This window comes from Numenius arquata, chromosome 2 (genome assembly GCF_964106895.1).
Source record: "Numenius arquata chromosome 2, bNumArq3.hap1.1, whole genome shotgun sequence".
Taxonomy (NCBI): Eukaryota; Metazoa; Chordata; class Aves; order Charadriiformes; family Scolopacidae; genus Numenius; species Numenius arquata.
In genome coordinates this window covers 60,225,190-60,347,085 of record NC_133577.1, presented here as the reverse complement: position 1 = coordinate 60,347,085, position 121,896 = coordinate 60,225,190, and the positions used below count along the sequence as shown (strand labels likewise).

Below are 121,896 nucleotides of genomic sequence, written 5' to 3'. Positions count from 1 at the left end.
TTGACCTGATTTACCACATCCTCTGATAACCTGCACTATCCCAAGAAAAAAACCTGTCCGTATCTTATTAGAATTGTATTGTTATATGTACATAAATAAGCACATACTATCTCAACTGTATTATAAAGTATGTATTAGTTTCACCATAAATGTTTACAAGTCACACTTTTACTTGTAAGACTATTTTAAATCAGAAAAATTCACAAATAGTAAAGGGAGAATCTAATAAGTGAAATGTGAGCCACAATATTGATCAATGACTGCAAAAGACTCAAAATTACATTTTTGTTTTTATTTTTTAGGGAAATCCAAGAAGAATCCAAAAATAGTGCTTTGACTCTAGATGGTTATATAAATCTTGTGAAAGAATTCATATACTCCTTCAATAACAACATCTGGACCATTTTCAAAGTAATCCAGTTAAAAAAAGAAAGTATGTTGAGGAAAGTCTGTATAATTTTAAGTTATTTATTTACTCTTTTATCTGTGTTAGCTACAGTACTTCTTGTTTTATTTAGAATTTATTTCTAGAATAAAATAGAAAAAAGAAAATAGATTTTACAATGGCAAAAACTGAAATCCGCACGTTTCATTTATACAAGTGGAATTCTAGCAATTCTCAGAAAGTACCTGTTTATTTTTCTCACTTTGCTCCATGATATAGCCCAAAATTCATTTTCTGTGAAGAAACAGAAAAGCTTATTCTAATAAAGCTAGAGAACAGATAATTTTGGCCCCACGTCCGTAAAAAAAAATTTGAAAGCAGGAAACCACATGCAAATTAAATGCAAAAAATTTATAGACTTAAAAAAAAAAAATAAAAATCAATCCAACAAGCCATTCTAGAAAACCTGGACAAGATGTCACCAAAAAATTCATCACTCGCAAAACGATTCGTATCTCTAAGATACAGAGCTGCTCTGTCAAAGCACAGGAAGTCAGAGGATGACAAAATCACCTATATCTTGTCCAAAAGCAGAAACGTGACATCTAGTGGCTGCCCCACCTATTTGTTCACAGGCTTCAGCCTTCGTCAAAAGAGCTGAACCGGGCTGCCTCCTGCTCACCCTTAGTGTTAAAAGAAATGCAATAGTGCTTATGGTGGTGCCTGCGTTTCAGTGTCTGTATTAACGATACGCACACGTATCAAATATCTTCAAATGCTTTCTTCTCATTACCCAAATTCATAAAAAAAAAAAAAACCAAACCAAAACAAACCAGAAAAATTATACTTCTATGATATCTATCGGTGCAAAAATTAATACCAGAGATAAAAAGATCTACTTTATATATTAATGCTATGTGGTTCTAATACAACCTATTAAGTGCCATGTTCTTGAGTAATTTGCTGTAACTGCGATATAATTCTTGCAAAAGCTGTCTCCCGAAAGAAGACTATCTGAAACAGCATTTACTTACAGACAGCACTATACTACACAAATATTATAAAAAGTCACGGACTCAAGCAATAGAAAATCAAGCTAATCCCTCCAAAAATATAAAGACTAAAAAAGATACTGTAGAATTTGAACATTTTTTTTTTCCGCTAATAGACAGTGCTAGCCTCGTTCTGGAACCAAGACAATCTATCCAAACCGCTCGAATTCATAAATGATCTTTGATGAGACCGAAGTGCTTTATTATAGTTATAGCATTACTTTTCTTAGGTGCTATGCACTGCCCCTCTAATAATACTTTACAAATAATACAAACTAGTAATTAAGATTTTGTTGCTCTTCTCTTATACCGTTACCATGTTTGCATACTGGGGAAATGACTATTTTTCTCAAAACCTTCTCTTCTGATCTAATTCAAATCCTTCCTGCTAGAACTGTATGCTTTATTTTCACAAAAACTGCTTGCCTGAAAAGGGCAAGGGATCACAAACCTCATCATTTGAGAATTACAATACCTTATTTTACAACCGTATTGTGTGCAAATCATCATTTCAATGAAATTTAATAGTTACAAATATCCTTAAACTGTAAGTACAGTAGGTTCTATAGAAAATAACACAGCCGATCAACATTCTACCACTTAAACCAAAGACAATAAATAAAAGTTTAAGTATTAAAACTAAGAAAAAATATTCCTGTACATTGTACAGTATCTTTTGGTTAAAGCTTCTTAACAAAAATATAGCAACGTGTTTTAAGCATTCCAGTTACAGATGGTTGAATATTAAAATTTTAAAGTTTCCCCATCATGAAAAAAATACTACATTTTTCCATAGGTGCAGCAGAAACTGTCTCTCTCTGAATAAGGCTTCAGTCTTTAAAAATATATAGACAGATAGGTATGAATTCAAATGAAACATTAAAAAATTATATTACAGTACTGAGGATGTATGGTTGTTGTGCATTATGTATTTTACATTCTTTCTTATTTTGAAAGAGCAAAACTAGAGAGCCCATTGTATATCACTGAGTTCAGCTGGATCCCCAAGTCCTCCATCAGCCTCCAAGTAATTCATAAGAGCTGTCATAGCAGTGTCATCATTTTCACATATTGCATCAAAGTCCAGCTGAGAATTACCACCTATAAAATTATTAAAACATTAACGTATGCAGTAAAGAGCATGAAGAATAAAGTAACTTTCAAAACGTATTTGTTTTTAAACAGCACCTTCCTTTGAAATCGAGGCAAATGTTTCCATGTAAACATTAAAAAAAAAATAATCAAGTAACAGAAATAATGGCTGTCTGCAGATAGCTACAAGGACATGCAGAACTTGATTTAAATCAAGAAGGCTTAAGTCTTGCCAATCCATGGGACTACCTCCAACTGCTAGCTAACAAAACTTGTATCCACGCAGTGACATTCATCTCACTGGGGTAGAAAAACTGCTTTCTACTTCGCGTCGCCTTAGTGGGAAACAGAGTCAAGTACCTGAATTCTCATCTGACGTACTATGCTGGATGAATGCCTGAAACCTTACAAGTTACTATGCGTTAGCTCTCGAAATCAATAGCTTGCTATACCCTTGCCTTTAACAACAGTAAAGTAAAATGCTTTAGCTCAAGTATCAGTGAAAAATGTCTCCTTCCCTATCTTGGATAAATGCTGTTGCTTTTTTATATTTTTTTTTTTTCCAAACTCTTATTGGAGGATTAGTTGGTTTTTTTTCATTTCTTTTTTTTTTTCTTTTTTATATAAAGGTCTCATAACTAAACTGGAAGAGAGATATAGGTTTAAAATAAATAAATCTCCAGTAACTGAAATAAAAGAGGGAGACAGAAAAGTTTCTAAGAGCTGAAATACAGGGTAAGCATAAACATTGCTTTTATTTTGCCTTTTATGTTAAAAATAATACATTGGCATTCTCCTCTGACAAGGCCAGTGCCCTGGTTGGAGTTATCCTGTACCCAAACTGTTGCCTTGGTGCATGCTTGAAGGGGGGGGGGGGGGGGGGAGGCAGAATTTTCTTTCTGAAACATTTTGACTAACCTTTGTACTGACTATCTATAGCTTGCAGTTAAGAAAGAGATAAAGTGCTAAAAGGACAATGGTTCACAAATTACAACCAGTTCCCTTACATTGTGCTGAAGTTCCTTTTCTTACTCATCTCTCTCTTCTGGAGAGAGAACCAGTAAGTACCTAATTAAAACTGGCATGCAAGAACGCAATGGCAAACTTGTGTTACAAGACATTATTTTTGTCATGAGATTCACTCACTGATCAAATTTTGCTGTTTGCCTTCCAGTGATAACGCATCTTTTTTTAGAGTCCTCTCATCTTAAGACAGACAGACCAATCTCTTTACGATTTATACATAGTTGTAAAGTGGGGCACTCAAAAATTACACCATTTATCAGAAATGTTTTCCCCTGCAGCCCGCAAAATATCCACAAGAGAAATACATCTTACTGAGGAGAGGCTCATTACTAGGAAATGAAATAGCACCCCGGTTTTGTTCTGAAGCCTCTAGAACTTCTGTTTCCGAAGGACATAACTGAATCAACTCTTTACTCGGAACCTGAAAGAACAAAAGCAGTAAAAGGGACAGAATTAAATTCGACATTTAGTCACAATTTATTACATTACAGAAACGTTATAAATTGCTGTCAGATTATTAAGAACTAAATAAACTAAACGGAAAATATGCATCAACGGGCAGATCTACTGCATTTAAAAATAATTTTTTTTAGAGATTCACAATAGCACTGGACTTGGCTTAAATAAAAGGTGTTGCTTACACATCTGTCAAAGGTACTTCACAGTGCTGGCGTCTGCTTTATTGAGGGTCTAATTCAATATTCAGCAAATAAATCCAGCACAACAAATTGTACTGGTGTATATGCTTTCCACGTCTAGTACCATAAACTACAAATTCCCAGTGACACCGTGTTTGTCAATGTTTACACGTTCTAGCTAAAAGATAAAAAAAAAGACCCTCATACCTCCCATGTTCTATATGCATTAAACTATACGAATTATAAACTTGTATCTTATCTATTATTTTGCATCTTGTTACCATCGTGATAAAAATCTAAGCAGTTTTAAATTCATTTTTTCAAAATGTAGAACGTCAGCTAGAAACAATAGAGGTGGTAGCCATCCTAACTCAAACATCCCAGGATTATTTTTTTTCCCATTTGTTTCACGTAACACACACATGCAATTTAGCAGGATAGATTTCTCGGGTTGACTGACTTGTGTATACTCTACTAGGAAATTAATAAAGTTGAAATGCTTTACAAAAATATTTTCAAAAACATTTTAGGAACAAATGGGATACCAAAACACAGAATAAAGAAAAACCTTCAACGAATACAACGAAGTTATCCTTATGATGAGATGCTGCATGATTTAGGGTTCAGTATATGTAAAGTCAACCAATTCTTAGGGAGAAAGACCTGCAGTAAGGCAGGGGAGAACCGATCATAAAAAAAAAAGGAGGAAGTCAAAACAATCTGTAGGTCAGAAGAATACTGTTAGGAAACGAAAATTGCAATCGTAAGATAAACTGTCTTGAAATGGAAAGAAATTTACATTCAAATAAATGGTGACGAAAAAGTAAATGTTTGTTCAGACAGTGCCCGATACACAACATGTGATATACTTAGGTAAAAGATATGTTAGCTATTCCCTAGCTAAGGTCAATAACTATGATAGTTATATTTTGCAGTGTTACCAGCACTACTAGATTAGCAAAACAACATATTTTATCAATTTTTAGAAGATTACGGAAATACCTTCAAAGTAAAAAATTTAAACATTTCAAAACCGAACATACAGCATGGATTTTTTAAAAAGGGTCTTCGAGAACATTAATCTTAAAAGCACAAGTGAGAGAAAACAAGAACTGGTATTTTGTTTTGGCTGTCAAACTGAACAGGTGGAAACACTTTTTACTCTCCGACAGCTATTTAGCAAAAGTTTTATGCAATTCCAAATCCAGAAGTCCTCACCACATGAATCACACTCACATTTAGCATAACTGTAGACCTTCAGCAGAGATCCTAATAACTGAGTGGAGACTGCAGTCCCCTCAGCCTCAGGAATAGCCCCTTTAAGGCTTGATCTGAGGGCTCCATAAATGAGGTTGGAACTGCTGCTGCTGTCACATCTCTCAAAAGACTTTCATAGCTACCAAGTAGTTCACAATATCTTACACATTCTCTTACAAAAACACAAGACAGGGTAATTTGGTTCAAATGTAGGCTTTGAGGTATCTGACATTAGCCTTTTACTTTTAGATTTTTACAGGCAGGTGACATACTCACATTGGTGCAGTTTACAGTTAAAGCTGGAGAAGGTGACTTTCTCAAGAGATGTGATGCACTTAACTCCCCAGACGGTGAAGAACGCAACCTAAAATTGCATGTGTTTAGTTGATTTACCAAGTCACATTGATCATAAACTGAAAAATAGCCTATGTGTTGCAGAACCCACCAGACTTCCCCAGTGATGAAGCATGAGCTAGCTAATCCGAGACAGTGTTGTCTTCAATTCTCCTAAATTCTAAATTCTCCTGCTGCAAGTTTTGATAACACAAAAAGCAGAAGAGATCAATAAAGGCAACGGGTCATCATTACTTGAGCACACTTTTATTTTTCTGCTGAACAACCAGCACTGACAGACCAAAGAGTAACAGGTTTCAGAATTATGCACACTGAGACAAATAGGTACATTTGTCCAAATAGGTACATTTGTCTCCCCAGTTCAAGAGAGACAGGGAACTACTGGAGAGAGTCCAACATAGGGCAACTAAGAGGATTAAGGGATTGGAGCATCTCCCTTATGAGGAAAGGCTGAGAGAGCTGGGGCTCTTTAGCCTGGAGAAGAGAAGGGTGAGGGGAGACCTTATCTATGTCTACAAGTACCTAAAGGGTGGGTTGCAGGAGGAGGGAGCCGGACTCTTTTCAGTGGTTCCCAGCGATAGGACGAGGGGCAATGGGCACAAGCTGGAACATGGGAAGTTCCATTTAAATATGAGGAGAAACTTCTTTCGGGTGAGGGTGCCAGAGCCCTGGAACAGGCTGCCCAGGGAGGTCGTGGAGTCCCCTTCTCTGGAGATCTTCAAGACCCGCCTGGATGCAGTCCTGAGTGATGTGCTCTGGGAACCCTGCTTTGGCAGGGGAGTTGGACTAGATGATCTCTAGAGGTCCCTTCCAACTCTAAAAATTCAGTGATTCCATGATTCCAAATACATATAGAATACAGGCAACATAGGGAAGTTCTCCTAAATGGTGGAGGGAAAACAACACATCCTTCTAATGCTCCCTCTACTATTATTTTTATATGTGTCTCTCCGTATTTTCATAAAATTCCAACTCAAAGTAAAGACTGCTTGTTCGTTACCAGAATTCCTTGAGATACTGCATGTCCTCCCTCACCAAACACGAAACTAACAGTGAAAATGTCATACCAGGGCCCTTTGGACAGCTTGCTCCCATCTCCCCCTCTTTTTCCTGACTGCCAAAGCACAAGGCTATAGAAGAACTGGGGCACTCTGGATACTTCTGTTTCCATCGCTTACTCAGACCCAAAACGTGATAAGGGATTGGAGGTAAGAGAGAAAATGGGTGAATGAACGGCCTGTCTTAAACAAGTCAAGTTGTTTATGTGGAATATTTATTAGTTCCCTACGTTCCAATATCCACTGCACCATTTGATAAGCAGTACTGCCACTTCTAAAAGCTGGGACAGATCCAGACTGAATAGATTTATAGCATTGCTATAACTAAAATTATCATTACTCAGATGCTAATTCAATTCAGATATGCTTGTGAATAGAGCTGTAGCCATAGTCCTGAAATTATTAAAAAATACTTGGTGATGCCTGATGCACAGTTTGAGAACCAGCTGTGTCTTACGAATATTAAAAAAATGCAGAGAGCAGATTCAGGTAGTAAATGTACTCATCCTATTGGATTAAGTCTGTAGTCACAAAGGTATTTGGTGAAAACCAGCTGGTGTTAGCCTTTGTTGATCACTCTTGTCTTGTTTCGATTGCCTCAGCGCGTTCAAGATAGTAACTTGATTTCATACAAAAGAAAAATGAACAAATAGCATGAAGTTCTACTCTTTGGCTGGAAAGAAATGCAGCGTTGTTCTCAGCAACAATTCTGGAAAAGTGAATACATCTGGGTACAAGCAATGACCTCCAAACATCTCCAGAAACATTCAGCCATTACTGATGAGGCCTTCAATGGCCAATTGCATTTGTGAACACCTCTTCCTCTTATAGAGACAAAACCTAGTTTATTTTCCCCCAAGCTGCAGGATGAACATGATGCCAGAGATCCCAGTTACACAGTGCAACTGCTCCCTTCCAAAGCTGGCTTCTTTTCAGAACTGCCCTTCCTTTAGGTACAGAGTTTACCTTATTCTGCTTGACTTTTCACCTTTTCTGTCATCTGCATAGCAACTTCTTGGGCTATTAGTTTCAGCACAAGTTTATTTCTCAATTTCCAGTGTCCACGGACAACTAAGATCATTGAAACAAATACACTTGCACAAGGCTAAAATGGATCTGATCACTGTGGCTGATGAAGCCGGCAAGCAAAATATTTTCCCTTTCAAAACATTGTGACGTTCAGTCTAGTAGCTGACAAATATGATGACTGTTCCCAAAGAAAGCACCGTAACGTTGTTTCATTTAATAAACAGTGTTTAAGCTGTGGACATAACTGGTAGAAACACTAAGTTCAATCAATGACTTGAAGACTAAGACTACCTGATGCAGTTTCTTGCACTCATCACTGCCAGCACTTCCACAAATACTTGTCCTGGAAAGTAGTTCTTTGAATCCAGAATTTGAATCCAGTTTCATTATTTATTTCTCCTAGCAGTCTCACTTTTTAAATTAGAAGCATTTCGGAACTATCGCTGTGATCCTCCAGAAAAGATGTTTTGGTAAATCAAACAAACTGGGGCAAACATGCTGCTGCCTTAAACTGCTGCTCCATAAAGGAATAAAGCCATGCTTTAATTACGTGATGAAATCCAAGACATCTACAAAATTAATCTCTGACAGATAGGGAGGTATGCGTCATGAGCTTCAAGCTTATGATAGGCAGACAAACAGAAAGAAAATTATGCCAGCGTTAATATTATGGAAGCTGAACTTCTTGATAAATAAGCTCAATTTCTCAAAGGTCTGTAGTGGACTATAAAAATCCATTCTTCTTTTGGCATCAGGAAGGATATGAAATAATAAATATTCCTGTGAAATATTCCTAAAGATGCCTCAGTCATACCTGCCTCAACTGTACAGCTGAATTCCATTTAAACAGACTAAAAAAAAAAATAAACCCACTCTTACAAAAAAGACTCCCCCAAACTGGGGAGATTAATTCAATACCATAATCTCTTCTCCAAATTCCACAATTCTGTCTGTTGTAATGGATTCTTCCGTTTCCTAAGATTAAAACAGATAGACTTTGCTCTCTTGTGACCTGCTGAAGTGTCACACAAGAGGAGAAATGGCTTGGTTTGATCTTCATACAACACTCATCTGTTGCTTAGGAAGATACTGCTCCTGAAACTCTTGCCTCTGTAGCAATATGAAGAGAAAGAGCATTGCTTGTGGTTCTTAAAACACAAATACCAGAACTTTCAAGGGATAGCTTTGAAGAAAACTTTCCCAGGAATGCATTCGTTCTTTCATTTTGTTATTCATCTATTTAATAATCTGGTTTCCTTAAGCTGATGACACATATGCTCACGTGGATGAGCATTTTTGGCAAAGGTCAGGTAATGTCAATCAAGAACATCACACTGAGCTGACTGAAGAGTCTAGAACAGAGTCAAATTAAGCTCTGCGTCATGGGTGGATATTATCTTGGGCCATGCCTGGATATTAACTGTTCAGAGATGAGAACTTTTGCCAACTTAATTCAGTCTTCAGAAGGACATCATAAAAAGTGACTCTCCTTCCCTCTATAGATGGTGCTGATGATAGGACTTAAACAACAGTATTATCAAAATGTAACATCCCATCTTCGCCGTGGAAGGTATCAATCCTTTTTTGTGGCCAGTGCTTTTCCTCCTCCTTGCTGGATAATCCCAGCAACCTGCCAACATGCTCAGGGATGGATTTAAATTATTTTTTTTTAAAGTAGCAATCTTTTCATCCCATCACAACCGAAGTGTTTATTCTTGTCTTCCTTTCATTGAAAATGAGCGGTTTCCTGTGCAGTTTTCCTATTTTACTAAAGGAGTGTGAATTCATTGTTGGAAGGTGATTCCAAAATACTGGAAAGAGAGTAAGAACCATCTACCGCTGTCACACATCACACTCTTAGGCTCTGACCATGGTCTTTACTGTTTCATAAAATTAAATACTGTCTTCTGATGAACAGAAAGTGGAGAAGACAACCACACTGCGAAGAGGTAATATGTGATCCTGGATTTCAGCATGGATTTACGAAGGGAAAAATCACACTTAACCAATCTGACAGCCTTCTACAAGGAGGTGACTAGCTCAGTGGATGAGGAGATATCGTTGGATGATAGTTACTTTGAATTTAAGAAAGCTTTTCACACTGTTTCCCATAACATCCTCACAGACCAGCTGGTATCAGTCAGACTACTACTGAAACAGCAGAATCCGACTATGCTATGGCGTATTGATGTATGTACATATAGATTGGAGGACAAGATGCTGTAGCGCAGCCGTGCAGAAAGAGATCTGGGCCATTTGTTTGATAGTAAGAGTTATGACTGAAAACAGACTACTTCTGTGCACATGCATCCCAAAGTCCTGGAATCTGCTGGCTCTGAGACTTTTAAAAAAATGTTCTTAAACAACAAATGTTGATACAGTGCAAAGTGACACAGAGTAATAACCTTTCTTTCTGTAAGTAAATCAGGCACCACTGTGGGTGCACAACACAAAAAATAGATAAGGATTTCTTCATGTTAAAATTATCTTTCTTCCTTTCAAATTCCTTGGCTATGCTGTGTACCTGCTAAAACTGGTAAGTTCTAAAACAGTCAATCTTCAATTAACAATTTGAATCTTGTATGGATTCCCATTTGGAATTATGCGAGAGGTTTTTTTAATCTATGGCTGGGTACTGGGAAGGAATTGTGCTATGACTTTAGACTAAGCGCAGGATAATCAGGAAAGGGATAACACGGGCTATGAAATCACTCCACTGAACCGTTTCAAGGGAAGGTTTCCTAGCAGAGCAATGCTATCAGAAAAATATAAACACTACTCACAAACAACTGATTTCCATTCCCAAAGGGTTTATCTATCTATTTCAACATCATGTGAAGAAGCTGCATTACTGTAATGCTTTTGAAGTCACAGTTAAATAATACTTTCATTAAAAGAGGAAAGAGCATGCCCAGAACAAAACTATTTATCAACACCAGCGATGTGTGATATAGGGGAGAACTTTGTAGTGTAGGGTAGATGGTTGGACTCGATGATCCCAAGGGTCTCTTCTAACCTGGACAATTCTATGATTCTATGATTCTATGATGTGTTCTGCCATGCATGAGATTAACCTTACGTTACAACTGGCATCTCATAACGCTGCTACTCAAACTAAAAAATACTTTATGCACATAATACAATAAAAATGTAACTTGAACAACCCCCACATAATCATGTGTAACTCTTCTCTATCTTTACTTAAAAGCCTAATGTATGATGTTAAACATTTATTACCTTTGCAATTCTAATATTTCATTTGCAATTTCAGTTCCTATACTTCCAGCACCAAGAACTGTTCCAGAGGACATTCCAGGTACACTTACTAAAGACTGTTTTGCAGCATCTACAATTAAAAAAAAAAAAAAACCCACAACAAAAGAAGACCTTAAGTTTGTAGCAGTTTCATTACTCAGCAACAAGGATTAATTTTAAAGCAGTTTTTGTGCTATATCTCTAATTTTCAGAAATTAAATTCCTTAAAACACTAACTCATGAGGGATATTGTTTTCTCATTTGAAATATAAAAGATAAGTGAATAATACATTTGTGAAAATTGCTGAACTCCAGTAATGAAATTAGCTTTACTCATTACCACTTCCAGTCTCTCTCACAGACAACGCAAGACGTATGAGAAAAAAACTCTTGATTTTTCACAAACAGAAATCAGTTATTAAAAACAACAATTTCAAACGCAAAAACAAAAAACCTTATAGCAAGATGACAAAACAGCACCCTATATTCTCTAGGTAAACTTAGACAGCACAGTTGCATTTCTTCAGAAAACCAGGCAAAATGTGAAGAGGGTCTGTGACAGAAGCATAATATCCTATCCACCAAAATCCTAGCTATTGTAGAAGCCGCTAGAAGGAAAACACATGCTATAAATCCTTCTGATCACAGTTACGTGAATAATGTGAATTAGGATGCTGTAACTAGAAATTGTCACAAGAATTAGCTTTAAAAAATTTTAATCCTTCCTTGCACAATAACCTAGAATAAAAAAAATTCCTGGATTTAATAAATCTAAATATGCAATGATTGATCAGGAGATGCATCTATGGTAACTGTAAGAAGCAACACTTGCCTTCTGCAGGCTGGGAACCATGGGTGACCTGTTCTTCAGCTGACTCGTTATGACCTCTGAGATTTAAATTTAAAAAAAAAAAAAAATCAGCAAGTTTTTCAAAGGCAAACCTCAGCACATTTAGGTTTGATTTCAACAATACTTTACACAGAGTAGAAACTAACATCCTCAAACTAGTAAAAAAAATGAGATATTCCTCACATGTTTCCATGTTCAATCCTTTGTAGTGTTGTTTCCGATGCACCGGGTGAAATATTAATTTCCACTTATTCTCCAAATAAAGAAGAAAGGCCAAAATAGTTGCTTGTGTTCCATAAGAGAAGGCGGCTACATTTTTGCTCCTAAGAGGGAGACCAGTTAACCAGAAACAACTGCTACAAGGAGAGGTCAAGGGCTACCTTCTGCTAGCAGCTGCTGCCTACCTTGCCTCCTCTAGACAGCTGCAGATGCCCACATCTCCAGGGCAAGCAAAACTGGCCTCTGGCTGTTGGGCAGCATAGATGGTCTTAACTGCTCTTCTCTGCCTTCTTGAGGAAAAAGGACATGGGCAAAATAGGTGGGTGATGTTGACTGAAGATATGAACCAGATACAGAACAGGTAAAAGGCCCCCTTGACAACTTGGTTTAATGGAAAAAAAATCCCCTCTGTCCCCCTCTCAAAAAACCAGTCATTGGGAAAGATCCTCGGTATCACTGGAACAATCCAAATTACAGCCCCATTGCAAGGCACAGAGAATGAAAAAGAAGAATTAAAAACAAAGAACGAAGAATTTAGGCCCCTCCCTTGCAATCGATTTGGAGAGTACTTTTCCATCCTGCCTTGCATTTCTAGGATCTATCAATTCTGCTTCTCCACGTTCTGACACATGGTGGGTAGGGTATCACTTAAAATTGGGTCAACTGATACATGCAGTCTTGTAAAGCTCGGAAGGAAAAATAAAGCTAATTTCGCATTTCCATTTATTCAGATCTACTTTTCTTAAAAGATCCTTCCTTTCTTCCTTTAATAAGCAACTATTTCACCTCATTTTTTCTACTGGAAACAGCAGTTTTCAGAGTTAAATCCAGAACTTAAGCCTGAAATAAAAATAACTGGTAAATGCAAAAAAAAAAGTGTTCTTCCAGGTTTTACTCAAATAATTTTTGTGCAGTGTTGATATTTTCTAGTCTTTTTCTCCTTAAATAAGTTGCTTTCTGTTAATGGTAACTGTAATTAAGACAAAAATAATATGGGAATTCATATAATGAATTACTTACAATACCACAGTGTTGTTTGATACGATGTACTCCAGTTCTTTGGTCCATGGATTCATGAAACTAAACCACTGACTCTTTAAAGTAACAAAAGTCCCATCTTTTGCTCTGAATTTGTAGGAATTTGTAAATACTTTTTCTTTATTCTGCAACACTAAATAAGAAAGGAAAGTTGTAATCACCATATTTATACTTAGAAAGATGAAGTTAAAAAAAAAATATCTGTTTTATAGCATCATAAAACCAAAATGGTTTTGACGGCCTGAAATAAAAATTAAATCCCAAAACAACTGACAGGACAGGACGCCTGGTAAAATCAAACTACAGTTTCATCGATGTTATTAATTTTAAATTAAAGCCCAAGTACTAAGTTTCTGCAAACCACTAGCAGGGAGACTACTGACTTGGTGAACTTTCACAATTGGTGTCTTTAATTATACTCCTTCCTCATTCCTATAAACTATTCCTATAAACAATTGAAGCAGGGGGTTGAAAGAAGCACTAACATTATTCCCTTGCGATCGAAGCACTGCACCAAGATCCAAGACAACAGAAGTTTCTCCCTGCTTTTATGACAAGCTTTGTGCGGGCACCTCTTAATGCAGACGCAGAAAAGGACAACGCTAAGATTGTTTAAGTTTATTAACTCTCAGCTGCTGATTTTTTTTTGATTTGTGCCGTTTTCACGAAACAGTTATGTGTAGTTATATGTAGTCTGGGAGGACCAATTATTTTGTACCTTCTTTATGTTTTTCAGCTAGATGATTGTGATCGTCTTGATGGCAGTACTCGTAACAAGAAGTTCCTAGAAGCTCTTGTGGCAGATACCCTAAAATTGCTGTTGCACTGTTAGAAATAAAAACATAAACTACAGCAGATTCGAACAATTGCAAAGCTTGCTTTCTTCAGTATCAGATAAAGCAGAAAATTAATATTTAAAGAAATAGATGCTTGTGTTCATGTTTGAGAAAAAGATGCAGCATTAGTATAGTTCTAAAACAACAGGAAATATTATTCACTGCAAATTATCCATTTGCAATGAATGGCAATTCAAAGACGAAATAACAGTGTTTACACGTGCAAACCACATGTACACACAAAATATTTATGATCATTAGGTCTTCCCATTACCTAATCAAAGTACTGGTCATACATAACGAGTCATTAAAAAAAATTTTATAGTCGAATTTTGCTCTGCCTCTTTAAGGAATAGGTTTAAAATGACACTTTTAGCTGAAAGACAAGAGGACGGATAGCAATAAAAAGCTTCCAGTGACAATAATGGACTTAAAGCTTAAACAACTCAGTCTACGCAACAAATAAAAGTCTGCTTTAGGAAGTTCAGAAAATAGGAACTTAGCTTCCATTTCTAATGAAATAATTTGGTGCCTCATTTAGATATAACGTGTGTGTTCCAAGTAGTGAGATTTTAAGAAGTAATAATTTTTGGTTCAGTGTTTATTACTTAAGTCATATGCATAGCTATGAAACCCTAACTTGAGATTTTTCTTTATGAATAAATAAGTACATCAGTGCATTTTACGACATATCTTGCTAGCTCATCTTTTCCTATAGAACAATACACTTACATTTATACATTCTTTTGTTTGACAAAAAAACAAAGCCCAAGTTCTCATAGATTCAGAATGACCTGCTTCCTGTGCACAGCACCTAGAAACTGTATCCTGCTTGCAAAATTACGGCTCTGACAGAAAATATTAGCAAATTTAACTACTGATGTTATTTTCATTTTCTCTTCATTAAAGAACAAAACGCTTACCGCTGATCTACATAAACAAATTTTCCATCCATGGCAAATCGTGTAACAAATTCTGTTGCTTTGACTTTTATCTCTCCACTCTTTTGTGGAACAATATAAGGATGTAACCTCCCAATTGCAACAAGACAGTTAAAGTTACTACTGTCCTTTTCTACGTCATTTTCTTCTTCCACTCCCACATCATTAGGAGGCCAATTCTTCATATACCCAGTACAGTGAATGGTACAGTATTTTCTGTGATCTAATAAAAATAAATGAAATAAGAAGCAGTTATAGTTCAAAAAGTAAACCGAACTACTTTTTTAAATTCTGTTTACCAACAGCAAAACTATTTTTTATGGTTACCTACAACAAAGGTACAAGACTATAGATAATTTTACAGAGTATTTTTTTAGTTAATTTTGTACTACTTCATTTTGGCTTACCTGAAAAGAGCGCTTCTAACCCTATGTAAGATTTTGGAAGATAAGTTATAGTTGTTGGCAATTCAAACACAGTCTAACAGAAAAAAAAAGTAAACCAACAGTCTGGTAACACACAGATCACTTTCTCTTCACAGAGTTTCACATGTATTGTAAATTTAAATAAACTAGAGAGGCACTCTGTAGCTTCAAAATCAATTTACCTTTTGTGAACATGATGATCTTAACATACACTTACTGCAATTGCTAAAAGAATCAGTCAAGAGAACAATCCAAAGAAACTTAGCTTATTTTCTATTTATCTTAGGTTTCTGGATTCCCCAATTTTCTGGGAACAAAAATATTTTAAAAGCCTTAAATGACAGCATACACTGTCATTTATTCCTATGGCTGGTTGCCTCTTTGCTGCCTATATAACATGCAAACACCCACATAAGCATCAAGGCAGAGAGATGACATCGTGTGCCCTACAGTAACTATCTTTCAAAAAATTGACAAAGTATTCTTGATATCTGTATTCTGAACAAACTATGCTTTACATAGATTTGACTGCATTAACCCTATCAACTACAGAATACATATAACAACTCTGTAAAATGAAAAACTGAGTTATCCTACTGTGACTTTGTCACAGTTTCTCCGATTGTCAAGGTGCCTTCTCTCAATACTGCTTTCCTGAGAAACATTGACACAAGTTAAATTCTTATCTCACCAAGTTAGTCGGCACATCAAGGGAGACTGAATTTTATTTACTTACAATGACAGACCTATTTCACAATTTACTATTGTATTGTATATCTCAACAATAACAGGTTACATTGAAATACAAAAGCAAGAGGATTTTTTCATGGTTAAACAATCTCAGCACACGTTTGCAAAAATCAAGGTATTAAATAAAAGCTGGAAATTACATTTTTAGAAAGATCCATTCACGTAAAACTTGACAAGAGTATACTGCTGTACAGGCATACCAAAATATGAACTAAAATAAAATTATCAGAAAAATGAATGGAATTACCACTGAAAAGTTAACTTTGTTATTAAAAGAAAAAAAAAAAAAAGGTAAATTCATACTTTTTAAGTACACACAAAAAGTAAATCAGAAAAAAAAGTTGGTTTACTTGCTTTTTTTCCTTCAAAACAGTAGATTTCGCAGGCCTTACTCACAGTTATCTTCAAGACATAAGTTACTTGGTTTCATTCTTTTGATCTGCTCCAGTGCTTTCAAAAATGAGAGACTTCTGAAATTTGACTACAACAGACAATGTGCTCTTAAACAGCCACTGTAACTCAGACTCCTCCCTCCCTCTTTTCCAGGAGTGAACAGGGAGGAGAAAGAGTACAATTGTACTGTTTTTTCAAAACGTGTCTCTAGTACACATTTGCACTTCTCTATAGCTACTTTGTGAAGTCAGTGAGAACTACAAAGCTCACGCTACTGATTCGGAACTTAAATACATCAAGTTTCAAGACAGAAAGCCCCCACTTCATCTACACTGTTTGAATACCTTTCTTCTTTGGGTTGGGCAAGCACTCCTTTTCTTCTTTGACTGTGGTCCTACTACATTTTATCCGACAGAAGAAGGAACGTCGAGCACCAGAATTCAGTCGAGCTGGTCCAGCTTGAAAATCTCTGTGTACTTGCAAGCCAGCTTACAAAAAATTAGTAAAGTAGTTAAAAAAAAAACAAAATCCAACAATAAAACTTCATAGTACAAGGCCTTTTCTTCATTTTAGCTTCCAGTACGTTCTCCTCACTCTTTAGTTTCCTAAATTTTGTCCTAGCAATTAAAAATGAAAAAAGTCTAATAACTTAAATAGGGCAAAGAAAATGTGACTGTCACAGAGATTCTAAAATTAAAAAGAATTACCAAATTATTTCTAAACCCTTCTCAATATTTTGAATGGTATTTCAATAAATATGCTTTAAAATTTCAACTTCTATTGGGTACAAGGAAGAACTGCAAAGATTCTTATAAAAGCCAGCTATCAAAGTGATCAGCTGCACAGTACACAATGTTTTCCATATTAGAAATAACTATAAACAGAATAAGATTTCGTTGAATTAGGATTGACACTTAGCATTTTCAGAGAAGACAGTGATTCTTGATATTGTAGTATTTTATCCCATGTTCGACTACATCAGGTCTTTTGTATTGACAAGACCTATCAAATACAAGAAAAAAGAGTAGTATGCCTGGTATGAAGAACGTCAGACCACATCTTGGTAAGTGTTTAACAATGCAAATCTCAGTCATCATTATTATCTAAGATAAATTATTTTCTGGGCTAGCTTTTAAACTGTAAGTGCATTCTAAGCAGCAGATAAGCACTCAAATATGTTTGGTTCATAGAAACTGTATCTCAAGTTTGTACATCCACGCATATACGAACACATGAATATGTCCTTTATAATAACTAAATTTATTAACAACTCTTTAAAAAAAGTCTGAACGCATTCAAATATGACTTACTTTTCCCATCTATGAGCTTCTCCCTAGGAGAGATATCTGAAGAAGAAAGTTGCTCCTTAACCTTTGCAACATCTTTTGGATGCAAGTAATCAAACAAACTTTGTCCAATTAAACTGGCCTATTTAAAAAGAAAAAACAACACCAAAACCCAAAAGATGTTAGAACCACATCGTTTTAGACCCGGACCCCATACATATTACTTGTATCTCAGAAAAACAACTTTCTACACCATTAAAAAAAAAAAAAAAAGTCAAATACCACAGTTACTCTAAACATCAGTATTTTGATCCACATTTAATTTGCCATTGTTTGATATTATTTTTATAAAAACAGGGTAGTAAAAACTACTACCTCTTTGCAAAATAGCAGATTTAGTTGGATATTAAAAAACAGTTCTGTAAAACTAAATTTTGTATTTATGTACATAATATGATGCCTGATCCTAGCCAAAGAAGTTCATGCACAAAATAAGATTACTCTGCGGGCAGGGGTATGGGGGAGAGGAGGTAGGGAAATAGGAAGAAATATTCATGCTACCTAATGACTGAGATCTAATTTGGCTCGACAAATCGGCACCACTGAGCCAAGAGCTGTCTGGAAGCAGAGGTTAGCTTACTTCAGCACTCCTTAGTAGGGGATATTTACAGGAATCTCTCTACTTACAGGAATCCATTCAACCTGCTGACTCTGCTGATCCCAACTGGTCGGCTGCACTACTGTAGGCAGCACTACTTTCTTTCGAAACGGGAAGGAATTCTCAGAAGCGGGCTAGTTTTGGTTTTTTCATTGCTTACCTTCACCACAGCAGGTGAAATCAATGAGCAGAAAGGAGCTGTGTTCACAAGCAGCATTCTAGATGCAAAGTGCAACTCAGTTTGGACCCGTGCCACTTGCTATGTTATCACCGCATACATAAAAGGGAACACTTTTCCAATAAGCCAGAGTCAGAAGTGGGCTTAATGGAAAGCTTCTAAGAAAGCAGGATAAACATACAGCCACTTTCATTTGCCTAGCCCACATCTAACCCTAATGCAAAGGGAAAGTGCCACTGAGAAGGCTAATAAAATACATAGGTGTAACAGATTAGGCTGCAGAACGGGATTCATAAGCTAGAATAATTCCCAAATAAGCTAATAAATGCATGGGTTGTCAGTCATGTTCTCTGAACCTCTTTGGCTGGACTAGCAAAGATCTTACGTGTCTGCAAGTAGGTGTATCTGATGTGAGACACTCCAAAAGGTACTTCTTAGTCCTTGAGTAAATTCAGTGTAGAAGGTGTTTTTTTAAAAAAAATAAATCTGCTTTATGCTTGTTCCCGTAAGATTGTTCACTTCACTTCAATTTAAAAAGACACAGTTTTGGGTTTTTTTTTTTAAAAAAATAATAAAAAATTTTATAAAACAGAGTCCAGATTGGTTACCCTTCCATTTTGAAGAAAATTAACATAGCATAAATGGTTTCAAAGTTATAAAAGTAGACAGATGGAAGCACTAACTGTTTTAGCCTCTGCTTTTGGAACAGAAGTCATAGATACCTAGAATCATAGAATGGTTTGGGTTGGAAGGCACCTTGAAGACCATGGAGTTCCAACCCCCCTGCCATGGGCAGGGACACCTCCACTAGAGCAGGTTGCTCAAAGCCCCATCCAGCCTGGCCTTAAAACCTTCCAGGGATGGGGCATCCACAACTTCCCTGGGCAACCTGTTCCAACACGAACAAGTTACTGTGCTTTGATTATATGTGGTAATTGTCCATGATGTTCAATATCAACTAATGGAAAGTACTTACATTTTTCATATTTCTCTTATCCTATAAGCTAACTCACACTATATCATCTTCCTTCAAGTTAAGAGTATACACACAGAGAGTTATTGTGAATGCGGTGTTATTTAGTGCATCTAAGCACAAAGGCATCACAAGGAAAGCTTTAATTAAATTCCGCTACTGAACTACCAATTTTCCTTGGCCTAAAAAAAAACCCCAAATCACTTCACTATTTAAAAGAAAATCCCTTGGAAACAGAAATTAGGACATTTTCAAATTATCCCTTCCTCTCTGACTAGCAGTTTATTTAAGGATGATCAAGTGAAATCTGGTGCTATTACTCAGGTCAGGAACACTGACTGTACTTGCAAATATTTCGCTCCAGGATACTCCAAGCCTTACTCTGAAGGAGGTTAAATCAAAGACATTCCAAGAAATGATACACAAGGTGTGTTTTTCAGTAATATACAATAAAATGGGAAAGTTAAAAAATTTCTAAGAAAACGCAAGTTAAAAGCAAACCAAGAAACTCAGTTATAACCACCTGATCATAATTAAGTATTTTGCAAACTGATTCTGAGACAAACAGAATTTTTCCTCTGTTGCATCCAACCACAAATAGGAATCCATCTGCAGCCTGAAAATATAAAGATACTGTCTTTAAAAACATACAATTAAAATATAAAATGAATATTGATGACTACAAGGAAGCACACTTTTAAACCTGATTTTTAAAATTAAATAAGTTATAAATCACACCAAAAAGCAATTAAGATTAAAAGGACCAAATCAGACCTTCAACTACAGACAGCTAAAGTTTCTTAAACACAGCTTTGGGAAAACAGGTGGCCAGCTGCAAAACAGCTTAACTTGGGAGTCATCTTGCAGATCTTGGTGAAGTCTGTTATTGCAGCGAAGGAAAAAGAAAATAGTTGCAAAAGAGAAAGGGTAAACAGGTGTGGGTATATGACGAAGTGGAAAAACAAGAAGAAAGACTTTTTTTTTTTTTCCCGTATTATTTCCGCATCTTTTTCAAAGTAGATCTCTAAAATTTTAAATGAAGGACAGCAAACAATTGCAAGTATATTTATGCGTAATTAAAAGCATTCTCTATATTTGCATGCAGACTTTAATATCAACATAAAAAAATAGGTCTTAAATACACAGACTGTATACAGATTTATTATCTCTTTAAGAGCTTCTGCCTGCCATGCTAACAAATCATCTTCTATACCCTTTTATGAAAAAGCCTATATAGTGTAAAGCGTTTATGAACCAGTACTTATCAAGTACATCAAAGCACTTGCTTGGAGAAAAAGGTGGGGAAAAAAGCACCCTCCAACTAAAAACTCAAGTTAATGACAGGTTTTAATGAGAACATCATTTACCTGAGATTTTCCTTCCACTTACCCGGAGGATTAACTGTCGGAGCTCGTCATCCTTTAAAAATGAAGGTTTATACCGCACTTCTGTATAGGAGCTAGTGGAACCTGGAAAATAGATTATTTGTAGACATTATGTCAAAAGTTACATTTTAAATTTACTTTCAATAGAGTTATACTTGTTTGTTATTTTACAAATTTTCTTTGCAACCACAAGAGCTGAATAAAAAAAAGTCTAAATTCTAAAAACATTAAAAATAAAAAACCTAATGAACATATGCTGGTAATAAATATGGGCACGCAACCAGTTTTTTCTTGCCCTTTATTTAGCATAAAACCAGGAAACTTATGTTCACATATCTTTAATGTACTACTAGAAAAATGATATTAGGAGAACTGAATTTTCTAGAAACATTTCGTTGGCAGACTTCAGAATCCTTAGCATTTGCTGAAATCAGAATAATTCCAAAATCATCAGCTGTCACGAATAATGCTTCTTTAGTACTATATATACAACAATTCAAAAACCACTCTATTGTAGTTAAATTGAATGTCTCACTTAATGCAATGAGACTGACTGATTACATATACTTGTCTAGCACCGATGGCAAGTACTCTAAAATAATTTTTAGCCATTACAAGCATTTCCACAACTTTTCCTAGATTTATTTTTTTTATTTAAATAGCAGTTGAACTTTCCAGTAACCTTCAGCATTCACTGAATGCTGAATATTTCCACAGAGCATCTTGTATTTTCTTAAAGCATTTGTTTTGAAGATACATATAACAACTGGACTTAGAGTTGACCAAATTATTCTTCTGAAACAGTGCTGCCAAATATCCTGAAATCTTGTGTGCTGCTGACAGACCATGCGATACGCAACTTAACCTGCCACTGAAGTGAGTTCTCTGTGCTCCCTATCAGTGCAACCACTTACATCAGTTTCTTTAGGAAAGTATTTTTTAACCGTCTTTTTCCACGATGTTGCAAATTTCAAAGTCAACAGATAAACACGAAATTCCAATATACAGACAAAGAGTTGATGCGATCACAAACACAGGAATAACACCCAGGAGTATGAGGACCATTTGCTTCTCGATTATCAGTATAGCTAGAAAGTGTGATGAGAAGTGGAGAGATCACAGAACACACGTTTAATGTGGGGGCTGGAAAATAAAGAAATGAAAGAGAGACTTGCTTGATTGCTATAATTTTAGAAAAGAACCAAGGAGTGAATCAATTGCAAGGCATACCCTTAGCAGAGAGAAAATACCAGACACTGAATGGGGGCGCTTTTTTTCTGCTATACCAAGCAAAAAGAAGAAATGAAGTTCCAGAAGTTACAAACACGTAAATTTAAATGGAACAAACCAGGTACTGAATTCAGCTAGGAAACGTAAAATAAATGAGCTTTGATTTATTTAACATCAAAGAAGGTACACAGTATAACTGCCGGTAGAACAAGGACTTCCAGGATTAGTTTCCTAAAACCCACCTTTTAAAGATTTTAAGTGTTGCACAGCCATCCGTAACACTGTAAGCTTGTCCAGCTTTCGTGCCATGGGATTGCACTGAGGTATCATAGCAGACAATTCCTCTATCAAATTATTCATTTTGTCTCTTCTTCGTTTCTCTGTTTGACTGTGAGCCTCTCTACGAAGAAAAATTATTTTAAGAAAGATGTAGAACACCTGATTTTCCCCATAATATTCAGCAATTTAATTTTGGTTGCCAAAATTGAACATATCACGTGAACTGCTACTGCACTGAAACAGGTTTCTAAACACTACTTGTATTTGACAACTGAACTGGATTCACTTGAATACTTCTGGGTCATTCATCCCAGCAATTAGCTTTTTTCTCTCTAAAGGCTTTTTAAAAACAGAATTCTCTGGGTTATTCAGGCTCACCCAAGTTTCCCTTCACGTCAGGTAGGAACGGTCAGGTAAGGTATTGAGTGTGCTCCTTGAACTGTAAACCTCAGGAAGACAGACACACACATTTGGGGATGGAGAACATCTCTAAGAGTCAATTACGAGCAATAGAAACTTGAACAGGTGGACGCAGAAAGTGAGGTGATGACCGGATGATTCCAAAAGCCTGCTGTTACATCCCCCAGTTACAAAGGGGAAGGGAGAAAAAGCTCTCCAATACGCTTGAAAAAAGCACCATTGGAGGGAGATAGCTTTTAAGCAAAACCTTCACAATCTCCTCTAAGTATTTTTTCCTCCAACTAATGAACTAAAACTTTAAGGAAAAAAGAATTAACAATACAACATGAAAGTTATTAAAGCCATGCACAAAACAGAATCTTGTATAGCAATCTGGGATACTCGATAAAGAAAAATGAATTTGGGCGTTAAACAAGAAAAAACCCGTAAATATTTTTTGGAACACTTGCATTTCTTCCATTTAATTTAACTTACAGGAACACTTCATAATTATTACTAAGCATACGGTATAAATGATGTTTTTGACACAGAGTGGATTATGTATTTCTGCTTTGACATCTCTGCTCACGTGACAAACGAAAGACACTTCTATTTTGAAAACAACTTTGTAAACCAGCTCTAGTTTCACTAAGTGGCTTGTCATTTGGAGGACACGACTGCCTTCAGTCACACAGCATTTCAGATCTTCCAAGTGATTTATGTGAATTTCCATTTGGATTCAGGGAAGACGTGCATTCAAAGTGCAGTGGCAAACCTTGAATAATTCCCTATACAAAAAACTTGTTCCAGAACGAGAATTTTTGTCATGCTTTAGCTGGATCCATTTTCCCGTTGGATAAATTTTAAATACCTCCAAGTGTAGGCAAATCTAGAAAAAAAACAGTTCTCAAATTCATACAGACTGAGGATTAGCTCCTCCCTTTACGCGCAACTTGAATGCACTGCGTCTAATTCTCACCTTGAAAATTTTAACCCCAGGCTTTTGCTAAACCATCTGAGATATCCCGCAACGCAACTTGCATTACAATGAGTAGAAAATAAAATCCTCAAGGAGGCTCTAAAAATTACTGTACATTTAGGGGAGAAAAAGGAAAAGTTTACTCTTCAATAGCTGATAGTTTTAATAAACGTTCCGCCCAAACTCATATTTTACTACTGTGAATCCTGGTATTTACTAGCAAAGGGTACTTTTATTGTAAATTAGTACCTGAAGTCCTTTATTTTAACTTGCTCTTCATCTTCACTCCTAGAGAAAACAAGATACAGTTTTACATCGCATGTTTAATCCTAGGCACTTCTTTCCTCCCACAAATTCAAGAAGAAAACGCTACACATTTACTGTGGATTTAAAAAGCAAAGGCACAAAAATTCCTAATACAAAAATGGTCCAGCAAGTGATGCAGAATGGAAAGACACAAAAGCAGTATCTTCCAATATTCATAGTTATGGGAAGATATCATGGGGATATGTCATAGTTACAGGGCTATTTCTACCCTGGAGAAAACAAAATTAATGAAACATTCAAATGACTTAAGTCCAGGCTTAATTTTATTTCTTTTTTTAATCATTTAAAAGAGACGCCATCAATTCATGTTTTTATTTCCAAAATCTTATTGTCAAAAGATGAAAAAAACAATCCTAGTCTAGACTGGGCCTCAAATACACTGTAATTGTTCATGGTCAGAAAAAGGAAAAATGAAGTATTTTCCTATGCCATTATGACCACCTTAGAAGCTGTGTTTGCTGCACCAGGGTTATAAGGAGAGAGGCCAATCAGCCAGCAGCTGTTTCCTATGAGGAAAGGGAAGCAGAAGGACAGCTGGGGATTAGAGCTTTAGGAAAGACCCCAAAAGCTGCTTCCACCTGCAACAAACCACTGAGCCCAGCGAGGATCCAGCAGCCAGAGCCAAACTAACACACAATTCAGAGATCTAGCTCTTCACCCTGGAATGGAATTTCTCTGGAATTCAGGAACCTTCTAGACAGTCTGATAAACCCAACCTCAGGAGTAGGCTGGGCTCACAAGACCCGAGGACTTTTCTTCAGTGAAACTGTTTGAGGTTTAGACAAGATAACAAGAACTAGTATTTTTCTTTCATTTTAAAATAAACTTTTAACAGAAATGTGCGTACACTAGGAACTCCGGCAGAAGTTCCATTGACCATAGGAGGAGAAGAGGTCAGGGGGAGCCAGACCAACTGCAACGCAGCTTGCAGCCTGTTAACGAACTCGCCTTCTCCCTCAGGAGCTCCACTTGGGGAACAAATTAGAACAAATTTGCTGCTCAAGCAACCAGTCAGAGCCTTCAGTGGATTTATACAGCCTCTGTCCTAACAGCTGTGCTGTTACTGATATCAACAGCTAGATCAAAACTACCTTGACCACTTTCCCATTTTGAAAAAGGGAAAAAAGGAAGACCTGGGGAACTATAGGACAGTCAGTCTCACCTCTGTGCCCAGCAAGATCGTGGAGCAGATCCTCCTGGAGCCTCTGCTAAGGCACATGGAAAACAAGGAGGTGATTGGTGACAGCCAGCATGGCTTCACCAAGGGCAAATCGTGCCTGACAAATTTGGTGGCCTTCTATGATGGCATTACAGCACTGGTGGTTAAGGGAAGAGCAACCGACATCACCTGCCTGGACTTGTGCAAAGCATTTGACACTGTCCCGCACGACATCCTGGTCTATAAATTGGAGAGATAATGATTCGATGAATGGACCACTCGGTCGATAAGGAACTGGCTGGATGGTCGCGCTCAAAGGGTTGTGGTCAATGGCTCTATGTCCACGTGGCGACCAGTGACGAGTGGGCAACATGGACAGTGGGACTGAGTGCACCCTCAGCAAGTTTGCCAATGACAACAAGCTGTGTGGTGTGATTCACACGCTGGAGGGAAGGAATGCCATCCAGAGGGACCTGGGCAGGCTTGAGAGGTGGGCCCATGTGAACCTCATGAAGTTCAACAAGGCCAAGTGGAAGGTGCTGCATGTGGGCTGGGGCAATCCCAAGCACAAATACAGGCTGGGCAGAAAATGGACCAAGAACAGCCCTGAGGAGAAGGACTTGGGAATGCTGGTTGATGAGAAGCTCAACATGATCCAGCAATGTGTGTTTGCAGCCCAGAAAGCCAACCGTATCCAGGGCTGCATCGAAAGAAGCGTGGCCAGCAAGTCGAGGGAGGTGATTCTGCCCCTCTACTCACTCTTGTGAGACCCCACCTGGAGAACTGTGTCCAACTCTGGAGCCCCCGACATAAGAAGGACAGGGACTTGTTGGAGCCACTTCAGAGGAGGGCCACAAAGATGATCAAAGGGCTGGAGCACTCCTCCTATGACGACAGGCTGAGAGAGTTGGGGTTTTTCAGCCTGGAGAAGAGAAAGCTCCTGGGAGACCCTACAGCAGCCTTCCAGTACCCAAAGGGGACCTACAGGAAAGATGGTGAGCGACTCTTTATCAGGGACTGTAGCGATAGGACGAGGGGTAAGGGTTTTAAACTGGAAGAGGGTAGGTTTAGATTAGATATCATGAAGAAAATTTTCACTGGGACGATGGCAAGACAGCGGAACGGGTTGGCCGGAGAAGTTGTGGGGCTTTGAGCAACCTGCTCTAGTGGGAGGTGTCCCTGCCCATGGCAGAGGGGTTCGAACTAGGTGATCTTTAAGGTCCCTTCCAACTCTAACCATTCTATGATTCTATATAGGGGATGACTAGATCATCTCTTCCTCCAAAGTGCTTTTATAGGGGTTTTAATTTAGTTACTGATGTGCAAGGAAATTCATGGGAACTTGCATTTGTAATTCAGTGAAACGCCCAGCGTAATCTCGTGCGTGCTGATGGATGATTAAGCCATTCTTTGCCCTCAACCAACTTGGGATACTTCTTCAACCCTTGAAGTAGTTGTCACGGAGAATGAGCTTTTAGCTTTTTGCAAGTTTGTTTCTTTTGAAAGTTGAGTTTCACTAAGAACGCAGACCAGAATTTGGAGGACTTTTTGTACGTCCCAAGTGGACTTTAACATTGTAATAGATTTATACTAGTGAAAATTGAGCGTAAACTTGACTCCACAACAATGGGTAAGACTCTTTGCCTCTGGCTTCAGCGGGCCCAAGATCAATATTAAGAATAATTGCAATGTGACTGTTAAAGCTGAAGTTCAACTAGAAAAAGGGGCTGCATATAAATCCTCTTTCAGCCAGGCTGTACTTTTTCTCCTGTTCTTTCCCTGCAGCTAACATTGGAGAACGAGTTATATTCAAAGCCAGCATTTTGGCAAGATCTTTGTGTCAAAACAATGAAAAAAGTTCACATTCCACATAATTTATTTCATAGATAAAAGTAACGGCAAAAAGGTTTTTCAGTATTTCTGTTGAGGTTGCAGTGTGTTTCTGCTATCTCTGGGAATTAGGGCTGAGTAGTTTTTAAACTGCATTTCAGCATCTTGGTGGAAATACACGTCATATTCCAGCTAAGATATGCGCATGTCCACTTCACATTTTAAAATTAATATAAAAGGAATAGATTCATAGCTTCATAGATTGGTCCAGGCCGGAAGGGACCTCCAAAGGTCATCTAGTCCAACCTCCCCGCAGTCAGCAGGGACACCCCCAACTAGACCAGGTTGCCCAGGGCCTCGTCGAGCTTCACCTTGAATATATCAAGGGAAGGGGCCTCAACCACCTCCCTGGGCAACCTCTTCCAGTGTTCCACCACCCTCATGGTAAAGAACTTTTTCCTATGAGGTCTCTATGAGGTCGCTATGAGGTCTCCCCAGAGCCTCCTCTTCTCCAGGCTGAACAACCCCAGCTCCCTCAGCCTGTCCTCATAGCAGAGGTGCTCCAGCCCCCTGATCATTTTGGTGGCCCTCGTCTGGACCCGCTCCATCAGGTCCATGTCCTTTCTATATTGAGGGCTCCAGACCTGCACACAGTACTCCAGGTGAGGTCTCACCAGAGCAGTGTAAAGTGGCAGAATCACCTCTCTGGATCTGCTGGCAACACTTCTTTTGATGCAGCCCAGGATGTGACTGGCCTTCTGGGCTGCGAGAGCACATTGCCTGCTCATGTCCAGCTTCTCGTCCATCAGCACCCCCAAGTCCCTTTCCTCAGGGCTGCTTTCTAATATCTCATCCCCCAGGCTGTATTGATAGCGAGGATTGTTCCGGCCCAGGTGCATAACTCTGCACTTGCTCTTGTTGAACCTCATGAGGTTTACTTGAGCCCACCTCTCCAGCTCCCTGGAGAGGTACCTCTGGATGACATCCCATCCCTCTGGTGTATCGACAAGACCACACAGCTTGGTGTTGTCTGCAAACTTGCTGATGGTGGACTCCATCCCTCTGTCTATATCGTTGATAAAAATGTTGAACAGTACCGGTCCCAGCATAGACCCTTGTGGGACACCACTTGTCACTGCTCTCCATCTGGACTTAAAGCCATTTAAGATAAGGTCCTACAATTTAAGGAGGATTTTAAGGTACCTGAATGCATCCAGAGGAGGAAAAAAAGCTGGTGAAAGGGCTGGAAGGAATGTCCTATGAGGAGCGGCTAAGGACTCTAGGTTTGTCTAGTTTGGAGAAAAGTAGGCTGAGAGGCGACCTCATTACTCTCTAGAGCTTCCTGGGGAGGGGAAGTGGAGAGGGAGGTGCTGATCTCTTTTCCCTGGTATCCAGTGATAGGACACGCGGGAGTGGTTCAAAGCTGCACCAAGGAAGGTTTAGACTGGACATTCGGAAGCATTTCTTTACTGAGAGGGTGGTCAAACACTGGAATAGGCTTCCTGGAGAGGTGGTCGATGTCCCAAGCCTGCCAGTGTTTAAGAGGCATTTGGATAATGCCCTTAACAACATGCTTTAACTTTTGGTCAGCCCTGAAGTGGTCAGGCACTTGGACTAGATGATCATTGTAGGTCCCTTCCAATTGACATATTCTATTTTATAAAAGAGAATACTGCACAGCTACATATAAACAAATATATTTTCTAAGATAGGTAGCCAGGTGCAGAAAAAGAAATCACAACAAAGTAATCATGTAATTAATAACTGTCCCATAACATCTATACGTATATAAGGGTTTACTTATGCTGCACAGCCAATCTTAACTCTGGTTTGTCACCTTGTCATAGCATTATTTTAAGATAGTTGCGGTAGTTCTACTTCAAACAGTACCTAACAAGGTTAAAACAAACAAACAAAGAATGTTTACATGCACCAGTCCTAGAAGAGTATGAGACCTTTCCTTCAGCTTCCTAGTCTTTTTATTTCATTTTTACTTTTCATTCATTCCCATTCTTAACTTCAATACTAACAATTCTAGTAAAGTTATAAGCAAGTCAGAGTGTCGTCTTAGAACGAAATATCAGATCTATCCATCCTGTTAATTAGCTATACGTTTATCACCTTGTGCTGTACAAAAACCTGCCCTTAGATAAAGCACTCCTTAAGGCAAACCATGCAGCTCATCTAGCCAAACAGGAAAACGTGACATGTTTATAGCACTGAAAACAGAAATGGATTAATTTATAAAAAAGTACCTTTTCTGAGGATCACCATCAACTTCAACTGTGTCCCTGCAGAAACAGGTAATAAAGTAAGCAAAATGTATTTTGAAGCCAAAAAGATGACTTAATATACCGAATGAAAAAAAGTCACAGAAAAAATTTAGTGGAAACACCACTTGATTAGATATTTTCAGCAAGAACATTAGTTTTTAGAAATTAATTACTATTTCTTATAGAGCAATACTTTTTCAGTTAGTATTTCAACTTGAACAGTAATATTTTTTTATGACAGAAGTTTCATGAAATCAGAGATCCAAACTTCAGGGACAACCAGCACTTTTACTGAACAGGTAAAAATCAACAAGTCCTACTGAAAAAGAATGGAGACTTTTTTTTTCAGAAAAAAATGTGTTTCTGGAGTTTTCAGTGATCTAGAAGATACACTTGGATCTCCAAGTTGACAATTGTATCAACATCCACAGTATGGCTACATTCTGTATATCAACAGACTATAAATGAAAGAAGTGATTAAAGAGAATTGCCTTAATAATTACAAATACATGTAAATTTCCTACATTCCCCCACCTTTTTAAACATGGATTTTCCACACTAGTTTAGAGACACTTGTAATGCACTAGATTTGCAGGCTGACTTGTGTCCCTTACTTCTAGCTGAATAACACAGCTTTGAATAGATCACTTTTAAAAAAAATATTTTTTTACGTAAATGATTATTTGGTTAACTGGCATCTGTTTGGCAGCTATAAAACAGGAGAAAACAGTCAACAGTATCATCTCAATAAAGTATGACCCACTCTAAAAGACAGTCATACTGTAGGACAGTCCTCATTTTTAGGTCACAGGTCTGTCTGGACATTTAAGTAAGTGGCTGCCCCGGTCACTGAAGAAGCAGTTCTGATTCTGCAGTTCTAGATCAAAGAGCTTAATTAGTAATCTTGTTTCACGCTTTGAGGTGATATTTTAGTGTGCACTTGTGAGACTTCAAGCAACTTAATAACAGTTTGCTGCAAAGAGAACTTGCCTTTACTAGCAGGCAAAGAAGAAAGAAGATTAAAATCCCAAAACAAAACAAAGAGATTTAGGATCGAAATTTCAGCATTAGAGACACATTGCCAGACACCTCAGGCCAGGAAATGGCATTATAGAATCCTACATATATCCCTTGCATTTAAGGATTATTTTTTCTTTTTTTTTTTTTTAATAACTCTGGAGTGTCAAAGAATGCATTAGGAAAAAAAACTGCAATAAATAAAGGAAAGAGGATTAGTTACCATCTCGCATAAATAACAGATGAATGTCTCAAATTTATGGCTGTTTATGGTTTTACTTACTGGTTATCAGAATCGCTTCCTTTGCGCTTCCTTGGAATCTCAGCTACAGAAGCATTGAAAGAAGTGGTGGTAGGAGGCTTAGTTATTGGATTCATGAGGCTGGTGACTCCAGAAGCAGCGCACGGGTTTCCATCTATTGAGCAATTATCTGTGAATAAGTAAAAAATGTTCAGTGTCCAGTATGATCTATATCTTTGTGTATCCATTCTGATTTTCGCTTGGAAAAAAGAAAATTGTCCGTGGGTGCCTTCTGTGCTTCTGACACAAAACCATAAAGGTTGCACTGCTACAACTTAAGTACAGAAAAGAGTATATTGTCTTCCCACAGTCCTGTAACAATCTCATCAACACAGTCAACACACCAATGCAATATAAAACACACCTATTCTCTTCCTCTTGAAACCTTACCAGATTATACATCTCAAATATCCTGCTGTATAATCACAAAACGTAGCATTAGCTAGCAGATCAAAATACTGTGACTTAAAACGTGTTTTTTAAGTGAAAAAAAAAAAACATTTTTTTTAAACAAGCTGGATATCCAAAACCTGAAAGTTTTCCATAACTATGTTTCTGATATAAAATCTACAATCACATATAACGTCACTCATGTAAACCGGAAGAGTCTCGAAAGCTTGACAAGTTCTACCTTGAAGTTCCCTTCACAATCCTCCTCCCAAGAAAAACTCCTTTGTTTCTGGGAGGGATAGAAGAAAAGTCACTAGCCAAAATAATCCTAGCAAACTACTGGGAAAGGAAAACTGCCTCCAGAAATCTCACTGATATTACACCTTTTTTCTACGCAAAGCTACCACAAAGAATCACCTGGATGGTGTTTAGGTAAATAGTCAGAATTAACTCCATTTCAGCAAATGTAGGCACAGCTTTAGGCTTCCTGTCCTAGTGAGGAAAGTGTCCTATGTGATATGTCTAGGAACAATGTAAGAGTTAACTCCATGAAAGGACAGATGAGGGATTGAGAGGTCATTTAAGCAAGTGAGCATCTCCTACTTTTAGCAGGAGGCAAAAACCAAGCTGGGTTCTTTCAAAATCCAGCAGGAAGAAAAACTGGAAACTTTATTGTGAGCTACTTCCTTTTTTTGCTAGCATCTGCGTTGTCTGTAAATGAGAAGTAAAAGTGTGTAAAAAGAATGATATGCAGTGTATGTTTCTTTTCTTCTTCAGTGTAAGCACACCTCACACCAGAAAAATTACCTTCTAGGTTCTCATTTTCTGTTGGAATATTACTCTGGAGAGTTAAATGAAAATAGGCTAATACTTGAAGCTTGCCTAGTCTTCCACTAATCCTCTCACTACCAAGTCAGACTACACAGTCAGCCCCTGTTTTATTTTAGAAAGCTCTTTAACTCATTATGTCACATAGGAAGTTCCAAAAAAAGAGGTGGAAACTCAAAGAATCAATAAATACTTGACAAACAGGTAACAGTCTTGGCTACTTCAAATATACAACATATTCAATTTAGCCATATTAAAAATATATTAAAAGAAATGACATCATAAATACAGGGGCACAAATGGTAGACGTTTGTAGTATTTTTGTGACTAATCATGCCGTCATAATAGTCTCATTTTATATTTCTACTATAAATTCTTGCAATTATAAAGCAAAAAAAAAAAATCCAACCCAACAATTCTAATGGAACTTTTTATTTAAAAAGAGTAGTTCACTTAGATAATAGCAGCCTATAATTACTAGATTAAGTTATTGAAGTATAATCATACTTTATGAATATTCATGAATGACTACTTACTAAACAGAAACCCACAGGTATCAAAGGACAAGAATGCCTTCAGCACAACAGATCCTGGAATAAAGCAGGACAGAACAGACCCACTGACCTAAATACTCCTTTGCACGCAGATGGCCAGCCTGCTTTCTAAGCCACTTCCCTTTAAAGAAACAAATGAAATGAATCATTTACAGCTTTTCCAATTTATCCTTCATGTTATCAAAATAACTATTTTTTCCCCACACTCAAGCAACAAATTCTGCATACTGCATTTATTTCCTCTATGTTTCTTAACAACAACCTTTTATCTTTTTCTTAGCTAAGAAAACCGAAAATGTTTAGATTACCGGCAACAATGACCTATTAAAAACTTCTACGCTGCAATTTTTAGGTGATAAATACTTTCACTGTGACAAACTACATGCCATGTTAAATGCCATCTAACTAAATGACAGTAAGATAGCTGGTTGACCTTAGACAAAAATACAAGGTTAAGAATCTGTATTGATCCCTTACACGTACAGCATGCAGCGTATATCCTTTATATATATTCTTTAAGATTCCCAAAAAACATCCAAAACAAACCCAAAAAAACCAAAAATAATGCAAAAGAAAACAAATAGAGAAATAAATTTAAAGCTTCAGAACTACCAATTATTTGGAATTGAACAGACACGACCAAGTCTTTTTAATACCTACTACTTACTGAACAAGCAGACAGAAACAGTTCATAAAGCTAAATCAGCTTTCAGAAGTCAGTAAGAGCACTTGAAAATAATCTCTTAGGGCTTTATAATAGCTATCATTACGATATACTATGTGGTTCCAAGGTGCTTACTCTCTCCCTGAAGAGTGTCTTAACCTCGTGTAGTCTGTGATGAAAGATTTCTTTACTTCTCTGGCTATACCACTTTGGGAGAACCAGATAAAGGATTTAAAAATCTTTGGGTTCACAAACAGAATGAGCTAGGATGCACCCCAATAACCAGAGTGTGCTTCTATGATAGTACGAAGTTGGATTCTTATCTTTCATTTGTGCACGTGGCTAAATGTCTTTTATTTTCAATTTCTGTGAATATTTTCATACCATTAACATCAAAAGCAAACAGTCCCAAGAACATATGAAGCAAAACTAAATGATTCCCAACTTCACAGCACTCTTGCTTCATGAAAAAGAACATCGAGAAAGATCATTCTTTATTACAAATTTATTTTCCTGGAAAACCGAAATCATTAGTCAATTTTTAAACTAATAGAAATAGTTTCATTCAACTAGAGATATTTTGGTTTACCACCCCAAAGGCTCTTAGTTACACTGGTTTGGTTTGCAAGTCAAATAAAACTCCAACTGAGAATAAAAAAATTTCAAAGTTTTGCTAATGCCCTGCCATACTGATAACCAAATTTTAGTGGAAGTGAATAGTTCCTCAGATACATATGTCTAATTATGATCTATGTTTAGCCCTCATTACTAAGCATATATGCTTATTTACATTAAAAATTAAAAAATATTTTAAAGCATATTATGCACATCAGGACGGATAAAAGTAATACTGAAAAACTCCACTGCAATCACTCTCTCTGCAAAAAAGCAAAGACAATCCAAACATTACAAACACATCATATGAAAAAGAGCTCATTCCTAGTAAGTGTATCAGAAATAAAAAACTATTATTTTAACACTAATTTTAGTATGCTTCATAATCAGACAAACAAAATTCTTAAGGAACGGTTATCAATATATATACGGTTCTCATCACATCCACATACAAGACCATACCCTACTGAACTACAACTTCTCTCATGTTTTTCTACAAGAAAAAAAATAAATTAAAATTTACAGCCCATAAGGAGGTTGGCAAGGAAGTCAACAACTGCAAATGAGCTACATGAAACTACCTTTTAGGGGTGGGATATGAAGTAAAGACATATGAAATCAATGTTTAGCAAAGGTTCTGCGTTAATTGCATGCAACGCATTAAGAAACAACGCTTGGGAGACTCTATATTTTTCCAATTACTGACAATAATATTTTTTAAACACATGCCATGTTCCTAAGCTGTTTCCCCCCCCCAACAGTTTTAAGGTTTTCAGTTCCTAAACAAACACAATCTATTAGAAAAGGCTTATGGCCAAGCTCCACCAGCTATAAAAGGTGAGATTCATCTGAAAAAATAAAGTCCGCATCTGAACTAGCCATTCTAGCCCCTCTTGGAAGGAAGAAGACATTTCTAGGGTGATTCATCTCAACCTAAAATAGCTTCCTACAGTTGGCTAGATGAAATACAACATTTCTAGGGTGATTCATCGCAATCTAAAATAGATTCCTACAGTTGGTTAGATGAAATACAGCCCAAGAGCGCCCACGTCTATTCAATAATTATACAAAGACCAAAGTAACTAGCTCAGACATGAATATCTACTCTGTTGACATCTAAAGACAAGTGAGATGCATTCCACCCAAGGTGGCTGTAGAACTATCATGGAATTCTACAGAGGGACCTGGAGAGGTTACAGAGGGATCTGGACAGGTTGGATCAATGGGCCAAGGCCAATGGGATGAGGTTTAATAAGGCCAAGTGCCGGGCCCTGCATTTCGGTTACAACAACCCCAGGCAACGCTACAGGCTTGGGGCAGAGTGGCTGGAAAGCTGCCCAGCAGAAAAGGACCTGGGGGTGTTGGTGGACAGCTGGCTTAACATGAGCCAGCAGTGCGCCCAGGTGGCCAAGAAGGCCAATGGCATCCTGGCCTGGATCAGGAACAGCGTGGCCAGCAGGAGTAGGGAAGTGATGGTGCCCCTGTACTGGGCCCTGGTGAGGCCTCACCTCGAGTGCTGTGTTCAGTTCTGGGCCCCTCACTACAGGAAGGACATTGAGCTGCTGGAGCGTGTCCAGAGGAGAGCCACCAAGCTGGCGAGGGGTCTGGAGAACAAGTCACACAACGAGAGGCTGAGGGAACTGGGCATGTCTAGTTTGGAGAAGAGGAGGCTGAGGGGAGACCTCATTGCCCTCTACAACTCCCTGAAAGGAGGGTGTAGAGAGGTGGGTGTTGGCCTCTTCTCCCAAGGGAATAATGACAGGACCAGAGGAAATGGTCTGAAGTTGGGGCAACGGAGGCTTAGATTAGATATTAGGAAGAATGACTTTACTGAGAGGGTGGTCAGGCACTGGAACAGCCTGCCCAGGGAGGTGGTGGAGTCGCCATCCCTGGGGATATCTAAGAAACGTGTAGACGTGGCATCTCAGGGCATGCTCTAGCGCCTGAGATTGCTGGGTTGTGTCTGTTTGTGGGGTTTTTTTGGTGTGTGTTTTTTGTTTTGGGTTGGGTTTTTTTTTGTGGTTGGACTCGATGATCTCAAAGGTCCCTTCCAACCATGAAGATTCTATGATTTTGTGATTCTGTGTCACATGAAAAAAGTTTAAGTCCAAGACAGCCTTTCAAAACTACTGCCTTAATTGTGCACTACCATCTCATGACCCACTCGCCCCCCTGTGAAAAAGGTTAGCTTTTCTGGCTAGTTTTACTCCTCGTAGGCTTTCCTAAAATATTACTTAGTACTAAAACATTATTTTGACTTTTTAGAATCATCAAAATGAAAATCATACAAGATAGACATAAGCACTCCAAAAATCAGCAGAAAATGCAAGTCATGTAGGTATTAATAAATTAATAAAAAAAGCTGTCAGGCAGCCCTCATTTAGCCAGTTTAAAAAAGAACACCTAAATCCATCTACCGGAATATGAAAGTAAAATACGCTTGAAATAAAATGTCAGTGAATAAGTACATTTATAAAACTTACAGGTGGCACTCTTCATACTCTGCGAATAAATGTACACATCAGACTTGGAGAAATGTTGCAGTTCTGCAGCTGCTTAAGTTAACAAATGTGGTAACACTGGCACAACCTTTCTAAGAATAAGAAGGCACTTTCAATCCAGGTTCCTATTTTGAAACACTTTCTGGCAGAGGGAAAGGAGAAGAAGAAAGAAGCTGCTTTGAATTGAAATTTCTGAGACCACAAATGCCACAGACTATTCAAATGTGTATTTTCCAAATGGATGTTCCTGGCATGCACAAAAACCTTTAGCTATAAATTCAAGCTTTGACAAGTTTAAAGAAGTAAAAATTACGTTAGAAGTGACTGTAGTTAAAGTGGCAAATAAGGGTTCTTCAGTCTAACCAGATGAGTTTATTAAAATTGAAATCTACTCACAGAAGCTATTAAGCTACGTCTACAGCAGGAAAAACAACGGCATAACAGCAACAGGTCAGCAGGGAGAAGCCCCTGTTTCTAATTTGTAAGTACTTCAGGGAGCTTACACTAAATCACATTTAGTCTGGTTCACTGGGCCAAAAATCCTTACAATGCACGCGTTTTAAAACTTTCTGAGAACAAACCACCGGTTCAGTCCCTTATGTTTAGAGTTGGAGTACGTTTGGTCCGTGCCTAGAGTAGAACTAACCTTTGCTATATGATAAAATCCTAGTTTAGTTTCTTCTGAAAGGAAGCCAGTTCACTCATACCAAAACTGCTCTGCAAACCAAACCAACGAGCAGTGAGTGGGGATGATGGGATTCGATTCAAACCGACGCTATCGCTCTGAACCAAAACACAGATGTGCCCACAGCCTCCGAGTACTTACTTGATTTCAGGGTCTCAGTCTGAAGTCCTTAGGAGCGCAGACATACAAAGAAGCAGAGATACATACACACTCACAAATCTAGGCACACAAGCAACCTAAATTTCTAAACTGAGGTACTACTCAAGATGTCAAGTTGGATTCTTAAGGTTTGTTACAACTGACAAGCTAGTTTTTGGTTTTGTTTTTTTTTTTAAGATACAAGATGTCTCATTATCTAAGCGATTACAGATATATGTATCTATACATGCAGCACACACAGGATAGCTATTCAGTCAAATAATTTCAAATAACTGTGTCACGTAAATTGCTTTATTTTACTATGGAGTTATTTTTCTAAAATTATTTTAATGAATTCTTACTGCAGATTTTCATTAGAGAATGAGAAAACTATACCTATATTCTACATACATACAGTACTGTCTGAGGAAAAAAGTTACAGGTGCTGTGATATGCATCACTTTAAAAGTCTTGCAGATCTGAACACCTATAAAACAAAGAACCATATTTTCTAAACAGGAGTGGGAGTTGCTTTCAATATTCTTTTCATTTATTTATTTTAGAGCTTTAAATTAGGCCATGAAAAGCATCTTCAGACTAGTTACAGCAAGTCTAGCATCCAGATCCTAGCCCACAGAATACTCTCATTGAAAGCTGGGGCAACAATTTTCTTTGGGGGTAAGTTGTTAAAACAGTAGAAATGTATTGTCTAAACTGTTTTTCTCCCCCAAATTTTATAAGCCTGTGTAAAGCAGGAGCAAGAAACAGAGAATTCAGTAATGAAACCATCTTACGAACAATACCATACAGAGAATATATTATAGGTTAACTTACGACCAATCCAATCCAATACTTTTGGATTTGTTTCTAATATCACAAAATGACAAAAGAAAAAATTATAAAATCCCGAATTGCAGAAATTTAGATCAAACATTAACATTGGCAACTGATTACTCTCCATATCTATTTTTACTTATTTTCACCACTCAGAAGAAAGTAGTCAAGAATCACAACTTGCCAATTAAATAACACATTTACTTAATAGATTTAAAACACCAAATATTTGGCCAAACCTCTTAGTCTATTAAAAAGTATGACTGTAACTAGCTAATGAAAAGACACTACACAAGCCCTTGAAAGGCTACCCTGATTTCCCTGTCACTTCCAGGCTCAAACCAGGTCGCTGATAGAAATCAAAAGTGTCTCGTATAAAGTAGTTCATTACTGAAAAAAACAAACCTCTCCAAGCATACGCCGCTAAAGGAATGGAGGGTAGCCGTTTTCTTGTAAGTTTTTGGTTCATAATACTGTAAAACGCTGATTCCTGTCAAATCAGCTGGGGAACTTCCATGGTTTTAGCTGCCTTGGGAGTCCAAACAGGGAATTTTCAACAGAGTATTCACAACGATTCACTTCCTACAATCACCCACCAAATTATTTCTTCTTACAATGTCTTTGATTCTTAGTTGGTATGAACTGTCCGGTTTAGAGTTTGTTTTTCAGAATGTGCAAGTATACCAACAATAATGTGTACACTCGAGTGAAAAAAAACTTGCGTAATAACTAACCTTAGTGTGGACCTATTCCACAAAAATTAAGATACATTTATGCTTTAAAAAAATGATTACTAGAAAGACTGTTGCTTCAAAATCTGTTAGAAGAATAGGTATAAACAAAGGTAACAAAGGAAACCAGAGAGCAGGGGTTCTTCCACATTAAAACAGGAATGGTTCATGCCTATGGTTCATTGCCTTACCAAATCTATTTGTAAATGCAAAATGTCTGCATATTTGGGGTTTTCTAAAATTTGATTATTTCCCTTCCTTACAGTATGTATATTATATAGAAGCAATAAATCCTTGTTTTAAACAATTCAACAAGCTGCAAAAAAATCTATAAAACCCCCACCAAAAATCCACTTTCTTTTCAAGCGCTAGATTACTTGCTACAAAATTATACCAGTATTTAAACGACCAAGCAGCAGAGACAGAAAAAGGCCAATTATTCGAGACAACCAAGATTGCCACAAACATTAACTCACAGTTATGTGTGAGTTTAGAAAGCAACAACTACTAAAACCCAAAAGTATTGATGTGTTAACCAAACAGAACTTGCAATAATGACTTAGGAGAGATTTGCTCCCTTCTGGTTTCCAAAGCCCCCTGCAAAACACTCCCTCCCCTGAGAGGGGAAGGAACGCACTGGTTCCAAAGCTGGAGAAGCATGCACAGCTGCTGGCGGTCTACAACCACCCTTGGTTTAGTACCAGAAAGTTACGATTAAGAACAAGGAAGGTGCACCAAACGTCGGTCACCGTACAAGCGTGGGCACGCGCGTACACACGCAGAAGCCAAAATCATAGAATCATAGAATGGTCAGAGTTGGAAGGGACCTTAAAGATCATGGAGTTCCAACCCCCCTGCCATGGGCAGGGACACCTCCACTAGAGCAGGTTGCTCAAAGCCCCATCCAGCCTGGCCTTAAACGCTTCCAGGGATGGGGCATCCACAACTTCCCTGGGCAACCTGTTCCAGTGCCTCACCACCCTCACAGGAAAGAATTTCCTCCTAATATCTAATCTAAATCTCCCCTCTTCCAATTTAAAACCATTACCCCTTGTCCTGTCACTACACTTCCTGACAAAGAGTCCCTCTCCGGCTCTCCTGTAGGCTCCCTTCAGATATTGGAAGGCTGCTATGAGGTCTCCCCGGAGCCTTCTCTTCTCCAGGCTCAACAACCCCAGCTCTCTCCGCCTGTCTTCATAGGGGAGGTGCTCCATCGCTATACCTAAAATTATGTTTACCCATTAAAAAAAAAAAAAAAAAAAAAATCATACTAGCCTGCTAGGAACACGTAAAATGACTTAAGCGTACACCAGGAACAGTATACTATATACTAAGTTAAACAAGCATTTTTAGTCCGCATCACACCCGCGCGCTGACACACCTGCAGTAGTAACAAACAGATGCCCGGGCGCGCGTTACTCTTGGGGTTCCCTCTGTATAAACGCACAACGTTAAGGTCGGTTGCGCCCACGCCTAGTGTACCTTAACTAAACTCCCCTGGGAGAAATTATGAGTTAGCTGCCTCCGGGACACGCTTCGGGCCAGCCTGAGGGAAGGCAAGTGTGAACTCATAAAAATAAACACACCCGGCACCACAGAGGGATACCGGGAACGCGCCCGGAGCGCAGTGCCCTCACGGAAAGGCTATCCCCCCCCCCCTCCGCCTCCGCTTCTCCCCCCCCCCCCCCCCCGCCACAGGCGGCCCGGAGACACTCAGCCCTGCCCCGTGTCCCGGGGGGCACCAGCCTGACGACGGGCACGCAGGGCTCGCTCCTGTCACGGCACGGAGGGAGGGAGGCAGACACACACACACACAGAGACACACTCACACACACAGAGACACACTCACACACACACCCCTACCCACGATCGCCCCATCCACACAGCACAACCCCCCCACCAGCCGCTACGGCGGGGAGGGGGGCACCCACCCAGCCGTTCAAACAGCCGCCCCCCAACAAAACACACACACACACACCCGCCCCCCACCTTCAGCGGCCCGCCACTGCTCCTCCTCGGCTCCCTCGGCGCCTCCCGCTCCTGCCTCGGCCATGGCGGGCGGCTGCTGCCCCCGCTCCACAGCGCCCCCGGCACCGGCGGCATGCAGGAGGTGAACTAAGGTGAGGACAAACCCGTCCTGCCGGCCGGGGGTGGGGTGGGGGGGAAGGGGAAGGGATTACAGGCGCCCCGACAGCCTTCTCCCGCCCTCCTCCTCCTCCCCCCCACCTCCTCTCACTGGTACCGCCTCAGCAGCGCCGCCATCCCTGCCGCCCCGGCCGGCGGGAGGCTTCTCGCGAGATCTGGGGCTGTTGGGGAGCGGGGAGGCGGTGGGTGCCCGGCGGCTGCGGGCGGAGAGGGCGGCGGGGCGGTCGCCACCACTTCAGGCCGGCGGCCCTTCCCTCGTCCCCAAAGAGGCGGAGGGCTGGAAACGAATGGTGGGTGAGAGCTGGTGCCGTCCGCCCGGCCCCCGTCTATAGCTCTTCAGACTCTCGAGGGCAGTCGGGCAGGCCGCCGTGCACCGGCCGCCTCGAACACCCATGGTGGCAGCGTCCCCTGCTCCCCTCTGGCATATATTGACCTGGACAGGCTGGAGAGGTGGGCCCAGTTGAACCTCATGAGGTTCAACAAGAGCAAGTGCAGGATTCTGCACCTGGGAGGAAACAATCCTCAGTATAAATACAGCCTGGGGGATGGGGTATTAGAAAGCACCCCTGAGGAAAGGGACTTGGGGGTGCTGATGGACGAGAAGCTGGACATGAGCAGGCAGTGTGCACTTGCAGCCCAGAAGGCCAATGACATCCTGGGCTGCATCAAGAGATGTGTTGCCAGCAGATCCAGAGAGGTGATTCTGCCACTTTGCTCTGCTCTGGTGAGACCTCACCTGGAGTGCTGTGTGCAGGTCTGGAGCCCTCAATATAGAAAGGACATGGACCTGATGGAGCGGGTCCAGAGGAGGGCCACCAAAATGATCAGGGGGCTGGAGCACCTCTCCTATGAGGACAGGCTGAGGGAGCTGGGGTTGTTCAGCTTGGAGAAAAGGAGGCTCTGGGGAGACCTCATAGCGGCCTTCCAGTACCTGAGGGGGGCCTACAGGAAGGCTGGGGAGGGTCTGTTTACAAAGGCCTGCAGTGACAGGACGAGGGGCAATGGCTTTAAGTTGGAGAAGGGGAGATTTAGATTGGATATTAGGAAAAAGTTCTTTACCATGAGGGTGGTGGAACACTGGAAGAGGTTGCCCAGGGAGGTGGTTGAGGCCCCTTCCCTTGATATATTCAAGGTGAAGCTCGACGAGGCCCTGGGCAACCTGGTCTAGTTGGGGGTGTCCCTGCTGACTGCGGGGAGGTCGGACTAGATGACCTTTGGAGGTCCCTTCCGGCCTGGACCAATCTATGAATCTATATTGGAGAGCCGGGGTAGGCGTGGGCCACTTCTGATCCTTACAGTATTGGGGGGGGAGGGGGAATCCCCAAATCGCTTTGCTTTGGCCTGTGTACCTGTTACCTTTTCAGGGTGCTGTATAGAGGACACCCTGTCTGAGGAAAAATCAGGATCTTGGGATAATAGGCACCAATCTTAGGCACCAATACAGGTTAGGTGTGGACCTGCTGGAGTCAAGTTCTGAAGAGAAAGATCTGGGGGTCCTGGTAGACAGCAAAATGACAATGAGCAAGCAATGTGCTCTTGTGGCCAGGAAGGCCAACGGAATCCTGGGCTGCATAGGGAAGAGTGTGGTCAGTAGGTGGAGGGAAGTCATTCTCCCCCTCTACTCTGCACTGGTGAGGCCACAACCGGAATACTGCATCCAGTTCTGGGCTCCCCAGTTCAAGAGGGATAGGGAACTACTGGAAAGAGTCCAGCGAAGGGCAACGAGGATGATTCAAGGATTGGAGCATCTCCCTTATGAAGAAAGGCTGAGAGAGCTGGGGCTCTTTAGCCTGGAGAAGAGAAGGCTGAGGGGAGACCTTATCAATGCTTATAAGTATCTGAAGGGTGGGTTGAAGGAGGATGGAGCCAGACTCTTTTCAGTGGTTGCCAGTGAGAGGACGAGGGGCAATGGGCACAAGCTGGAACATAGGAGGTTCCACTCAAATATGAGGAGAAACTTCTTTCCGGTGAGGGTGACAAGAGCCCTGGAACAGGCTGCCCAGGGAGGGTGTGGAGTCCCCTTCTTTGGAGATCTTCAAGACCCGCCTGGATGCAGTCCTGAGTAACATGCTCTGACATGCTCTGGGCAATCCTGCTTCGGCAGGGGAGTTGGACTAGATGATCTTTACGGTCCCTTCCAACTCTAAAAATTCAGTGAAATTCAGTGAAAATTCAGTGAAATAATTTTGGGTGGGAGAGACCTCTGTGAGTCATCTGGACCAGTGTGTGGTCAGAGCAGGGTGGAGAATAGTAACACATATCGGTAAAAAGTAGCATAAAAATAGAGTTAACTTTTACGAGTATATTAAATTGTGTTAGTAGACCTGGATTATGCTAGATGCTGAGGTTGTAGCTTAAGTGGTTGAGTCACCATCCCTGGAGAAGACATGTAGATGTGGCACTTGGGGACATGGTTTAGTGGTAGACTTGGCAGTGTTAGGTTTATGGTTGTGTTTGATGATCTTAAACGTCTTTTCCAACCTAAATGATTCTATGTTTTTCTACTAATACCAGGAGTACGCTTGTGAAGTGAATCTACCCGTCGGCCTCACCATGCTTTGGTTCACATCCTGGAGCAGTCTTGGTGCGTGCAAAGTGTGTTGCTTTTGCGTGAAGACCTCAAGATGCACTCGTAAGAGCTTAATGTGCTCCAGCTGTTAACAGGCATTCACCCTACTAGAGCTAGTCTGAAATGAAACCTCTAAAATGTGTACAGTATGGGCATCGGGACCTCAGCAACACCTCTTCCGCTTGACAGAACTCTGCTCTTGCTGTCCTGCTCCGCGTGTTAATGTTGGTGTAGCCTGTGCTTGCTCAGTCCCAGTTATAGGTGTGGCTTACCGGTGCCATCTTCATGGCTGTGCTTGTGCCGATGAGCTCAGGTATGAGGGAACCTGCATGTACAGCGCAGCTGGTGGTGCTGCTTACCAGTAAGGCTGGGTCCAGGTGATCACCTGTGTGAAGGAACCTACTTCTGCAGCTGAACTGTTCAGTGGGCTTTCAGAGCTTCTGCCTCTTACTAGTAATGGGTGGTCCTTTGGAACTAACAAAAGTAGGTGTAATACTTTGCAAAGTATTTTACATTCTTTTGTCACCTGTTCTAGTGGTTAATATCTAATTTGTTAAAATGTGTATCTATGAGCTGCAGACAAGTGATTGCTTTTTTGAATCTGGAGGCATAACAGCACCACTCATAAGATAAAAAGAAAAACATCCTTTGCTAAAAGTGAAAAAGGAAGTGTGACTAAATACACAAAGAAGATCCACTTGGTTTTAGTAATAGCAAAAATATTATTTACGCAAGTATTTTCATCATTGACTACATTATGCTGAGGGGAAGTAAATACGTGTGAATGCCCGTTATCTGTCTGGGTCAAAGGAAGTTGCGAGCATGCAAAGGGTTAAGACAAACCTATGGATTATAAGATTGCTCTTGCAGAAATAAATTGCTTGAAAGACAGTTTTCTGAAAGGCTGTTTTCTTCAAGAGGATAGTTAAATGCAACCAAACCATGAGGCTGGAGCTGTAGAAACAGTGGAGAGAGACCCTCGTGGCAATGTTTGTAAGCACCACACCACTGGTGGTAAGACTACAGGTGATTATGGCTACTTAGAAAATTACAAGAGACTCTTTGCTGTTGACTCTCTTAAAAGAAATCCTTTTTTTCGCCTTCAAAATTAAGGAAATTCTGAAGTCCTACTAAAGATTCTTACTATAGCTTGATATACCTGAACAAAAACATCATATGTGTAAAAAAGCTGTTTCTATGTCTGTTTTCTCTGTGTAGGAAAGTTAATATTTTATCTTTGGAAAGTTAATAGCTTGAAACAGAAGTCTCATTAAATCTTTCCTTCTCCACTTCAATCATCCCAGTGGACACCCAAACGTTAAGGAGATTTCAGGAGAGCGAGTCAGCCACATTGACTGAAAATCTTTCAGAGACTCGGTAGCCAAAGAAAATTGAAGACAGCTGTTGTTATAAAGCTCAATGAGCTAAAGATTTAAATAGTTCCAGAAAACTGTTTTAACAAACTTAATAGCTTAACAGCTATTAAACACAAACTCTCTTCATATGGGAACATTGAATGAGGACATTCAAAATGCAATAGTTGCTTTTTTTTTTTTAAAACTGAGTCACTCAAAACAGAGCTAATGTGCCTTATTCACATTTATTTAATATTTTTTAGTGCGATGGTAGAAGTACTTGTAATTGAATGGAGAAATTTTTGGCACTTTATGATATGCCTAGGTCAGAAAATCAGATCAATCTCTTAGCAATATTTCTGTCTGTCACGTTTTCTTCTGTGTATTTCTCAATGTCACATCTGGCAATTAGGGAGTTCTTATAAACATAATGCCCTGCCAATTCATTCACACGGATTTTAAACATCATTTATTATACTTGTTTCTTATTCAAAGGTGATGATGTGTCTCTTCACTGAACGTTTAATACATTTCATGTGTGACAGAACTGGTGTTTACAGCATATAGTTAGCCTTGAGTTTTGGCAGAGTAGGATCCCAGTTTATGTAAGGCACTGATTTTGAATAGGCCACACTTGATATTTTTGCCCCGTTTTTAGGTGAGCGCTTTCTCTTGAGTAGCTTTTAGCTATAAAATAGAGAACAGAATGCTTTATGTAAGCAACGGGTAGCCTCTTTTTTTCCAAACAACTTATACAACAACTTGCTAAAGGGGTAAAAATAACAATCAAACCTCAGAGCAGTTAAATATTAGTGTGAGACTGAGCGGTTAAAGAAAGTCGTCTGTATTATTACTCGTTTTTCTTTTCTGTAAATGTTTAATGACATCCAAAGCATAGAGTGTCTTAGCTGTTACGCAGGACATGAAGAGCAGCCAGTCAGCATTTCTCTGAGATACAATCTGAACAGGATGCAAATTTTTTTGTGTATTTGCAGGGACCAACCTAGCTCTGTGCACACCACGCTTAAGAGACCTAATTCGGAAGCTGAGAGTGACTGGACAAAAGCCCTTTCCTCTTCTGAGGGAACACCGAGCCGTCAACTATGTTATTAGAGTGACTTGTATTGCTTCACGTAAAAACAGACTTAGGTGACTTCTTAGGGCAAGCAGCTAACTTTTTTTTTCTACTGAAACTTAATAGCAGTAAACTGAAGTTACTCAGCGTACCTGTAAATACAAACGCAGATTTTTCACAAGACTTCTCTTCCAGAACACAAGTGTTTATGGTTTGTCCTCAGACCATGGTATTGCATAGCTCAAGATAACGTAAAGAACAATATCTGTGTTCTGAATCAAGTGCATTTTTATAGAGTACATACTAACAGCTAGTTAGAAGAATTAATACCATTTAAAAAAAACATGTGTTTTACCCTGTGATTTGGGCTTAAGGGATTACTTTTAAGGGCATCACAAGCAATTTGTTGACTTTGCTATAAATTCTGTCTATGCATTAGTAAAATCTGCTATCATTTTAAACCAAAAATTCTTCCCCAAATCTGAATTTCACTGAATTTTTAGAGTTGGAAGGGACCATAAAGATCATCTAGTCCAACTCCCCTGCTGAAGGAGAGCCTTTTTCTTCATTAATTATATAAATGGTGTAATTATACTGTAATCAGCCTATAACAAAAAAAAAGCCCTTTAAATGTATTTTCACTCAGTAATTCGTACAGAAGCCCTTCAAATACGGGGGGAAAAAAGAAAAAAAAAAACAGCCCAAAAGAATTCAGGCTTGGATAGCAACGGGCTGTGCTATGCTGGCACAGTACGCCACGTAAAGTTGGATGTTAGACTGGATTGTGATAGTGATATAGCCCAGCCTTAAAGATCTATGAATCACTGACAAATTCCTTGCGTGATGAAACAAATTTAACTTGAGAAGAGCTTTCAACTCCTACTTGCTCTCTCTCTAATGTAAGCATTGGAACAAATAGGATGATCAATTTACTTTGTGGTTTTCTAAAAAAATTCAAACAAGTCTAAAGATTTAGCATTTTCTAAAGCGTCTTCACTTGCTTATAAATCTCTTACCTAAAAGTCACTCAATTTGATGGTGCCACTTTTGATTTAAAAACAAAATAAGCTTCAGTTTTTAGTAGTTTCATTCATGGCATTTTCATTCATTTTCTGAATGCCTAACAAGAGCCTAATGTCTAATGTCTCTGAAAACCAGTATTGCTGTTACAAATCTCTCCACGAGGATAAATAAAGCTGCTCAAGGGGCTTGTTGAAATGAATTGAAATGTGCCCGTGGTGCTCAAGTGGCAGCCCTCAAGCTGAGTCCTATCTCTCTAGGATCAGTGAGATCCCACCCAGTGCCTTTTCTGCTTTGGCCAGAAGAGAATAAAACCAGCTGTAAGGGCAGCGTATCTCCAAGAAGACAACATCTTTTCATATCTCCAAGAAGACACAGCCAGTCTTTGAACTGCCAAAGCTGCGGTTGTCTGTCTGCGTCCGTGCAAAGGTCCCAACAATACATTACATCACCGTCTGGAAGTCTTCTCCTCGACTGAAGCAGCCTTGTCACCCACAGTACAGATTCTTGGGCTTTCCAAGTGTCAACAGTCTCAACAGGTGGTATAGGAACAATGCAAAGATGGGGAAATGTAAAACCACCTTAAACCCGTGCCACCAAGTTGAGGCAGAATTAACTGAAAAGAGAAACCCTTGCACAGAGCGGGGCCCTAAGTACGTCTAATGTTACTCAGCAGAACTGTGCTGACTGAAAGCATCACGTTAATTGTTTGCTGCCTATGAACTTCACAAATCAAGAAGTCATAACAATGTCTGCTTCCCAGAATATGCAAAATCCATACTGGGGCCCAATTATGTACTATGCTATTTCAGAAAAAGGCATTTAAATGTACCGTTTGCAAGGTTTCCTCGAGTCACTAGTATAATTTTGTTTATAAAAAAATAGGTAATATTTTCTTCTTGCAAGTTTGTCACCACTGTATTTGAAGCCAAAGGGCATCGTCTTCACGTACTGCTTTTTAACAAATTGAGTTGTACGGACAGTAAAATGTTTTTGTCTCGTTTGTAAAGAACATAAAAGCGTGACATCAGTGACCAGCTTGCTTTTGAGAACATACTTGTTCACTGCTTGCTTTGGGCTTTAGATAAGGATCTTTTGCTGATGTCAGTGGGAGCTGGATGAGACCTCAAAGGCAGCCTGCTGGACTGAGAATCTTGAGATACGTGTCTGGTTCACCAGGGATTCATGCTGTCACGATCAAAAAGTCACTGAAGTTCTTATCTGATCATTCGTTATTAAATAGATATATTGAAGTCAGAAGTAGACTTTGCAGGGAAATTAAGTGTCCAGGACTAGCAGAGCTATTGCAATTTTTGAGTAAATCCTAACACTGAAGAGATGTATGTTCAAAATCAGTGCTTCCGTTTCGAGTCCCAAAGTTTTTTGGATGGCCTCATGTGCGTGGACATGGCCCAAGCTCCACCTGCTTCCCACTGGAGCTCCATTACCTTCCTATTCCAGCCCGTAGGTCCACACAGAGGGATAGATTCTGCCTACGTCACTGGAAGGAGACAAGGTGTTACATAGACCCGGTGTGTACGTAAGGCTTCCTATCTGTAGCTGTCATCTCTCTTTCAAAATGCGGAGCAGGGGCTGTGGTTACGCTTTTACGCAACAGCTTCGAGGTCACAGCACGCACTTTGCTGGTGAGCTTGCCCTTTCGACATCATTTAGTTTAGTGGGCAAGAAATGTAGAGGGGCAAAGGCAAAGATTTGGGCTTTGGAGGGGGGAAGGACTGGCAGCGATACCCAAAAGGGAAGGGCTGTTTTACCAATGGGAGGTGGACTACCCAGGGACAGCACATATAGAGAGCATGTATTCCTAGAGAAGGGAGAAGCAGCAGCAGATGGTGGCTCACTAGAAACAGATGCCAGCAGCTCGTACGGAAACAAGATGTGGCATCAAGGGTCAGTTCAAATCAGAAACAAACTGTTCCTAGTAGATCTGTGACTTCATCGGGAAACGAGAAACCTGGGTTCATTTCCCTCCTCAGCATGAGGAAGTTCAAGCCTACGTGCCCCATTTCCCAAGAGAACAGTAACCTCTATGATACCAAATAACCTGGAAGGAGACGGTGGGAGCGATGGGAGGTGGCAAGATGAACTCTCTCTGTGTGTGTAAAGATTCATTTCGCTTCACACCAACCGTAGAAGTGTTCCTGTGTGATGAAGTGTACAAATCCCGGTGCCATTACTATTGACAGAGAGTAAGTTCGTTGTATTTTATATAAATTAACTTGCCCTTCAGCTGTCCCAATAGTTAATCTACCCAGTATCTTTCAGACAGCAACTCCTTTTAGGCAGAATGGCATTCTGTGCAGCAGAGCCTAGCGCTGCTGAAGCCAGCACGGCCGACAGGCTACGGTTTGTTGGCACCCATATTTAAAAACTAGAATGGTCAGAGTTGGAAGGGACCTCAAAGATCATCAAGCTCCAGCCCGTGACACCTCCCACCAGACCAGGTTGCTCAAAGCCCCATCCAGCCTGGCCTTGAACACTTCCCTGGGCCACCTGTTCCAGTGCCTCACCACCCTCACCGCAAAGAATTTCCTCCTAATATCTAATCTAAATCTCCCCTCTTCCAATTTAAAACCATTACCCCTTGTCCTGTCACTACACTTCCTGATAAAGAGTCCCTCCCCATCTCTCCTACAGTCCCTCTTTAGGTACTAGAAGGTCCTGTTTAGGTACTGGAAGGCTCCCTGGAGCCTTCTCTTCTCCAGGCTGAACAACCCCAGCTCTCTCAGCCTGTCTTCATAGGGGAGGTGCTCCATCCCTCTGATCATCTTCGTGGCCCTCCGCTGGACCCCTTCCAACAGGTCAAACCTGCTTTCGTCTTTTAAATTCAGCTACGGGATAGGCATTTTAGAACCTCTGTGATATTTAAAATTGACATGCACAAATAAAATTACCTTAAAGCAGTACATTAAGCGCTTCCTGAACGGCAAATATATCCTTCTCTAGTCCAGACCTGGGAACCACTATTGTCATCACTCCCAACAGCAGGACAGATGGACTGTTTTGAATCCTCCTCCCTTCTCTTTCCATAGGAAGATTGTCAGAAAAGGCCTCTTACTGTCCAAAACATCATTGCTTTGCTTATACAAGGCACACTTTGTACAAGAATAAAGAAATGAAAAATGCACAACAAATACAGAGCTGGGCAAGGAAGAACCTCATGAGGTTCAACAGGGAAAAGTGTAGGGTCCTGCAGCTGGGGAAGAAGAATGTCAGGCACCAATACAGGTTAGGTGTGGACCTGCTGGAGTCAAGTTCCGAAGAGAAAGATCTGGGGGTCCTGGTAGACAGCAAAATGACAATGAGCAAGCAGTGTGCTCTTGTGGCCAGGAAGGCCAATGGAATCCTGGGCTGCGTAGGGAAGAGTGTGGCCAGTAGGTCGAGGGAAGTCATTCTCCCCCTCTGCTCTGCACTGGTGAGGCCACAACTGGAATACTGCATCCAGTTCTGGGGTCCCCAATTCAAGAGGGATAGGGAACTACTGGAGAGAGTCCAGCGAAGGGCAACAAGGATGATTCAAGGATTGGAGCATCTCCCTGATGAGGAAAGGCTCAAAGAGCTGGGGCTCTTTAGCCTGGAGAAGAGAAGGCTGAGGGGAGACCTTATCTATGTTTACAAGTACCTAAAGGGTGGGTTGAAGGATGATGGAGCCGGACTCTTTTCAGTGGTTCCCAGCGATAGGATGAGGGGCAACGGGCACAAGCTGGAACATGGGAAGTTCCATTCAAATATGAGGAGAAACTTCTTTCCGGTGAGGGTGCCAGAGCCCTGGAACAGGCTGCCCAGGGAGGTGGTGGAGTCCCCTTCTCTGGAGATCTTCAAGACCCACCTGGATGCAGTCCTGAGTGATGTGCTCTGGGCAATCCTGCTTTAGCAGGGGAGTTGGACTAGATGATCTCTATGGTCCCTTCCAACTCTAAAAATTCAGTGAAATTCAGTGAAATATTTGCAGTACGTTTCATAAACACTAAACAATATAATATTTAAAACTGGTTGATTCAAAACCAAAAGCATTTCTGCACACGCTGAAGGCATAGCCTTTATATTTGCCATTAGCGTGCTGTATTTTTGAGGAATACTGAATTTGGTAACACAAGGAGATAAAGAACTAAGCCTGCATTTCCTTATATGTAGCTCTAAGATATAATATACGGGTACCGGAAGAAAAGTGTAATTCATAAAACTGTGTTAAAATTGTATCGTTTAGTGAAAGCAGCTATTCTGAAGTGGAGGGAGGGCCGTTACTCACAGCAGGGCTCCAGAGAAGGCCAGTCACTACCAGCTAGCTCCAGTCACTACCAGCTAGCTCCAGTCACTACCAGCTAGCTCCTCTTTGCTTTCAGCTGCTCAGCTCTGTAATAATTTTTTTTTATGTGACTATTTCACAAACTTCATCTGCTGCCACTGCTCTAAACTCAGCAAGGAACAGTAGGACAAAATTGGATCTATAGTGAATCAAAGGACATAACTGCCTGTGGAAGCCTTTCTCGAATAAATTATGGCTATGGGGAAGAAGATAAGTCTATTTGGGAAGAGCAATAACCGTTTTGGAAGTAGCTTCACGTGACCGCAGTTGGTGCAGGTCGAGCAATTTTTGCTCTCTCTGCTCTCCGGTAGAACGTAGTGACACTGGAGTTTTCACCGTCGGTGGAATTGGAGATGAGTAGCCACAAAACAGCGTTTCAATTCCTTAGGTATCTCCCATTCTGGAAGATAAACAAATAATAAATTTAAGCTCTACAGAGAGACCTAGATAGATTGGATCATTGGGCCAACATCAATGGTATGAGTTTCAACAAGGGCAAGTGCCAGGTTCTGCACTTGGGCCACAACAACCCCGTGCACCGCTACAGGCTTGGGGAAGTGTGGCTGGAGCTGCCTGGAAGAAAGAGACCTGGGGGTTCTAATTGACAAGCGGCTGAACATGAGCCTGCAGTGTGCCCAGGTGGCCAAGAAAGCCAACGGCATCCTGGCTTGTATTAGAAATAGCGTGACCAGCAGGAGTAGGGAGGTGATTGTGCCCCTGTACTCAGCACTGGTGAGGCCACACCTGGAGTATTGTGTCCAGTTTTGGGCACCTCAATCCAAGAGAGATATCGAGGTGCTGGAGGGAGTGCAGAGGAGGGCAACGAAGCTGGTGAAGGGCCTGGAGAATAAATTGTACGAAGAACGATTGAGGGAGCTGGGACTGTTTAGTATGAGGAAGAGGAGGCTGAGGGGAGACCTCATCACTCTCTACAGCTACTTGAAAGGACACTGTAGAGAGGTTGGTGCTGGTCTCTTCGCACAGGTAATTAATGACAGAACGAGAGGGAATGGCTTCAAGCTCCAACAGGGTAGGTTTAGACTGAACATTAGGAAAGAATTTTTCACAGAAAGAGTGGTCGGGCATTGGAACAGGCTGCCCAGGGAGGGGGTTGAGTCACCATCCCTGGATGTGTTTAAGAGCCGTTTAGATGTGGTGTTGGGGGATATGGTGTAGGGGAGAACTTTGTAGTGTAGGGTAGATGGTTGGACTCGATGATCCCAAGGGTCTCTTCCAACCTGGATGATTCTATGATTCTAAATCTAGTACACTGGCGTGGAGAAAAAAATAAAACCAGCAACTTTACAAAAAGAACGCTACTTTTATTTTCAAATGCTGTAAAAAGCCTCATATAAATTTTTATAATGCTTCTATGTAACTTTCCCAACCACAACTAATGAAACAGTCTAGGAAAAATATAGCAGTTGCCATTTGGACTCCAAGAACGAGCTGCTGTAATATATCAACATTAAAAGGACACGGTACAGTATGTTTCAATGCTTGTAATCGCTCGTGTTATCGAAAAAGTGAGAGCACTTCCTAAGCATTAGAGTATAAACGGGCTAAACTGCAGTATTCCCTACCCGCTGTTGCAGAGGAACAGAGCTGACACGACACCCTTTGTACTGCTTCCGCCCATTCATCTTCGTAGCGCCGAGAGCTTTCAGCAAGCCCCTTTGCGCTTAGGTGACTTCGCCCACGTCGGATGCTTTCATTCCGTACCGTATCCAACGGCTCAGGTGTTTAACAACTGACCTATAAAAATAACACTTCTATAACTCTCCAGCAAGGCAAATTTAACAGTGCAAATGCAGTATCGACAATATTTGATTTCCGAATGCTGGCAATTTTTTTTTTTTAACCTCCTTTTGCAACATGAAACAACCTCTGCTATGTCCCGTGCCTAAGGCCACTCACTCAACGGTGACTGGAAATGGAACAAAGTGCAAAAGCTCAGCTGCGTTTCCCGATCCAAGCTTCGTTCCCCAGTTTCAGGGTATTCGGATCCAGAATTCGGATTCAGGCTCACCGCTTCCGTCGATGCGCTCAAGTTTTCCTGCTGGAATAGGTTAACTTCCCAGCAAACCTCTGATACCAATTTGCATACGCAATTCCACATTTGAACAAAAGTTAACAAAACATACTTCCAGAAAATAAATTTTCACACGGTTGCAATCATCAAGCCATTTCAGGATCTTTGGTACTCCAAGAATAAGAAAAATAAATGGCACAGTGACAAACATCGCCAAAGGGAAAAAAAAAAACCAACCATCCAAAGCAGTAAGACAGAGAGAACAAAACCAAAGGTATGTTACGCTTCCATTTTTTGAAAGCCAGTGTAGACCAACCTTCTGTTCTCTAATCCGTTAGCGTCAAAAATATCTTATCATCCTAAAAGCAACAGTTAATATTTTGTTTAACTCGTCTTACTGATTAAAATAGTGCTATTTTTTTTTTAAAAAATAATAAATCAACTACCGCAATACAGGAGTTTACGCTAAACAGGCTGCGCGCTGTTTCCCTATGGTTGTAACTCCTATGTGAGCACTGATACGATTAATCAGCTGCAATTTTAAATGAGTATATTATTCTTTAGTGTTACAAATACAAGGATTGAGCTTTTTCCTAAGTTTGTAAACCAGTGAGTATGTACAGACGTAGCTGTTTAATAGATAGCTTTAAATTAAGTGTGTATTTATCTCCTCTCCTCCAAGCCCCGCAGGGAAAAGAAATCACCAGTATTAGGGAGCATTTCCAGCTCCCCTGAAACTTATCTTGTCTTTGCAAGTTCAAGCAGAGGCTTCCTTTTGTATTAGGCAAATAGGGGAACTGTGGTCTTTTGAAATGTGCTGGTCGCAGGAATTCCATTTCTGGTGCACATAGCGCCCCATGAATAAGGTTGGAAATTAAAATGAATAAAAAATTCTCTTTTGAATAGCAGTGTCCTTTGAGGCCAGGTTTGCATCTCAGATACTTTCTGCCCAAGCTTTTCTGTCTTGGTAGAATGGATCGAACGCCTTAGAAAAGGTATTTCCTTTCCTGAGAAGCCTCAGAAGCTGCTAGGGCACTGGCAGAACAAAGTCTGAAAGGGTAAAGGTGGATTTAAATCAGTTATTGTTTTATGGACAGTCTTTGCATGGATCGAGGCTGAGCTTCATTCACCGCACAGACAAGGCTAAGAACACCACTGGAGAATTTCTGAGGGATCTTGCCCCAACAGCAGTAATTAGTGTAAGGTCTGGGAAGAAAAACCGGGAGATGAATGAGCTGTTTCCACAGCATTTAGGCAACGCTCCAGCATTTAGGCAGAAGTTTAGCTTAGCCATGTTCTGATTAACACTGTGTAAACTGAACAGGCCCTGAAGCACCGGCTACTCTTCTGTGATAAACTGAAAACTAAAATTTCTTGTAGAAATGTAGTATAAATAACAGATGCTTGAAGGGAGACAAAATATTGGAAGAAAAACAATCGCTGAACCCCTTGAGGAACCTGGTAGCTGTTGGATTGAGGAAGACTACGACATGTCAGTAAGCCACCCATGTACAGAGATCTCGCTGGTAACTGGTCTTTTATGCAGCAGATGAACACCCCAGTGCATTTTTAAAGCGTACAAATAATTTAGAACAGCTGATACCATGGTTCCTAGCAGCGATAAATATTTCTATAATGGCTTTATAAAGAGTCACTTACATTTTGCTGCAAAAGCCAGTCCAAACCATCCTGTGCTTCGCTCCGCTGGGCACTGCGGAGGCTTTAGATTGCCTTTCACTCGTGTTCAGAGGAGGATGACAGCAACAGTGACTCTCCTTCAATTCCTGGGGGATTTTTCATTGCTGTAAACCTCTTGGGTAACCAAAAAATGACAAAGACCTCTATTGTATTGTGATAGATTCAAAGTACCACAGTTAATGTGCTAGTACGGGCAGATATATAGATAATAGATATAGATAGGCTTTGAGCAACCTACTCTGGTGGAGGTGTCCCTGCCCATGGCAGGGGGGTTGGAACTCCATGATCTTTAAGGTCCCTTCCAACTCTAAATCGTGATTCAGAGGGATGGAGCACCTCCCCTATGAAGACAGGCTGAGGGAGCTGGGGTTGTTCAGCCTGGAGAAGAGAAGGCTCCGGGGAGACCTCATAGCAGCCTTCCAATATCTGAAGGGAGCTACAGGAGAGCCGGAGAGGGACTCTTTGTCAGGAAGTGTAGTGACAGGACAAGGGGTAATGGTTCTAAATTGGAAGAGGGAAGCTTTAGATTAGATCTTAGGAGGAAATTCTTTCCTGTGAGGGTGGTGAGGCACTGGAACAGGTTGCCCAGGGAAGTTGTGGATGCCCCATCCCTGGAAGTGTTCAAGGCCAGGCTGGATGGGGCTTCGAGCAACCTGCTCTAGTGGAGGTGTCCCTGCCCATGGCAGGGGGGGTTGGAACTCGATGATCTTTAAGGTCCCTTCCAACTCTAACCATTCTATGATTCTATAAATTTGCCAGAAACCAGATAATTGCAAACTCTTTGAGGAGTGCACTTCAGTCCTGAACCGCTGCTGGGCCGAGAAGCAAAACCATGCCCTGCATACGGAGGGATTTCTGCTTCAGCTTCCACAACCTAGGAGGAGACCCATCTCTGCTGTTGGTTTGTCACCGTCCTGCAGGTTGGGGGAGAATAGTGTTTAGATGCCGTGCCCAATTCAATCACCGTTATTCGTGCTTCCTGGAAACTGGGCCGCAGGCTCAGCCGAACCTTTGTAATCCCACGGTCCACGTTAGATAGCGATACTAGAAGAAGATGGAGCCCACAGGAGAGCCTGAGTCAGGCACTCCACTTCCTCTGGCTCGGCAGAGGCCGCTACAAGGGTATTCTGGAAAGAAAAGGCTAGAGCAGGAACAGCAATTGGATGATTTTTCTAGAATACGTTTTGCACAGACAGAAAAGGCTATTTGAACGATGAGTAGCAAAAAAGATGATCTGCCTTACAGCAGAGGCGGAAATGCAGTCCTGGAAACTGCTGTCTCTTCAGAACTTGCTATCAGAAAGCTTTCCTTCTGTTAACAATCTTTTTAATTTTTATTCAGATTCCTTTTTTCCTTCTGAAGCTGCCAACGGGCGTCATCATCTTAAACAGTAATGCCCATCAACTCTGATTTAAAGCAAATATCACTATACATATCACGGAGACTGTTTCAATACCGCACACAGCGGGGGAAAAAGGAAGAAAGAGAAGAAGGGATGCTCAACCGATAAAGCCCTCCAGCGGGGAAGAGTGAGAGTAGGCAGGGTACAGTGAGGCCCCCAGGACACTGCTATTTACAATAATCCAGCGTTGCCACACTCATGGGGTATCTGCAGACCGCAACTGGAACACCCTCGAGCAACTCCTCAGAGAATTTTGGAAATGTGGGCAGTGGTTTTTTCATCCTGCATATCTAAAACCCACCAGGTGAGCAGTGTAACAACAACGCTGCGTAAAAACGATATGTTTCACTCCTGGGTGGATGAGACTGTTTACAGTAAAAACACAGCCACAGAACAGAGAGGCATAATTAACCGTTACACACACATAGGCAATGCGGTTACAAAGGGATGTATGTTCCTTTTATTCCAGTACCTTCATATAATAAAGTTAACAAAAATATTCAAATATTAAAAAAAAAAAAAAAAAGCCAGCTGGCACTGCCAACTAATTCCTGTAGTAGTCTTAGAAATCCTAATCCTGTAGAATTTCCTTGTGAAATCGATGCGCACCAGAGTCAATGTATTAATAACTAACGCCAAGCGGGTCTGGTGATGCAGCTACCTGAGGTTTGTGGTTTTTATTTTGTGGGTTTGTGTTTTGTTTCACAACTTCCCGGCTTTCATGTAGGAAGGGATTGAGCCACGCTGCGTGAGCCCTTCAAACCTCTTGTAGGTATAATTGAGGAAAACCCAGTCTTTGGATTTGTAGTCAGGTTCTGTTGTGTTTGGCACTAGAATTCAGAAACAAAAGCAAAAACAAAACAAAAAAACACAATTAAAACCAGCGCTGCTTCTGAGAGGACTTTGCACAGAGCACTGACTCAAACAGCCCTGAAATCTTATTTCCCTAGTCAGCAGAAATTCCTCGAAGAAATCCTGGTTTTAATCAGGTCAGTTGCCTTTTGTCAATGGTCTAAGAAGAGTTCTAATTTCAGCATATATCTCTGAAGCAGAAAAAGGGTTTCGTTATTTTTTCGTTTGGGTTTTTTTTTTTAAGTCTATCTACACACCATAACAGGCTCCCATACCTTGACAGGAACCTCTAACACACCCACAGGACATACAATCACCAAAACCCCTAACATTTAAGACGCTTCGTGTGCAACAAATGCATGTATGCATATCGTGTTATCCTCACCACAAACGGAAGAAAAATATCCAAGTTCTTCCAAGAGAACCACACATCTCGTGCGCATATTACTCTCCCAGGGCTTCCTGCTTACAGCTCCAGCAAGGCTTGTACAGCCTCCTTTTATTTTTACGAAGAGCTCGGGTGGCTGGCATGCTGCACGCAGATATTTGCTGCAGCGAGCTTCTACATTTAGCTTTCTGGTTGCTGCTTTCAGAGTTCTGTAACACTATTTTCAACTCAAGATACCAAATGCATCGAAATCAAAAGTTTGTATTTAGGCATCTAGATGTACAGTAACGTTTTCACTGGGTCCGAGATGCCAAAACCAATACAAACGTACTGGTATTATCCAAATACGGACTTAAACAGCTTAACGTAGGCCGTGGAGATTGATTGCTTTTGCATTAAAAGGCCAAATTTCCTTGCCATTAAATAAAAGCCATTTCAGGAAAAAAAACCACCTCAGCTTTTTGATAATTCTTATGGTTGTTAGCACATCTACACTTATCCGTCATCAATTAATCACTGTTATGTATCTGTCTATCTTTAAGCCATTAGTAATTAATTGAAAACAGTGGGAGAATTTGGCATGTCAGACCAAGCCTTTTATGCGTAAAGATTTCCTACTACTTGTCAATAGAAATGCACAATTAAAAAAAAGCCCTTATTCGCAGAGCTACTCAGGTTCATATAGCACTACGTTAAATATTCATCCGTCTGAAAATTTTGCCCACAAATACGTGAACGTTTATGTTTGGCCTGAAACTCTGAAGTCATTAAAAAAATCAAAGCAAATAAGTGCATAATGTTTTACCAGAATTTGGTCAGACAGACCGTATGGTAGAAAACCATACTGTTTTGCTGCACTCAGTATATATGCAAACCATTTTTTACTAATAGATTTAACTGTAAAAATCTGTGGGGTTTTGGTTTTTTTTCCCCACAAAGGTATACAGAAGCCACAGGAAACCACAGGCTTACATTTCTATTTAAAAAAAAGTCTCTAGATCAAGTCTGTATGTTACCTTGATTAGAGTATCAGAAAAATGAATATAAACAACAACAGGAGGAGCTGTGGAGATACACATCATAGAGAAAAATTTGGAGTTTACAATGGCAGTCTCACCTGGCTGTAAAATATCAGATTCAGGAAATTCATCGAAGTTGGAAGTATCATCAATACTTTTGATTTCTATAGGGATTGCTGCTGGTCTTTCCCTGCAAATAGAAGTGCCAGAATAGCAAATACTAGGAAAAGATACAAAGTTTTGTTTAATTTAGCTTTTAACAATTACAACATCACTTTAATTTAAAGCACAGAGGTTCCACCGAATCCATCCCAGACCTATCTGACTTGCCTGTTTGCTGACATCACGGGGAGATTCATTGGTTTCCTATCTAGCATTAGTATCTTCTTGGCAAACTTGGGGAAAAATATAATTTTCCCATTAACTGAAACACCATTTCACACTTATATCTGCCATATGGCTATCCATACGATCTTCGTTGTCACTATGATCCACTGTGGTTACCTCCGTTTCATAAACCCAGCCGGGCGTGATTTTACTTGCATCTGGAGCCATCAGATTTGTTGCTTTGCAATTCCAGCACTCATCAGCCTGGGCCTCATCCAAATACCGGACACTCGGTCACCGGTATCTCTCATCCAAAATGAGTTGGCTCCAACATGTTACTGCTTTATTAGCTCAGTAATTAGGCAGCCCTTTAAGAAGTTTTAAGGTGGTTTCGAAGTTGCTGGAGTGATCTGTCCCACAGAAGCATACAAACACAGCACTATGGGAAAGTCATTAATTTACACCTGTAAATCTAATACGGTTGTACATACTACAATTACAATTAAATCCACATCTGGGTGGAATGGGGAGACCATTTTGCCAGGCTGCCAAACGTGTCATGAACAGATGCATCGCTGCTCTTGCTGCTTATTGAAGTCTCCCACACCACAAAGATAAGTTAAATGAGGCTTTCTGCACCAGAGGAAATGAGAAGTACAAGAGCTGGACAATCACATGTCCACAGTATGGATTTTCACCTAGAAAACTGCAGTATTACTGAAAGAGCAGACTACCTCAAACAGTAGCCATCATTTCAATGGAAAGTATCTGCTGTCCCACCAAAGTCTACTCTAAAGGTATTACCACATTGGGCACGTGCAGATGTAGCTCAGCATCCGCAGGCATAAGCTCAGGCTGGAAATGGTACGGCCGCCTCAGCCGAGCCCTCCAACCAGCAGAATTTTGCCAGAGGTGGTGACTCTGAGGTGAATCGGTGCCTCTGCCCAGTGCTCTGCAGCCATACCAGTTCACTCAGGTGTAGTATCTGCATCATGCGGTAAACACACGCCCTGCTTCTCCTCTTTATTCCAAAAATGCAGGGGAGACGAATGCAGTTTGCTTTTCTTGTGCTCCTATCACAAAGAGTCAATTATAGCAATAGCTGCAGAGCCTGTTACTATTGGAAGAGGAGCTCTCCGCTGATATCGGAGCGTACATCAGGAATAACACAGCCACCCTACCACAATTTTTTTCCATCTTGGGCACTCCAGGACAATCTGTGGCATCTTAAGACAATTAAACTCTGATCAGATCTATGAACGTCAGCAAGGCCTGAAAACCTTTGCTGTCACCCACCTACTGCCAGTACCTGCTTTTCAAAATAAAAGATACATTGGAAATAGTTATCCTTGACATCACAGTGCATGAAATTCTTGCTTTCATGCCTTTTATTCTCTCTACAAAATGTGTATATATATATATACCTGATATGTCCCCAGTCCACTCCTTCAAAAAACAGATGACTTTTTATTTCCTCGACTCCATTACTACCAATTCTATTTTCTGAATCGATACAAAACCTGAAAAAGTGGAAAAAAAATAAAGGGAATGTTACAATAAGTGCAGACAGAAGCAATAGGAAATAAAACTGCCGTGGTATCCTGTATCAGGAATTTGAGGACGTTCTTTCAAATATTTTCATCACTTGGGGTAACATAAAAGCAGCTCACTGCATCTAGGAGAGAAAGGAAATAGTGGAAGCAGAATATTGTTAGAGTCTCACGATGATAGTAACTTACACCTTTTGTAGGCGATTGAATCCCCATCTTCAAGGTTTGTGAAAAGTTGCTGCAAGTTCTAGCCCTGTAAGATTAGTTTGGAGCGAAGGCTTAAGTTCCCACCACTGAAAACTCCTCTGCGTGTTCTCAGCTATTCAAAATCCATGTTTCAAAGTCAAACTAAGAGAAACAGATGCAGTTGGTGAATCAGGACTACTCTCTGATGTCACATTTTGGAACTACAATGAGCCAACAGAAACGTTTCAAAACATGACATGTCCCTGTTCTCCCTGTCACCCCCTCTTCCCTCTCCTTAGAGGTCCGGGTGCTGGTGGTACAAAGACTGAAGGCCTATTTCTGATATGGTCCAGCTGCATAACGACCTCAGACTCCAGAATAAATTGTCAATTTATGAGAAGCAGGTGTGGGAAAGTCCATAGAGTCATAGAATCATCTAGGTTGGAAAAGACCCTTGGCATCATCGAGTCCAACCATCTACCCTACTCTACAAAGTTCTCCCCTACACCATATCCACCAACACCACATCTAAACGACTCTTAAACACATCCAGGGATGGTGACTCAACCACCTCCCTGGGCAGCCTGTTCCAGTGTCTGATCACTCTTTCTGTGAAGAATTTCTTCCTAATGTCCAGTCTAAACCCACCCTGTTGCAGCTTGAAGCCATTCCCTCTTGTTCTATCGCTATTTGCTTGTGAGAAGAGACCAGCACCAACCTCTCTACAGTGTCCTTTCAAGTAGCTGTAGAGAGTGATGAGGTCTCCCCTCAGCCTCCTCTTCCTCATACTAAACAGTCCCAGCTCCTTCAACCGCTCTTCATAGGATTTGTTTTCCAGGCCCTTCACCAGCTTCATTGCCCTCCTCTGCACCCGTTCAAGCACCTCGATATCTCTCTTGGATTGAGGTGCCCAAAACTGGACACAATACTCCAGGTGTGGCCTCACCAGTGCTGAGTACAGGGGGACAATCACCTCCCTACTCCTGCTGGTCACGCTATTTCTAATACAAGCCAGGATGCCGTTGGCTTTCTTGGCCACCTGGGCACACTGCCGGCTCATGTTCAGCCGCTTGTCAATTAGAACCCCCAGGTCCTTTTCCACCAGGCAGCTCCAGCCACACTTCCCCAAGGCTGTAGCGATGCATGGGGTTGTTGTGGCCCAAGTGCAGAACCTGGCACTTGGTCTTGTTGAAGCTCATACCATTAACGTTGGCCCATCCATCCAACCTATCTAGGTCTCTGTGTAGAGCCTCCCTGTCCTCATGCAGATCAACACTCCCGCTTAACTTGGTGTCATCTGCGAACTTACAGATGATACACTCTATGTCATTATCAAGATCATCAATGAAGATGTTAAACAGAAATGGTCCCAACACTGTCAAGTAAGAAAAAAAAAAAAAAAAAAACCAAAAAAGGTGAAAATAGATACAGAGTATTGTTGCGACGGCAACTGTTACCTGCTCAATTAGGCAGGAGGAAAAACACCAACAAGGGAAGTACAACATCCTAAAGAAAATAATAGGGAGGTGAAAACTCTCCCAACAGTAACTCAGCAACATCAAGGATCCATTCCAAGGAGCAGCAAAGGCTGACTTCTCTGGACTGACACCTGCGTGGCTGGAAGAGACTCTTCAGTATCTCGTCAAGGAGATGGTGAGCATAGCAATGCTTAGCCTCCCCATTTATGAAATCTTAGCTATATCTTTGGCAGCAGATACAAAAAGATAGAATCATAGAATCATCTGGGCCGGAAGGGACCTTCAAAGGTCATCTAGTCCGACCCCCTCCACAGTCAGCAGGGACACCCCCAACTAGACCAGGTTGCCCAGGGCCTCGTCGAGCCTCACCTTGAATGTCTCCAGGGAAGGGGCTTCAATCACCTCCCTGGGCAACCTATTCCAGTGTTCCACCACCCTCATGGTAAAGAAGTTATTCCTAATGTGTAATCTAAATCTGCTTTTTTCCAGTTTAAAGCCGTTACCCCTTGTTCTGTCACTGCAGGCCTTTGTAAACAGACCCTCCCCAGCCTTCCTGTAGGCCCCCCTCAGGTACTGGAAGGCCGCTATGAGGTCTCCCCGGAGCCTCCTCTTCTCCAGGCTGAACAACCCCAGCTCCCTCAGCCTGTCCTCGTAGCAGAGGTGCTCCAACCCCCTCATCATTTTGGTGGCCCTCCTCTGGATCCTCTCCATCAGGTCTATGTCCTTTCTATATTGAGGGCTCCAGACCTGCACACAGCACTCCAGGTGAGGTCTCACCAGAGCAGAGCAAAGTGGCAGAATCACCTCTCTGGATCTGCTGGCAACACTTCTCTTGATGCAGCCCAGGATGTCATTGGCCTTCTGGGCTGCAAGTGCACACTGCCTGCTCATGTCCAGCTTCTCGTCCATCAGCACCCCCAAGTCCCTTTCCTCAGGGCTGCTTTCTAATACCTCATCCCCCAGTCTGTATTTATACTAAGGATTGTTCCAGCCCTGCACTTGCTCTTGTTGAACCTCATGAGGTTCATCTGGGCCCACCTCTCCAGCCTGTCCAGGTCCCTCTGAATGACATCCCATCCCTCTGGTGTATCGACAACACCACACAGCTTGGTGTCATCTGCAAACTTGCTGATGGTGGACTCTATCCCTCTGTCTATATTGTTGATAAAAATGTTGAACAGTACCGGTCCCAGCACAGACCCTTGAGGGACACCACTTGTCACTGCTCTCCATCTGGACTTCAAGCCATTAAGTACTACCCTCTGGATGCGACCATCCAGCCAATTCCTTATCCACTGAACCGTCCACCCATCAAATCCGTATCTCTCCAGTTTGGCGAGCAGGATGTCATGGGGGACCGTGTCAAAGGCCTTACAGAAGTCCAGATAAATCACATCCATAGGTCGTCCCTTATCTAGTGACATAGTCACTCCATCACAGAAGGCCACTACGTTAGTCAGGCAGGACCTGCCCCTAGTAAAGTCATGTTGGCTGTCCTGAATCATCCCCCTGTCCTCCATATGCCCAAGCATGGCGTCCAGAAGAATCTGCTCCATGATCTTCCCAGGCACAGAGGTGAGGCTGACAACCGCTTTGTATTTATACCACATCCTTGCAGTCTCTTTGAGCACGGCTAAAGGTGTCAAAAGTGACAGAAGGAGGGATGTTTACAGTAACAGGGAAAAACTCCCATGTCAAACAAAAAGCTTAGTCTTGCCAAGTGTGGAGTCAGCCGATGATCTCTGGAAGTGGGGAGCACTTGGTAGCATGGCCACGTGAGCCTCCTGGTGCTCTAAGCAAGTCAGCTGGCCTTTGTTAAATGAAATCCCGTTTGCCTATAGGAGCAAAGCCTCTGGTTGGTGATTTGGTTATCCTGAACTCATCATCTTTCCACACCATCACATCAGCCGGATTCGCAAGGCACTTTTCACATCAGTACATTGCGATACAAAAAAGGTCACCTTCTCGCAAGTTAGTGAAATTTTCAGCAGATAATTTAGTAATGTAGCAAGTTACATTATAGACTCTCTCCAATTATGGACTGTAGTGTTCTTTTACTTGTAGTTGAGTGTCACCTGGGGGAAAAAAAAAGCGCTTATATTTCTACTGCAACCCAGCCAGTTCATTGATGCCAAGTACTAATAATAGACCTCAAACCTTGCAACAACGGTTACCCACGCCAGGTCTCAGGGTCTGAATTTGAGCTTATTTTAGTTTGGTTCTGTCTGTATCCATAAAAATAAAGAAACTTCAGCTTTTCTGCAACTTCCTTTAGACTGAAATAACCATTGTCTAACTTGTCCAAGCTATAACAAAGTACCCGACGGCCAGGTGTTTGTAGCCTAATCTGCTGTTTTGACCTTGTTTTAGTAAATTGTCTGTAACTCTAGAGAAGTTTTACCCTAATTTAAATCATTCCATATATGGTGAAAAACTAATAAATTCAAGTAGTCATTGTATAACTATATTCATGAGCCAATCAGCAAGACATGGTAACAAATAAACTGCCCAAACTATCTGAAAATGCCCCAAACGCAGCCAAAACTGAGGAGGAAGAAATCCTTAGCAGCACCACCGTACGCTTCCCAGCAAAGAACTCAGGATGCCGACAACATGCAGGAGAGGTTAAGCAAAACACTAGAGAAATAGATACTGAAAATGTAATAAAACCGTTATACTCAGTCTTATTAATGAATATTAGCAATAATGAAATACTTTGAACTTTGTTAGTATCGCTGTAACTGGATTAAGAGTAACTGCTGTATTTGTTGTATTTGTCGTACGCTACTGGAGCACTGCTTGGACTAATAATAAATTCTAATTCTTGGCTCTGCCTATTCAGTACATTCCCCTTTTTCCCTGTAACAAAATCATGTAAGCTTGTAATATTATCTTTGAAACAAATCAAAGCCAAAAATCATCCCTCCCAAAACCTCCCAGCAGTTCTGCTTGACCTTGACACCAAAACCCCTCACAAAAACTTCAATGCAAACTGAATGGATTAAAAACCAGTGTTTCGGAAGAAGCGAGTAAATCCAAAACATCCAAAGATTTCTGTTCAGTGCATTAAATGCTGCTGAGCAGTTATTTTTTTAGTTCCCTCCAAGAAGAGAAAAATTGTACATTAATCACTTTTTTTCCCCTTCTTTTTTTCAGTCTGCTCTGTTTCTCCTGATACAGCGGTACAAATCAAGATCATTATATCTTATTCCTTCATGTTAAACAAATGGCAAAGGCAAAAAGACAGAAAAAAAAAAAAATAATCCATCAAGGATGGTGACACAGAAGAAACTAACTTTTCCTCCAATCTAAAGCTTCCTTCACGCAGAACAGAAATGTAACCTAATGGAAGGTTACTATGTGTGGGCGCGTGGCCAGAAGTGGGCTTTTGTTACTGACCTGAGAATTAAATCCTTTGCTTTCTCTGAAATGGGCACCTCTGGAGGAAATACCAATGTTTCTTTCCAGTTCATAACTTTCCTATAAGTTTCTTGTGGCGTTTCTGAGCAGAAAGGTGGATACCCTGCACAGACAATAGAAAAATTAACAAGCTTTTCCCAGAAGAGGAAAGTGGCCTGGACCTCTGCTTTCGCGGCCGCTGCTCCCAGGCAGTAGTAGTAGCCAATGCTAAAGGCAGTAGTAATGCAACATTGTCCCAGTTTGAAGTAAAACTGAACCAATTTTCTGTTCTGTAACTTCACATCCTAGCTAGGCCTCCTCTAACTCTCTGAAATGAACGGCATATTGTGGAAAAAACTGCTCTTTCTCAGAATGGTAAGCCCAATGTTTGTGCTCCATGCCAAGGAATGGTGGGCAGAGAGGCCCTTGCTTATACTTATTGCTATAACAACCAAGGGCAGACAATTTTCGTTATTTGCCCCTTTAGAGGGTCGGAAACGGAAAAAACGTAGAGGGGTCACATCGGTGGGGAGGAGTGGACAGGAGAGGTGACCCAAACCTGACCAGCTGGAGTATTCCATCCCATCTGCCCCACGCTCAGTATAAAGGCTGAGGGATCAAAGGGTCAGCCCCCTTCCTGCGATGGCTGACGTCCAGAGAGGACTCTGTCTGTTCATCTGCCTTTGATCCCGATCCGTGTGTTCCTGACTCCAGAGCTGGAATCCAGTTCCCATCTGTCACTGACTCCAGTCTGGGACTTCCCCAGTGCCTGCCGGTGACGTGACTGTCATCCTGGGAGCTTGATACGGTTTTGTATATATTGTATTTATTTCATTATTTTCTTCTTTATTTTTTATTTTAATATTAATTCTTCATTAAAGTAGTTTAGTTCATTCTAAACTTCTGAATCTCCTTATCTCTTTCTCCTCCTCTCTCCTCTTTTGGGGGGGGGGGGGGGGAAGAAGGGGGGGAAGGGCCATTTGTCAGTCCGGTTTTGGTAAATTAGGCCGAAACCACAACAAATATTAAAGGTTATTTTGTTACTTCCAAGTAATGAGACTGAACTTCAAAAATATAAATAGTAAACGGTTATTCACTGACCGTGAATAACCTCAGAGCTAACTGAGGAATCGCCTCTTGCTGCCCTTTTTGGAAAGGTGGGAGGACTTCAAAAAGTCTTCTGGAAGCTGAATTTGGGGCTTACTTTAGGGAGAGCAGAATGAAATGGGATCCATTGGATCCAAAATGGGATTCCACTATGCTTGGGATCAGACTCAGTGAACTGACGGACACCATTACCACCTTCAAACCCTTTGAACAATTCTTTGGTTGGGTCTTTAACCTACCTATTAGCATTTCATACATAATCACTCCCAAAGACCACCAGTCGCACAGCTTGTTGTACCCAGTCTGCATAAATACTTCTGGTGCAATATAGTCTGGGGTTCCAACAGTAGAATATGCCTGGAAAAAAATATAAACTCTTTAAAAGACAATAACTACTTTTTTTACACTTTGCAAAACTTTTTCCTGGGGATTCATTCACATATAGGAGCTCGTTATTTGGATGGACAAGAATACTTAATTTGAGAATTCACAGTATCTAAAATCCTAAGAACGTCATTCTTTTACATGAGTAAGCACAGAGAACCTTGAAAGTTAATGGAAACCATTCTCCTAAATGTGACAAAATCATAGAATATACCCACTGCAATATCAGAAGGTCATCTTAGCTAAAGTTTCAGGTAGGCATGTTATTAAAATACCCAAGGAGTTCTGTTGTTGTAATTGTTTTGTGGGAGTTTTGGGGTTTTTTTTTTCTTCTTTTTTTTTTTTTTTTTTTTTTTTTGAAAAGGGATAACCAGTGGTGGATTCCCTTGCGTGACACTCGTGATACCCTAGCTGTTCCATGTATTACCTCGCCTTTATTGCGAAATTAATTTGAGCTCTTACTCAGGTTCCATTCTTTTAACCTTTTGAATGCATGGCCTAGATGATTCTGGCTAATGACTAAATCTTGAGCTATTTGAGAATTTCTCTTTACTGATGGAAAATTTTGCACAGGGCATGGGGGAAGAAAAAAGAACCCCAACAGAAAACATAAAACCAAGGAAGTCCACGAAAACCAGTTTTACCAGAAAAATCTTTTACTTTCATTTGTCTGACCATTAACAAAATGCTTCATTTTATCAGAGCCAAGACATTTAGTTTCGAACCAACCGAAAACCAGTGGCTCCTCTCGAGGCTCCTTTTCAAATAGCACTGATAAAAGTTGTCGTTTTGATCTTTTATTCTCTCTGTTTGACTGTCTCGTGATTCATTGAGCTTCACCACACCATTCTGCCACATCAGTTACTGACCTGGAAGTGTAGTCTTTTCAGGGATCTAACTCCAAGTAGGACTAAGGGCATGAAATACAGCCCCTATGAGACAGCATGATTGCAATGTAATCTCATCATGTCTTATAAAAGTAAAAACAACTCAAAAGCTTTTTGGGAATACTATGGCATATCACTTTTTGAACAGAGCATACAAAATAAGAAGTTCCAAAATTTGAAAACAGAGGTTTTTGCAGCTGCTATTTGGTGCAGGGCATCAAAATACAAGCAGGGCTGAAATTCTGAAAGCCCGAGGCTGACAGATACTTTCCTTTGATTCAGTTAATGCCAGAGGGACATTTATTACATGACAACTCTGATGCAACCCAGGCAATACATGATGCAACCCAGGCTGCACCACTCCAGTGCCAATACCCTCCGCTGCCTTTCTATCATAATCCTGTTCAGCAGAAGGACAAAAAAAAGGTTTCCCCACAATTTTCTGAAAAAGAATCACGCAGCTACACATCTTCTCGCAACACCGAACTGCGGGAGTTAACCCAGGAGTTCCCACACAGTATCAATGCCAGGTCAGTTTAGGGGACGTACTCAAAGTACAGCTTCGCTAAGTCGTTGCTGGCACCTGAGGTTAGCTAGTCCAGATGCTTATAAGGGAAACAAAGGCATGGAGAAGAGCAGGGCCTTGATAGTTACAGCTGTGAAAACAGGTAGACAAAGCTACCCAGCTGATGGTCATCCTTTCACCCTTCCCCTGATCTCTGAGCTATTATTCCACAACTGGAATCACTAGACCGCCTTCTTCTGAGTTAACTGAAATTTTGGGAGTTGAAGAGAGTAGTATCTGTAAGACATGAGGGCCTTTCAGTTTTCAAGAACCAGCAGCATTAATGCCCAGTTTTTATTTAACTTTTTCTGTAAATAGTTTAAAAGAAAAGAAGTTATACGTGATTATATTAACTCACCAGCTGTCGCCTGTTCTTCTTCCATGTTTCTGCTTTTCTCTTTGAGTTCATATTCTGGAATGCTAATTTACAAAATAGTTAATAGATAATAAATGCATTTGAGAATTAAAAGAAAAGATTGGTAACGTTCTGTTGTCAAATCATAACTATTTTATGGCTTTAGAATGCTTTAGTCTAGAAACAAAAACTTGATTATAACTGGAGATGGGAAAATTATAATGAATAACTACTGTCCGATTTGCAGCAGAAACTCAACTAAGTAGGACACATGATCAGCAATTCCAAATTAGAACTTGTTAAAAGTTTTACAGATTGATCTGAGATCAGCAGCACTTCTTGTTACAGCTGGCAACGTTATGTTCAGATCCAGGCGATATTTTTTTAAGCAAAAAGTGAAGAATCCAAGAACTACAGAGTAATTTTACGTCTGTAGAATAAAACATGAATGTGGATGTGTCGCCAAGGCGTGCTGATGAAGAACTTTACTCTTACGAAAAGCTTCCCAAGAGCGTGACTGATTTCAGTGAGTGAGCACGTAAAACCCATGTCCCTTCTGAAAGGGTGTTTCTTTAACTTCACTAACATTGTTATGAAAAATACATTAAAATATAGATACATTACGTGTATTTGTATCTGTGTACAAATGTGCAGAAATGTATTAACATGCGTTTCCAGTTTTCCAACTAAATTCAATCAGCCTGACCAATCTTGCTTATAACCCAGCAGAAATAAATTATGATGTGGCATAGCTGCAGCTCAAAACCATTTAAATATTTAACCAGGACCCCTTATACTTACAGAAGTCACTTGGCGGGTTGTGTGTAAGGTTCCTGTAAAACTCAGTTCTGTGAGCTTTCTTTAAACCTGTGCATAGCCCAAAATCAGACAGTTTCACGTGACCCTAAAAAAAAAAAAAAATTCAGAGAAGATAAAAACAGAATTTAGAAAGACAGTGCTCGAAAAAGAAAGTTTTAATAACTGCACTTGCCTTCACAGGCCATGATGGACTTGCACAGGACTACCTAATCCAGGACAAGCAGGCAAATAACGACTGAATCTTGATGTACTGCAAGAGCGTGTTTTCTCTCAAAAGGGTTATTATTGCCCCCTCCTCCCCAGGAATGGCTACATCTACAATTCTGCAACAGTAGAGGGCAGCTAGTTTGCCTGGTTTTGTTTTAAACCGGATACCATTGAGACTGAGAAAGCCTCCAGAACAAAATTCCTTTGTTTTGTTTTGATGGTAACCCGTTTTTAATCAGGTTTCCAGACATCAGTGCTAGATAGTCTACAGATTTGCATGTGATGCTTACTGGGTCTGTTTCATGGCTCGCTACAGTCAAACACTGGTGATAACTGCAGGATTTTAACTGATTATTGGAGATTTTCAAGAGCCGCCTGGATGCAGTCCTGAGTAACATGCTCTAACATGCTCTGGGCAATCCTGCTTCAGCAGGGAAGTTGGACTAGATGATCTTTATGGTCCCTTCCAACTCTAAAAATTCAGTGAAATTCAGTGAAATTTAGCACCGTCTGAATGTTTCATGCTTTCGCTCGACTTGAAGCAACTAAGTATATCGGTTTTTAACGTGTATGAATATGAGCATCTGGACACCCTACGTGGGTCTTCTCACTTAAAAGGCTTGCCTTAAAAGGGCTGAAGGGCTTTCCAACAAAAAAAAAAAAAAACCACAAGGGCAGTTTTGCTTTAAATGTACTAGTGTTGAACAAGGAAAAAAATAATGACCACTCTCTGCCTTTACTCCAGCCAGTTTAAAATCACTGGTGTGGCATTACTGCTTCCCACCAATTAGCATCACGATAAACAGCATTATCTGCAGACCAGTACATTTAAAGCATACGCAGTTTACATGCACGTTACATGCCTTGGCATCCAGCAGAAGGTTATCTGGTTTAATATCTCTGTGGATGAATCCCAGCTGGTGAATAGCATCTATGGCCAGCACAGTTTCAGAAATATAAAACTGTGTCTCCTCTTCTGATAAGGTGTCCTTCTTCATTAGTAAGGTCATCATGTCACCTAATCAAAGAGCAGAAAATAGAGCTTAGAAATCAGAACATTTTAACCACAAGACTAATTCTATGTGAAACCCCAGTAGAATCCCAATTTAACCTTGTGACTGGCCTTACAGCTACTAATTATGAAACTATTACTGGAAGGACCTACATACTTCTTTAGTAAACTGGATGTAAAACTGTTGAAAATCCTAAATAGGCATTTTAATTTCACTGATTTTTTTTAGAGTTGGAAGGGACCATAGAGATCATCTAGTCCAACTCCCCTGCTAAAGCAGGGTTGCCCAGAGCACATCACTCAGGACTGCATCCAGGCGGGGCTTGAAGATCTCCAGAGAAGGGGACTCCACCACCTCCCTGGGCAGCCTGTTCCAGGGCTCTGGCACCCTCACCCGAAAGAAGTTTCTCCTCAAATATGAGTGGAACTTCCCATGTTCCAGCTTGTGCCCGTTGCCCCTCGTCCTATTGCTGGGAACCACTGAAAAGAGTCCGGCTCCATCCTCCTTCAACCCACCCTTCAGATACTTATAAGCATTGATAAGGTCTCCCCTCAGCCTTCTCTTCTCCAGGCTAAAGAGCCCCAGCTCTCTCAGCCTTTCTTCATCAGGGACATGCTACAATCCCTTAATCATCCTCGTTGCCCTTCGCTGGACTCTTTCCAGTAGTTCCCTGTCCCTCTTGAACTGGGGAGCCCAGAACTGGACGCAGTGTTCCAGTTGTGGCCTCACCAGTGCAGAGCAGAGGGGGAGAATGACTTCCCTCGACCTACTAGCCACACTCTTCCCTATGCAGCCCAGGATTCCATTGGCCTTCCTGGCCACAAGAGCACACTGCTTGCTCATTGTCATTTTGCTGTCTACCAGGACCCCCAGATCTTTCTCTTTGGAACTTGACTCCAGCAGGTCCACACCTAACCTGTATTGGTGCCTGACATTCTTCTTCCCCAGGTGCAGGACCCTACACTTTTCCCTGTTGAACCTCATGAGGTTCTTCCTTGCCCAGCTCTCCAGCCTGTCCAGGTCTCGCTGGATGGCAGCCACCCCTCCCAGTTTGGTATCATCAGCAAACTTGCCGAGGATACACTCGGTCCCCTCGTCCAGGTCACTGATGAATATGTTGAACAGGACTGGACCAAGTATTGACCCCTGGGGGACACCACTGGTTACAGGCCTCCAGCTTGAACCTGCTCCATTAATTATTACCCTTTGGGTCCTGTCACACAGCCAGTTCTCAATCCACCTCACTGTCCCCTCATCCAGCCCACACTTCCTTAGTTTCCCAATGAGGATGTTATGGGGGACAGTGTCAAAAGCCTTGCTGAAGTCAAGACGATACAGTGAAATGTAATGCATAATACATGTACTGCATGTATTTACTAGCTTCAGCAATCACAAGCCAAACACTGGATCAGAATAATTATTTAATCCAAGTCTATTTTAAACACCCTTCCATAACCTTTCTCTTTACCCTAAAAATCAGGAGTGATTACATTACTGAGACTTCATTTAAAACAGCATTAATTTTTTTTTGTTATAAAAAAATTACACAGTATGCTTGTTTCTAACATTTTATGAAGCTGACAACAAAAGCTAAGGAAGAAGTAGTTCTATCACCTAGCACCAGAACATACAGCTTACCTCCAGGTAAGAACTCCATGATCAGGTAAAGATTTCTTTTATCCTGAAAGCTGTAAAACATTTTCACTACCCAGGCTCCATCTGCTTCAACCAAAATATCTCTTTCTGCTCGGATATGGGCCACCTAAAATTAGAAAAAAATCAAACCACTATTATTTAAGAACAATTTAAATACTTCAACAGGGAACGCCACATTATATTCCCAGTCCTACAATATATGTTTTCATGATCTTTCATGAAGAAACTATTTTTCATACTCTTTTAATACTCATTTTTTTCATAGTTTTTTACTAGGTACTATGAAGTCCTCATAAAATATCAAACTCACAGAAGTCAACTCAATGTTGGAAATAACCGTTCAAACAACTTTGCAGAAGCATAGCTTCTTAGGTTGCGTCTGTTTGTTGGAAAGAACTGAAAAATATGGTAGAAAAGTGCAATTTCCCTTTTTACTATATCCTAAAATGAAATAGGAACATTAAAAAAAAAATTACAGAGCTGACCATTGCAGACCTTTATATGGTACTGCTGTCTCAGACAAAAATTTAACGTGCAACTCAAGGTGCAAATACTGACAAAGTTATTGGAAAAGGCTAGAGCTGGTCTTAAAGAACACAAGACCCAAAAGGTAAAATGACAGATGCATTATGATTACTATCAGAAGTTACGAGATTTCTCATATACACATAAAAAGAAACAAAAAACTAATAGCTACTTCTACATGGATATCTCACAGTTTAAGCTTAGCAAAATAAACCTGGGGAATCTTCTCCAGCAAGAGTGACAAAGTGCCTAAACTAGTTACTTCCTGCAAAACCCAATTCCTTCGTGGTTGTGAAGAGAGAAATATCTGACTTCCATCGCAGTGAACTACTGTCTAGTTCTACAGTCCACGTGGTACACGCTGCTGATGGTGTGTGAACCCCTTCCAGATGGCACATGGAGACGTGTGAACCCCTTTCCAGATGGCACGTGGAGACAACTCCTCTGTGTGTACATAGTGAATCTCACTGAACTGCACGGCACGTGCCTTGTCCAAGTGGAAAAAGGGCTGGGATGAGTTTCAGCCTTTACTAGCAATAAGCTCAGTGGCTAATATTAAAGCAGTGCAAAAATGGTAAGGGTCTTGGCCTATTTAAGGCAGGGGGGATGGGGGGATGGGAAGAGAAGATGGTGCTACTCCTCCAACTGATGTGCACGAGGCTGGCCCAGAACCGATGCAGCCACCACTGCTGCTGATGTTGGTCCTGGGCAAATGAGTCTGGGAATGTCTGACCTTGCTCTGGATATTCCAGCCCCATCTGAGACTTCGACAAATACACGGAGAGCTGCTACCCCGTGAATTCACTGGAAACGAAGAGTAATGGAGATGGGAGGGAGAGGTGTACATTTCACTAGAATGTACCCTCATCCTGAGGGAAAATGAAAGACACACGCATGGAAAAATATTTCTTGACAGCTTTAAGATTTCATTATTCATACACCAGAAAGCAGCTTCTGGAGAGAAAACATGTACCACTATTCCAGCTTTGAGGGCTATTTCCAATAAGCAGCAAACAGTCTTCTGCATCTCTTCCCCAGTTCTACTAATCAGGAGCATCTTTACATGTACATGTTCTTTTCAAAGGGTTTCACAGGGCAACAGTCTCTCTCTGTAGTAGGCACTCCAACTTTGATTTAACTAGCTCTATCTATTCTCATTAGAAAATACTTCTTTCCACCCTCCACTCCTCAATGTAGCTATAAAATATAACATTAAATCCTTGCTTAAAAACAGCCAGGATATCTCCCAGTGCTATCAGGCTTGGGAGGAAAAAAAAAAAATATTTTTTTTCTTTTGTATTTGTGTTCTGTGTTGCTTTCCATTAAACAAACCAGGCAACGAAAATTACAGCACATAAACGTTCTCCAGGGAAGGTTACTACCATCCCAAACTAAAGGAGGCTCAGCCTCTTTGCCACATCAGGTTATGAAAGGGGGGCAGAGCTTCACACCAGAAGGCTACACACATCCAGGCTGCTGTGCAGAACATGCTGCTCCTCTGGTTCCCTGTATCAGCGCATGGGCTTGAGGAGACAAAAACTCTGTGCCAGGGGAAAAAAAAAATAAAATAAAAGAAGTACAAGTGCCACTGCAGGGAAATGTAATACAAGAGCAAGTGATAGGTAAGGTTTGGACAGGTAAGGAAAGTCTTCTTTTTTCTGTCCTTTTGCTTGAGACATCCACACTTGATTTCTTTGCTTTGTGGTACTGGAGTACTCACTGTGTCCTACCAGGAATTTTCAACTAAACCATGAATTGTTAACTAAAAAAAAATAATAAAAGCAAAACCCAAACCAAATGAACAAAACCAAAGCAAAACAAAACCTGACTAAAAAGCAAAACAAAGGAAAACAAAGCCAATGAACAATGTGATGTCTGTTGATATCTAACTACCAAAAGAAAACATCAAGTACTCTCAGTTTTTACTTTGGCACAGTATTACTTTTCAAGCAGCGCTTTCCTTGAGGTACAGTTTTACAGATTAAATACTGTAAGGCCTGCACTGATGATGGAAGGGAGAAAAAAAAATAAAAAAATCTTTGTCACTAGTCCAAATCAGTTGTCAATGAAACAGTTTAAGATTTTTTTATTTCCTAACTTCTACTTATTCTTTAGTACTGTGGTAGCAACTCTATAGATGCTTTGGACTGCTATACCGTTATTCAGAGCTACAGAAGGGGAAAATATCACCAAATAGTATCTGCCACAAAGAACTTCAGCAATTTTTTTTAGACAGCATAAGTTTGAAATCTAGGGGATGTATACAACACAAACCTGCTCTTTCTCCAGCATATCTGCTTTTCTTAGTATCTTCATTGCATAAATATGACCTGTATCCTTCTTCTGAACGAGGCGTACCTATAATGAGAAATACAAGTCCATCAATCTTCTCTTCCTCAGAAAATAGACCCCAGCGTGGAATCTATTGGAAGGCTCAAAATTGCTGGGCATGGAAAAGTTTTTTGGTTAAACATTTAAAAACACACAGGAAAAAAAAAAAAGAAATATACACCATGTACAACGCTAACACTAGTGATGAATAGACAGTTTGAAGTAGTTATTGTTTTAGGAAAAGTTAGCAGGCACAGTAAATTCCAAATAGCTGTGAGACTGTACACGCTAAAATTCAGGAGCGGGTACAACCATGATGTGACACAGGGCAGGGATGACGTTTACGGAGAGGAGCTGTGCAACTGCGAATCCATCTTTTCAGGGGGCCACGTGGACAACATCAGTTTGGGCGAATAAGAAGCTGTGGGAAACTAAGGGCCTTTCCAGGGGTCTTGAGAAATCGATGCACGTAATTCATTACTGGATGTATCACACTTGCACAATTACTATTTTTAGTAATATTTATTATAGCTATTTAGTACTATTTACTATAGCTGTTATAAATAGCTATTCTTCTGCAATGAAACTCCCCAATTTAAACTTTTTATTCTGTAATTAAAATGTTTCATTTTAAAGTCCAATGCAAATTTTATTATCCTATTCAAGCAGGAAAGCCACAAACCTCCCCAAATGCTCCTCTTCCTATAACTTTCAAAGATTCAAAGTCATCCAAGCCAAGTCTAGTCCTCTTCAGTCGCAGAAACTCTGTTTCTTTACGAGCATGTTGTGATCTGCGTAGTTTTTTCTAAGGAGACACATACACAGAAATTTATAAGTCATTTGATAGTATGAAGTCAAGATATACAACTTCTCTTCCTGTGAAGTATTCCTTCTCCCATTCGGATCACAGAGAAAATGTAAAAGGATAAGTCTTTCTGAATTACTTGAAGTATGAACCACAAGCACACAGTCTTTTACATAGAGGCCTCAGGCCCAGTTTCACTTTGGGGGGGATGTTTTATTTTTTTTTTTTCTAATTACTTAGATATAAAGAAACAGGTAAAAAAAAATGGGAAAAAAAAAATAATCATACTGGTTCAAAGAACATCAGTCCAAAGGCCAAAGTCAATACCTTAGGCAAGGACTCTTGGGTTTGGGCAGTGTAAAGGATCAATAAAAGCTGAAACTTGCACCCCACCGAAAAGAGTGAAGACGGGCAACAAGGAGCTTAACAGGCAGCAGAAATCCAACTTATGCTATCTATAGCAAACTCCATTTGGTTTAGGGCAGGCAAACACTTATATTTGAAAGAAAGATCTGTCCAACTCCTGTCATATCTTTTTTTTCTATGAAGACATCAATGAGATTCACTCAGAAAAGACACATCCAATCTATGCTCCCAAAGATGCCGAGATGAGCCGTTTAGATGTGGTGTTGGGGGATATGCTATAGGGGAGAACTTTGTAGAGTAGCGTAGACGATTGGACTCGATGATCCCAAGGGTCTCTTCCAACCTAGACGATTCTAGGATTCTATGATCTTGGAGACTGCTAACAAGACCCATTGATCAGGCACCTGCCAGATGTTGTGCTAGGGTGACAGTGCCATTTGAAACCACAAGATGGCATTACATACCCATACTCACTTTTCCCTCTTCCCAGAAGTTACGCAGCCACACAGACTCAGAAATGATGGAGGCACTGTTATTTCCCTGCCCATCCTGAAGACAGCACAGGAAGACACGGTGCAGTGGACCTCAAGAAAAGCAACTTATTGACCAAAGTTCTGAGAGATGTCAACAGGACAGAGATCCCTCATGTGATTCCAAACAGAGCATGTGCCCGGTTTATTGTTTAAATCAAGAAAAAAAAATAAAATGGTTCAGCATTTTGCTTTCTACCCACTTCTTCCAAGCACGTCTCATCTTTTTTTCTTGCCAAATATAATGGCAAACAATTTTAATCTTTGAAAAGCCTGCTATATACTTGCTGCAGCCATATGTCTCATAAGGACTAAGGGTGGCATGAAAAGCCTTAGCTATGGCAAGTTATCATTCAAGTATATTCACAGATTCCCTAATAAACAAGTTATTTACAGGTGCAACATTCATTTACAAAGTAAAACTTAGTGTCATGCCAGCTAATGCTTCTGGGGGGTGCAAGAGAGCTGGCTAATATTTAAGCACCACTTCCTCCAAGCTCAAGATTAGTGCATCCTTAGGAGCAAGAAATCAGGCAAAGGAGGCGGGAAGCCTGCATGGATGAGCAGGGAACTTCTGAGAAAAACTCAGACAGAAGAAGAAAGTTTACAGAATGTGGAAAAAAGGACTGGCCACTCGGGAGGAGTATAGGAGTGCTGTCAGAGTATGCAGGGATGCAATGAGGAAGACTAAGGCCCACTTGGAATTAAACCTGGTAAGGGATGTCAAAGGCAATAAGAAGGGCTTCTTCCAGTACATCAGCTGTAAAAGGAAGACTAGAGAAAATGTGGGGCTGCTGCTGAATGAGGGGGGTGCCCTGGTGACAGAGGATGCAGAGAAGGCAGAATTGCTGAATGCCGTCTTTGCTTCACTCTTTACTGCTAAGGCCAGCGCCCAGGAACCCCAGACCCTTGAGGCTGGAGAGCGAGCCTGGAGTAAGGAAGACTCTCCCTCGATCGCAGAGGATCGGGTTAAAGATCATTTAAGCAAACTTGACACCCACGAGCGCTGAGGGAACTGGCAGATGTTATTGTGAAGCCGTTCTCTATCATCTTTGAAGAGTCACGGAGAAGAGGAGAAGTGCCTGAGGACCAGAGGAAAGCTAATGTCACACCAGTCTTCAAAAAGGGCAAGAAGGAGGACCTGGGAAACTACAGGCCAATCAGCCTCACCTCCATCCCTGGAAAGGTGATGGAATGGCTTGTTCTGGGTGTCATCTCTAAGCACGTAGAAGAAAAAAAGGTCATCGGGAGTGGGATGCATGGAAGCATAGATTCACCAATGGGAAATCACACTTGACCAATCTGATAGCCTTCTACAATAGAAAGACTGGCTGAGCGGATGAGGGGAGAGCACTGGATGTTGTCTACCTTGACTTTAGCAAGGCTTTCAACACTGCGTCCCATAATATCCTCACAGGTAAGCTTAGAAAGCATGGGTTAGATGAGCAGTGAGGTGGATTGAGAACTGGCTGAATGGCAGAGCCCAGCGGGTTGTGATCAGCGGTGCAGAGTCCAGTTGGAGGCCGATAGAGGTGTTCCCCAGGGGTTGGTACTGGGTCCGGTCTTGTTCAATATATTAATCAACGACCTGGATGAGGGGACAGAGTGTACCCTCAGCAAGTTTGCTGATGATACAAAGCTGGGAGGAGTGGCTGACACACCAGAAGGCTGTGTTACCATTCAACGAGACCTGGACAGGCTGGAAAGTTGGGCAGTGAGGAACCCGATGAAGTTTAACAAGGGCAAGTGTAGGGTGCTACACCTGGGGAAGAATAATCCCGTACACCGGTACGGGTTAGGGGCTGCCCTGCTGGGAAGCACCTCTGTACAGAGACCTTGGAGTCCTGGTGGACAACAAGTTGACCATGAGCCAGCAATGTGCCCTTGTGGCCAAGAAGGCCAACAGGGTGCATTAAAAAGAGCATGGCCAGCAGGTAGAGGGAGGTCATCCTCCCCCTCTGCTCTGCCCTGGTGAGGCCCCATCTGGAGTACTGTGTCCAGTTCTGGGTTCCCCAGTTCAAAGAGGACAGGGAACTACTGGAGAGAGTCCGGCAGAGGGCTACGAAGATGATCAAGGGACTGGAGGACCTCCCTTATGAGGAAAGGCTGAGAGACCTGGGTCTGTTTAGCTTGGAAAAGACTGAGAGGGCATCTCATCAATGTTTATAAATATCTAAAGGACGGGTGTCAAAAGGATAGGGTCAGGCTCTTCTCAGTAGTGCCTGATGACAGGACAAGGGGCAACGGACACAAGCTGGAACACAGGAAGTTTCATCTGAACATGCGGAAACACTTTACTTTGAGGGTAACAGAGTCCTGGAACAGGATTCCCAGAGAGTTTGTGGAGTCTCCTTCTCTGGAAACATTCAAAACCGGCCTGGACATGTTTCTGTGCAACCTGCTCTAGGTGGACCTGCTCTGGCAGGGGGGTTGGACTAGATGATCTCCGAAGGTCCCTTCCAACTCCGTATCATTCTGTGATTCTAAGCTCCTCAAATGCCATTTTGAAGTAGTGCAAAAAAAGGAAAGCCACCTCTTCAAAGGCTACTCAGGTAGTATTACCTCCTCATCTGCAAGGCCTTCCTCTTCCATAGCCACTTCTAGCTTCTTCTGCCTGCAAAGGGGAGAAACAGGAAATTGCTTTTTTTTATTATTTATTGAAAACAAACATAACACTACAGCAAGACAATGCCTTTACTTCACATATTCCAGATACCAAAGAGTTTGCCTCAAATGGAAATTTGAAGACTTACTGCCCACTCCATTCATTCACTCATTTCTGACCAAAGCTGTTAAAAATGCATAAGCAACTTTAAGCACATACATATTTGCAGAATTAGGCATTAAAGGTCCAAACATATAATCATTTTAATGACTTAGATTTCTTCATATAATCTTGTTGAAGTAAGGCTGGTTTTATCAGTTCGGATTACGACTCAGAATAGAAATAGTGGAAAAAAAAAAAAAATGTTTATCTCAGCTGTACCTCCAACACCTCAGCCAGCTCCAGCTTTCATCCCCAGTCTCAGCCTTGCTGTGACCTCTCCCTGGTCACACACCTGGTCCTGCTCCCCTTACCCTAGTGCCAGCTAACCCTGGATTTGACATCATCTTCTCCCAGTGTCCTGTCCAAGCCAGGGCTCACTGGTCCCGGGGCTCTTCCAGGTGGTGCTATGCCAGGCTGGGATAGTCTCACCAGGGTCTGGTGTACCCCACAGATACCAGGGGGTCAGCATGTGGCAGCATGTCCACTGGAGCCCTCTTTTTCTACCTGCAGGTTGCAGCTTTATGACTGTCAGGGTGAAGCTTTCGGAAAGCTCGTTACCCACTAGCAGCAGCCAAGAGTTCAAAGGCTGGATGCCAGGCTGCTGGTGTCTTTCTGCACTTTGGGAAGTACAGGAGGATCCCCTAAATTAAAAGCCCTCGGTAGACAGTCTATTCTCCTAACTAGAAACAACTCAATTACATGGGATAATGACTAAATACGATGAGGAGAGAAACCCTGCTGCTTGGCTGAAAACCCCTCAATTAAAAACATATTACCAGGGGAATGATGATTTCACATGCTGATGACAATCTGAAACACAACATTCATTATAATCAAATGCTTGGTGCTTGGACACTTAATTCAAGTAGCACTTCACCATATCGGAGACGGAATTGGGCACTGATGAGAAAAGTTAAAGTGGAGATGACCAATGACAGAAAGAATAACAGTCGACACCACCCAAGAAAAATTTAGATGTGGATATTACATCATGCCCAAAACTCTTCCTGCACACCCATGAGCCTCTCAAACCCTTCCCATCACCAACCCTAGGCTCTTTACTGCCCCTTAGTTCCAACCCCAGGCCACTCTAATCTCCGCCTCCTTCCCTAACTCCATCACCCTGTCAAACACCTCTCCTATCAGTCCTGTTCCCTACCTCCTATACATTCCAGGGTTTATGAGTCTTGGTATGAGCATGTATATGCTGCAGAGCACGTATAGACACCATAGACACCTTACATAAACCCAGGTTACCACCCATGAGCTGCTCTGCAGGGTTTATTCCCTGTGGCTCATGCTGAGGAACCGGAGGTCACCAACCCCATATGCGGAAGTAGAAACCTCACACGTGCTGCAAAATAAGACCCTGCACAGATTGGTTTCTGCAAAATGGTAATAATCTGATTAGGAAATAAATTGTATGAGAACATCAGATGTGGAGGTCCTCATTCAGTGACTGCTTGGTGCAGTAGCAGGGGATGTTCACAGGTCTACCAGCACAACTAGCAACTGGGAGGTAGCCTGTGCCCTTCTGGGATTAGCTCCTAGAAGTTCTTCTACACTTGGTAGCACAGAACTGCTACCTGTGCACAGGGACCAAAGTGCCCTTGAACAAATAACACCAAAAGCCAGCCGAAAAAAAGCTGAAGAGGGGTGAGAGGAAGCAGAGCCAGTACCTGGTTTCTCTCTCTTCATGCTGTATAATTAGGTTACTGTAGAAGTTCTCCAGCGTAAGTTTGGCCACCGTCACTCTCTCCCGGGTGTGGTTACTCATGGGAAAGGAGGTTGTAGTTCCTGCAGTCATCGCCATGGTAACATGTACTGAAACAGAGCATGACAAATCATTACTCTCTTGGGAAAAAAAAAAAAAATTAAAAAAATATTCCTCTTTCCCTCTCTCCATCTCGATGTTCTTAGACACTACAAAATTCACAGGAAAGGCAGTGTTCTTTATATATGAAAAAGTCCATTAAAAAGCTGTATTATAAAATTATCCCAAGATAGCAGGAGGACATACTACCCACTCTCTAAAAAAACAACAAGTTGGCAAAACACAGGGTGAATCGCAGTAAAGAATTAGGCAGGCTACGGGCAGCTCATCCGGCAACACTTGTCCACAAATGAGGAAAACGTATCCCTGGGTGGGCTTAAGGCCAGCCTCGGGGAGGGAAAAGGCGGCAGAGCGCAGAAAGGAAAAGGATGGAAGCGAGAGGAGGACCAGGCAGCTCCCACAGCTGGACATCTCACGACTCTATGACAAATTTCAGGTTCTAGAAACCTTAGGTGCTACCAAAAGGACAGGATAAAATGAAAAAGTAAATGGACAAAAATCCTAATATCATCCAGAGGAGTAGCTATTTCAAGGTTAGAAGACAGCCATCAAATACCTTTGAATTTTAAAGCCCCACAAAATTGCATGCGGACAGCTGGGGAGATTTCTAGAAATCATCACATGAAAATGAATTCATGGAATTGGCACATTTCAAATGAAAAACCTCTGTTGTTGGTTTTTTGTTTGGTTGTTTTTTTTAAAGCAACAACCAACCACCAAGAATAGAAAAACCCTTCCCCACCACAAGGCCATTAGGCAACCAGTCTTTCCATTTGTCTCCCTTCTGGCCACCTCTGTGCCATGCCACCCATGAAACGAGCATTTTCTGGAGCAGCTGCTTGTTACAGAGCTCCCTGTGTTTGGATTCTCAGATTCGGGGAAAGGGGGAATCAGCTCCTCTCCATCATCAGGGAATACAGCTGTAAATACATTGGCCATGTAGCCAAAATATTCATAGGCGAGGGCAGGTGGTCACTGAGAACTTAAAAACTGGGAAGAAAGAGGAAAGAAAAGCTGCTCTCTTCGATAGCTTTCATCTTGAACTCAAAGAACTTGGATGTGCTAGAACAATTTATAGCTGAGAAAAGACATCTTAGGGGAGTCCTGAGTCTCTTGCAGCTGGTCTAGGGAAGCCAGAGGAGATCAAAAAAAAAAAAAAAAGCACAGTTTGTCCTAGGACTCATGCCCTGACTGGAAGTGGGTTGAGGCACTTTAAGGAGATCCTCGTGGAGGACAGCTGCAAATAGCATCTCAGCCCCACACTCTTCAGCATCACACCCCCCACACACACTGTTCAGGTTCTTTTGGGGCTGAGTTTGGAAAACGACACAGAAACACACACACTTTCTTCTGATTATTTACATAACCCTTCTACTTCCCCAGGGGATTCTGAGGAAGACAAATCCCAAATTAGCTTTATGATCTTCAAGGGAATCCTAATACCTTTTAAGGTGAACCAATTAAAAGTTTCATACAGAAGAGAACTTGCACGTCCACATCAGACAGGAAGATTGCTTCATTCCACTCTGGGGTTTTTGTTTTGAATTTGCCTGCTACCCTCTGCGAAGATGGCATTTCATCTTGTGGATTTTTAATTGGATTTGGTGCAACAATAAGATATTTGTTGTCACAAAACGCAGCTGCTGTGTCTCAAATAAAGGCGCCTCATAGCATTATGTAGGTATTATTTTAGCTGTGTATTTTGGAGCGTGCAAGATGCCAGAGTTCCGAGGATAAAAATGTATTTCTCTATACATATACAATGAGGTTTTAATAGCACTACATCTGCTTTATGATGACGCCAATATTTCTTGGTTTTAATCAATCTTTTATCCCCTTCATTCTGTACTAAAGATGCAAGTTGTCAACTGTTAATCTTTACTAAAAATTAAGGAGTTTATTCTTCACACAAACATGTACCCCCATACCGGACACTTCTTGAAAAGCTGGAGAACTTGGCTCTGCTCTCCATATTGAGTCTGTTCTACAATATTACACTCTCTTTCTCCCTTGATAGGTGGGAAAAGATAAATATAAAACAGGTATCGGAGGAAAACCTGTAGTATGCTGACACACCCAAATCAAACAGAGCAACTGCTGACCACATGCTGGCATCTGTGATTAAGTTATTTCAAGAAATGACCTAATAGAGTAAAAAACCACCTTCTGATCATTTTGGAGTGTCAGGATAACATAGCATTAACCCAGGCTTGAAATGGATTAACCTTTACTTAAGGTATAATGAGCACACTCTAGCACCAGCAAGCAACAGGATATTTATCCTTTGCACGTCTTGTACTCCTGGTAGGATAAAACAACATTGCAATTTTATTTCTTGTTAATTTGTTTTCCGCATGCTCCTTTACTCACAAATGCAGATGCCACCAAATAGCAAATTTAAGTCATTTGATTTTATTAAGCCTGTAAAAAGGAGATAACAAATCTGGCACTGGCACAGCATGCTATAAATAGCGGGGCTGACCCTCACTGTGGTTCTACAGTAGGAAAATATAGACAAGAACCCAACCTGTAAGCTAACAAGCTCAGAGAAAGCTATTTAACAAAGAAACTTGTATCGACTTCACTGTCATACCATGACACGAGCCCACCAAAGCAGGAGGGATACATCACCAGAAGCATTTGCTTCCAGCATCCCACATACCCTGGGCACACCCCACCAGCCCTGCCTCTGGACCACACTATCACAGCATAGCATTTCCTTGAGACGAGTTTAATTTACATTTGCTTAGTTTGTAATGGGTGGCCCCCAGGTGGCCCCAGTTAGCTCTGTCACTGTGAAGAAAAAAAAAGAATAAATAAAAAAAATCAACTTTGTAAACCCAAGAAGTGCCCTGAGCTCTCCAGGTTCCCCAAAGTAAGCAGAAAAGTGCACACAGACCTGGCAGAAGACACAAGGCACCCTGCAAAAATGTCCTACGTCAACTCACAGGTGAGATAAAGCTCTTTATCCTTTTTCCTCTCCCCTCTCTGCTTCTACTAACAAACCCCCAAAGCACAAATCCACATCCCAAACAAAATATTCAGTTGGGAGTAACCAAGTAAAATCCTTAAGTATGACCTTTACAAACAAATGATGCCAGAGGGGATGGGGGGGGCGGGAAGGAAGAAGCTTCAAAATGAAGCCCTTTTAAAACAGAATACTACTACTGACCTCAGCACTGTTATTGGGAATGTTCTGAAAAGGTGGCACCCGTAGTTCTTGGAAGTGTCCTAATTCACCCAAATTCATGCCATTTGCATAATGGAACCATTCTAACTCCTGCTGCATCACCAGCCTTGCATTAGGCTCCACCTGGATCACAAAGAAGGTCACATTAACCAGCCAGATGTATTCGGCCAAAACTGCTCTGGTTGACAAGGACCAAAGACCTTTCTTTCCGAAAGGCCTGTAACTTCAGAAAAAAAAAAATGATACACCACCGGCTGTGAATGAGAGAAACATCAAACCGACCTAATCGACAGGGGACACTGAGCAGCATGCAGCCTGCAGGACAACATCTCGGAGCTGCCAGAAGCAGAGACGCCATATGCGCGGCTTGGCCCAGAAATTGAGCCCGTGCATCCTGGACGGATGGCTGAAGTCCCAGCATGAGCATTTCTCCTGGTGCCTGCTCTGCTCAGCAGCAAGCACCTACAATGTGGGCACAGGAAAAAGAGGGATAAGGAGCTTCAGGTGCAGGGTGACCAGGGGACATCTTGCCCCAAGAGGCAGGTAGGGCAGCAGCATAGCAGGGAGGAGATGAAGTAAGCTACAAGCACTGAAAACTGAAAGCAATCTTGCCAATTATTAGAAGGTTTCACATTTTTTGGAATACTACAGTAACCTATTTGATCAATTCTTGCTTTTTCTTACACAGATTGCCAGCAAGAGAGCAAGTCTGTGCCAGTTAGACAGCCATGGGTATGACAACTGGGCTTCACTTCCGTAAGAATGTCTGAAGGTGCCAGTCTCTTTACAGGCAAGTCTTCTGCACAACTGTGTTGTGTCATATAGTTTGTTCTTACTGTCAAATAAGGCTGGATCTATACTATCAAATTATTCTGGACTTAAGTAACACAATGGAAATATTCTTATTTTTGAAGCTATGCATGTAGTATAATTATACAGCACCCCTAGAATACGTTTACTCTGGACTCATTACTTGGTGCATATTTAAGTTAGGGAGCAAACATCACATACAACTCTCAGAGAGAAAAGCACATTTTTTTACCACATGACTTACGTCAATGTTACTTACGTGCTGCTACTAGGTCTCCAATTAGGATTTCATAGAATGGTCAGAGTTGGAAGGGACCTTAAAGATCATCGAGTTCCAACCCCTCTGCCATGGGCAGGGACACCTCCACTAGAGCAGGTTGCTCAAAGCCCCATCCAGCCTGGCCTTGAACCCCTCCAGGGATGGGGCATCCACAACTTCTCTGGGCAACCTGTTCCACTGTCCCCCCTCAGAGTAAAGAATTTCTTCCTAATATCTAATCTAAACCTACCCTCTACCTCTACCCTTTAAAATGTAAAGCGATATACATGTTCAGCAGGACAGGGAACACCAATCCTTTCTCCCAAACCAGCAACATCACTTCACACAAAGGCTGATAACTTTAATTTATACACCCGAGCATGCCCCCGAAGCCCAGCAATTAGGAAGGCAGATCACTATTGCAGTAAAAAAGGGTAAAAACCGCAAAAGTTTATGAAGTTTGCATTTACATTCCAAAGGAATTTGGCTCTTGAGTGAAAGCCTCTGGGTAAGGCAGATACTGAAACGTATTTCTGCCTTTCAAAGTTCCCATTTTCTCAGCATGACACATTTTATCATTCAACTTGCTCCTGAAATGAAGCACACAAACGGCATTTTTCAAGAATTAGAAGATAAAAGAGAAAGGAGAGATAGGCTTTTGGTGCCAGACCTGCTCCAAAGTAAATGCATACAACTCAATAAAGCAAGTACCTTCAGAAATGCCAGCTATCGCCAGCGTGTGTAGCACTGGAGCTCTTCTGGCTGAGAATTTCACTGAATTTCACTGAATTTTTAGAGTTGGAAGGGACCATAAAGATCATCTAGTCCAACTCCCCTGCTGAAGCAGGGTTGCCCAGAGCATGTCAGAGCATGTTACTCAGGATTGCATCCAGGCGGGTCTTGAAGATCTCCAGAGAAGGGGACTCCACCACCTCCCTGGGCAGCCTGTTCTAGGGCTCTGGCACCCTCACCGTGAAGAAGTTTCTTCTCATATTTGAGTGGAACCTCCTATGCTCCAGCTTGTGCCCGTTGCCCCTCGTCCTCTCACTGGCAACCACTGAAAGAAGCTAGAGCTGACTTAGTAATGCTGCTTGGCTCCTTACAAACAACACAGCAAAGCAACTCACAAAACCGGGCACTAAAAACATCACCCGTGACAAGGATTGTATTTAAAAAAAATAATAATGAAGTGCTGTCTAGGAAAGCAGCACGGATACAGCAAGGCTTCAAGTATGAACACCAGCCCTGCTGTCTCCAAATTGTTTGGATTCTCTTAAAGAGAGACGGGAGATATGTAGATATATATGGAAAAAAAAAAAAAAAAACAAAAAACCACCCACCAGACACAACTGACAGCATGATTCACACCAAAAGGCAGTGGGCAGGGACAGATAAATGAAGTAAGTAACCAAAGGCTCAGCGGGATGGGGTGATGTGACATACCAGCAAGAGCAGGGGGAAAAGCAGCAGCTGGAGCAGCAGCCGCCCGGGCACCCTGGGCAACTTCTGAAACGTGCGACTCTACTCAGTATGAGCTGACACGCAAAGATTAAAGTGTTGTACAGCAGCTGATAGTTCCAATGACGAAACAGAAGGAGAAAGCGGTCGTACTGTGGTACCAGCCCAGAGGGAAAATTACTTTCTGCACTACAGTTTCTACTAGCACAAATTTGGCTACCGAGTTACACACGTTTTCACCATCCAATTGTTTACACCAAACCTCCTCCTGGGGAGGCCTTCTTTTTCTGACACACTTTAAATTCACTTCCAAAGCTTTTTAGAAACCTCCAGAAACAAACAAAAACAGCTACAGGATCCTGAAGTCTCCAAGCAACAAGCAAATAAGAAAATCCCGCCACACCAACCCATGTCAATTATGGGCCAATATTTTTCAACTCTTGGAGCCTGATCTTAATACTTGTGTTATTACTAAATACGGATTTCCGTGTTCCAAATGAAGCCTTGTCCAAAGTTCACTTATGCCAATAAAAAAACAAAACCAAACCCTTCTGCTCAATAGGTTTTGACCTAATATTCCTATCCTTGCATCTGGATGATGCTAGCTGTGCTACTGCCGTTACAGAAGTTCACAGCTATCAGCGTGTTTGCCAAGCACTGCTCTGGGGTATGTTTCAGGAAGAAAAACAAATATTCTGTTCCTACATAATTCATGTTTTCGGTAGTATCACCATTCACAAACCCCAATTTTACTTAATGCGCTACTTGAAGGAAGCAACATTCCCTGCCAATATAACAGCTCAGATACTTTACACGCAGATTATTCTTCTTGGATGTTATTGCCAAGACCAGATCTTTCTGATGCCCTCCAGTTTTTACAACAGTCCCCATCTGAGAAAAGACAATGAAATAACTAGACTGCAACAAGCTGTCACTGACAGCATTTCATTTACCTCATTTATATATTTCCTCTAGGTTGTTATTCATTCCCCAATGTGTGTTATATTTTAAGTTTTGCTACTCTAAAGTTAAGTTACAGAATTAATTACATTCATTCTATTTAAAGTAGCACTAAGAAACCGAGTAAAATTAGCCCTGTCGGAACAGGCTTTGCTATTTAAAAGCATAAGATGTTCAAGTGTTTTAGCCATTTTAAGTCATTCTTGCTTTCCCCATGGAGCATCTGGGTGAGTCGCCCCTTACAGACACAGCTAAAAACAGAGCGGGCTCCGTGGCTCACCCAGCCCCAGCTCGTAAACCAAACGGAGCGGATGCTCCCAGTGCCTGGCCCTCACGACCATGAGAAAACCTTGAGGAGACATTCACAGACACACAGGACTCAGGGATGGAAATGCCGCCCTGCAGCCTCAGCAGCAGCTAACGCTTCTGGGACCAATGACACCAGGGGAACCTGGGGGACAATGAGGCCTGGAAAGCAACTTGCAGTGTCAGTGGTTGGCTCCAACGTGCCCTGTAAGCCCCAGAAGAGCTTTTCACCCAATATACCCCAGTAAGAGATGCTTTCAAAATGAAGGAAGTTACTTTTGTTCCTTGGGGTAGACTCCTAAACCTATAAATACCCCAAAATAGTAGAGTATGCAAAAAAAAAAAAATAAAAAATGAATGAGAAGTAGACTATGTAGACTATGAAAAAAAAAAGAAAACAAACAAAATTCCCACCAAAACTCCAAAACCCACCCTCCCCAGCAAAGGCCACCACTGTATGCACACTGGAAGCTGGCATTAGCCAGTACTGTTTCTGAAAGAAGCCATCCCACTTTCCATCAAACCATCGGTTTGTTTCTCTCCCGCTGCCACTCAATGCTTTGTGCCAGCACAAGAAGCTGCATAACCCAAATGGAAAACCTGCACTGGGCTGAAATGACTTTTTAAAAAAAAAAAAAAAAAAAAAAAACCACAAACAGTTTTGGTGAGGTTTAGTTTCAATCACCTGCATTGATTGAAAAGAGCCACCCCCCTCGCCAGGCTGAGCCTCTTCGTTCCTTCCCATGGAGCTTGTCCAAAAGCCAGAAGTAAGCAACAGGGCCTTGTCTTTTAATTTGGCTCACAGAAATTAATCTCACAAATCATTCCAACACACCCACAGTAATGATAAGGAAATATTTCCTAATATGGAAAAAAAACTGAATATTGGAGTTGTGCTGCACTCCAGGATTTCCTGCTATTCAACCACGTCGAGCAGCACAAGTCTCCCATGAGCAGCGGCCATGATCCAGTTCTCTGCTACTTTCAGCATGCAGCAAGCACTGCTGGCAAACACAAATTCCTTTCCCTGATGGGAAAAGGTACAGGCCGGGTGAAACTACGTATGTATATACAAAAATATCTATGTATATGGGTATGGATATAAACTATGTATATCTACACCAATATAAAATATATGCACTTTGTTTTCTTCTTTTTAGAGTTAATCTTTTGTCCACTTCAAGTAGCAAAGAAACTTTTGATCGAAACATCATAACCTTTGCTTTCACTAACAATGAGAGACTGGTCACCTAAAATTTAGAATACAAATCCACTAATAAGGTCACTTCCATCTCATCTCAGCTCCACTTGCCTCCATGTTTGGCAATACAACTACATTCTTTATACTCTACTATCAATAGCTCTGTCCCAAAGTTAAGAGTACATTTTGGGACATTCTGTACTTAGAACATTCACTCAGCGTTGAATGACTTGCAGTGACACACCAAAACCTTCATGAGCTCACTCCTTTCAAATAACTCATTTTATTTTCTTTACAGAAGGGTTTTATAAGACAATCCAATCATTTGGGTTTTAGCAGTACCAACTTAAATTGCTTTACTCTGCACGTGGCTGCAAGACAGGACTCTCCCATCCACCCCATTAATCTCATGTAGACAGAAAGGGAAAAAAAAAAAATAAAAAAGAGGTTGTACTTCTGCTCCATCAGCAAGGACAGAGGGCTAGAGCTAGGAACAAGAAGGGAATAGAGATGCTGGTGTATCCACACACCGGTCTGTCTTTCAAGGAGCGCTCCAAATGGGAAGTCAGCTCAGGACAACACCCTGGGGGGCTAAATGAAACACAAGACACAATGAGGGAACTAGACTTGCAGTCCCATGTAGCCATCCCTCTCTTCCCAGGGTTTACCGCCACACCTGAATTGATGCATTTTAATTTATTGGTAACAAGAGGAATCAGCCTTTCAGCAAACTACTAACAATGCTGTGCAGTGAAACGGCATTTCATAGCTTGCTTTAGTTTACTTTTATCTTTCCTTTCGCCTGGCTCCCCCAAGTTTCAAAGCACTGCCAATCTTTGTCCTCTTTGAAGTGTCTAAAACCAGGAAGCTCTTCTATCTACTGAAGTAATTGCATTCCTGTGCACTTAAGCATTTTCTCAGCTTTTAGCAGGTACTTGCATCTAGGCATATTCAAGAAAACATTGTTTTAAGATCTGCTAAATTAACTGGCACAAAAAAGCCCATGCTAAATATTTTGCTGCAATGTTTTAGATCATGAAATAATTATGAACAGAACAAGGTCAGTGACCAAAAAAATCTGTTTCCTCCTCAGTCGTTGGTTTTCTGGATAAAGCTATACTCAGGTCTCATGAAAGAGGTATCCCACTCCAAAACATGTACAACTGTCTAAAAGTAAAATTCAGTCACAGTGGATTTCTGTACATCTGGCTCTTTCATAGCCAAGAGACACAACTTAAGACAGAAGTAAAGAATAAGAGAAGGAGCTTCTAACATGACACCTGATTAAAGTTTCCTTGAAATCGTAATACATTTTCAGCTTTGATCCAAGAAACTCTACTCTCAAATTTTAGGGATGCTGTAAAGTTTGTATTCTAAGGAGTCTAGGGAAGCAGGAGCAGAGGCAGACTTCACCTTTGGGAACTAGAAGGGACTTTTGCATTGGAAAATCCTGGAGGAGAAGAGAGCATTACGTTTGGTTTTCTTTTTACTGATGCATGTTTGAATTCGCGACTCTTGCTAAGCTCTTTTTAAATCATATCAATCAAATTAAGTATAGTAATTACACATGGTAAATCTGTGTCAGCAAAGGAGCTGACCACTAAATGAGATGCAGAACATGAGTGACCCAGTCAGGGTTAATGAGCACAACAGATCCCTCCGGCCATAAAAAGCTACAAATGCAGATAGTGCATCTTGCTAGTATATGCAATGCTGGAGAACAGATGTTTGCCCATTGAAATCCCACTACAACAGTTCATTTCTTTAACTACGGTTTTTGGAGGAGACATCTGTTGGCACATAAGGCAGACCCTACCTTGATGAGGCCCAGGATACACAGAAATGAAGAGATGTGTGCAGTCTCTTGACGTAAAAGAGGAATACATGGTACCATCTTCCTAATGCCTGAAGCTGGGAAGCAGATTTGGAACGGTGGGGATGGACCTGTGCCATACTCTTACCATCAAACCATCAGGAGCTCTGGCCATCAGTACCAAAGGTGGATAAAGAAATATTATTTCATGAAGGAACCATAATGGCAACGTCTGATCTCTACAGTGATAACAAGGACAACTCAAAAGAGAAAGCATTACCATTCCGCCTTATTGTCAGACTCTTTTAAGGGAGAACAATCAAAACAACTCTGTTTTTGCATTTCAACTTTTATGTCACTTTGAGAACAAAAATGCACTGCACGTGGATAGCTGGGGCTTATCTTTCTGAGATTTAGAGGTTTAGGTAGAGAGAAAAACAGAGAAAAACAGCTCTTTCAGTGGCAGACTCACAGAGCCTTGCCTTCATGAAATCCGAGAGTCTTCCTGCAGCTGATTGCTTGATGTCCCAACTGCTCACCTCCTCTAGAGCTGAAGAGCAACTGGAGGAGTGCTTTGTTATGGCTATGCGTATACACACAATTCCTCCTACACAATCACATATGCACCCTTCCAGGAAGATAAGAGAAAAGCAAGAGGAAAAGGAAATGAAAGATTTGCACCTAGGTGAAAGACGATAGAGTTCATGATGGGCATTAGTTCCCTGTGGAAGGTCATTCTCCAGTCTTGGCCTGGGAAAGCTCACTCAGAATGGGTAGTGTTTTCCTTTAAATTAATCTCAGAGACTTGATTCTATTATCTGGTTTCCTAGTTAAAGGATAAGAGAGACAAACACAGGGTGTGGGTAAAAGCTCTGGCTGTGTCCAGCTGCAAGAGAAAGTGAGAGGAAAAGGGAGAGAGAATATCTGCTTCTACAGCATGAAACTGTACGTAGCTGCTATGCTACAAGTTAAAAAGGCAAGAATGGACAAATTTCCAGATTTTAAAAAAAATATAATTTTGAAGAGCCCAGTTTCATACACGTTCAAGATGAAATAGATTATGGCAAGAATAAGAGAACAAGATGACAACTTCTCTAGGAGCAAATCTTTCCTACCAAGAGAGCCTTCAAGCTTTCAGAACAGAACAGTCTTGCAATGTGTCCTGAGCGCTAAGCACGCTCTTGACTGAGAAAAGGAGCAAGACTTATCAGTAAGAAGGACTCTTTATGGAACACAGGTCACCTCATACAAAGGTATGGGCTTTACAGGAAAGTAGAAGGAAAAGCAACACTTGTGTTCCTGCAGAACGGCTCTCACCGTTCCTTCTCAAGGTGTAAGTCTCAACTGCCCTGTAAGGAGACTAAGTGTCATTGTGCCTCCATTTCTTTATCTGTCAAGCTGAGATGAAGACAAGTAGAGTTACCTGCAGGAAATTTGAATGGAAATATCAGTTTAGTGCAAACAACGTCTAAAGATGGAGACCAGTGGAACGGGAAATATAGAAGTCTTTCAGGCAGCGATCTGAATTGCTTGACAACTGGGATACAAAAGCTATTTCCCATAAATAGCAACGAGAGAAATATCCAAATAAGCCGTAGGAAGAATGAGATCATTTCCACTTTTGAAATATTATTTAACAGAACACAATTCATTGGATTTTGATGAAAATGGTTATGGTGTGGCTGATCATGACGAACAGCCGCACACCTGTCCCCTAGATGCTGCGTCATACGCTGTGCTCTGTAAATATAGCTAGAGTCATTCATAAAGACCAGGAAGGGTTTGTACTATGTGCTGCTTCTGCTTGCTTTGGAAGCCACACCACACACTTTTACCGGAGCAATGCTTGGTTCCATTATGTTGAACAAAGCCCAACGCAGGCAAAGAGCAATGCTGACATGGAGCAGAAGTCCACGCTATGCAGCAGACACAGGCATAATCTGTGCTTGAATTGGAATAGTTTTATGCTCACTCAAAGAAAGTAGAGAGCAAAGACTTAGAGCAAAGCCTAGTACCTGATCTATGGTAACACACCAGGAACATCCACCTTAAGGCCCACTCTAATTTCTCATTCACTCCTTAACGTGTCTCCTCTCATTGTATTCAACAACCGTACCAGAAGAGTTACCGGTGAAGGTATCCCTAACACAACCTCTAATGGTGACTTGAGGTGGACAAATCTTCCTTCAAAATAAAACCACATTAAATTCCTGGTATTTGCCAATGATGCAAGAGTTGAGGTAATGGAAATTTTAAGTTTTCTTTTTCTAATTTCAGATTCAGGAAGGATGCTCTTGTGGCTATAACACAGGAACCTGCATTAAGTAACAGATGACCTGGATTCTATTTCATTTCCTATGTGCAAAAGCAAACCCCACAGAAAAAAAAAAAAAAAAAAAAGAAAGAAAGAAGAAAAATGGACTTAGGGTGTGTCTCAGTTACCTAACATGAAAACCAACATATCATTCCTAGCAGGAACATGTTAGGAGCCTTAATGAGTTCATATGCACAAAGACCCTGGGCTCTTAAGAGAAAAGATGCTGAAGTAGTAATAAAAAGTTATTGACTCGCTCATTCTGAAAATTCATTATTTAACCTGGCCCAAACACTTATGAGACACGTGGCCTCCTCTTTGTCATTGCATTTCTGAGCTGCTCATTTGATCAGACTAGACTAGTTAACTACTATAGTCAACTGCAGAAGAGGCATTAATCTATATATTGTGAATTTACAAGGGTGTGTGGCAAGACAAGAAACTGAGATGTTTTTCAATGTTCCAATGACGCAGTTGAAGTCTCATTCCTATTTCAGAAATCAGGAGATTACATGGGAAAAGCCAATAGAAAGGACAATTAAATATTAAGACACTGCAAGCGGCCAAGTTTGGCAATAACATTTCCAAGTTGAGCCACACTTAGCCTTGGCAAAATGTTGCTATTGTGAATCCAGTTGAAAGCATTCATTTGACTGACTCCCCAGTCAATGTTTACATATTCTGTTGCTCATATGCAAATAACATTAATCAGCTGTCTTTTAAGGTACTGATAAATGGACAACATTTGGAAAGTTTTACCAGTTTCCTGGTAAAGCCAGACGTAATATCAGGAATGTAGTTTGTCACATTGATATAATACAGGGTAAGAGAGAATACTTCTCAATTTCATGAATTACCAGGAAGCAGCTGCTCTGCTGTATTCTCTTCTTCTGAAAATAAAGTACTGAAAAAAAAAAAACCAATAAAGAGAAGGGAGCCTAATAATATAGTATTAGTACAGAATAAAAACCATTTACATTTGTGATTCCTCAGATGATTAATTATTTCTTGAGTCTTAGAATACATTTCAACTTGCACTCATTTAGAAAAACAAAACCAAATAAAATCCCTTATTTCAGAAGTAGCCCTGGCAGTCAGAAAAGGTCTGTGCAAAAATTAGCACTTTTTACTCCACGGATCATGCCCCAATTGATATTAAGCCCTACCTCCCATAGCCTAGATGAATAATAAAAATTTCATTACTGTCCCCAGGTCTAGGATGATAACACAGGGATCGAAGCAAGATCTGTAGGCTAGGTTGGGTTTTTTTGGTTTGTTTTTTTTTGTTTGGTTGGTTTGGTTTTGGGTTTTTTTGCATCCCCTGGAGTAAAATCTTGTAAAATAAATCAGTCATAAAATAAATTATGGAAATTTCAGCAAATCCCGGAAGCAGAGGGAAGCTGCTGTGCTGGCAGCCTCTGGGAGGGAAGGTATGCCCTCCCCCTTCCCACCATGCCCAAAGCTGCAAAGGTCTCCTGGGGTTTTTCCCAAGCCTCAAGCTGCTTTCCTCTCCTTCAGGTTGTTCCTCATGTTAATAATGCCAGAAAGTACCTTCATCTTTCAATGAACTGGAGCTAAAACCTTTATTCTTCTTCCCTACGTGATGTACCTTCCCTCCCAGCTTTCAAGCAAATCACGTTTTGCCCCTTTAACGTATTTTCCTTACATATTATAAATATATATAACTTTTATATAAGTACCATATTGAGGTACTTCACAAGACTGAAACATAAAACACGTCAGTCTTGATAAAGCACGTCAGCAATTTGAACTCTAAAGGAAAGTAAATGAACCCAAGCTCCAATCCTGGGAGGATGCCGAAGGTGTATGAGCAAGGGAGGAACTTGACCAGAGAAGTTGTAACTTGTAGCCTTGTAACAAGTATCTACAGCAGCCTGGGGAACAGATGCCGTCTAACTCAACCCACCTAGTAGCAGAAATATATCCAAGATAACATATAGGCTTACATAAACAGGCACAAGCTGGAACATAGGAGGTTCCACTCAAATATGAGGAGAAACTTCTTCACAGTGAGGGTGCCAGAGCCCTGGAACAGGCTGCCCAGGGAGGTGGTGGAGTCCCCTTCTTTGGAGATCTTCAAGACCCGCCTGGATGCAGTCCTGAGTGATGTGCTCTGGGCAACCCTGCTTTAGCAGGGGAGTTGGACTAGATGATCTCTAGAGGTCCCTCCCAACTCTGACAATTCCCTGATTCCATGATAACACTCTCCAGATCATAGAATCATAGAATGGTCCAGGCGGGAAGGGACCTCCAAAGGTCATCTAGTCCGACCTCCCCACAGTCAGCAGGGACACCCCCAACTAGACCAGGTTGCCCAGGGCCTCGTTGAGCTTCACCTTGAATATCTCAAGGGAAGGGGCCTCAACCACCTCCCTGGGCAACCTGTTCCAGTGTTCCACCACCCTCAGAGTAGAGAACTTGTTCCTAATATCCAATCTAAATCTCCCCTTCTCCAACTTAAAGCCATTGCCCCTCGTCCTGTCACTGCAGGCCTTTGTAAACAGACCCTCCCCAGCCTTCCTGTAAGTCCCCCTCAGGTACTGGAAGGCTGCTATGAGGTCTCCCCGGAGCCTCCTCTTCTCCAGGCTGAACAACCCCAGCTCCCTCAGCCTGTCAATATAGTTCTCAAAATCCGAGGACAATTTCAATCGGATTTCAGAAATGGGGAAAATAAGGCACAACAAAATTAGAGCCACCAAAATAAAAAAAAAAATTAAAAAAAAACCCAACCAACAAAAAAGTCAATTGTGCAGCACCACACCAGCATCCGAAGCACAAAGTGTAATTTGCAGAAGCTGCCAGAAAGCTGAAGGAAGAGCTGAGATGTGGAATGGCCACATTAGCCCTGACTCCCACCTCGGGTTTAGCGTTACAGTCGGAGCAGGTCAGCACTGGTGAAAGGCAAGCTGTCTCCCCGGCAAGCCTTCACACACATACGCGTTTGAAAAAAATCAAACCTGTGCACTTAAGGAACATAAAAATGTTTTATGGAATCCTATTTATAGCACTAAACGGCGCAACGAACTACGGGGGAAAAACTACAATGACAGCAGGAAAGAGGATAAAAAGCTCAGTTGAGCTGAGCCTGGGGTTGTCGGAGCTCTGCCCACTCACGCTGCGTGCTGGGGCCTCCACAGCGGCTATTGAGGAAGCACGCTCTTCACGCTCTTCTGGGGAAAACCAAACGGATCTGGATCACACCGTCAGCAAAACAAAAGGAGTCTGTGAATCTGCAAGTTTTCCCATGCTCCTGCAGGGATATTTTGCTAAGGTGAAGCCAGTGGATTTTATTATTGTTGCAATTTCAACTGCCACAGGGGACTACTCGGAAGTCACGCAGCAGTATCAGAGGCTGCACAACTGGAAGCCCAGTGGTACCTTGATGGGTACCATCCTCTCCTGAAAAACACAATAACCTCTATTCTACCAGCTGCAGTGGCAGAGTCTTAAAACAGTCACCCTTGCAGAATGTAGAAGCAAATATCTCCTCCTAGTGCTTTTTTATCTGGACTGGCTAGAATTAAGACAACTGTCTTGGATGGGCAACTTCTAAGCACCCAAGGGTAGGCAGATGAATCCTGCCCGGCAGCTGATACAATGCCAACTCTCATTGTGGTCTGGGTACCTGAAATTAATCTTCAGATTTAGCAGTTTGCTTTCCCTGATCATCTCAAAAGCCTGTAACTGTCTGTTGGCTGTCTATAACAGGTTTCTCAAGCGCTTTTAGAAACCCAGCCTCATCAAATAGTAGTCCTACAGCAAATGGATGTGACTTACAGTTTAAATATGTTCCAAAGGCCAAATGAAGCAAACAAAATAGTGGCCTTCCTCCCCTATCGCCATCTGCACCACAAAGAACTGGACTCTCCCGCAGACGAGGACCTGGCAACTGTCTATTGTATAGACTCAGCTTCCACCAAAACTAAAACAATATGAATACAACTGTGGTTTGAGCATCTTGTCATTTTTACATCCTTTAATTCTGGGCACCCCACAGAAAGTAAAAAATGTTCTCTATATAAAGAAAAAAGATTAAGATCTGAAGCTCTATATGTAGCGTTTGCTAAAAATATCTCTTTGGAAATGTCCTTTGCCAAATAAGTGCCAAAACTTCAAAGGCTAAATTATAATATTGAAATATTTATAATGCAAGTTTGTTTCTTGTGAGGCATGGCTGGCAGTTGGAGATGGCATCTTTCAGCTCAAAGACCTGATCCAGGCAGTAACTGGAAATAGCTCTTTGGTGGCTTACATGAAATGAGTCAGTGGATCTCGGTCCAGCTCTCAATAAATTAGAACCACATCACAAAAGCATCTGTAAGAGTCACTTCCTTTGTTGATACCATTCTAAAGGCCAAGGACTGAGTAAGGTGGGGAAAATGAATTATCCTCCCTCAAAATAACATGTTCCTTCAAAACACAAATTGTTTTTACCTAGGATCTTTGGTGAAAGTATCCCAATGCGTTTTCACAAACTATGAACTAATCCAAGTATTTCTTTAAGTAATATATGTAACCCCACACTTTCTCAGTAGGAAAAATCAAGACGTGCCGACTTTCAACATGCCAGAACCATGCACAAGGAGAGCAGACAACAGGAATATGCCCATCCCACATGCATTTCTGCTTACCAGAGCCAACAAAAGTTTAAAGTATTTGGCAGCTTTTAAGAAAATTTAGCTCACCTTGAATAAACCACTCAATTTCAAGGACACACCCGATTAGGAATATTTGCATTGTCTTTGCCAGTAAGGAGGCACAAAGCATGTAATACCAACTTAGAAAACTAAGGAAAAAGTATCAATATCTTAAACTCTGCTATAAGAAAACAGAGTAATTTTAAGAGGAGACAGATAATATGGGACCAAACCCTTTGATCATGAACATCAGTCTTCATTGCTCATAATAAATCACCACATCGCCACAAAACACTATTTAAATCCCAGTGAATTAACTTTGTTAGAAAGCAAAGCCATACGCGTCACAAATGTAATTCAGAGCAATAGTTTTTGAAAAAAAATTATATTAATTAATTTGAACTTTGTTGCATTTGGATGGCACAAAGTAATTGAATATAAACACACTGCTCAGTGAATTTAGAGATGCTAGGTTGAGAGAAAAGAATGTGTTTCATTCAAAGAAGGTGGCCTTCTGAATTTTGGTGCTTAGTAAACAGCTGGTTAACTGATTGAATGATGCCTGTGAAGTATGCAGGGCCAAACGTGGTCAGTACCTCAAAGAGCGTCAGATCTTTCAATATTGAAAAAGCACTTAGAAAAAGATCTTGGTACATTCATATATCCTCCCTCTGCCTGTCACTTCAAAAAAAATGTCCTAAGTATCTACAAGAGCCGGTGGCTTATCTTTTCTCAGTCCCCTCTCCCTCAAAGAATTATACCACTAAACTCAATATGGGAAGTAGATTTAGCATCCTATCAACAAAAAAGGCTTTTTGTTCAGAAGTAGCATTGACTGAGGTACCAAAGAAAGCCAAGAATTACAAAGAAATTTGTGTTTATTTTATTCACGTATTAGTCATTGACAAATATTCATTTAGATCCCATTAAACTGGTAAGCCATTAAAATGCATTGTGTAGCTTCCTTGCAAGAAGCAGGGTTAGCCAAATTTTACTTCCGTTAGAAGTCCCACACTCCTGGTCAAGCACAAACTACATTCCTGATCTACCCAAGGAAGAGAAAAGAGGAGGAAAAAAAGCACAAGCAGGTGCAGAGCTTGCTATATCACAAACAAAAAAGCCCCTATTTCCCTCCCTAGGTGTACATGTATGATGGGAGGGAACTTCTGTAAGTTACTTCATCTTGTAAATCAGATGCTTTGTTGACAAGATGATCACCACCCTTGAATAGAAGGAAGCTGCACCCAAAGCACAGATTCAGACATTCCAGACAGAAGTCTGGCCTTCCATCCAAGACAAATATGGAGCTTAATCTGCACCGCTCTTACTGTGGTTTATTAGTTTGCAATATCTGGAGAGGATTTACTTTAGGATTCAAAGAGGGGGGTGGACATTACTTAACCAATATCTTTGTGGTAAAATCCAGCCTTGTCTTGGTAGGCAAAAGAGGGAGGGGAAAGCACTTAGATTCCACAATGATAGAAGTAAATCTCATCATACAACTGCATTCTTCAGCTGCACACAGGCAGATGCAGATTCAGTATCACTTTCTAATGTCCTAAATAAGCATGCAGAAGCTTTCAGCCTTTTAGTCTCTATGGCAGCGTTCTTTAAAGATGACACAACTGCTTCAGAGCACTTAGGCAAAAGAACCAAGAAAATACATTTATGCTGTGTTTCTCAGGCTGAGAAAATTACAGTCAAATACAAATAAAAAAGATACTGTCAAGACTAGTCTCAAAAGTAAGCTTCAACACGAAAAAAAAAATCCAAAGAACCCTAACAGGTTTCAAGGTTGTTTTTTTTTCTTTTTTAAAGGAAATAATATGACCAAAATTGTCATTGTAATTCTTCTCTTGCAGCCTTTGCTCCTTAAACAACAGTCTCATCCCACGCCTAGGTACCAAAATCTGAAACTGATATTGGACTGTAAACAAAACCAAAACTGGTTTTCCAAATATTACTGCTTGTTTTAATAAAAAGGGCAGAGGGAAAATTAGCTAAAATTACTTATATTTATTGGAGTATAATAATTTCCCTCCAACTACCTCATCATTACTTTTTCATTTTTGAATTTTCACTACTCTTTCAGTCCTTTCTAAAGTGATCTAAAGTACCCATGAAAAAATGGATGTGTATCTATTAACGTTTGTTTCTAAATGTTGCTTTTGGTTGTAAAGATTATTTTACAAAGCAGATTATTTTGCTTATTTAAACAGATAACAGGCAAGAATATTTTTTCATTGTACTCTCACCACAGCCAGAGTTTTTCATCTTACTTACAAGTAAAGATGAAGGCAGCAGCATTTTTAGCAGGCTCCAAGGAACCCCTTTGCTGGTTTCCAGCAAAGGTGTTCAGCAAAGTTATTCTGTCAGCAGCCAGGCTGCAGCACAAGCTGAAAACAGCAGCTCAAACCCAGCGGTGTAGGTCAGGGTACATTCAGACCTGTGAAATTCTCTTATCTCCGGTTTTGGTGATATAATGTTCATCTGTTTTTCCTGAACACTGAAAAGGATTTGTTCTTTTTTCATTTGCCACTCCATAATTGGCTTACATGTCCGTGAGCAAAAGCAAACAGTTAACCATGAATCAGGTGCCCTCTGGGATTAAATGGGGCTTAGAGGTACCCAAGTGCAAGTCTAAGACTTTGCAGTTATCAATGAACCGTGGCTGTCAGAGACAACGCTTTCAGTATGACCTCAGATCAAGAGGCACCGCGATAGCAGGGAACACGGCAGGTTCGACTAAGATGCCTCCTGAAAAACCAAGTGGAAAGTTCCTTTAAGTCATCCTACAGTAATACAACACCACCGATATCGATCTAAGGAGCTGAGATTAGAGCTGCAATACATTAAGTCCACATATTGGTTAGCCCACTCACATATCCACAGTACTATCAGGGGGATTGATCAGATCAGTACGGCATGCATTTTGCGTTCCTCATCACGACAAAGCCCAGAGCAGTTAAGTCTTGCAAGACAAGAGGACACATCACCATTCCCGTCACAAGAAACTTTGATACAAGTTCACTTGCATCTAAATTACATCCCATATGTAGCCAACCCTCTGGAAATGCCAACATCTACGTGCTCAAACTGATTAGCTGCTAAACATGTTATAATCCTCACCTGGAGAGGTCCATACTTTCATACATTACTACCTTGCCAACACAGCTGAAGTCCAAGTTTTCATCCCACACATTTGTTCTCCTTTAACACTACCCCAGCTACATGGCCTCAAATCTTTGGAGACAACTGTGCAATTCCTTGTGTGCCTGTGGCTCCCGGTGACTTGAGTGTGTTCCTTCCTGTTGAAGGAATGGATGAACGTTGCCTGTAAACACTGCTAATCACTGAGAACTAGAGCTGGTCAAGAAGTGGTGCATGCTGCGACATTAAGAAAAAAAAGCTAAAAAATTTTTCAATTTCTTTGAAGGTTTGCCAGCAAAGCTTGAAAATCTAACACATTCCACTTTGCTCTTTTCCCTTTATCACTGGCTCATGAAAAAAAGGAAGGGTAAATGAGAGAAAAAAAAAGATTTAACAGGGGGAGGAAGGAATCCCCTTCTGTATTCCCTTCATCTTCCAACCAAAATAACCAATTTTGTTTTTCCAGATCTTTATCTCCCTTCAATCTAAAAGCTGTCCTTCTCAAAAAAACTTATAATAAATTACCTGCAATTCATTTTCTTACCTGGAACTATCTCTGAAGATGATTGTTCCTAATACCATAGCTCATTATAACTTCATGATTTCCAATCTGTGGTCCACAGACTGTCAGCAGCATGCTGCTGACTCAATGGTACAGGAGTGTTTGTTAATCAAAGGAGCACGATGGTCTGACAGTGTTGTGGTTTGACAGTAGTCTGTGGCTCACTGGACTTGAGAACCACAGCCTCAACTTCTGCTGCCGTCTAAGCACTCCACGGCTTGTATAACTCACCCTCAGAGACAGCTGTAACACTCAGATTCAGCTGAAGACTATCAAGGGGGAGCTTTACGGGACTTCCATTCACATGTATATCTTCTGAGCAGATACTAAAGGTCATTTATAGTCATGTTTTATACCATATACACATGCTTTTATTTCCCCCTACCCTTCCATTGCTAAATATTTAATGTAGTGTCTGTATTCTGCACTTCAGGCTTTTGAAACACTTCAAAGCAGGCTCTGCTCTATAGATTTTTATCCATCTTACCATCATGTTGCCTGACATCAAGTTTGCTCAATTTCTAGCTGGAATGACTCAAAGCATAATCAATTTACAGAGGAATATTCCAGGTTTTTTTTCACTTAATTCTCTAATAGCTACTTACGCAACTTAACCAGAGTACAAGTGGGATAAGACGCTCACATTAATACACATTTTATATGAATCCTGCTTTTCTGTTAAACTAAAGTCCTTAAGAAGATAAACAGGACAGAGTAGGGAGAGAGTCTCCATACAACAATTAACCATATAAGAAAACCCATCTAATACATTTAAATATTAAATGGTCATCTATATACTTTGCTCACAAGATATTTGAGAGGTGAATTCTTAGATAACTCCTGTTTTAATAAACTTTGCTTCTCTGCTCTTAGTCATTACTTCCTCAGATGCTACCTATGCCTGCTAAGATTGGGGAAGGACTTAACAATAAGACTTTATATTCTAAATACAATTTCTAGTAATCAGCATTGTTTTGTTTTTACCCCCCCATAAACTTGAATGTGAATATTTCCTTTTCCACAGCATTTGCAGAAATCAAGATTCATGCCGTAACTAACTTAGTGAAGGAAATAAGTTATTTTAAACTGTAAGCAGGCAACTTAATTTAGTAAGAGAAATTTTCTTCAGGCACAACAAAACTTTTGATTTACAGAAATGAAGTGTGGCAAGTTGGTCATGAAGAATATCAACTCACCTGCTCAACCAGAGTTCTTTACCACTACAGCGGACTAACCAAGCAAAACCAAAATCAACACAACTTAGTGACAAAAATGCACATTAATGACACCAGAAGTTATAAAATTCTGTTCTTTCACCTTACCTGGACAGTCAGAATTAGCTCCAATGCACTTAACTGCTTTCTAAGAGATGCCACTACTACAATCTGCACAATAATAAGACCCTACTTGGTAAGTAAGTCTCACCAAGTGTATTTGCTACACAAACCTCTGTTAACCAAAAGTCATCCGCTAAATAGGAATGTCCTTTAACAGTTGGCTGTTACATGTTTTTAACAGCCATGTCTTTCATTGCTGTATGATTGCCTAGCGTCCCACAGAGAAGCTCATCCACAGAACACAAAATTCCCTTATAGTTCCAGATATTAGAACTTGTTAAATTATACTTTTAATTATTGTTAAACAGACTTCATTCTCCATATTCAGTTTCTACCGTTTGTAAAAACGGGTACTCCCATTAAATCCTTACTTTGTGATTGAATTTGTTCTCTTTTTCCACTCTGCCAAAAACTAAATACCACAAAATAGAAGAATCCAGTTCTCTTTAACTTCGAGAAACAGCAACCCCCTGTAAACAACGCAGTACAATGCTTTTGTCAGCGGAGCTACTAATATAAGCTTTCCTCTCCATACAGGACTCAGCATGCTAAAAAATTAGTGACATTTTAAGTGGAACAATTCTTTCATCATCAGGCTGATATTTGGCTGGTGTTCTGGTTACCTCCCTTAAAAGGCACCAGTGAGAGGGAAGGGCTGGGAACACATGATGCAACTATTTACTTTAAAAAAAAAATTAAAACAAATTTTAAGAAATGTCTGTGATTAACACTTTTCCAATATACAAAGCAAGATAAAAGAACCCCGATGCCATTGGACTAATATCTGCTATTTCTACCTGGCTAATTTGGCAAAAGGGAATTTTTCATGAAAGGAAAGGTTTTTATCAGTTACTTCGGGAAGAAGTGGAAAGCTTAAGCCTGTGAGCCATTCCCACCCTTCTCCATATTTAGTTCAGATCTAGCTAAGCAGCCAAAGAGGTAACTCTGCACTGGGAAATAAAGGGGAGATACCAGGACACTTGTGTGTCCTGTCACCCTCCCCTCTGTGCTCAGTTGTGAGACATGGAAGCCTAAGATGGTTAGTTATAAATTCAGCTTCAAACAACAGTAAGGGGGTACTGTAGCTAGGTAATCCACATATTGGCTGGCTTGTACAAAACTGCTCTCCTGCAGACAATGAAATATCATTTGGAATTTAACTATCAGTTCGGCTATAAGTAGCTTTTTTTACTAATGCACTCACATAACAACGCTGAGGCTTTCTACCAAGTGAAGCTATAGCTCTTCTGATGTTATGTGGCAGTTGAGTCAGGCCTCTCTCAATATTAAGATTCAGCTCTATTCATTCTAGGGAAAAAAACAAGTAGAAAACAGTGATCTGTGGGAAAGGTCCACTTTACCAAGTGACCCCCCTCAAGTGACTGAGCTCAGATTGGCAGTAGCGCTGGCCAATTCAAGGTTTGCGTACACGGCAGGAATAAATCTACCTTGGAAATGAATACTGTCCCTGGAAAACCCTTTTCCTACAGAGTAGATTCAAGAGTCTCCAAACTGGCAGTGGTCTGGCAGAATCCTCTGTGGGGGTTCTCAGTGATATTGATAGAAGTTCACGTAGAGCACAAGTGTGCTAGATAAGCGGTCTCACTCTGTTGCATCAGGGAGATGGAGTCTAACCTTGTACAACCAAGGAGAGCCCTCTTAGCACACACAACTCCCCACTTGTACCAAGCCGCTCCTGTCAAGCAACTTTTGTTGTTTGTGTCCTTCTCAACAGTAGCTTCAGGGTAGTCATGTGTTTTCCTGAAGTTATGACTTTCGTTCCTTCCACTCCCCATTTAAATTCCTGTATATAGAAGCTGATTGTATTTGTAACTCCTATGGCTTGGCATGACCCAATATCTTCATTTTAATTACACCCAACTTAAGCACAACTGTATTTCTCATAAGCATTATTCTACTATAGTGGCTCATAAAAAGGGCCCTAAACCAAGTACTTATTTCTGGTACGGTACCCACTTGACTAAAGTTGACTAAAATTGTTTGTCAGGGTGGTGGTTTGTTTGGTTTTCTTTTACTACAAGGAGATTTAATTGCTAACGTTTCTTGGCATATTTTATGAATGCACTAGCAGTGCATTTATAATGTGACATTACACACAGTACGCTCAGAAAATTGTAAACTGCTACCTTTATTCCACATAGTAGAAAAAGGCCTTGTGATCTTTCATCTGTTCAAAGATAACAAAAAGGGGTTTTGTTTCCACTTCTGCAGAAGGAAATTTAACAGATTCCAACATGCCAAGATCTTTGCTAAGTCTGCAGCTCCTCTACAATATGTCAGCGATCACAGGCTCAAACTCTGGAACATAAGAGACATAGCTAATATAGGTTGCAATACAATAAACACCCTTCCTCTAAACACAGTTCCTCTCCCCATACAGATCTGAATTATCCCCTTATTCCTCCCTCCCATTTATCTGCCACCTGTGATAAACTCAATCTGTTTGCACAACCTGTTCACACCAGACTATTACTTGATATCCTGTTACTTGTTACTAAAAGGTAAATAGTTGTCTCTCTTTTTACTGCTTCAGGAGATTCTTACTCTTGTGAAATCCCATAAACTCAGACTACCATTTTAATCTACCATTGTTCCCTTTTACTAGTAAAAATATAGAAGTCATCTGTTCCTTTGACAATCAAAGTAACATGTAAGTAGTCTTCTGAAGCAAGTTTATTACATTAAAATTCTAGGTATCTGCTTTCTTCATATTCTATTCAGTTGCAACTCTCATAAGCCATATGTCAGCTAACAAATTGCAGGATTGTAGGTATAAATATTTAAGACACACATCCCAAACTAAGTTTCAAATCTACAGTTTGAGTCAGAATGCAAAATCCAATGCCAAAATTCCTGAAAAATCAGAAAACCAGATATTTGAAGCATAAAGATTAATATTATTTCCGGATATGCTGTTTTTCTCTGGTTTTTTAATCTCTACAAATTATTGAGATATTAAAGCAAGCCTCATAAAATTACCTGATTTCACAAGTAAAATACAGTATTAACCATGACAACTGCCCATTTTAACGCTTCCCATGCTGATAAAATTATTTATGACAAGGAAAATAGTTTTTTCCCAATAAATTCACTCACCCCTCAAGTCCCTGTTTTGTTTTCATCATTGCCAAAGAAAAATGCTCTATTGTTTCCTCATGCAGGTGCTGTGGGATTGCCAGAAGTTATTCTGTAGTTTTAGACTAGAGAGCTGCAGGAATTTTCATACCAATGAAATGACGAACTCTACTCTTCTGTGTTTGGCAACAGCTAACTTCTGAACCTCCAAGAAAAGATTCCTCACCTTAAATACAGTTCACGATATAAGATGACAATATGCACTAAGTAACTCTTCCCTGAGTCCATACCCTATAACATTAGATTGTTACTTCTTTTTGCACAACAAAAGATGTCATTTAGTCACCAGACTTTAAGAAATCCTGCATCAACCCTCCTGAAAAATTAGACTTCAGTCAGTTCTTTATCAAACCCACATTCTCATGCTTCAGTAATGCAATTACTACTGATGGCAGGTCTGCTCTAAGTACAGATATATGTTGAAATGAGCTGCGAAAAAAAAGATGATATGATTTTGTGGACAGTAGTATGTTTGATTTATGTCAACTGTCATTACCCTAAGACACATAAAGCCTCTTTCTGGGGGACTAAAAGCAAACCATTTACCATACAAAATCAGCTTAGTAGTCTTTGTGCTGATGAATACTGTATTCAGAGAAGTAATTCTTTTCATCGTAATTTACATGTCTACTCTGCATCTCCTAGAATACAAATATCAACATTTATCAATTGGCTTTACATTTTAACTAAACCTCAGCTTAAACTTGGTGGGAAGACCATTTTTATTAGAATAAACCTGGACTGAGTGAAAACTGAACTTTTGGGGAGAAGATAAGCTTTAAAAAATGAGACAAAGCCATTGCCTAGATAGATAGGGTGGACAAAACCAGTACTTCTCAAAGTGTGACTAAGATCCTTGTGGTCACGACAGCAGTATAGAGGTCATATAGGTCAAGAGTATAGCAGGTAACTTAAATGACTAAAAACTTCTAACCACCATTCAAGCTTCAGGGGCATACAGACAGATGAGCCAAAAGGAGGCTACACAGAAGCCCTGAGAAACAATAGCTAGGCAAACCTCACCCACGTGCATGAGAAGCTATGCATACACTGAGCCTCATGCAGTGTGCCATCCCATACCATACCATTCCAATCCACAAGAGGCCCACCAGGGACTCCCACTAAGTACAGGATCAGACCCTCAGAGGTCAGCACCAGAAAGCTTGCACAAGGAAGTCCACAACAGATCATTTAACAGAAATCCAAAACCTCTCCTGCGAACGCTCCCTCATTGCGCACCAAGACCATCGGGTCCTTGTCCTTGTTTAAGCAAATTAATGACAGGGTGTGGGTTTGCTTGGAGGTTTTTTTGGTTTTTGGGGGGGTTTTTTTGTTTGTGTTTTTTGTTTTTGTTTTGTTTTTTGTTTTTGTTGGTTTTTTTGTTTTGGTTTTTTTTTTTTTTTAGAAAGACTAATTTTCTGGAAAAAAAAAAAAGGCAGAAAGAAATAAAGCATGATACCTGTCCGCTGTAAATATTTGCTTCTGAATTCTGTTTAGCTAGTGGTTTGGGTGTCTTTTCCCTTCAAGTGTTTGAGAAATAAGATGTTTAATTTTGTAGAAATGCAGAATTTTGCTAAGCTCCATTAAGCAATAATATTTAAATTGAACATATTCTATGCCTTGTACAATGTGAAAGACAGTTGAGTTCCAGTTTCATGGCACTATGCAAATTTTACTTTTTCTAATCCAAAACATCTTTTAACAAAAGCAGGAAAACAAGTCTACATATAGCACAGAACATAAAACTGCATCAGTTCCTTTAGATACGGTAACAGACTTCCCACATACAATGAGTGCGGCCACTGCTCACCACCTCTCAGGTTAATAGCCTAGTAGCTAATATCTCAGTTAACTGCTCAGAGTAAAGTTAAGACTGATACTCTTTCAATCCCGTAATTCCTAAAGGGGAATAAGGAATTAAAGCAGTTTTTAAGATTTCTATATATATTCAGGCATCTTTTACGGAACACGCACAAAAATTTCGTGAGATTTATTAGTGTTACATACGCTCACAAACAAGATCTCCCCACTTCAAGGAACTTCAAAAAAAACCTGTAATCGAAACACTGAATCAGCATACATGACAAACCCCAAGATCCACGGTCTCCAAAATAAATTTCACTGCTCTTCAAAGAGCAAGTAAAAGCAAAACAACATGAATATATGCCATTAAGTATCCTATAAGAAACTCTTTTTGAAAAAAAAAAATTAAAAATGTCAAACTTCAGCATTAGTTTTCATTCAGAGGCTACATCAATGCTCACTTATTCCTATTCTGGACTTTGCCAGAGGAACTCAGGTATGCAACATCAGTAGAGGCAGCCTTTTAGCACGCACGTGAACTCGATTATTCTGATCCAAGGCTTTTCAAATTAATTAAAACCAAACAAAACCAGGAGACGTCTCATAATTCTTAGCAGTTAACTTTTACGGTGGCCACTGTAAATCGCCTAAAGATACAGAGCACGAGCGGCACTGCCAAACTGCGGGCCCAATCCAAAACTCCTTTGGCTCAGAAAGAAAAGCTACAAAAAGCAGGGTTTGGGATTTGTTCACCCGACAGTGGAAACTCGGGAGGTTTTGTGTGTTTGATCATTTTTTTTTAAGTGCATTACAGAGATAAATAAACAAATAAAGGGACGAAATTATTTTTAACCCTTAAGCCACCTTACCTGACAAGCATACTCTCCATACCACCTCACGGTCGACAGCCGCGTCTGAATCTCACCCACACCGCCCCGGCACGGTACCCCCCCCGGCCCCCCCACCCCGCCGGCACGGTAACAACCCCCCCCACACACACACACACACACGCCGCCGGCACGGTAACCCCCCCCCCCACACACACACACGCCGCCGGCACGGTAACAACCCCCCCCACACACACACACACACGCCGCCGGCACGGTAACCCCCCCACACACACACACACACACGCCGCCGGCACGGTAACCCACCCCCCCCACACACACACACACGCCGCCGGCACGGTAACCCCCCCCCACACACACACACGCCGCCGGCACGGTAACCCCTCCCCCCCCCCAGCCGGCACGGTAACCCCCCCCCCACACACACACACGCCGCCGGCACGGTAACCCCCCCCCCCCCCACACACACACACACGCCGCCGGCACGGTAACCCCCCCCCCCCACACACACACACACACGCCGCCGGCACGGTAACCCCCCCCCAACATACACACACACGCCGCCGGCACGGTAACCCCCCCCCACACACACACACACACGCCGCCGGCACGGTAACCCCCCCCACACACGCGCCCGCCTCGGCCTCGCACCCCGCCGAACCCCAAGCTCCCCTCTGCCCGCGCTGCCGCCACCACCCGGGGGTGGGAGGGGGACGGGACGGGACGCGCGCCCCCGACTCAGCCGTCTGCCCAACCGTCCGCCTCGCGGGGGGGGGGATGAAGCGGCTGGCGGCCGCCGTGGCGGGGCACCCCAGCGCCCGATTGCCTGGCGGGCCCCGCAGTGGGGGGGGGGGGAGGGGTGGGGGGGCAAACGAACTCGGGGTAAATTGTGTCGCTGGGAGGAGGCGGCAGCCCCTGCCCACCCTCCCGCCGGCGAAAAAGTCACCTGAGGGGCAGCGCCCCGGCGGCTCCCAAGCCGGGAGCCACCCCCGAACCTCCCGCCTCCTCCCCGGGCAAAGCGGCAGCCGGGGCTACGGCCGTCCTCCCTCAGACTCCGCGGCGATGGCTGCTACTGCTGCCTCACGGTGGCGACGGTGGGGGGGGGGGGGTGAGGGGTAGGGGGAGGAGAGGGAGATTCCCGGTCTCCAATGACAGGGTCTCTCCTCCCGCCGCGGAAAGGCTGCTCCGCTGGGACCGGGCCGAGGGGCGCCCCCCGGGGCGGAGGGCTGCGCCGGCTCCCCACGGCACTCACTCACTCACTTACTCACTCACCTCACCTCCCCGCGCCGCCCTCCCTCCCACCCGGCTCCTCGCTCGCGGCCGGCGGCTCTGCGCGAACAGCCCCCTCCTCCGCGCTAATGGCAGGAGGAGGAGGAGGGAGAGCGGTGGGAGGGTCCCGGCCAGGGGATGTTTACCCGGCGGCTCTCGCGAGAGCCCGGCACCGCCCAACCGCGCCACGATTGGCTGCTGCCGACGCCCGCCAGCGGCGCGGCCCGCCCCCCCCCCCGCCCCCCCCCGCCCCGCCCCGCCCCGCTCCGGCCGGGCCCGCCGGCAGGTGACAGCGGAGCTATCGCGGCCTGGGTCCCCCACACACCGCCCGCCGGCAGCCCGGGCCGCCCCTTTCTTCCTTCTCCCCCTTCTCCCCCTTCTCCCCCTTCTCCCCCTTCCCCTCCTTCCCCTCCTTCCCCTCCTCCTTCTCCTCTTTCCCCTCTTTCCCCTCTTTCCCCTCCTTCCCCCCCTTCCCCTCCTTCCCCTTCCCCTTCCCCTCCTTCCCCCCCTCCTTCCCCTCCTTCCCCTCCTTCCCCTCCTTCCCCTCCTTCCCCTCCTTCCCCTCCTTCCCCTCCTTCCCCTCCTTCCCCTCCTTCCCCTCCTTCCCCTCCTTCCCCTCCTTCCCCTCCTTCCCCTCCTCCTTCAATCATACTTATCTATGGTTACAAGTACCTAAAGGGTGGGTTGAAGGATGATGGAGCCGGACTCTTTTCAGTGGTTCCCAGCGATAGGACGAGGGACAACGGGCACAAGCTGGAACACAGGAAGTTCCATTCAAAGATAAGGAGAAACTTCTTTCCGGTGAGGGTGCCAGAGCCCTGGAACAGGCTGCCCAGGGAGGTGGTGGAGTCCCCTTCTCTGGAGATCTTCAAGCCCCGCCTGGATGCAGTCCTGAGTGATGTGCTCTGGGCAACCCTGCTTTAGCAGGGGAGTTGGACTAGATGGTCTCTAGAGGTCCCTTCCAACTCTAAAAATTCAGTGAAACTCAGTGAAACTCAATAGAGCCGGAAGTCCCTCAGGAACAGCGAGCAGGGGCGAACAGCCTCGCCTGCGGCTCTAGCCGCAGCTGCTCTGCCCCCACCAGGGGCCAAAGGGACTGCCTTTCTCCTCAGCCTGAGCAGCCAGCCTATACCTTGGCTCCCTGGAGGCTTCCAGAGGGGCTTGTGGATGTGAAGAGACCTCCCGGCCAGCAGGGTACTGGTTAAACTTGCCTTGAGCGCAGGTAGGTGGCCCGGAGGCTGAAAGAGAAGACAGCAGAATTGACTGGAAATAGTGCATTTGCAGGCCTTTCATATCCTCTGCCCCGCTGAAGTACAAGGCTAAGGATGTTAACACAGATAATCATAGAATCATAGAATGGTTTGGGTTGGAAGGGACCTTAAAAGATCATCAAGTTCCAACCCCCCTGCCATGGGCAGGGACACCTCCACTAGAGCAGGTTGCTCAAAGCCCCATCCAGCCTGGCCTTGAACACCTCCAGGGATGGGGCAGCCACAGCTTCTCTGGGCAACCTGTTCCAGTGCCTCACCACCCTCACAGGAAAGAGTTTCTTCCTAAGATCTAATCTAAATCTCCCCTCTTCCAATTTAAAACCATTACCCCTTGTCCTGTCACTACACTTCCTGACAAAGAGTCCCTCTCCGGCTCTCCTGTAGGCTCCCTTCAGATATTGGAAGGCTGCTATGAGGTCTCCCCGGAGCCTTCTCTTCTCCAGGCTGAACAACCCCAGCTCTCTCAGCCTCCTTTGGTTTTAGATCATAAAAAGAAGCAGCAGCACTTGTGGGGAAAGCTGTTATCCCAAGGATGCAGTGATACAGTTTTCTTGCAAATCCAGCTACACAGAAGGCAAATCTCTTAGCTCAGATGGGAAGAATGACTCTCAACGTACTACTGTCTTCTGCTTCTGTCACCACATGCAACGCATGGAAGCTAGTGAGAGTTTGTCCTACTGTCATCACTTGATAAGTTCTTATTTGGCAGCCACATTTAATTTGTTTTACCTCATTAGTCTTTATATAGAGACAAGGGTTTTAGGAGCTCTGCACACTAAAGCAAATTTCCTGCCCGGAGATCTTACAATCTCAGGACCTGCAAGTGTATCTCCACGTCCCCTTCGCCTGCAGGCAGAGCCAGGGGATTTACCGTGGACCTCCCCAGGCACTGTGGACCTACCTGCTGAGGCTGGTTTTCAGAAGCATTAGATTTGGTAGGTCTGAAATAACAGAAGCCTAAAATTAGCACTTTTTAACTTGAATACAATGCAAGAGTGCTTCCTGGAGGGACTGCCCTTTCTGATACCTGAACTCCGTACCCACATTTGGAGCCTGCGGTAGTTGTGCGCTTCCATTTACCATGTTGCAGCATTGAAAGCGCAGACACGTAACCCAGAAAAAGAATTAGCAAGAGGGTAAAAGGCACTTTGTATTATGATAAGTAAATTCAAAGTAAAGTAGTTATGGATCTAAAAAATGGTATTTCACTAAAGCACTCTTCCCTGAGCAAAAGTCTTTTAAAATATCTACCAATAGCAATGGTAAATGAGAGTGACAGACACCCCCACACTCCTCCAATAGGCATGGGGACTGATTTCAACTGCGGACTTCTGGTGTTCAGAAGTTTTGATTTCAGTATCTTGCTTCTGTCCGCTCCCCTGCTCTAAAGCTGTCAAAGGGAAGTTGGGGGAAGCAAGGTCAGTCTCGGAGACGATGAGGACCAGCTGTGACAATGAAAAGTGAATGAATATTCACAACACGAGATTACAGTTCCTGACTTGCTCCTGCTACTCCTCTTGTGGGTCCTGCCAGCACAGCAGATGGCAGACAATGAAAGACTGTTTTGCCAGTGGAAAATTACTGATGTTTTTTTGGTCCTGTGTATTGGTGTGTGTGAGGGGGGAAGCGGGGCAAACGTCTATTAATTTAATTATTTTCATAAGAGGAAAGGAAAACGAATGGTTCCTAAGACAACGAAAATTACTAGCATGTAAAGAACCAGTCTCTTATTTTAGACAAATGATACGTCTCTTTACATTATAAATTTTCCTTGTAATTCCATATAACTTCCCTCATAAGTCAGAATTGTGTTTTCCTAAATCGTTGTGCAATTAAAAAGAGAAAAACATTGTAACCATAGCGCTGGGTGTTACTTAAGAAAACCATGGAAAAACTAAGTATTTCATGTTTCTATTCTTATGTCCCTGTAAAAGAATTTTTGTTAGTGCGTTTTCCATTGCAAAGCAGACATGGTTTATTTTAATTTTCTAATTTTACATATTTTTTTTTTACATAGGTGTACACATAGAAGGTTATCTTACTGCTATACACGTAAAATGTTGTCTTACTTGATCTTGCAATGGTTCACTACTGTTGCAGTTGAAGTCAATGGGACACCTAATGTGAATAGAATCATAGAATCACAGAATCATCTAGGTTGGAAGGGACCTTTAAGATCACCTAGTCCAACCATCAACCTAACTCTGATTAAAAAAAAAATCAAACCAAAAAACAACAACAACCCATCACTAAACTGTGTTACTGAACACTATGTCATCCTGTCTTTTGAACACCTCCAGGGATGGTGCCTCAACCACTTCCCTGGGCAGCCCATTCCAAGGCTTAATAATGATTTCCATGTAAAAATTTTTCCTAAGATCCAATCTGAACCTCCCCTGGTGCAACTTGAGGTCATTTCCTCTTGTCCCATCGCCTGGGACTTGGGAGAAGAGGCCGACCCCCCCTGGCTACACCCTCCTTTCAGGGAGCTGTAGAGAGTGAGAAGGTCTCCCCTCAGCCTCCTCTTCTCCAGGCTGAACACCCCCAGCTCCCTCAGCCTCTCCTCATAAGACTTACTCTCCAGACCCCTCACCAGCTTCGTTGCCCTTCTCCGGACCCGCTCCAGCCCCTCAATATCTTTTTTGTGGGAAGGGGCCCAAAACTGGACCCAGCACTCGAGGTGGGGCCTCACCAGTGCTGAGTACAGGGGGACGATCACCTCCTGAGTCCTACTCACCACGCTGTTCCTGATACAGGCCAAGATACTGTTGGCCTTCTTGGCCACCTGGGCACACTGCTGGCTCATGTTCAGCCAGCTGTCCACCAACACCCCCAGGTCCTTTTCTGCCGGGCAGTTCCAGCCACTCTGCCCCAAGCCTGGAGCGCTGCAGGGGGTTGGTGTGACCCAAGTGCAGGACCCGGCACTTGGCCTTGTTGAACCTCATCCCATTGGCCTCGGCCCATCCATCCAGCCTGTCCAGACCCCTCTGCAAAGCCTTTCTACCCTCCAGCAGGTCGACACTCCCACCCAACTTGGTGTCATCTGCAAACTGACTGAGGGTGCACTCAATCCCCTCGTCCAGATCGTTGATAAAGATGTTAAAGAGAACCGGCCCCAATACCCAGCCCTGGGGGACACCACTCGTGACCGCCCGCCAACTGGATTTCAATCCATTTTCCACCACTCTCTGGACCCAGCCTCCAGCCAGTTTGTAACCCAGTGGAGAGTGCTCCCATCCAAGCCATGGGCAGCCAGTTTCTCCAGGAGGATGCTGTGGGAGACTGTATCAAAGGCCTTGCTAAAGCTCAGGTAAACAACATCCACAGCCTTTCCCTCATCCACCAAGCGGGTCACTTTGTCACAGAAGGAGATCAGGTTTGTCAAGCAGGACCTGCCCCTCATGAACCCGTGCTGGCTGGGCCTGATCACCTGGGTGTCCTTCATGTGCTGCATAATGGCACTCAGGATGATCTGTTCATGACCTTCCCAGACACCGAGGTCAGACTGACAGGCCTGGAGTTCCCCGGATCATCCTTCCGACACTTCTTGTGGATGGGCGTCACATTTGCTAGATGCCAGTCAGCTGGGACCTCCCCAGTTTGCCAGGACTGTTGGTAAATGATGGAAAGTGGCTCAGTGAGCCCTTCCGCCAGCTCCCTCAGTACCCTCGGGTGGATCCCATCCGGTGCTATGGACTTGTTTGTATCTAGGTGTTGGAGCAGGTCCCTCACCACCTCCCTTTGGATTACGTTGAATACAGGTAAGCAGGTCTGTAGTCTTTGAAGGTCTGCACACATAAAGAAAGTTACAGTCAAATGAAATTCATCCTGAAATCAACCATGCAAAGAACCAAACCTGCAAATAAAGTCTGTGCAGGCAAATGAAGTGTGTAGAGTTGACATAAATACGTAAGTTTTTAACCAAAAATGTGATGCAACCTAACAGTTATAAACAGTAGTGTTTGTCCAATAACTTCTATGTGTGTAGTTTTGCAGAGCTGATCCTTAATTTAGAGGTGTAAGAACCTATATTCACTATGTAGAAGGGCAACATCTCTTTGAGTTGCCAGACATAGGACTTAGAAAAAACATTTTGAAACCAAATCTTTGCTCTAAACGTGCATACTTCTGCACACTGTATCCTGTCCCAGTCCTGCAAGTTGCAACAAGCAGCAAAAGGTGCTTCTGTGCCCTTTGCTCAGACGGTTCCAGCTACAGCATCAGGATACACCCTGGTGCACAGGAATTAAAGGCAAACACAAAAGCCTGAATACAACTTGTCAAATTCCACCGAACCTCTGAAGCTTTCAAAAAACTTCGGGGAAGGTCTGTAGCAATCCAAAACAATATTGTCTCCATTACTATAACTCAGAGTTATCTTGTCTGTGAAAGGACATTTATGTGAGGTTTTGACATACATTTCTTTCTTCTGCGGTCAATAATTGGTGTAACAAATACAAATTGCAACAAATTGCTGTATCGGAGTCATGCCAGAGATGTCTCTTGGAAAGATTCTAGTGGGGTTTTTTAACCATGAAAGGTCCTTCTCAGCATCAGAAATAACCTATAAATGTTTCATTTGCGGGGGGCATTACAAGTAGTTTGCAACTAACTATTAAACAATATCACATTTAGGAATCAATCCTGACTTTCCTTTCTTGCTTTCTTACTATTTTTCTATGAAATATAAACCAGTTGTATTTCTCCAAAATCAACCAAAAAATATCCAAACCTTTAAGACTGGTCGAAAAAAATGATGCAGACCTAAGTAAGCATAGTACAAGTCATACAGAAACACACAGATTTTCCAGTGTCTTATTATAAGACTTTTTAGCTGCTGTTGATGCTGTTTTTAATCCGAATTTTACTTGTAACTCCCTGATCTGCCTAAATAACAAAAGTACATGTTTTTGTTGTTTAATACATAGAAGGCCAGGAAAAAATGCAAATTTTTCTAATCTATTTTATGACACCACGTTTTTATGCAATTCTGACAAGATTTCACACCTGTTGAATGTACTATAGATCTTTAGTTGCCTGATTCCTGTGGGGCAACAGTAGTGAATCAAGCACTTAGAAAATGCTGCAGCATAGAAGAAAATGTAATTTCTTAGTAGGCAGAATGCAAACTTAGAAGGAGGCACGTACGGTCGTACTTCATATGCGATGTTTCACAGGTAAATGAAACCGCTAAGATCTTGGGCCTGCAAACTCTTGAAGACTTAGGTAACACTGAAATTGATTTGGTTTATATTTGTGATAGCATTCACAGAAGTAAGGTTATTCACCTGGTTGTTTCCTAGGTTGGGCTCCATATTTAGGAAACTGTCATCAATATTTAAAGACACATAACAACACAGGAATTTCTGCACTGGTTCAGACCCCGACTCTGTCGAGGTCACATTTCTGTCCTCCCTGTGATCATGGGCAGACACCTAGGGAAAAGGAAGAACAGAACAAATTCACGATGGTTTCCTTCAAAACCCTCCCACCCTACACCTATCCTGACCCTGATGTGGTCTAAATAGTAACTCCATGGGGTTACTCTTCAAGTGCTTGTGTAATCTCCTCTTAAAACCTTGTAAACATCTTGCATTCCGAGAACACGTGAGTTCCACCATCTGTTGTGTGAAAAGTCACCTCCTTTTGCTTGTCCTGAACCTGGTTCCTGAGAGCATCTCATTGTGGCTTACCACAGTCAGAGAACTACCCATCCATGTCCATTCTGGCAATGCTACTTGGGGTTTTTTTTATATATATATCCTGTACCCTCTTATTCATCTTTATTCCAGAGTCCTAACCTAGAAGCCATTCCATACTTTTCATCATCCTTGTTGCCCATCTCTGAGCCTTTTCCGTTCCTATTGCATTTTTGCAAGTAAAGAGACTGGAATTTGACTATTCAAGGTGTGGATGGACCACAAATTTATCCAGGGGCATATACTTCTTGCCTCACTTCTTAATTTGAAGGCAGAATATAGGATTTGCTATGCCTTTTGAAATGGTAACAAAGTTAAGTAGTGTCAGCAAGTAAGTAACATTAGTTAAGTTTTTAATGAGTTGTCTTTTGAAGGCATTTGCAACAATCCAGCTTTGTTCATACAGGCAACTACAGCCTGTTGCCATTGGCATATCCCTTCTTAGCAAGTCCTAGTTTGTACTTTCCTGAAAGCCCGGATAAATTTTCTTTATATTAATAGCATCTATGTCACTGAGAAACCATTTGTGTTTCTATATGCATAGTCTAAGGAACAAAGCAACTCATTGAGCTATACAAAGTCCAGAAAATTACTATAGTCACCTTACAGACTGTCAGCTTGTATCCTGAATGTCTTAGCAATTCACAACTATCCTTCCAAATCCGGTATTTTGCCAATTTTCAATACCACTTAAATTATTTTTTTTTCCTGTGTAAGTATTATTATTTTTTAGCATGAACTTCTGGCTTGCCTGCAACTTTTGCAGGTAATTTGGAACCCACAGCATGGTTCTTCCTGGCACAGAGATACCAAATTCCTCATGCAGGAGTTAAGGATGTGACAAATTTGATTCATTTTGTAAGCAATTAAAATATTTATAGCTGAGTTCACTTAAACAACCTCGTCCTTTAAAATGTTATTCCTGGATTCTCTTTGCAGAAAATCTTTGGTGGACTTGTGAGAGACATATTTAGTACATGATCTTTTTTTCATAAACAGAGAAACATGGAAAGTCTGGAACAAAAAAGTTAACAAAAACATTAACTAATAATAACAACTATTTTCAATTATTAAGGAAGCTCAATATTCTTAATCAGTCAGCATAGTCAGCATTGTCCTTCCTTTAAAATTCTAGAGGAAAATGAAGTTGACAATCTTTCCAGTCAACCCCAGGGATACTAAATAATATATTTAACAAAAATACTCCTATTGTTCAGACATTATTCTTAGTTAATATATTTGATCTGTTCTTACACTTTTTCAGGAGTGGCCATATGCTTTTTTCCTCTTAGCAAAGATTCTCTGTAGATTCTTTGCTAGCTCCACTGTTATTTTCACATTATCCTGATACATGGGAGATCATATGTATACTGCAAGCTTGCCACACAGTCTGCCCTCTTACTTAATGTTTGCTTTCTGCTTGTCTTTGCTATACAGCTATCTGGTTCAGCTTTTGTGACTAACATCAAGCTCTTAAAATAAATTAAGAAAAAAAGAAACTGGAACAAGATGTAAACGAAATGATGCAACTTGCTGTTACATTCTGTTCTCTGTTTTTCAACCCTAATGCATCTATTTTAGGTCCTGATACTGAAGTCTCTATATGCACAGGAGCTATCCCATTGAACACTGTCTTCTGGAACAGCCTAAGGAGAGTACATTCTTGCTTGGAAGGGATGGCTGGCATCACAGCATAGGGTAGCTCTCATAGGAGAACCGAGGACAACAAAATAGGCATAGGAGGCATGGACACCTGACTGGAATTGGACCTGCTGCATTTTTTCCACTGTAACTTGAAACACCACACTTCAGGTCACAGGACAGGATTATGTATCTGGACACACAGAGTGGGCCTGAAATTTGCCTACGCAAGGTGGCAAGCTTCCTGCCTGAAAGCCATGGACTTCTGGCCTCTCTCAGTTTTGATATCCCCCTTGATCAGTTGCAGGCGAATCAAAACCTGTAGTTAGTTTCATAATCTGTAGCTCAAAGTATGGAGTCAGCAGGAGGATGGATTATAAGGAAGCGGGATAAAAAGTTACTGACATTGCAAAGAAATGTTTCTAGAACCATGAAAGATTTGTCCAAATGTGGCTGGTATAAGCTTAGAACATAAGCTTGCATTCACATGCAGGCACTCTGATTCTAAGGTGCATGGTCCAGCTGTAGATACTTCAGAGTTGCTGCACGAAAGGGAGAAGGACTTGGTGAGGGAAGAGGCTAGAGCAAGGGTCACAAATAGCCTGAGCAAACCACAGTTCCAAGGATCAAGGAGTCTCAAGAGTAGGTCCACTGTTTCCATGACGGAAGAAGTAAGGACAGTGTAAACGGATGACCAAGGAGAACTTCAGAGGTATTTCTTACCCAAAGCTAAGCTAATCCAAGACTAATGCAGCACTGCAAACTCTTAAGTGCTCAAAAATCTTAAATCAGCTCTCTCCTCCCAAACTTTAACAAAACTCACAAAACCACGAGTCCAGAAAAGAAGGAGGAGATGATGGTGATGAAATCTTGGAGTTTAGTCAAGTGCTCTGGTTATTTGATTTCCTCTGCCTTGTTCCCCCGTTACCCTCCATTTCAATGGAATAACTGAAAGCCTGAAAACTTCATCCTAAATACACACACAAAGATGCAACCCCTGCTCTGCTGCATTCTTGATTTTCATTTCCAGTCCTTTCCCTCACTGTCTTCCGGCTCCTTTCCCTGGAGCCCTCCCTGTTCCCTAAGTCCTTTTAGTAGTACCTGACTGTCCCTGCACATTCCTACTAGATTTCCCCAACCCACCAACAGAGTGGCACAGCTTCTCCTTTGTTTCCAGTGTGTGAAGCATGTCCTTGTGACGCCTTTCATTCCTGACTTTTCCTTACCGAACAGTATAGGTGGTATTTTCCATATTGCTTGCGATTTAGTAACATGAGAAGTCCACGACAAATTTTTAAATGCTAGTCTGGTTCTCTCTTGAGAAGTGTTGCCTCTCAGCCAGTGCTGAAGCCAAGTGCTTGAACACTTGCTCTTTATACCATAACTATGCTGCTTCTACACATCTGCTCCTCCCCCAAAGCTATGGGCTGCTAGTAAGGAAAGTGCTTTTTACCGTCAAAGTTGCAGAAAGGGCACTTCTCCAACTTTGACAGTAAACAGCAAACTTTGGCTCTGCTATGCGGAGCAAAGAGAGTGAGAACTCTTTGCAGGAGCAGAGCTGTCAGCTCTTGAGGTCTGGGTATTTCTCACACATCCAATTAAATGCAGTAAAAATCTACAGGGATATAAAAATAATAGTTCTCAAGTTGCCAAAGGTCCATTCTAAAACAAACGGGCTTCTTAGCAAATTTGCTTAGCTACATGTATCATCTAATGTGAAGTAGAGGTTTCTAGACAAAACATCTCAAAATCAAAGTGTAATTCTAGTTTGAAACGGGGGTATAAGAATCAGTTTCCTCATGTCTCTCATACAGTCCCTATAAATACCCAGAAAATACACTCCTTTCTAGTAAAAGATGAATTGTGCTTCTGGTGAAGTCTTGATAAACTATCAAGAATTAGTTCTTGGCTGCTATAAATTTTATGGGGTCTCTGACTCCATAAAACGGACTCTGAGTCCATTTGTCTGTCCTACACACAAGCACATACATGCCTAGTCAGTGTCATTAAATCTGGCACGTGAAGATGTGGAGCGTGTCTTGCCTGTGTCAGCAAGATCACTTGCAATCCTACGTTTTCGTGTCCATAAAGAACAAGTAACGCTACATGCTGTTGCCCTGTGCAGCAGGGGATCTGCCTGAACGTTCAGCCAGTGGGCGATGCAAACACCGAGATGAATGTGGACTTCTCCCATTCATCTCAAAAGTGACCCTCTGAGGGTTTACCAATGAAGTGCTAACTACTGTGAGCATTTCAGCAACAGTTTGAGCATTTCAGTAATAACTTTCAAAGTTTACTAAGGAGAGGAACTGGTCAACCATTGCATTTGTAGGTGAAACCCATAAGAAATTGCAACAATCACCCTGTGAAGACACACATAACAGATGGGATGACATTTTGAAATCTCAG

The 121,896-nt window shown here is 41.6% G+C and overlaps 2 protein-coding genes and 1 long non-coding RNA gene across 3 annotated transcripts; 1 reads left to right on the top strand and 2 right to left on the bottom strand.

The window, feature by feature from the left end:
* Positions 1-300: 300 nt before the first annotated feature.
* BMAL2 (basic helix-loop-helix ARNT like 2) lies at positions 301-41,084 on the bottom strand. Its single transcript, XM_074144522.1, has 17 exons — positions 40,802-41,084; positions 30,855-31,002; positions 29,537-29,572; positions 24,215-24,253; positions 22,551-22,708; positions 21,083-21,162; positions 20,217-20,309; positions 17,909-18,026; positions 16,943-17,086; positions 15,013-15,253; positions 13,972-14,078; positions 13,236-13,386; positions 11,979-12,034; positions 11,129-11,237; positions 5,727-5,814; positions 3,868-3,976; positions 301-2,538 (listed from the first exon to the last, which is right to left on the bottom strand). The coding sequence occupies exons 1-17, from the start codon at positions 40,863-40,865 to the stop codon at positions 2,402-2,404; spliced, it is 1,878 nt and encodes a 625-aa protein (XP_074000623.1). The 5' UTR covers positions 40,866-41,084; the 3' UTR covers positions 301-2,401.
* Positions 41,085-41,114: 30 nt separating this feature from the next.
* Positions 41,115-47,957, top strand: LOC141462423 (uncharacterized). The gene is made up of 3 exons (XR_012463200.1): positions 41,115-41,247; positions 43,472-43,541; positions 45,877-47,957. It is a non-coding gene; the product is annotated as an uncharacterized lncRNA (long non-coding RNA).
* An 8,915-nt stretch (positions 47,958-56,872) lies between these two features.
* STK38L (serine/threonine kinase 38 like) lies at positions 56,873-81,761 on the bottom strand. The gene is made up of 13 exons (XM_074168146.1): positions 81,628-81,761; positions 79,744-79,795; positions 76,163-76,285; positions 75,424-75,507; positions 72,607-72,730; positions 70,819-70,973; positions 69,731-69,833; positions 68,933-68,994; positions 66,978-67,095; positions 65,632-65,755; positions 60,443-60,538; positions 58,790-58,881; positions 56,873-57,262 (listed from the first exon to the last, which is right to left on the bottom strand). The coding sequence occupies exons 1-13, from the start codon at positions 81,759-81,761 to the stop codon at positions 57,135-57,137; spliced, it is 1,395 nt and encodes a 464-aa protein (XP_074024247.1). The 3' UTR covers positions 56,873-57,134.
* Positions 81,762-121,896: the final 40,135 nt, after the last annotated feature.

What these genes read in the sequence shown, in the direction of transcription:
- BMAL2 (XM_074144522.1), bottom strand. Translation starts at nt 40,865, where the DNA reads ATGGCCGAGGCAGGAGCGGGAGGCGCCGAGGGAGCCGAGGAGGAGCAG. An exon ending in GAAGCTCATAGATGGGAAAA is followed by an intron (nt 17,087 to 17,908) that starts GTAAGTCATATT and finishes ATTTTTTGTAAG; the next exon opens with CTGGCTTGCAAGTACACAGA. An exon ending in GCCCAACCCAAAGAAGAAAG is followed by an intron (nt 15,254 to 16,942) that starts GTATTCAAACAG and finishes TATTTTTATTAG; the next exon opens with ATCACAGAAAATACTGTACC.
- STK38L (XM_074168146.1), bottom strand. Translation starts at nt 81,761, where the DNA reads ATGGCGATGACTGCAGGAACTACAACCTCCTTTCCCATGAGTAACCAC. An exon ending in CAACCCGCCAAGTGACTTCT is followed by an intron (nt 68,995 to 69,730) that starts GTAAGTATAAGG and finishes TTTGTAAATTAG; the next exon opens with CATTCCAGAATATGAACTCA. An exon ending in GTGGACTGGGGACATATCAG is followed by an intron (nt 58,882 to 60,442) that starts GTATATATATAT and finishes TTCTATTTGCAG; the next exon opens with GGAAAGACCAGCAGCAATCC.